Genomic DNA, 144,179 nt, shown 5'->3' on the forward strand with positions numbered 1-144,179 from the left:
ATTGAAACTTTCCAAGTGCCCTGGAATAATTCAAGGGTTTACTCTTCTTAAAAGAAATATTTTGGAAAAGAAATATTTTTAAACCAACTTACGCCGATCTTATATTCTTGAAATCACTTGAAGCTTCATCAAATAAAAATTAATAACTGTGTTCTCTTTACATACACATATTTTAAATGTTATAAAAGTATCAACCTCTAAGGGAGGGCAGGGCAAAGTTGTTGAATACTTCTTAAGCAACATCGGATTATTCAGCAGCAGAATTTTAACATGGGGGCCCTGACAGCCTGATCTTTAGATAGGCCAGGGGGTAGTGCAACATCTGGACTTCATAGGTCAAACGTATAAGTTTACTTACTTTACTTTCTCAATAAAGATGCATACTTTAGTCACTTAACAAATTAGCTTTTTACAATATAATCAAGGTCTCATATAAACTCAGTTATAGGAGAAGCAGATATTTGATTAGCAATTGGTTCTGACACAGTCCAGAGTAAAATTTCTGTACCTATGCAAATGAGCACTAGCCAAAAGAATGCTGTTTAAAAGTAAATTTTAAGCTTAATAAAAAGGAGAATTTTTTAAATCTCTTCTGCTATTTACAAGGTAAACAAAGAGTTATTATTCAAACATTAAATCTCACCATTAATAAGAAACCATAAAAAAAGAGTTACTTTTACTTAATCTGAATGCACTGCACTATTGGTCTCTCTTACAGGTATTTCTGAAAAGGAACCAAGTTTGAAGCTCTATTTAAAAGAAATAAAAAGGCTTTGAAAAGAAACTCCCAAATTGTAGCCTATAAATCTCTCTGGAAGAAAAAACGGAAGGAGATTCCCTTCAAATATCTAGAAAACTGTAATTAAAAATAAATGTGTTAGGCCTCAGAAAGAAAAGTAAACAATTTGCATTTTACCTCCTTAAAGAAAGCTTATGTCAATATACTCAAAGACTGATAGCAGAAACCCTATTAGTGTCATTGACTGTCCCCACCCAATGACAAAGGAAGTTAGGAAAGAAGCCTTATGTTAGACTGATTTAAATTAGCAAATGAAAATAAAAGAATATTCAGGGGAACTTAGTTGTAATAGGCAGAAACCTACTCCTGGAGCAGTCACTGTTTTTACTGATAGTTCATCTCATGGTAAAGCTGCTTATGATGCAATGAATTCAGATCAAGTCATTCAGACCAGTCATACTTCTGTGCAAAGAATCGAATTAGAAAGGATCAATGCTGACTTGCAGGATTTCCAAAAGCCTCTTCATATTATCTCTGATCTGTGCCGGGGTCCAACCCCAGCAGGTCCAGGGGTTCCCAAAGGCGTAGACGGAGTTGGCGAAGAAGGAAGGACACGGAGACAGTGTTCAGTTGATCAGCAGCCTAGCCAGGATCTCCAGCCAGGATCTCCAGCCAAGTTCTAGTCTGGATCTCCAGAGAGGTTCTGCTTTGAATCTCCAGCCAGGTTCTGTGTCCATCTTCTCTTGCTAGGTTCTCCAGGTTCTCCAGCGAAGTTCTGCCAGTTTCCGTACAGGATCTTTTGCCATGTTCTCTCCAGAGAAGTTCTTCTGTCTCTAGGTAACGTTCTGTGTAGGTTCTGTGCCTAGGTTCTGTCTCTCTTGGTTCTGTCTTCTAAGTTCTGTGTTCTAAGTTCTGTCTCCTAAGTTCTGTGTCTTGCTGTCTTGTTACATCTGTATTTATACCAGTTGATTCAATCCTATCAATCTCTATTACAAAGGTTAGGGCGTTTCTTATCTCCATTCCAGGGAGTAAAGATTATGTAGCTTAAGCATGATTGTTCGTAGTTATAGTGATTAATTACCCGCCTGGCACTTTGTTAAGAGGTTTTATTCCCTCCCTAACTTCAGGGGAAAATCCCTACCTGGGGAAACAACCGTTCTCAGAGACCTTGGTTAAAACACATAGTGCCAAGAAGGTGAGCAAACATATTAAGAACAGTAGGCCATATATTCCAGGTCCCTTGAAAACAGCAAACACGGACCGGCTCCCGGTAGATCTGCCTATGCTGCCAGCCTGGTAAACAGAACTGCAACTACTCAATTTAAATGGCTGTGACCTACGCCTATCTCTACTATTTGAACAAGGCCTCGTCCTTTAACGAAAGGAAATGAATATGCCTATCAATTAGTTATTTTAAAGAAACAGGTCAGGGGAATCTCATCAACTTTTACATTAGTCTGCCAAAATATTGTACAGCAGACAAAACAGATTATGAAGAAATGTCCCCCTTGCATGTTATATCTGCTACAAGGGCCTCTAAATCCCAACTTGAAAAACAAAAGTGGGGGAATAGTGAAATCTCCTATAAGTAGACTACACAAAGCCTTAATTACTTTTAATTTTTCCCTTGTAATGCTCATGGCAAGACACCTATGGAAAGACACTAGTGAAAGAGTAAGCTAAAGGAAAATGTTCTGGTTAAATGGAAAGATACTGAGTCTGGTTTATAGAAGGGTCCCTTTATTAACCTTTGGTTGAGGATATACTTGTGTCTTTCAAGAAAACTTCTCCAATTCCTGCAACATGAATCTGAGAGAGGAACTGACCAGACTACTGCAACCACAGATAGCAGTGGCCCCAAGCAAAACGCTGAGGAGTCAGAGGAAAACATCCAGAGATGGGGGATGGTGAAGACGGCTTGCCATGCTAGCACTCATCAGCTGTGCATTGGTGCAGGTTGCCCATGACAAAGCCAAAAAAGGTCAGACATGCATTGTCATTTCTCACCATTTGTCCACCAGAACTCGAACATCATTGCTGTCATGTCACAAGCTAACAGTGACTGGGAAAGGGATCCATAAAAATCTAATGGCTCCAAACTAAGCCTACTATGAATGAATTCCTTAAATACCTGACAATAATATTTAGAAGGGCATGAAAGAACTCAATCTTTGTCGTCGAATCTCCCTATATTTCCTTTTTAGAATAACCACTAGTGTCTTTCTTTCTTGTTCTTCCATGTTTGCTTCCAGTCTGAAGATGCAGCATGAAGTCCTAAAAGGATCTGAGCCCAGCTAATGGCATACACCTTTCTAAATTAATTAAGAAAGCAAAAAGGGGGAAATGTGGAGGAAAGACCAACAGTAGTGAACATATCAATGAGAGAAGTCCCTCACAAGGCGAATGGACTTTGATATTCAGCATGGCTGAAAATCAGCATTTTGTTACCCTGCTGTTCGCAAAATGGCTGAAAGCAACCTCCTACCATGATAATACTTTTATGGTTTACCAAACTTTACCATCAATATGCCTCTTTCTTTTGCTAAAGGGCAAATGTGTATTCAAGTAAATAAAAGCTGATGGGTCCTGGGTTTCAGAGAGCCTCTTTACTAGAGAGAAATATCTTCACCTGGCTCCCCATGCCTTGTAAATTTGTAATTGTTTTCTAGTGTATTCATTTGAGTTCATCCACTTTTCCCGATCCTGAATCTTTGCTGCAAACGGTTGCTGCAGGGAAGGTAGGGGAAGGTGGGGTTAGGGGGAGAGATCAACCAAAGGACTTATAGGCATGCATATAAGCCTGACTAATGGACACAGACACCAGTGGGGGTGTTGACATGAGTAGGACGTAGGGGGGACAAATGGGGGATAACGACACATATGTAATACCTTAATCAATAAAGAAAAAAAAAGCCCTAGCTAGTTAGGCACTGTGGATGGAGTATTGGTGTCCAGACTGAAAGGTCCCAGGTTTGATTCCGGCCAAAGACACATGCCTGGATTGTGGGCTTGGTCCCCAGTGTGAGGCGTGCATGTGGCAGAGGATCAATGTTTCTCACTCATCATTGATGTTGCTATCTCTCTCTCCCTCTCCCTTTCTCACTGAAATCAATAAAAAATATTTCAAAAAAAAAACATGAAAGAGATGAATGAAATAGTGCCAGAGTAAAAAAAAATATGTTTTAGAATACAGTAGAAGGAATCCTATTATTTTCAGATATTTAATAATTCCTACAACTTTTCTGATAAAATAGGTTTGCACTGTTTTGGTAATATTATATTTAATTTTTTTCTTAACATATTAATTTTTATTGCATGTAACACTATATTATAAAAGTCTAATATTCAAATTGTCCCTTCAAACAGGAGTTTGACCAGGAGATCAACCATGGGGTGGGACTGTGTAGCTGTTGTCCCGGCTGCACCCTCAAGCCAGCCCCACACTGTTCTGTCCGCCGCCCCTCACCCCCTGCAATGATTGAGGACCTGCCAGCCAGTAAGCTTCCCACAGCCACTTCCCCTAGCCTTCATCTTCCCCCATCTGATCCCCCACTCGATCGGGGTTGGGCCAGCCAGCCAAACACCTGCATCGCCTTCCCCTGGCCAACCCGGCGATTGGGGTGTGAAGGCCAGACACCACGAATGCATGAATTTGTACACTGGGTCTCCAGTATTAGTATATTTAAAATAGTTTTTCTTGGAATATTAATGCTTATTGCATGTACAATTATTACATTTAAAATAGATTTTCTGGAAATATTAACATTCATTGAATGTACCATTATGATACTAAAATCATTTTTCTTAAAATATTAAAAAAGTAAATCTAAAAAGAGTGACACTCTATCAACATGGATTAAAAGGAATGCATTCCTCACTCTGGTGTTATCTACTTCTAACCACAGTAATTAGAAGCTGAAGAATTATTTCCTAACAATGAAACAATAAGATAGTGTTCAGTACAGATGCCCATCCACTACTCACTTTCCACATGGCTTCCTGAAATTAAGGTGCAGCATTCCTTTTCAAACAGCTCATTACTCTAATCCATGAGAGGCTGTACCATGTACCTTGACTTCACATATCAGTAGTGCTTTGCCTTGGAACAGAATGGGCAGGTTTTGTAGGTGGAGGATCCCAACTTCTTGAAGATGGAGCCCTTTTCAGTGGAAGGAAACCCATCCATAGAGCCACTGCTGTGAAGATTAATTGTATGTCTACCACCCTCTGTGTTATAAATAACATCATTCTACTTGAGTAGGGTCAACATTTTTTAAATGGTCAAGTCTGGTTATTGTGTATAAATCTTTCCTAAACAGGATCCTGGTCATAAGTCTGCTGGTTAGCCCAAAATGATAAAATACTATCTTGTCATGTCTTCAGTACAGTGCTCAGAGTTATTGAAAATCAGTTTGGATAACCGAGAACAAACTGAAGCAGCATTATATATACTTGCCAAAAATGAAACAAAACACACACACACACACACACACACACACACACACACACACACATCGGAATTTGAATGCAGAGAATCCAGATATAGTAAGTGAAAGAAGTTTAACATACAAGAAAAGAGTCTCAACTAGTCTTCAAATTAGTTTCATCTTAATTAAATCTTTTAAAACATGTAATGTCATAGATAAAAATTAAAATATACAGTCAAAACATGATGCATCACAAAAAAGTGTTACTTAAGGTATGTTATCATATAATGCCTACAGTTCATTTATAAAATAATTCTTTGATCAGAATACTATACTCTATTTAAATAGTAGTTAAAGAAAACATGTTGAATAATACATAATTAAAAATCACTGTTTTCCTTTTTATTTTATTTTATTTATTTATTTATTATTGATTTATTTGCTTAAAGTATTACAAAGTGTATTATGTATGTGTCCTTTTTTTCCCACGGCCCTTGACAATCCCGTTGCCTCCCCTACCCCCCAGTGTCTTATGTCCATTGCTTATGCTTATATGCATGCATACAAGTCCTTCGGATGATCTCTTACCCCCCTCCCTCCTGCCCCCAACCCTCCCCGGCCTTCCCGCTGCAGTTTGACAATCTGTTTGAGGCAGCTCTGCCTCTTTATCTATTATTGTCTAAAAGTTTATAATGGTCTCTCTTATCCATGAATGAGTGAGATCACGTGGTATTTTACCTTCACTGACTGGCTTATTTCACTTAGCATAATGCTCTCCAGTTCCATCCATGCCATTGCGAATTGTAAGAGTACCTTCTGTTTTACAACAGCATAGTATTCCATCGTGTAGATGTACCACAGTTTTCTAATCCATTCATCTAATGTTGGGCACCTAGGCTGTTTTCAGATCTTAGCTATGGTGAAGACACTCCATAGTGTCTTCCATAGTGGCTGCACCAATCTCCATTCCCACCAGCAGTGCACGAGTGTTCCTTTATCTCCACATCCTCCAAAGCAATTGTCGTTTGTGGATTTGTTGATGATAGCCATTCTGACAGGTGTGAGATGGAAGCTCATTGTTGTTTTGATTTGCATCTCTCACATGATTAGTGACTTTGAGCATGTTTTCATATGTCTCTTGGCTTTCTGAATGTCCTCTTTTGAAAGGTGTCTATTTAGATCCTTTGCCCATTTTTTCATTGGATTGTTTATCTTCCTTTGGTTAAGTTGTATGAGTTATCTATAAATTTTGGAGATTAGGCCCTTATCAGATATGACATTGGCAAATATGTTTTCCCATGCAGTGGGTTTTCTCATTGTTTTGTTGATGGTTTCTTTAGCTGTGCAGAAGCTTTTTATTTTGATGTAGTCCTATTTGTTCATTTTCTCTTTAGTTTCAAGTGCCATAGGAGCTGTATCAGTGAATAAATTGCTTCAAGGTATGTCTGAGTTTTTGTTGCCTTTGGATTCCTCTAGAATTTTTATGGTTTCCTGTCATACATTTAAGTCCTTTATCCATTTTGGGTTTATTTTTGTGTATGGTGTAAGTTGGTGGTCTCGTTTCATTTTCTTGCATATTTCTGTCCAATTTTCCCAACGCCATTTATTGAAGAGACTATCTTGGCTCCATTGTATGTTCTTGCCTCCTTTGGCTAACATTATTTGAGCATATTTGTTCTGGCCGATTTCTGGGATCTCTATTCTATTCCATTGATCTATATGTCTGTTATTGTGCCAGCTCCATTCAGTTTTGAGAATAGTGGCTTTGTAATACAGCTTGATATCTGGTATTGAGATCCCAACTACTTTGTTCTTTCTCAGGATTGCTGCAGCTATTCCGGGTCTTTTTTTATTCCAGATGAAATTTTGGAGAGTTCATTCTAGATCTGTGAAGTATGCCGTTGGTATTTTAATGGGAAGTGTGTTGAATTTATAGATTGCTTTGGGTGGTATGGACATTTTAATGATGTTGATTCTACCAATCCATGAACACGGTATGTTCTTCCATCTGTTTATGTCTTCCTCTATCTCTTTTTTCAACGTCCTGTAGTTTACTGAGTAGAGGTCTTTTACCTCTTTAGTTAAGTTTATTCCTAGGTAGCTTAATCTTTTTGGTGCGATGGTAAATGGGATTGTCTTTATAATCTCTCTTTATGAAAGTTCACTACTGGTATATAGAAATGCCTCAGATTTCTTGGGGTTAATTTTGTATCCTACTACATTGCCAAATTCATGTATTAAGTCTAGGAGTTTTTTGATGGATTCTCTAGGGTTTTGTAAGTCTAATATCGTGTTGTCTGCAAATAAGGACAGTTTTACTTCCTCTTTTCCAATTAGGATGCCTTTTATTTCTTGTTCTTGTCTAATTGCAATGGCTAATACTTCCAGTACTATGTTGAACAGGAGTGGTGAGAGTGGGCATCCCTGTCTTGTTCCTGTTCTTAGAGGAAATAGTGTTAGTTTTTGTCCATTGAGTATGATGTTGGCTGTGGGCCTGTCATATATGGCTTTTATTATGTTGAGGTATGATCCTTCTACTCCCACCTTGCTGAGAGTTTTTATCAAAAATGGGTGTTGGATTTTGTCAAATGCTTTTTCTGAATCAATTGATATGACCTTTTTTTTTCTTTCAATTTGTTTATGTGATATATCACGCTTATTGATTTGCGGATATTGTACCATCTTTGCATCCCTGGGATAAATCCTACTTGGTCATGTTGTAGGATCTTTCTGTTGTACTGCTGGATCTGATTTGCTAAGATTTTCTTGAGCATATTGGCATTTATGTTCATGAAGGATATTGGCCTGTAATTCTCTTTCATTGTGTTGTCTGTACTTGGTTTTGTTATTTGGATGATGCTGGCTTCATAGAATGAGCTTGGAAGTGGTCCTTCCTCTTGGATTTTTTTGTAGTATTCCGAGGAGGATAGGTTTTAGTTGTTCCTTGAATGTTTGGTAAAACTCCCCTGTGAAGCCGTCTGGTCCTGGGCTTTTGTTTGCTGGAAGCTGTTTGATGACTGCTTCAATTTCTTCCATAGTTATTGGCCTATTGAGATTTTTAGATTCTTCCTGATTTAGTTTTGGAATGATGTATTTTTCTAGGAATTTGTCCATTTCCTCCAGGTAATCTAGTTTGTTGGAGTAGAGCTGTCCATAGTATTTTTTTACTGAAGGGACAGAACTGAACTGATAGCTGTGTCTCTAACTCCTCTCCCTGAAAAAGCCACAGAATGTATCAGTTACTCAGCCTGCCCTTATCTCAGCCAATGGGAAAGCGAGCGAAACTAGCCCAGGGCCAAAAGTATGTTAGCCACCCCCCTGTCTTTGTGTAACCAGACCCTAGCTGCACCCTACGCTTGCGTCACTAGCCCCCGGCCCTCACTCAACCAACCAGAATCGGCCAAATGAGTGGTCAGAGTGTGCACCCACCCCCTACCCCAAGCCCTATAAATTCTTTGTTCCCTGGGGACTCGGGGCTCTCTCTCGCATCCAGTAATGGAGGCGGAGGGGGACCAAGCCCGGGCTTGAATAAAAGGACTCTTTGCTTTTGCATTGGACTCGGCTCCCTGATGGTCTGTCTTGGGGGATCTTGAAACCTGGGCATAACATTTGGGGGCTCGTCCCGAACCCCCAAGACTCACGAGGGACACCGATCCGGAGAGTCTTACTGACCGCGGTAAGTGTCTGTGTGTTTTCTGTTCTGTCCTATGCGAGCTCGCTTCTGCAATCTGGCCCTGATAAGATCTAAGTGGACGCACTGGCGGATCTTGGGCAGGAGGAGTCAAGGGACACCTTGAACCTCCATCTGGCGGGGTGTAAAAGCCCCATCTGGCTTTTTTTCAGTTTTTGTTCCGCGGGGTCGGAAGGCTGTTCTTAGGTGTCTTTGTTTGTTTGGTGTCTGTGTTCTTTTGTTTGATTTTGTGGACTCACTGGACAGACCCTAAGGGACAGACTCAAACTACTCCTTTAAGCATTATGGTCGTTTAAAAATCAAGGGCTGGGCCAAACCTGTTTGCCAGCCTCAGCTGTGGTTTTCCAGAACCACTGGGAACTTGGGTCCTTGAAGCTTACTGAATTCAAATGATAAAAAACTTACATCTTGCATTTTTGACGTTTATTCTTAAAAAATGTTACTGATAAAAGAAATCCAGCAGTTACTGTTTTGTTATAACTCTGAAAAGTCCATGAAAAAGGACTAATGAGAAAAATCAGAAGATCTTAGAGCAGATCAGAATGTTTTTCTCCTTATATAATTCCTCTGAAATTTGGCAATGCTAAAAAAAAGTCATGGCAATACATGTCTTTGCATGCAATCAATAAGACCGGTTTTCAATAGTGATTTTATTAACTGGAAACTTTGACTGGAGTATCATGTTTTAAAGAAACCTGTCTGAACTCTGAAGACTTGAAGCCAATAAGAGTGCCACTGAGAAAGCCTGATATCCTACTTGGAAGCCCTGAAGATGGCTGGCGCTGGAGCGTCAGGCCCATGCCCTACCATCACTGGCGGTTGGTAAGAGTAGAAGGGAAGCAATAAGGGCACCTCTGCATCCCTGTGGAACCCCCACACACTCTGGGCCGAAATGAGTAGGAGGGCTACTGAGATGGGCCGTAAAGCCTAGAGCGTGGGCTCAGGTGGAGTTGCTACAGGTGAGGAATTCACCTAATGCAGCAGATACTGCAGGCAGGCCTGATGGCAGCTGGATGGCTTGGCTTCCTGGCCCTATGGGGCACATCAAGATTCAATCATGAAATTCCAGCAAAGATAATCAGTTACCATTCTTGTTGTGTTTATGCAAACATCAGGCCAAATTGAATACAGTAGATAAATTAGTCTTGATTTGGCATTTGATAGCCATAGAGGAATTTTAAGAAGAAAAATCCTATTTCAATAGAAGTTGTTAAAGCTTCTTTCCCTTCCACCAAACCATTTGTAATAGTTTGTCTCTGCCAGGTCATCAGCCCATCTCCTTCTGTGCCCAGGACAGCAGGGAGCCTGAGTGGAAGGTGACCTCTAACCAGACACACCCTCAAGAAGACAGCGGACCTCCGCAAACCCCTTATAATCCTCCTGATGCTGTTGACTTCCAGCCCTTGCATTATTAACAGACTAGTCCAATTTGTCAAGAAGTACATAAATGTAATCCAGTTGATAGTTCAGTCCGTCTCATGATTGAGCCGGAAGTTCCAAGACAAGGGGGGAATGAAGGGCCAAACAGAACTGATAGCTGTGTCTCTAACTCCTCTCCCTGAAAAAGCCACAGAATGTATCAGTTACTCAGCCTGCCCTTATCTCAGCCCATGGGAAAGCGGCAGAAACTAGCCCAAGGCCAAGAGTATGCTAGCCACCCCCCTGTCTTTGTGAAACCAGACCCTAGCTGCACCCTGCCCTTGTGTCACTAGCCCCTGGCCCTCACTCAACCAACCAGAATCGGCCAAATCAGTAGTCAGAGTGTGCACCCACCCCCTACCCCAAGCCAAATAAATTCTTTGTTCCCTTGGGACTCGGGTCTCTCTCACATCCAGTAATGGAGGCGGAGGGAGACCAAGCCCGGGCTTGAATAAAAGGACTCTTTGCTTTTGCATTGGACTCGGCTGCCTGGTGGTCTGTCTTGGGGGATCTTGATATCTGGGCATAACATTAACAATCATTCGTATTTCTGTGGGGTCTGTTGTTACTTCGCCTCTATCGTTTTTGATTTTGTTTATTTGGGCCCTCTCTCTTTGCTTCTTGGTGAGTCTGGCTATAGGTTCATCAATCTTCTTTATCCTTTCAAAGAACCAGCTCTTGGGAACATTGATTTCCTGTATAGTTTTTTTGGAATCTATGTCATTTATTTCTGCTGTAATCTTTATTATCTCCTTCCTTCTGCTCACTCTGGGGTTTTCTTGTTGCTCTCGTTCTAATTTTTTGAGTAGTAGATTTAGATGATTTACTACCATTTTTTCTTGTTTTTTGAGGTAGGCCTGTAGAGCTATAAACTTCCCTCTCATGACTGCTTTCATTGTGTCTCATAGGATTTGGATTGTTGTGTTTTCATTGTCATTAGTTTCCAGAATGTTTTTAATTTCTTCGTTGATCTCATTGTTCACCAAATCAATATTTAATAAAATGCTATTCAGCTTCCAGTGTTTGAGTATTTTGAGTTGTTTGTAATGTAGTTTATTTCTAATATTATGCCATCGTGGTCTGAAAAGATGCTTTTTATGATTTCAATCTTCTTGAATTTGGGGAGACTTTTCTTTTGACCCAATATGTGGTCTATGTTTGAATCTGTCCCATGAGCACTTGAGTAGAATGTATATTCCACAACTTTGCTGTGAAGTGTTCTGAAGATGTCAATTAAGTACATCTGATCTAGTGAGTCATTTAGGATTGCTATTTCTCTGCTGATTGTTTGTCTAGACGACTTATCAAGTGATGTCAGTGGAGTATTAAAGTCCCCTACTATGATTATATTGTTGTCGATCTCTCCTTTGATATCTTCCAGGAGTTTTTTTTTTTTTAATATATATTTGGGTGCTCCTGCATTGGGTGCATATATGTTTACCAGGGTAATATTTTCTTCTTGTATTGATCCCTTTAGTATTATGAAGTGGCCTTCCTTATCTCTTGTTATGGCCTTCACTTTGAGGTCTATTTTGCCCGATATAAATATTGCTACCCCAGGTTTCTTTTCCTTTCCATTTGCCTGAAAGATATTTTTCCATCACTTCACTTTCAGTCTGTGTGAGTCCCTTCTTCTGAGGTGGGTCTCTTGTAGACAGCAGATGTTTGGTCATGTTTTTTTTTTTTTTTTATCCATTCAGGCACTCAATGTCTTTTGGTTCGAGCATTTAGTCTTTTACATTTAAAGTTATTATTGAAAGGTGCTTGTTTGTAGCCATTTCTATTTTTTGTGTGGCTGTTTTCTTTCTGAGCTTTTAATTTCTTCTTTTTACACCAGTCCCTTTAACATTTCTAGCATTGGTGGCTTGGTGCTGATAAACTCCCTTTGCCTTTTTTTTTTTTTTTGTCTCTGAAGCTTCTTATTTCCCCTTCAATTTTGATTGATAGCCTTGCTGGATAGAGTGTTCTTGAATTCAGTCCTTTGCTTTGCATCACTTTGTAAATTTCTGTCTATTCTTTTCTGGCCTGATGTGTTTCTGTTGAGAAATCATTTGATAATCTAATGGCAGATCCCTTGTATGTAACTTTCCATCTCTCTCTTTCAGCCTTCAAGATTCTCTCTTTGTCCTGAACACTTGCCATAGTAATTATGATGTGTGTTGGTGTGGGTCTTTTCGGATTCACCTTGTTTGTGACTCTCTGTGCTTGTGTGATTTTTTCTTCCCCACCTCAGGGAAGTTTTCTGATATTATTCCTTCCAATAGGTTTTCTAATCCTTGTTCCTCTTTCTCTTGTTCTGGAACCCCTATTATTTGCATGTTGTTTCATTTCATGTTGTCCCAAATCTCCCTTAGGCTCTCATCCTGTCTTTTAATTTTTTCTGCAATTGCAGTTCAGTTTGGGCGTGTTATGCTTCCTTGTCTTATAATTCACTAATTCGTTCCTCCACTTCTCCTAGTCTACTGTTGATACTTTCAATGGTGGTTTTTTTATTGCAGCTATATCGCTCTTCATTTCATCTTGGGTCTTACATAATTTATTGGTATTTTCATCTGTCTCTTCTAGCGTTTTGCATGTTATTGATTTTTTCATCTGTTTCTTCTTGCTTCTTGTATAAGTTGTTGATTTTTTTCTCCACCTGGTTTATGCACTCTAGGACCCTTATTCTGAATTCTTTTTCTGTCATGTTGCATGCCTCTGTTTCACTTAGCTTATTTTCTGGGGAGTCCTCCTTTTCTTTCCTTTGGGGGTTTCTTCGTCTACCCATGTTTGACCTCACTGTCATATCTAGACATTGAGCCGTTCAATGGCTGCTCCCTGCATGGCAGTGGCTCCTTGTGTTGTTGCTCTTCGGGTGGTTGCAGTAGCAGCTTCTCCTCAGTTGGCAGCAGCTCCTCTGGTGGGTGCTGTTCAGAGCTGTGGTGGCTCTTCTGGCTGGTGGGGGGAGGCTTCACATACAGCTGCTGTTCCTCAGACAGAGGGTGTGGTGCTCAGGAGGCTGCTGTTTCTTGGATCTACTGCGTTGATTTAAAGGGAGAAAATACAACACAACAAGGCACCACCACGTACCAGGCACTGAACACAAATATATTCACGATAGTAATAACCCCAAATAAAGGTGACCACCCAAATTAAGAGAATTAGGGGATAAGGAAGAAAGAAAACGATAAAGAGAAAAAAGAAAAGAAAAGAAAAATAGAAAAATAAAGGTGTGCAAAAATGAAATTGGGAAAAGGAGGGGGGAAAAGAGGAAAAAAAGAGCAAAAAGAAAGAATGAAGTAGAAGAGGGGATGAGACTATATATATGAGGAGAAAACTCCTATAGAACCACCACTAATCCCAACAAATTCCTGCAACAGCTCCCTGGAGATGAATGCAAACTAGAAACAACAAATATTATCAAGAGAGGGAAGGGAAAACAGCACAAAAATATTCGGGGGGAGGTGGGGTGGGGGCGGGTTGTAGGGAGGAAAAAAACCAGCAGGAAAAAAAAAGCAAAAGCAAAAAAGCCTCACAACCAGTCCTAAAAATCACACATGTACACACAGACACACACAAAACAAACAAACAAACAAACAACAGAAAAAAACCCAATATACTCAACAATCAAGCAAACAGCAACTAAACAATAGAAAAATAAAAGAAGAAAAATAATTGGATAGTGAAGAAAGATAAGGGGTATATGAATAAGGATTTAGAGCAGTGGATTGGAAATAGGATATATAAGTAGCTTGAAATTTTGACAGGAGGTAAACAGAAGGAATAGGGAAAATCTAAAGCAGGAATAGGGTAAGAGAAACAGGACAACAAAAGGGGAAAAGTGAGAGAGAGGGCTTTATCATAAAGGTAAAATTGAGGTAGGGAAAATTGATGCTAAAGGAACAATGAAAATAGAATGGAGAACACTAATCCCAAAATAAAATAAAGAGAAATTAAAATGGCACTTTAAAAAATGGTAAAATGGGAAAATGGCGGAGGTATAAGCAGATGTGTCCTGTGCCTTGTCCTGGAGCAGATAAGGGTGAGCAGCTTAAATGGGTAACATTCAGCCCGAATAGGCAGAGGATTTTCAGCTGAGAGACTGTCTGCAGCTAGGAAAGACCGAGAACCCCCAGGAAAAAAAAAGGACGGTTGGAGACTGCGGCTGAAGCCTCTCCTGGTGCGCCAGCTAAGCAGCGGAGACTGTGCCATCTTGGGTGGTTGTTGCCTGCATCCAGAGACCAGCTACTAACCTGGAAACAAGGGATCTCAAGCAGCGTGACTGCGTGAACTCAGACGAGCACTGCTTCTTCTCACGGAAAGGTTGGACATCCCCTAAAGGTGCAGTTTGCAGTTCGGGTTGGAGGGAGGACCGAGCGCGCGCGGGGCGGAATCTGAGCCCCACAGAGTCCGCAGCCATTGGGACCAGCGTGACCCGCGAGTGGGGAAGGGGCCCCACAGGGCTGCTGGCAGAAGGGAACGCGAAAAATGAGCCCATAGCTGGACTGGATGTAAAGGAGCAGCCTTGGACTTTGCCAATCTGCTGGCTGCTTGGTGCCAGGGGCGAGTGGGCGCACGGAAACTGCGCGCGGAGACTGTGCGCAGACCTAGAAGGTGGAGGCTTGTGAATTCGCACAACTATCAGGCTCTTGTTACAGTTCCCCTTTGATCCATGCATTTGATTATTAAACCCAGTGCATGGGATTCCCCAGTTGGGGTCATTCGCAGAGCCTGTAGGGGAAAGTTCTTTTTGGGGAGCCTGGGAAACAGCGGGCAGTGGCAATGAACCAGCTCTGGGCAGTGGTCTTTCTGAATCAGTTCCGAATACCATAGAGGAAAAAAAAAAAAAAAACCTACTGATAGAGAGGACTAATAGCCACGGAGGTCAATCCAGACACACTGCCACCCAGAGGCAGAGCCATGAACTGTCTCTTTTGCAATCACAAATAAAGGCAGTCTGGTAAACAAATACAACCTGCCTTAAAATCAGGTCTGTGGTTTACTGCACGGAGGGACAGTGTATCGCAGGGAAGTTCAACACTCCCCTGAATGCCTGGCAGGACTGAGGCGTGCCAAAAAGAAAAGTGGAAGATCTGAAGCACCTTCACTTCCGAATATTTTTATATACATATATTTTTTAATTCTTTTTTCACCATTTCATCAAGAACCTATTTTATTTTATTTTTATTTTTTATTTTTTTCATCACCTGATTTTATCTTTTTAATTACTACATTTTTTTAACCAGTATTATTGCTATCCTTTTACCATTTTTTCAAGTGTCATTTTATTTTTTATTATTTTTTTATTTTTTTTCTTTATTTTATTTTGGGATTAGTGTTCTACACTCTATTTTCATCGTTCCTTTAGCATCATTTCTCTCTATCTCACATTTACCCTTAAGCCTAAACTCTCTTCCTCACTTTTCCCCTTTTGTTGTCCTGTTTCTCTTACCCTGTTCCTGCTTTGGATTTTACCTATTCCTTCTTTCTACCCACTGTCTAAATTTCACCATACTTAAATATGTAATTTCCAATCCCTCGCTCTCCCCATACAAATAGCCTCTTCCCCACCTCTATTTCATTCTCTTAATTTTGTTGTTGTTGTTGTTGTTGTTGTTGTTTTGGGTTTTGTTTTTTGTTTTTTTTGTCTTCTTTTTTTTCCTCTCTCTCCCTTTTCCCAATCTCATTTCAGCACGCCTTTTTGTTTTTTATTTTTCTCTTTAATATTTTTCTCTTTTTTCTTCTTTATCCCCTAATTCTCTTTGCTTGGGGGGGTCACCTTTATTTGGGGTTATTAATATCGTGAATGCATTTAGTTCGGTGCCTTGTACGTTGTGCCTTGTTGTGTTGTATTTTGTGCCTTTGAATCAGCGCAGCAGAGAGAGAACTACATAACCAAACACCTTGAGAAGAGAAATCATGGTGAAACAAAGAACCAACCCAAATATGAAAGAAAAACAGGCATCATCAGAAAAGGAAGTAAACGAAATCGAGGCAATGGAGGCAAGCAACCTGTCAGAGAAAGAATTCAGAGTAATGGCCATAAGGTGGATGAAAAGAATGGAAGACCAATTCAACAATATGTGTAGGAACCAAGAGGAAATGAAGAAGAACCAAGAGGAAATGAAGAGAAACCAAGAAGAAATGAAAAAAGACATCACTGCCATAAAGAACTCAATAGAAAGCATCAACAGTAGACTAGAAGAAGCAGAGGACCGCATCAGCGAGCTAAGACAAGGTAGAAAAAAATACCCAAACAGAACAGCTTCTAGAAAAAAAAAATTAAAAAAGCAGGAAGAGAGCCTAAGAGAACTCTGGGACAATGCTAAACGAAACAACATCCGAATAATAGGGGAGCCAGAAGGAGAGGAAACTGAGCAAGGACTAGAAAACCTGTTTGAAAAAATAGTAACAGAAAATTTCCCTGATATAGGGAGGAAAAAACTCACACAAATCCAAGAAGCTCACAGAGTCCCAAACAAAATTAACCCGAAAAGACCAACACCAAGGCACATAATAATTAAATTGGCAAACACCAACGACAAAGCTAGAATCTTAATAGCAGCCAGAGAGAGACAGAAAGTTACCTACAAAGGATCCCCCATCAGACTAGCGACCGATTTCTCAACAGAAACACATCAGGCAAGAAGGGAATGGAATGAAATATACAAAGTCATGCAAAGGAAGGGTCTGAATTCAAGAATACTATACCCAGCGAGACTATCAATCAGAATTGAGGGTCAAATCAGGAGCTTCTCAGACAAAAACGGTCTACGGGAGTTTATTACAACCAAACCAGCAATGCAAGAAATGCTAAAGGGTCTGCTGTAAATAGAAAAAAACAGGAAACAAAGAAGGAACGCAGTGGTAAAGAACAAAAATGGCGACTAACAAGTTTCTATCAATAATAACTTTAAATGTAAATGGATTAAATTCCCCAGTCAAAAGGCATAGGGTAAATGAGTGGATAAGAAAACATGACCCATATATCTGCTGTCTACAGGAAACCCACCTCAGAAAAAAAGACGCACACAGACTGATGGTGAAGGGATGGAAAAAGGTTTTTCAGGCCAATGGAAGTGAAAAAAAAGCCGGGGTAGCAATACTTATATCTGACAAATTAGATCTCAAAGTGAAGGACATAAAAAGAGATCAAGAAGGCCACTTCATAATACTAAAGGGAGCAGTCCAACAAGAAGAAATAACTCTGGTAAATATATATGCACCCAATATAGGAGCACCCAAATACGTAAGAAATCTTCTGGAGAAGATCAAGGGAGAGATTGACAGCAATACAATCATAGTAGGGGACCTTAACACCCCATTATCTCCACTGGACAAATCTTCTAAACAGAAACTCAGCAAAGAAACATCAATCCTAAATAACTCACTAGATCAGATGGAATTAATTGACATCTTCAGAACATTTCACCCCAAAGCCACAGAATATACATTCTCCTCAGGTGCACATTTGTCATCTTCGAAGATAGACCATATATTGGGTCACAGACAAAGTCTCTTCAAATTCAAGAAAATTGAAATCATATCAAGTATCTTCTCAGACCACAAAGGTATAAAACTGGAAATCAACTACAACAAAAACAATCCAAAAAAATCAAACACATGGAGACTAAATAGCATGCTATTAAACAATGACTGGGTCACCAGTGAGATCAAAGAAGAAATAAAAAACATCATGGCAACAAATGACAATGAAAACACAACAATCCAAAATCTATGGGACACAGCAAAAGCAGTCTTGAGAGGGAAGTTCATAGCTCTACAAGCCTACTGCAAGAAATAAGAAACAATGAGAATAAATGACCTAACTCTACAACTCGAAGAATTAGAAAGAGAGCAACAAAAAAAGCCCACTGTAAGCAGAAGGAAGGAAATAACAAAGATCAGAGCAGAGATAAACAACATAGAGACCAAAAAAACAATACAAAAGATCAACAAAACCAAGAGCTGGTTCTTTGAAAGGATAAACAAGATTGATACACCTCTAGCCAGGCTCAGGAAGAAACAAAGAGAGAGGACCCAAATAAACAAAATCAGAAATGAAAGAGGAGAAATAACAACAGACCCCATAGAAATACAAAGGATTGTTAGAAAATACTATGAACAACTCTACTCCAACACACTAGACAACCTGGAGGAAATGGACATATTCCTAGATAAATACAACCTTCCAAAACTTAACCAGAAAGAATCTAAAAATCTCAATAGGCCAATAACTATGGAGGAAATCGAAGCAGTAATCAAAAAGCTTCCAGCAAACAAAAGCCCGGGGCCAGATGGCTTCACAGGGGAGTTTTACCAAACATTCAAGGAAGACCTAAAACCTATCCTCCTCAGACTATGTCAAAAGATCCAAGAGGAAGGAGCACTTCCTAGCTCATTCTATGAAGCCAACATCACCCTAATCTCAAAACCAGATAAAGACAATACAATGAAAGAGAATTATAGGCCAATATCCCTCATGAATATAGATGCCAAAATCCTCAACAAAATCCTAGCAAATCGGATCCAACAGCACATCAAAAAGATCATACACCATGACCAAGTAGGATTTATCCCAGGGATGCAAGGATGGTACAATATCCGCAAATCAGTAAATGTCATAAATCACATAAACAAATTGAGAGAAAAAAAACACATAATCATATCAATTGATGCGGAAAAAGCATTTGACAAAATCCAACACCCTTTCTTGATAAAAACTCTCAGCAAGATAGGAATTGAGGGATCATACCTCAACATAATAAAAGCCATATATGACAAACCCACAGCCAACATCATAATCAATGGGCAAAAACTAAAACCATTCCCCCTAAAAACAGGAACAAGACAGGGATGCCCCCTCTCACCTCTCCTGTTCAACATAGTACTGGAAGTACTAGCCATTGCAATCAGACACGAAGAAGAAATAAAAGGCATCCAGATTGGAAAAGAAGAAGTAAAACTGTCCTTATTTTCAGATGACATGATACTGTACATACAGAACCCTAAAGACTCCATCAAAAAATTATTAGACTTAATAAATGAATTCAGCAATGTAGCAGGATACAAAATTAATGCTAAGAAATCCATGGCATTTCTTTACACCAATAGTGAACTTACAAAAAGTGAAACTACAGAAGCAATCCCATTTACCATTGCACCAAAAAAATTAAAATACCTAGGAATAAACTTAACTAAGGAGGTAAAAGACTTATACGCTGAAAACTACAGGACACTGAAAAAAGAGATAGAGGAAGACATAAACAGATGGAAGAATATACCGTGTTCATGGATTGGTAGAATCAACATCATCAAAATGTCCATACTACCCAAAGCAATTTATAGATTCAATGCAATCCCCATTAAATTACCAACGGCATATTTCACAAATCTAGAACGAACGTTCCAAAAATTCATCTGGAATAAAAAAAGACCCCGAATAGCTGCAGCAATCCTGAGAAAGAACAAAGTAGGTGGGATCTCAATACCAGATATCAAACTGTATTACAAAGCCACTGTTCTTAAAACAGCTTGGTACTGGCACAAGAACAGACATATAGATCAATGGAATAGAATAGAGACCCCAGAAATCGACCCAAACCACTATGCCCAATTAATATTCGACAAAGGAGGCAAGAGCATACAATGGAGTCAAGACAGTCTTTTCAATAAATGGTGTTGGGAAAATTGGACAGATACATGCAAAAGGATGAAACTAGATCAGCAACTCACACCATACACAAAAATAAACTCAAAATGGATAAAAGACTTAAAGGTAACACGGGAAACCATAAAAATACTAGAGGAATCCACAGGCAGCGAAATCGCGAACATGTGCCGAATAAATTTCTTCTCTGATAATGCTCCTAGGGCAATGGAAACTAAAGAGAAAATAAACAAATGGGACTACATCAAAATAAAAAGCTTTTGCACAGCAAAGGAAACCATCAACAAAGCAACAAGAAGACCCACTACATGGGAGAACATATTTACCAATGATACCACCGATAAGGGTTTAATTTCCAACATTTACAGGGATCTCATGAAACTTAACAAAAGGAAGATAAACAATCCAATAAAAAAATGGGCTATGGACCTAGATAGACACTTTTCGAAAGAGGACATACAGAAGGCCGAAAGACATATGAAAACCTGCTCAAAGTCACTAATTATACGAGAGATGCAAATCAAAACGACAATGCGTTATCATCTCACACCTGTCAGAATGGCTATCATCAACAAATCAACAAACAACAAGTGTTGGAGAGGATGTGGAGAAAAAGGAACCCTTTTGCACTGCTGGTGGGAATGCAGACTGGTGCAGCCACTGTGGAGAACAGTATGGAGCTACCTCAGAAGACTAAAAATGGAACTCCCATTTGACCCAGTGATCCCACTACTAGGAATATATCCCAAGAAACCAGAAACACCAATTAGAAAGGATATATACACCCCTATGTTCATAGCAGCACAATTCACCATAGCTAAGATTTGGAAACAGCCTAGGTGCCCATCAGCAGATGAGTGGATTAGAAAACTGTGGTACATATACACAATGGAATACTATGCTGCGGTAAAAAAAAAGGAACTCTTGCCTTTTGCAACAGCATGGATGGAACTGGAGAGCATTATGCTAAGTGAAATAAGCCAGTCAGAGAAAGATAAATACCACATGATCTCACTCATTTGTGGATTATAGAGAACAACATAGACTGATGAAAAGGGACAGACCCAAAGACTGAGAAACAGCGATCAGGCTATCAATCCCCAGAAGGAAAGTAGGGGAGGGCGGGGGTAAGGGGAAGAGATCAACAGAAGGACTTGTATACATGTATATAAGCCAAACCAATGGACATGGACAACGGGGGGATGGGAGCATGAGTTTGTGTGTGTGTGGGGGGGAGGTTGGGGGTTAATGGGGGGGATGAGGACACATTTGTAATACCTTAACTAATAATAAAAAAAAAATTAAAAAAAATGGTAAAATGGTAGCAGTAATAATACTGGTTAAAAATAAAATGTAGTAATTAAAAGGGTAAAATCAGATGTTGGAAAAATAAGAAAAAAAATTGGTCTCTTAGTTAAAAGGTGAAAAAGAAAAAAAAAATTGCAGTAGTGAAGGTCCTTCGGTTATTCTACTCATCAGTCTGGCTCACCTTGGTCCTGCCAGGTATTCAGGAGAATGTTGAATTTCCCGGGGATACACTGTTCCTCTGTGTTGTAAACCACAATCCTGATTTTAAAGCAGGCCGTATTAGTGTCCCAGACTGCCTTAATTTGTGTTTAGCTAAGAGTCAGTTTGTGGCTCAGCCTCTGGGAGGCAGTTTTTGGGTTGGCCTCTGATGCTATATGGCTTTTCTTTCCAGTAGCAAGGGTTTATTTTCTTGATTGCACTTAAAACTGGTTTGGGGAGGTCAACTGTCCAGAGCTGGTTCTTTAATCATTACCCTGCTCTGTGTTATTGCTGGGATTGAAAATCCCTCTATAGGCCAGACCCTGTTAACTCCCAGGAACTGATCAGATTATTTTAATCCTTGATCTCCTTCAGGGTGGAATCTGGGTGTGGCTGTGCTCCTTACCTGGGGGCTAGGTAGAGGAGTCCCACCATCCGGAAAGAATGACTGCCCAGATCCTGGGTCCAGGGGTGTTTCAGCACACAATTCACTGCCACCTCTCCTGGCCCTCCCTCTATCCTAGGCTCTCCCCAGATTCCACGTGTCTACACCTTCTCCTACTCTTCAGCACAGGTGAGTGTCTGTATCCGAAATGACTTATGAACAGGATTCAGTGAAAACAAACAAACAATTGCAGGCTGCTGAAACCGGGAGGGCTGAGTTTCTGTAAGCTCTTCATTTACTGGCACTGCATGCTCTGGTCAGCTCTTTAGGCTGCCCCTTTAGGCTCAGTCCTGCGTGGTCACAGAACCCAGATGTCAAATCCCCCTGTGCCAGGAATCCCTAGGATCTCCTTTCCCCAGTCAGGGGCTGTGCCTGTCCCAAGGGACTCGCCTGTCTGCCATGTGGTCTCCCTTTGAACCTCTGGGCTAAGAGGTGTGGCAACTTTCCTTCCCTGATCCCTGTTTTATTTTTGTTTTGTTTTTTGTTGTTTTTTTTTTTACCTTTCTAGGGGAGTTCTTCCCTTCCCGGCCGCAAACCATCTCACCAGCTGAGTAATTTCGCCAATTTGGGGTGGGTGTTATTAGTTTCACCTGCTTATTCCATTTGCTCAAGGACACGACCTGGGATGTGTCTACCTATATCACCACCATCTTCGGAATCCATTTTTATAGCTGTATAATACTTCACTGTGTGAAAGCATTTTTTTTTTCATTTTTAAATAGAAAATAGGCTTATCTTCCAATTTTCTAATTTTTATTGTGAAAGAAGAACTATGAGGATCCTCATATGAACTTTTATTACAGTGGGTATTTTCCAAGGTGAACTGATGTCCTTTTTTCAGACAAAAGAAGTGTACTTTCAGAACAAATTATTGTAGTTCAATAAGTATGAATCCTCACTTTAAACCTACATAGCTTCTTGTTCCTAAAGTGTAACATTCTAACATAAGATCAATAGAATTGAGTTCTTCGGAGAACTGTTGAAGTGACTAGAGGCAAATGTAATGCTAAAATAGACTGAATTTAGCTTGAGGTTTAAATTCTATCCCTGTAAGTCATTATGAGTTTTTTTTACACATTACATATTTCATTCATTATTATAAGTGCTATACCTCTTTAGCAATCACAAATCATATTGATCATCAGTATACATTCTCAATCTAATGAATGGTATCATTTCTATTGCTTTGAAAGATATGAATTAAATTGAGGTGTATCTCTTCATTGAATGTCACTGTTTTCACATAAATAATGGTTTCATGCTCATATCTTTTATTTTTTAATTTTTTAAAAAACATTTGAGTTACTGACAGTTTCTGCACTCTTTATTGAATTTATAGGAGTTAATATGATCACATAGGCTTCATGTACAGAAGCCTATGATAACTTATTTGCGTATTGCATTATGTGTATACCTAAGTCAGATCTCCTACTATCCCTAGATTTTGAAACATTACCTAAGTTATTTCCACCTGAGGGATATCTTTTGCTTCTCTTACTTCCTCCTCTTTCACTTCTCAGACTTCTTATATCGCCTCTATTTCTTGATGGAAGTGGTGCCCTCTCCCCACCCCCACTTTGAAAAGATGGTTTCTTGGTGTAGTCTACTTTAATTGTTTTTCCACCCACAGACTAAACAGTACACATAATATGAACACTACATAACATTTGACCTGAACAAATGAAAAACTGTTTGAAACCTACTTATTATTGCAACTAAAATCAAGATCTACCTCAAATTCTTCTCCCAAACAAAGCATTTCATGCAAATATGATAGAAACCTTTTTCATGGTAAGTTTATGAAACACTTCATTATTGACAATATTCCTTTGAAGTATTCAACACAGAACCATATATGTTGGTTAATAAAAGTTCTCCAAAGACCTTTAGTAATAAGCACTAAAATGTCTCACATTACAGGAAAAAAAAAAAACATACATCCCATTCTTGTCTTTTAATAGGCTTATTCTTGGTTTTCTGGAGAGAGAGAAAGTGAGAGGGATAGAGAGATGGAAACATAGATGAAAGAGAAATATATTGATCAGCGGCTTCCTTAAATGTCTCATACTGGTGGACCAGCCAGCACCCTAGGCATGTGTCCTGACCAGGAAGAGATGATGAGACATCTTGGTTCACAATTCTATGCTCAACTATTGAGCAATACTGACTGGGCAATGTGGATTACTTTTTAGAATGTGTCTGTTACTCCATTTTTGTTTTGACAACATCTATTTCATTATTTCCAGGGTACATGTCTTACATAAACTATTTTTTAAAACAAAAATCATTCATTCAAAATGATTAGGTACTTTATTCCTCCTCTACCAACTCTCAGATTTCTTACTTTTATTATTTCTCTAGTTAAAATGAAAGAAAAAATGTCCAGTATGACTGCAATTCTGTATTTACATAGTTCTGATTTGTTTCTTCATTCTATTTCTAATAGGCTTCTTGCACAATCTTTAGTATTTTTATGTTATACACTGTTTTGTTAAATATGGTTCTAAGAAAACAAGCCATCTTGAAGGAGAGAGCTGCTATGACTAGGAACCCAGCCTCACCTCCACCCAGATGGGCCTCAGACATCACCTGAGATCCTAGAGCCACTCTGGCCAAAGACCATTTATGGCAACAGCAGACCCACGGACACCGGGACTGCAGCCCCCAACAACCTCCACTACCTCCTGTGAGTCTTGGAGTGCACAATTGAATTGCCGATCCACTCTGTGGCCATTGGCCACCCGCACCCTGGCACCTGGGTTCTGCAATGATGGGTAAAATGGTGATACAAACAAACAAACCCCAAAGGAGAGAAAAGGAGGAATTGCCGAGAAGGGAAACTCAACTAAATGGAGGCATACAAAATGTTTGAAAAAGAATTCAGAATAAGGATCATAAAGTCCATACACCAGATGCCTGGGAAATCCACAATTTATGTAAGAATCAAGGAAAAATGAAAAAATTGATAATAGCTACAATAAAAAATACAATGGAAGGTTTCAATAGTGGACTAGAAGTAGCAAAGGATTGAATCCGCGATTTAGGAGACAGGGAAGTGTAACACACCATGAACAACACAATCTGAACAGCAATTAGAGAGAAAAAATAGAAATAGAAAGCAGTTGGATATCCTAAGGGAAATTGGTGACAACATGAAACAAAGTAACATGTGTATATTAAGGGGGTCAGAAGGACAAGATGAGGAACAAGGATTAGGAAACCTATCAGAAGAAATAATCACAAACCCTTCCTCATTTTGGGAAGAAAAAGTCACACAAGCACAGAAAGTTCCAAACAAGATGAACCCAATAAGACCTATACCAAGACACATTGTAATTATAATGGCAAACAATAACGACACAAACAGAACCTTAAAGGCTGCAAGAGAGATACAGAGAGTTACCTACAAAGGCTCTCCTGTTAGATGATCAAATGATTTTTAACAGAAACACATCAGGCAGGAAGGGAATGAAAGGAAATATACAAAGTGATGCAAAACAAGGGACCACATCCAAGAATACTTATCCAGCAAGGCTATCATTCAAAACTGTAGAGGAATTCAGTGTTTTCACAGAAAAAAAAAAATCTACGGGAGTGTTTCACTACTAAACCATCAATGCAAGAAATGCTAAAGGGACTGTTGTAAAAAGAAGGAATAGAAGAGACAGAAGAAACCCAGGCATAAAGAAAAAAGTGGCAACAAATCAGTACCTATCAAAATAACCTTAAACCTAAATGGACTAAACACTCCATTCAAAAGATATAAAATGGCTAAAATTATAATAAAACAAGACCCATATGTATGCAGTCTATGAGAAACCCACCTCATAATAAGGGACTCACACGGACTGAAAGTGGAAGGAGAGAAATATTTTTCAGGCAAAGGGGGGGGGGAATTAGGGGATCAATAATTATATTTGAAAAAATAAATCTCGAGAAGCCAAGATCGCAGCGGAATAGGCAGACCCGTCCCACGGCTTGTCCTGGAGCAAATGGAGTGTGCAGCTGAAACTAGTAACACCCACCCAGAATTGGCGAAGTACACTCAGGTGGTGAGACAGTTTACAGCTGGGAAGGGCAGAGTTCCTCTGGTAAGGTAAAAACCAGGGATCTGGGCAGGAAAGTTTGCCACACCTCTGAGCCCAGAGGGTCAGAGGGAGACCACACAGCACACAGCCAAGACTCTTGGGACAGGCACAGCCCCTGACTGTGGAAAGGAGATCCGCGGGACTGTTGGTACAGGGGGATTTGGGATCTGGTTTTCATAATTACAGAGGACTGAGCCTAAAAGGGGCAGCCTGAAGCTCTGACCAGACCATGCAGTTCCAGTAAGAGAGGAGCTTACAGAGACTCAGCCTGCCCTGTTTCTGTGGCCGGCATTTGTTTGTTCCTTTTCAATGAACCCTGTTCATAGGACATTTTGTATACAGACACTCACCTGAGCTGAAGAGCAGGTGAAGGTGCAGGCAAGTGGAATCTGGGGAGAGGCTGGGAAGAGAAGGTGGGACAGGAGAAGTGGCAGTAAATTGAATGCTGAATCACCCCTTAGCCCAGGACTTGGGCAGCCATTTTCTCCTGAGGCTCTAATTCCTCCCTCCAGGCACCAGGCAAGGAAAACAGCCACATCCAGATTCCACCCTACATGAGATGAAGGATTAAAATAATCTGATTAGTCCCTGGGAGTTATCAGGGTCTGGCCTATAGCGGGGCTTTCTGTCCCAGCAATGACAACAACAACAACAGCAAAAAGCACAGATATTCCTGAAAACTGGGATCTGAAGCCAGCCTAAGGAATGCCATTTCAATTTTTCATTTTTTTCATTATTATTATTTGGGTAGCATTTTTTTTTTTGCATTTTTCTTTGTTCACCTTTTTTATTGTTTGTTCCCTTATGTCCTACTTTTTTCACGTTCTTTCGTCAACCACGTGAGCAGCAGTAATGTGAGTGGCACGCACTTGTTCAGGGAACATCAGCCCTATGAGCAGCCTGCCTCGAGCCAAAGAGCAGCAGCCTCATGTGACCTGCCCCTGTCCAATAAGCAGCAGCTGTGTGAGTGGCCTGCTTCCCTGTCTGAGGAGCAGCAACCACGCGAGCAGTCTGACCTCTCTGAGGAGGAGCATCTGCATGGGCAATCTTCCTATATCTGAGGAGCGGCACCCCTACGAAGCCTGCCTCCATCCGAGGAGCAGCAGCTTCGCACACCCTGCACTAGTCTGAGGAGCAGCAGCTGCACAAGAAGCTTGGCCTGGTCCAAGCAGCAGCAGCCGCATGAGCACTCTGCCCAATCTGGAGAACAGCAGCTGTGCGAGCAGCCCACCCCCACCTGAAGAGCAGCAGTTCTGCGAGTGGTCCGGCCCCATTCGAGGAGCAACAGCAGCCCAACCCAGTCCGAGGAGCAGCAGTCACACGAGTATACCACCCACATCTGAGGAGCGGCAGCCCTGCACAGCACGCACCATTCCGAGGAGCATAGCCACAACAGCCTGCACCTGTCTGACGAGCAGCAGACCAGTGAGTGGCGCATCCCTGTCCAAGGAGGAGCAGCCTTGCCTGCAGCTCCCTCCCGTCTAAAGATCAGCAGCCTTGCAAGCAGCGCATCTCCGTCTGAGGAGCATTAGACCTGCAATCAAAGTATCCAAGTCCTAGGAGCAGTAGCCCCACAAGCAGCCCACCACATCAGAGGAACAACAGCAGCATGCAGCCAGCCCCCATCCAAGGATCAGCAGCCATGTGAGCAGTCCGCCCCAGTTCAAGGAGTAGAAGCTGTGTGTGTGGCCCACCCGCATCCTAGGAACAGCAGCCTTGTGATCAGCACATCCTTGGTCTGAGGAACGGCAGCTGTGTGTGAAGCCTACCCCCACCAGCCAGAGGAGCCACCACGGCTGTGAATAGCACCCACCAGAGGAGCAGCTGCCAACTGAGGAACAGCAGCTATCACAACTGCTTGAGGATCAACCACAGCCCGAGGAGCCACTGCCACCCAAGGAGCAGCCCCTGAGAGACTCAACATCTAGATATATCGGTGAGATCAAACATGGGTAGAGAAAGAAACCCCCAAAGGAAAGAAAAGGAGGACTCCCCAGAAAAGCAGCTAAGTGAAACAGAGGCATGCAGCTTGACAGAAAGAGAATTCAGATTAAGGGTGCTAGAATGCATAAACCAGATGGAGGGAAAAATCAACAACTTATGCAAGAATCAAGAAGAAACGGAAGAAAAAATAAACAACTTATGTAAGAATCAAAAAGAAATGGATGAAAAAAATCAATAAATTATGTAAGAACCAAGAAGAAATGAAGAGTGATATAGCTGCAATAAAAAACACCACTGAAAGTTTCTGTAGTAGATTAGGAGAAGCAGAGGGCCGAATTAGTGAATTAGAAGACAGGGAAGCAAAACACTCCCAACTGAACTGCAATTGGAGAAAAAAATTCAAAGACAGGAGGAGAGCCTAAGGGAGCTATGAGACAGCATGAAATGAAACAACATGCGAATTATAGGGGATCCAGAACAACAGAAAGAGGAACAAGGATTAGAAAACCTATTGGAATAAATAATATCAGAAAACTTCCCAGATGTGGGGAAGAAAAAATTCACACAAGGCCCGAGTACAAAATAAGGTGAACTCGAAAAGACCCACCCCAAGACACATCATAATTACCATGGCAAATGTTCAGGACAAAGAGAGAATCTTGAAGGCTGAAAGAGAGAGACTGAAAGTTACATACAAGGGATCTCCCATTAGATTATCAAATAATTTCTCAACAGAAACACATCAGGCCAGAAAAGAATGGACGGAAATTTACAAAGTGATGCAAAGCAAAGGACTGAATCCAAGAATTCTCTATCCAGCAAGGCTATCAATCAAAATTGAAGGGGAAATAAGAAGATTCACAGACAAAAAAGGGCTAAGGGAGTTTATCATCACCAAGCCAGCAATGCAAGAAATGCTAAAAGGACTGGTGTAAAAAGAGGAAATAAAAAGGTAAGAAAGAAAACAGGCACAAAAAATAGAAATGGCTACAAACAAGTACATTTCAATAATAACTTTAAAAGTAGATGGACTAAATGCTCCAATCAAAAGACATCAAGTGGCTGAATGGATAATAAAATATGACCCATATATTTGCTGTCTACAAGAAACCCTCCTCAGAAGAAGGGACTCACACATAATTAAAGTGAAGGGATGGCAAAATATTTTTCAGGTAAATGGAAATGAAAAAAATAAAAATCTGGGGTAGCAATAATTATATAGGACGAAATAGACCTCAAATTGAAGGCCATAACAAGAGATAAGGAAGGCCACTTCATAATACTAAAGGGATCAATACAAGAGGATATAACCCTGATAAACGTTTATCCACCCAATGCAGGAGCGCCCAAATACATAAAAAAAGCTTCTGGAAGATATCAAAGGAGAGGTCGACAACAATACAATCATAGTAGGGGACCTTAATACAACACTGACATCACTGGATAAATACTCTAGACAACTTAACAGCAAAGAAACAGCAATCATAATTGACTCACTAAATCAGATGGATTTAATTGACATCTTCAGAACATTTCACTCCAAAGCCGTGGAATATATGTTTTTCTTAAGTGCTCATGGGACATTTTCAAAAATAGACCACATATTGGGTCACAAACAAGGTCTCCCCAAATTCAAGAAGATTGAAATTATACCAAGCATCTTCTCAGATCACGATGGCGTAATATTAGAAATGATCTACAATAAAAACCATACAAAATACTCTAACGCTGGAAGCTGAATAGCATGTTATTAAATATTGATTGGTTTACCAATGACATCAAAGAAGAAATTAAAAACATCCCGGAAACTAACAACAATGAAAGAACAACAATCCAAAACCTATGGGACACAATGAAAGCTTTCCTGTGAGGGAAGTGCATAGCTCTACAGGCCTATCTCAAAAAACAAGAAAAAATGGTAGTAAATCATCTAACTCTACATCTCAAGGAACTAGAAAGAGAGCAACAAGAAAACCCCAGAGTGAGCAGAAGGAAGAAGATAATAAAGATTAGAGCAGGAATAAATGACATAGAGACCAAAAAAAAAAAAAATACAGAAAATCAATGAAACCAAGAGCTGGTTCTTTGAAAGGATAAACAAGATTGATGAACCTCTAGCCAGGCTAACCCATCCTCTAAACAATAAAGTATTTTTTTAAAAATGTGTTCCTAGAATTATACCTTTTAAATATAGTAATTTGATTAACATACATACTTAAATTTCCCAGTCTCCCAATAACTTCATGATGGTTGATCTTTTAGCTAAATCAACATGGCATGTGTACACTGAGGTCACTGTAATTGCTCCACATAAAACTCTTTGGATGTCTGGAATTATTTTTGTAAACAAATCTGAAGTCACATATTCCACCAAGATGTCTGACACTGATGGGCAGCGACACAAACTAAACAGCCACTGGACACAGTTCCCACCTTAAGGAATCACATGAGCTTTCTGGGTCCAAAATGTTTTCCACAGATTTATACACCACGGCCGCCTTCCCGACATTTGAGATTCAACAAACATCCCTTGATCCCCTGAATTTTCTGAATAGAAACACTAACTCCTACCAATATAACTTCTAAAAATAATTACCCCCTATATTTTTCCTCATATCTTTGTTTATGCATGATTGTACTTATTTACATTTCCTTGCATGTTTTTTATTTTTACCATAGAAAAGAAGTGCCCAATAAGTAGGGATTTTGTCTTATTCAGAATCATTGTGCAGGCTACAAAACATCACTTGAAAGAAGACACTTAGGAATAATATCTACACAAACTACATTTCTTCTGCTTAGAAACTAGGGAAACAACATCAACCATTCTTCATAAATCAAATAAATGGACTTCTGAACTCAAGAAAAATCATGAGACAAATCCAACTCTTGGCTGTTGACAAACCCTAAAAGACAAAGGTAAAGTAAAAGGGTCAATATGTACTGACCCCCTTCGATGTATCATAAAGCAGGCTCTCCAAATAAAGGCCAGGCACATAAGTGAGTTATGTACTAAAAGTCATTGAAGATCAACAACTTAATATATGGCATAAAGAGTACACACACAAATTAACTTAAATATAAGATCAAAAGTGTAGCCAAAGCACAAGCGTGGTTATTGACATAGAAATCTGCATATGTTACCTTGTCCCAGGGAAGAGTGATTCTTAATAAATCCAAAAGAATGTAGCTTAAAATAATGATATGATATGTTGGAAATATCTGAAAATGTATAAGAACCAACGAAAATATGTACCCCAAAAGATGCCAAAATGGTGTGACTTTCAGGGTAATATTAAGGAATACTTGTGCAAGGAGCACCAGCAACTTTGAAGGATATGGGACACACTTACATTGGTCAGACTTGAAGATTAAAGAGAAATAAGACTATTTCCCTCACTAGTACTTTAAAGACTCATTGAAACGGACTCTTATCCACTACTTTAAAATAAATCAGGATATATATATATATATTTTACAAAAATCAGTCTGGTTGCCTGATTCAAAAATAATGAACCAGAGAAAAGTTAGTTAGGGGCGGGAAGGTTAATTAGTTATGGCAAACCCAATGTCCTAACTCACATCAGTTCCTGTCTTGAAAAACTAAACACCTAGCCCACCTGCTGTGACTCTGTGATGGTTGACCATCCAATTGTGAGCCTGGAGGTCACTGTCCTATTCCTGGTCAAAGAACAAGCCCAAGCCCCTTGCTCAATCCCCAGTGGGGGACAAGGAGATGGCAGCCGTTCAGGGATTCTCTCTCATCATTCACGTTTTTCTTTCTCTCTCCCTCTCCCTTGCTCTATGAAATCAATACAAATACTTTTTTCAAAAGGTATACCAACTTGAGGGTAAAGGGACTACACATACCATATTTTCAAGACCTTTTTTAATGCTATGGAAATGTTTGCATCAATTGTATTAGCTTCTTACCAACAGTGACCTGATTTCTGCTGACATTATATGTCTGGGGTGGGCAGACTAACCTAAATTACAAGGTGCTTTGAAGGCTTAAAGCCCGATTCCATTTGTATTCATATCCTAAAGTAAGTAAGCTTAATGTACTATGTTGCTACACAAAACGGACATTTCAACATCCTTCCAACCCCACAGTCCAGCACTTTTGTAAAAAAAAAAAAAATAAGGAATAGTGATGGCTAAATAATCATGGCTCATATGGCATTATCAAACTTTAAAAACAAGAAGACGGAACCCTGGAAATACTATTACTTGAACCACAGTGCTAGAATTTTATTAAAAGACTACACTTATGTCTGTGTGTATATCATCTCCTAGCACCCATCCATTCTCTGTCTGCATGCATCATCTCTTTACCCATTATCTGTCCTGGGTGCCAACCACCAGGCATCACCCACCTGCCATCCTCTGTCATGCCTTGTCTACCTCTCCCTGGTCAGTTGTTAAGGATAGTCATCCTGATCCACTTTGTGGGTGCTGTGAGTTTCCCTTTTCACCCAGGCATCCCAGTCCTCCATTTTATACCGTCTACTTCTCCCCTCCCAGGGGCTGTAGAAAGGGTTAAAGAGAATAAAACAGGGCAGAGAAAACCTTATTTTGCTTAGCAGATATCTTGTAGCAAGCTTGCAGCCTTGAGCACAGCATAGCCCAGATAACCAGAAGACACCTGGCATGGGAGGAACCAAGGACAGACCAGACCCTCATGTCAGCAGAGCAGCTTGCAGCCAGAAAAAAATAAAGAAAAACTCTCTCTCTGCTCTCATGACTGATGACTTTCTCTGTCTCAACCCACCAGCACCCAGGTGTCGGGAATAAAATCTCTTTTGATACATCTTGTATCCACAGATGTCCCACCTCACACAGGAACAGCACTCATGGACAAGATGAGGGTGTGCCTTTTAGCAGAGGATCCCCTACCAACCGCCATATCCTGGCAGAATCCCTGTCTGGAACAGAAGACATCCACTTCCCAATAACTTTGGATCTTAAGCACAAGCAGAGGGCCCAAAGGAGGAATATCACATCCACCTGCATGTGGTGGTGAGAGGAGGCCACTGGGCCCAAGCCTCCAAGACATCCCAGGGCATGGTGTTTTCCCAGTCTCAGGGGGGCTGTTGCTCTGAAGCTCTTGGCAGGGTGGTGCTGCTAGATGGTCAATGTCAGTTCCTTTTGCTACATACTTTGACCCTCAGTCTGGGGCAGGGAAGGGCCTGGCATGGTGAATATGAAAGATGACCATCATGCCTGCAGGAGGGATAAGCTAGGAGCAGAGGAACAGTAGATGGGGTAGGGGTAAGCTGGGGGCCTCTGTGTTATTGCAGAGGCAGTGAGTAGATCTCCCTTTATTAAATCGACACCACCACTCTGAAAACTAAAACTGGGGCTCTGTACCATAAGGACCTCCTCAGGCAGGAAGCTGGGTCGCCAGCCCCTTTCAAGCCCCTTCTCAGCTCTACACCTGTGTTGTGGCCCTACAGCCTCTCAATCTATTTTCCGCTTAGACATTGATGTATTGGGATTTTCAGTCACTTTAAGGTGCCTGGAGTATTTTTTTCAAAGTTGGTCTTATTATATTTAAGCGACATGATGTATCTGTGTGTTTTGTTTTTGCTAATCCACATTAGAGGACCTTTTCCATTGTTGGCCTATTTCAACATGAGGGAGGAGGGGGAGGGGGGGGGGAGAGGGAGGGGATGGGGAGAGGGAGAGGGGAAATGAGAGTGCGAGGGAGGAGGGGGAAAGGGAGAGGGAGAGAGGAAAGGAGAGGGAGAGGGAGAAGGAGTGGGAGAGGGAGAAGTAGGGGGGAGAGGGAGATGGATGGGGGAGGAAGTGAGAGGGAGAGTGAAGGAACCATCCATTGGTTTACTACAAGCCAGGCACATTCCCTTGACCTGGAATGAAATAGCAGATCCTGCAGTGCCAAGGCTGGTGCTCCACCAACTTAGGCACAGCAGCCAGGAGGTAATTTAACATTTTTAATCAGAAGGAGCACTGGACAGCGTGAACCATAGAAATAATATGAAGGTCAGAATTTCGGCCCATTTCCACAGAATGGGCCTTCATTTTCATTCATAATCAATTATTTAAGTTAAAACCTTATTCTTCAGCTGTATTTATATGAATGTAAGCTCCCTTGTCTACCTCAGCCTCATTGACACCTTTTTAGCTCAGGCAGATAAAAGCATAGGTTTTCAAAATAGTTAAGACTTTACTAGTGTCATGTCATACTGACATAAAATTATTCATAAAGAGGTTCAAGTATTGTTATTTGGTCACCGACTTTACAGGAGGCTCAGTTGGAACACCGCCAGCACGAAGGCCCCCTCTGACTTATGGTGGTCCAGTCCCTGTGATGATTATAACAGCCACACAGGAGATGGGTATGATGGGGGCACAGCAATTACTGCAACAGCCGATCGGACACCCCGGTAAGGGGTCCTGAGTGTGGTGCTGGCGGCGATCACAGGATACACCATGTATGCAAGAGAGAGTGAATCATGCACTACAGTAGCTTACCTGATTGGGAAATCGTGGAGTCAGGGGGGAAGCCCCTGTGACAGAAGAATTAGACACTGGAATTAAAAATGATAAGGTACAGACAACATTGTATTGTAAAGGATTTGGCTTCTTTATTTAAGAATGACTAAAAGCAAATGGTAGGTTTGGGGGAAGCATCAAGAATTAGCCAAAGCCGGTTTGGCTCAGCGGATAGAGCGTCGGCCTGCGGACTGCAGGGTCCCAGGTTCGATTCCGATCAAGGGCATGTACCTGGGTTGCGGGCACTTCCCCAGTGGGGGATGTGCAGGAGGCAACTGATCAATGTTTCTCTCTCATAGATGTTTCTAGCACTCTATCTCTCTCCCTACCTCTCTGTAAAAAATCAATAAAATATATTTTTAAAAAAACATATCAATTTCAAAATTATATAAAAAAAATTGTATGTACCATTATGAAGTTTCAGGATTGGAGGAAAGGTTTGAATTATACAAGGTTGTTTCATAAGTGCTGATTTAAATTACAATATACTCAAATGTTTAAATTTTGCATATTGTATTGTTAAAATATTCAGAATATAAGCACAACCAATAGACCAACAGAGGCAAGACACTGGGAGTGGGTGGCAAGAACAAGAGACTAGAGATAGAGGAAGCCGGGGGGAGGTCAGTAGATAAAAAGAAAGAGACATAGCTATTACTTTTTGTAAAACCTTAAACACTAACATTACAAAAATTTTCAGAAGTGTTCTGCAACATGGGATTTCTTGTCTGATTTTACTGCAAACACGTAAAAACAATCTGTTTGGATGGTGAGTTATATTCATGGCCCTAAATTTCCCAGGGTGTCTATGACCATAAGTGCATAAAGTCTTTGAAGTGAACTGCATACAAAATGAAGCAGTGTGTTATTTCGTCATGGCATGCTGCCCCGTTTTCCAGTTAGGGAGGGTGGACAAATGAGTTATTCTCCTTGGAAAACCTAAATGGATACAAGGATTGAAGAACCTCTGACAAGGCTGCAAAACAAGGATTCCTCCAGCTCTGTGGCCCACACTTTGCACCCTAAGATACTGATAAGGAGCAAGCCTCTCCCACTGGCCCCAGGAGGAAGAGGAGACCTTGGGGAAATAGGAGATGGTGGTGAGGAGCCATAGAGCAATGCGGTGTGGCAGCACAGCAGCCTAGGCCTCAGCATGAGGAAGATTCGCAGACACCTGTGGAAAGGAGTATAGGAAGAACATGTCATGCCAGCCCCTGTTGAGGGGCAGGTGTCAAGGCCTCAAGGTGCTGTGAGCAGCCTAGAGGGAGAGTTCAGAGGAGTGGCTCAAGGAATCTGCTTTGACTCTGAGTGACAGTGGGCATGCACACTCCCTCCTCCTGCCTAAGCCCCCCTGCCTGAGCTGGAATTGCACTGCCCTTGTTGGACTGGTAGTTCCTGCCTCAGGCACATACCCTAGGGACCTGGTGTTACAGGCTGTTTCCCTCCCAGCATCCAGGTGTCCCCGTGAGAAAGAAGTAATGGCCCAGGAACCTGGCAGCACACCAAGGGAGAGCCCAGGCTGCCCCTCCTCACCCGTCCTGTCCGCTCACTGGGGGCCATCGTCCTCTCATAATACTTCAGAGGATTGAGCCACAGGTCCTTGCTGATGATCTGGTAGAGCCAACAGAGCTTGGTCAGGAGAGCACAGGGACCCAAATAGAAACGCAAGCAGCAGGCGGACACAGGAAGCTGTATGCTGGCATGGCCAGTGACATCCCACCTCAGCAATCCTGCCAGATGCTGCCACACTGTGGTCAGAGAACCAGTAGAAGAAGCTGGCGCTGCTGTCCTGGAGCCTGTGGCTGTACACTTCTCGTTCACAATGCTGGGACCACTGAATGGGAGTGGCACGGGACACCCTGTATCCTGCAGGAGATGGGTATGTGAAGCTGCGCACATCGCCTTCCATCCCTGCCCACCACCAGCTGCAGCCCATGCAGGGAGCCTCCTCTTACCTGTGAGGGTGATGAGATACTCCTTCACAATCACATGGTTGTGGAAGTAGGGGTTGCTGTGGAAGTACAGGCTAATGGTGCAGCAACCCCAGGGATGCCTGACTTCCCTCACCTGCAGAAGGAAAGTGGATCCAGGGAGTGAAATCGCAGCCCAGTGCTCCCGCCTGTCGCTGTTTTCAGGGACAGGCCATTTCCCCACCTGCTCTACACCACTCCGTGGAGCAGGTGCACTTACCTTCAAATCCATCATATGGCCCAGCATATTTTCATCTTGGACACTGATCATGGCCGACAACTCTGGGTGGTTCATGAACTGCTTTGGGTCAAGGAGCCTGCACCCTGGTAGCTGGGCATGGACCAGCTAGGAAGAGCAGCCTGGCCTGGCCTGGCCTGGCCTCTCCTTCCCTTAAGGCCACTCCTTCTCCATAAATGGCAGAAAGGGGCCCAGCACCACTCTCTTTCCTGACAGACCCTGATGCCCACCAGATTGTTTTGTGCTGAGGGCTTGCCTGGCTACACATCACACATTCCTGCTTCTGAATGAGGAATTGGACATAGAGACGGTCTGTAAGTTAGTCCCAGAAGAGCCCGTGCAACACAGCCCTGTCTGTGGGCATCAGCCCCTGGTGTATGCGTGCCTCTGCCTTGGAGCTCTACCCCTGGAGCCTCAGGTACCGTTTCTATGGTGCCTGTATAAGAAAGAGGGTGTCTCCAGGATGCTGGGCCAGACTGGGGCGCTCTGCCCCTAGCTTGTCCTCAATGTTCTTTTCTATGGGAACCGTCCCCGCTTCCACCATTCTCCTGCACTGTCCCATGCTCCGTGTGATCCTGCTCCTCTACCATCAAGGATACAGCTGTGAGCCAGAACCCAGGGATGCGCAGGATATTGAGGCTTCTCTGCTCGAAATAGGGCTTGAGCCTCTGCCGAGTCCTGCACCTGAGCTGAGAGAAGGCCCTGCTGGCTTGCTCGTTCACGGGCTCCATCTCCAACTGAAGGGCCTGGAGCACCTCCAGAGGGGACCAGGTTAACTTGGCCCCGGGCCCCGACTGGGCCTGCTCCTGCTGCACTGGCTCCTCTTCTTCTGGCTTTGCTTTGGCCTTGGACTGAGGCTCCACCTCTCCCACCTGTTCCACTGCCTCCATGGTGCACTTCCCCTCCCCCTCCAGGACAAACTGCTCCCCTGCAATTAATGACCCCTCCATCCACCCCTCCTCCTGGTGGTCACTCCTTTGTGGGTCACCTGGAGCCTGTGCCTCCAGCCTCTGCTCTTCACTCACCACCTCCTCCTCCCTCCCCACCTGCAGATCTGGGAAAACCTCCTCCCCTGCTCACGTGCCCTGCCATGGCACCACCTGCAGAAGGCCCTCTGTCCACAGGACAAACTGAGCCTGTGCCTGAAACTCCTCCCCCAGGCCCTCCTTGTCTTCCCCTTGCTCCTCACTCTGGGTTCCCTGCTGCACCTCACTCTCGTCACCCTGCACACACTGCTCTGTAGCCACCCGGTCCTCCCCTCTCCCGCACTCGAGATCAAGCCACACCTCCTGGCCTGTGTCCAACCTCAGCTCCCGGGTCTCAGCCTCCCCCACCTGCATGAAGTCCTCCCACTCCAGCCCCAAAGCTGCCCTCTGAACCTCCTGTGCCCTTGTGTCCTGGGTTTCACCACTTTCCTGCACCGAGGTGAAGCCAAAATCCTTCTGGGCCATCCTGCTTGCCCTGTCCTTCCTGGTGCAAAGGCCCTGGGGTGCACTGTGAATCCTCAGGCGCCCTGCAGCTGAAGGCCCCCTAGTGGAACTGAGAGGAAGCGCGCTGCCCCCAGGAGCCCCTCAGTCTCCCAACACAGCCTGACTCTGGATGCCCCCTGGCTCTGACACTGGTGCTGTGAAAGGAGCAGGTGGTACAGAGCCTGCTGAGTCCAGGCAAGGTGCCTGCTCACTAGTGCATGCAACCAGGCCCTGGTGTGCTGAGTGGGTGCACACTGGGCTCATGCACAGGCGCTGGTCATGTGAACATGTGGTACAGAAGGCACCTGGCCAGGCCCAGCCTGCTGTTTCTGGGTGGGCTCCTCAAAAGCCTCCTCCAATCACGGACGGGGCAGTGGGTGTCACCCTGCACAGCCCGCCCCTCACTCAAAGCTCTGGTGTAGGTAGATGGTAGACTCGGAGGTATCCTATTTTCTCTTCATTAGCCAGAAAACGGAGATTTTGAAAGCTTAGAATCTTGACCGGACTGAAAAAAAGGAAGAAATGGTGGAACTTGAAAATGACTTCAGCTTATCTCACTGTGCAGAACAAAGTCAAACACTGCTGCAGTTAAATATTTCACCCGTTGTTCTCCCCGCATGAACTACAATAATAATGTGCTTTGTGTTGATATTTATTGCTGTGTTGCTGACAATTACCTGGAAGAGAAGTTAAGGTGATTCAGTGGGTTGGAAAAAGTTGAGCTAAATCAGAAAGCAGGTCTAATTAAGCAAGTTTATTCTCTATCCATCTATCTGTCTGTCTATCTAAATACACACACACACACACACACACACACACACACATATTTATATGGCTAAGGTGACTCATGCATGTGCCATGCGTATGAAGCTCTTGCTGGCGCCAATTGCATGCATGTGTTTCAAATTGTCATTGTCAATCTGCATTTGGTTGACACTGCTATTATAGAGAAAGGGAAAATAGCAGTATTAAAATATTTCTTCTAATTAATTTCCTTTCAATGTGCACAAATCCATGCACCTGGCCACGGGTGTTCTAATAGTGGCAAGATATCATCTGTGAGTACTAATATTCTATTGGGCCAGGACATGCCAAATTGGTCACACATATCTATATATATAAAAGCGTAAGCGACATTATGAGTGGTTGGTACGATGCACACTGACCACCAGGACGCAGACGCTCAACACAGGAGCTTCCCCCTGGTGGTCAAGGCTCTCCCACAGCGAGAACATCACTCAGCCAGAAGGCGGGCTAATGGCTGGAAAGTGCAGCTGTGACAGCAAGAGCCTCTGCTGCCTATGTGACAAGGCTACGAAGCAGAGGTGGCAGGTGGAGTGGGGCTTGGACGAGCGGGAACAGAGCACCTGGCTCCAGCTTGGGCTCCTGCCTGGCTGCCTGCCGTTTCGTGCACTGCTACATCCCTCAGGAGGTGTCAGACCTAACCTGGCGGTCCCACATCTCCCAAGGGGGTCCCAGATTGCGCGAGGGCGCAGGACAGGCTGTGGGACGCCACTGGTGCTTGAATTTCATTCACCGGGCCTCGAGTCATTTTATTATTTATCACTGATTTAGCATGGTTCTCTTCTAATGCTGAATTATTTAAAGGTATAACCTGAATTTTGGTAATGATTGCCATATAGATTTTACTGCTCTTTGGCGGTATTATTTAATGGCTTATATGAAGGGCACTAATCTCCTTCAAAATATGAGAACTATTACATCTCCCACAAACAGTTCTATGTTTCAGGGCTAATTCTTTCCATCAATGCTCCTAAATGAGCCTTTCACTAATTATCTTTGCTCACTAGCTCATCCAAAATTGAAATGGGCAGGCTGCTTGTCTGTATTCAAGTGCAGAGGCCTATTCTTCTTAACTTCACTGATGCTCTCAATACTTTCAATTTTCCAACATAATTTATAGTGAGGGTCTCTATGTTAGACTTTAAAACATCTCTTTCCTAATATGAACAAGTCACTTTTACCTGATTTCTTCACAACTATGTGCATGCTCTGATTTAGCAACTTTCACTGCCAGACTCTTTCAAGTGTCCCTTTCCACCCTATTTTCATTAAAAACAGACCATCGGAATCCACACTGATCACTTTTCAGCCTGTTGTGATAATGCAGACGTTCCTTGGGTTACGTTGGACTCGAAGTACATGCGTTTTGTGGTTACGTCGCCATTCCCCATTTATTTATTAAAAAAAAAAAGTTTGATCATTTCTACGTATGCACATATGTGCTTTATGTTTTATTATTATTCATGTACCACAAGTAAAGGTCAGGAATTTTTATCTTTCATTTATTTATTTATTTATTTATTTATTTATTTATTATTTTTCACTGTTTCACGCCATTACTGCTGTGTATGTGTTCTCCATGTGAGTGATATTCGTGCTTATGTAGGTGGGTTCTGACTTACGCGAATATTGCATTACATCCCACTGCAGGAACTTGGCAACAATGTAACGCGAGGACCTACTGTACTTGTATCATATTGATTGAGATGTAGTTATTTAGTCTCCATATTTCTTCAATACGTATATGATTGTTGGAAGTACAAATTATATCTTTATATATTTATGTGATTCTTAGAATTTTCTTTTTTTTAAAATAGATGTTATTGGTTTTTTTTACAGAGAGGAAGGGAGAGAGATAGTTAGAAGCATCGATGAGAGAGAAACATCGATCAGCTGCCTCCTGCACATTCCCTACTGGGGATGTGCCCGCAACCCAGGTACATGCCCTTGACCGGAATCGAACCTGGGACACTTCGGTCCACAGGCCGACGCTCTATCCACTGAGCCAAACCGGTTTTGGCTTGAATTTTCATTCAATAAAAATAAATGCCTTGTCCTGATAAAAGATCTGGCCTTATAATGGAATGGCCTCATACATTTTAGAGTAGGGCACGACTACGAAAGTTTCTCAGAAGAACACGTGTTGAAATGAAGAGTATATCCTTCCAACCCCTACTTGAAGCAAGAGCCTTAGTTGAGCTCCTTCATCATGATCCTAACAGAAACAGGACAGTAAGAGACATGGCAGGTTTCAGTTACTATATGCCTACTGAGCATGCCTCAATGCACATTTCCTGACAGTGCTATTGATCAGAAATGTGCACTCACAGGACATTAGGGCCTTCATGCACAACTCCATCCTGAAACCACATGAAAAGGAGCGTATTGGACAAGAATGTTGGCAGGGACTTTACAATGCAGAGGGATTCTGAAGAAGATTGAAAAAGGTGGCAGAACCCTAGCCACTTTGGAACAGTGGACAGATCACCGACCTTGAGACTGAAGGGCCCCAGTTTCGATTCAGGTCAAGGGCACTTGCCTGGGTGGGGGCTCAATCTTCAGTCTGGGGCAAGCAGGAGGGAGCTGATCAATGAATCTCTCTCATCATTGATGTTTCTAACTCTCACTCGCTCTCCATTTCTCTCTGAGATAAAGAAAAATATATTTAAAAGAATGGTGGCAGAATAAGTGGATGCTACAGGGACATGTTCCCAGGAACAAACTGATATTCCAACTAAAATACAGAACAACTTCCTAATAATCAATGGAAAACTCACAGGAGAGAACCCTGACACCTGAGCACCGAAGGTGGAGACCACTTAGACACTGGTAGGAGGAGAGGAGGAGAGGAGGCTTGAAGGGGCGGGCCTGACATCCACAGACAGCAACTGAAGTCCCAGAGAGATATCTCAGCTGTGGAGGACTGCCACTGAGAACTCTGGGTCTAATCCCCAAGCTGGGACTCCTAGCAGAGAGCACCAGAACTGAGGAGGATAGCCATATAACCTGTGGATGTGAATAGCAGCAGGGCACTGTCTGGCAGGGAGAGACAGCTAGAAATTCAGGTATCCTCTTAAAGGGCCATCACACAAATTTCCCTGTGGAGCCACACACCTTGTGCCCTGGCAAAGGGAGGGTGAAGTGGACTGGAGCTGTGAGGGAAAAAGCCAGAACTGGGGAGTCCAGGGTTCCAGCACAGAACACAGACACTTCAAGTTTCCTGGGAGGAGTACTTTCCTCATGCAGCAGAGAAAATCTTTCCCAGGCAGACATCTGCCTTTCCTGGAGGGGAGACAATGAACACACACTACTGGGAAACACCTTGCCCTGAGGACACTGAAGAGATTATAAATAACAATTAACCTCCAGGCAGAGGCAACTGCCCCACCCTGTTGAAACAAACTCTTGCTATAACCTGAGGACCATTGCCTTGGGGGCAAGTTAAGTTGGAACCCTATCAGTCTATAGACAGAGGAGGCCTCTGGAGGCTTTGAGTCTTTGCCTGACCTAATTAGTCAGAAACATCCTTTAACAATGTTCTGCACTAGAGACTGAGAGGCAGACAGGATCTACCTAAATCGTCACCACAAACCCACACAGAAAGCCAGAAAGAGGAGATAAAGAAACAACCCCCAAATGAGGGAACAAGAGAATTCTCCAGATATAGAGAGAGATGAAGCACAGAGAAGATATTTATCTGAATCTGACTTCAGAGTTATGAAGGTAAAAGAGCTCAACAGCATGAAAAAAGATATAGTGCCTATGAAAAGAAGAACAGTCCTAGATATAAAATGACATAATACAAATAAAGAACACATTAGAAGAAATAGGCAGATATTAGGGAAAGCTGAGGATCCAATCACTGATTTAGAACAGAGTTAAAAATATCACCCAATTTAAAAAAAAAGACAGAAAAATTAAGATTTAAAAAAACAAAACAGAAACTTACATAAAAGTATTAGCATAGCCAGTGTGCCAGAAGAGGCAGGAGGGGGAGAAAGGCATAGAGAAGGTCTTTAAAGAAACAATGTCAGAACACATACCTAACCTGGTAAAGGAAAATCCCACACAAGATCAAGAGCCAAAGAGAACCCCAAAGAAGAAGTACCCAAACAAACCCGTGCCCAGACACATCATAATTCAAATGCCAAAGATTAAAGACAAAGAGAGAATCTTCAAGGCAGCAAGAGAAAAGAAAACTGTTAGCCACGAAGGAGTTCCCATAAGGCTGACTCCTGATCTCTCATCAGAAACTCTTCAGGCCAGAATAAGATGGCATGAAGTACTCCAGTTAATGGAAAGCAAGGATCTGAGACCAAGATTACTATATCTGGCAATTCTTTCATTCAAAATAGACGGTCAATTACACAGCTTCCTAGACAGAAAAAGGCTGAAGGAGTACATCATCTCCAAGCCAGCTTTACATGAAATGCTACAGAGATTGCTGTAATGAGAAGTAGAAACAGAGACAGAAAGTTAGCCACACAGAAACGAAATGGAAAGAAATAAATACCTATCAATAATAACCCTAAATGTAAATAGGTCAATGCTCCAATCTAAAGGTGTAGTGGAGCAAAATGGATACAAAAACATGATGCAAGTCTATGCTGTCTACAGGAGCACCACCTCAAAACAAAAGAAACACACAGGATGAGAGTGAAGGAATGGGAAAAATTTCCATGCAAATGTAAAAGAAACTGAAAGGCCGAAGTAACAATACACATATCAGACAAAATAGACTTTAAAAGAAAGGCCATCACAAGAGACATAAAGGTCACTGCATGATACTAAAGGGACCAACCAACAAGATGATATAACCCTAGTAAACATATATTCAGCCAACATAGGAGCACCTCAATATACATATCTCAAACAAATAAACAAAAAATCAAAACAAACAAACAAAAATTCTAGAAGACTTTCACAGAGAGTGTGACGAAATTATCACCCCTCTGACTTCACTGGATAGATCTTCCATATGAAAAAAATAACAAGGATGCAGAGCCTCTAATGGACACACTGGATTCATTAGATTTAATTGACATTTTAGAATAGCGGTTCTCAACCTGTGGGTTGCGACACCTTTGTGGGTCGAATGGCCCTTTCACAGGAGTCGCCTAAGTAAAGGGTGTCCCAAAATTCATGCAAGAAGTAATTTTGATAGAAAACACAGGCTTATAATTAAAAACTGTAAATTTTTATTGATTCATAAAGAAAGTAAGAGAACTGCACTTGGAAAACTACAGGCCATTGAAAAAGACATAAGATATCAACCAATGGATTAATATACCATGTTGATGGGTTGGTAGACTTAACCTCATTAACATGTCCATTCTACCAAAAGCAATCTATAGATCCATTGTAATCTCCATGAATATACCAACAGAATATTTCACAGACACAGAAAAAAATCCTCAAAAAATTCAAACGGAGTAAAAATCGCCAGAGCAATCCTGAGGCAGAAGAAAAAAGTTGGCGGGCTCACAATACCAGATATTAAGCTATACTATAAAGCCACCATTCTCAAAACTGCCTGCTACTGGCACAAGAAAAGACATATATATACTCCACTGAAACGGAACAGATAACCCAGAAGTGGACCCAAGTCATTATGCTCTATTATTAATTTACAAAGGAGGCAAGAGCATACAATGGAATCAAGACAGTCTCTTCAAAAAATGTTAGGAAAATTAGAAAGATACGTGCAAAATAGTGAAATTAGACCACCAACTTACACCATTCACAAAAATAAACTCAAAATGGATGAAGGACTTAAACATCAAATGAGAATCTGTACCAATATATCAGATATGTCTTCGCAGTATCTTTATTGATATAGCTCCAAAGGCAATGCACACGGATGGGAAAATAAATGGACTACATCAAAATAAAAATCTTCTGCACAGCAAACAAAATCCTGAACAAAACAACCAGAAAGCCCACTGCATCAGGAGAACCTATTTGCCAATGGTATCTCGGATAAGTGTTGAATCTCCCAAGTTTTCAGGGAACTCACACAAATTAACAATAGGAAGATAAACAATCCAATCAAAACATGGGACAAGGACCTAAATTAACACTTTTTAAAAGGAGACCTATAAAAGGCCAAGAGACATACGAAAAAAGACTCAGAGGCACTAACAGTCCAAGAGATGCAAATCAAAACGACACTGAGGTACCAATCCACACCTGTCAGAATAGCTGTCAGAAATAAAAAAAAAAAAAAAACACAAGTGCTGGTGAGGATGCAGGGAAAAAGCAACCCTTGTGCACTGCTGGTGGGAATGCAGACTGCTGCAACCACTGTGGAAAACCATATAGAGTTTTCTTAAAAAATTGAAAATGGAGCTCCTCTTTGACCCAGTGTTCTCTCTTCTAGGTATATATCCCAAGAACTGAGAAAGGCCAACCAGGAAAGATATATGCAACTGTATGTTCATACCAGCCCAATTTACAATAGCTAAGATTTGGAAACAGTCTAAATGCCCATTAGCAGATGAACGGATTAACAAACTGTGGAACATCTATACAATGGAATGCTCTACTGCTGTAACAAAGAATGAACTATCATAATTTGAAACAGCACGGATGGACTTGGAGAGCATTACACTGAGCAAATTGAGCCAATCATAGAACGAGAAATATCACATTATCTCGCTCATTTGTGGAATATAATGAACAACATTAACTGATGAACAACAAGACATCCAGACACAAAGAAGCATTGATCACACTGTCAAACCTCAGAGTAAAGTGCTGGAGGCAAAGACCAACAGTAGTATGTGTGTGTGTGTGTTTGTTTGTGTGTGTGTCTGTGTGTTTGTGTGTGTGTGTGTGTATATATAGAGGGCTGATAGCAGAAATCCAATTAGTGTCATTTACTGTCCCCACCCAATGACAAAGGAAGTTAGGAAATTAGCCTTATTTTAGACTGGTTTAAATTAGCAAATAAAAATGAAAGAATATTCAGGGGAACATAGATCGAATAGGCAGAAACCTATTCCTGGAGAAGTCACTGTTTTTACTGATTGTTCATCTCACGGTAAAGCTGCTTATACTGCACTGAATTCAGACCAAGTCAGTCAGACCAGTCATACTTCTGTGCAAAGAATCGAATTAGAAATGATCAAGGCTGACTTGCAGTATTTCCAAAAGCCTCTTGATATTATCTATTATCTGCTTATGCTGCTGGCTTGGTAAACAGAACTGGAACTACTCAATTAAAATGCCTCGGTGACCGAAGCCTCTCTATACTATTTAAACAAGCCCTGGTCCTTTAACAAAAGGAAATGAATATGCCTGTGAGTTAGTTATTTTATTAAGCAGGTCACAGGATTTCACAAGCTTTTACATCAGTCTGCCGAAATACTGTATAGCCGGCAAAACAGATTATGAAGAAATGCCCTCCTTGCATGTTACATCTACTACAAGGGCTCTAAAATCCCAACTTGAAAAACAAAAGTGGGGGAATAGTGAAGAAATCTCCTGTAAGTAGACCACACCAAGCCTTAATTACTTTAAATTTTACCCTTGTAATGCTGATGGCAAGACACCCATAGAATAACACTGGTGTCAGACTAAGCCAAAGCAAAATGGTCAGGTTAAATGGAAACATAACGAGTCTGGTTTAAGGAAGGGTCCCTTTATTATTCTTTGGTCAAGGATATGCTTGTGTATTTCCAGAAAACTCCTCCAAGCCTGTGTGGATTCCTGCAACATGAATCTGAGAGAGGAACTGACCAGACTACTCCAACTACAGACAGCAGGTCCACAAGCAACATGCTGAGGAGACAGAGGAGAAACATCTAGAGATGGGGGATGGTGAACACGCCTTGCTACGCTAGCTGTCATCTGCTGTGCCTAGGTGACGGTGGCTCTTGACAAAGACAAAAGAGGTCAGACCTGCATTGTCATTTCTCACCGGTGGTCCACCATCCAGAACTCGGACATCATTGCAGTCATGTCACAAGGGAACAGTGACTGGAAAGAGCCCATAAAGAACTGACAGTCCCAAAAGAAGCCTACTATGGACTAATTCCATAAATACCTGAAAACGATACTTAAAAGGACATGAAAGAACTCAATCCTTTTCATTGAATCTCCTTACATTTGCTCTTTAGAATAACTAATATTGTCTCTCTTTCTTATTCTTCTAGGTTTTCTTCCAGTCTGAAGAAGCAGAATCAAAAGTCTTAAAGGGATCTGAGCCCAGAAGATGGCATACACCTTTCTAAATTAATTAAGAAAACAAAAAGGGGGAAATTGTGGGGCAAAGACCAAAAGTAGTTAACATATCAATGCGAGAAGTCCCACAGAAGGGGAATGGACTTTGATATTCAGCATGGCAGAAAATCAGCATTTTGTTACCCTGCTGTGGGAATAATGGCGGAAGGCAACCTCCTAACATGAAAATTCTTCTATTGTTCACCAAAATTGGATATACCTGTTTGCTTTGCTAAAGGACAAATGTGTATTCAAGTAAATAAAAGCTGTTTTGTCCTGGGTTTCAGAGTGCCTCTCCATTAGAGAAGAAAGCCCACAGTACACAAAAAGAAAGAGATAATAAAGGTCTGAACAGAAATAAGTGACGTAGGGACGAAAAAAAATAATACAAAAGATCAATGAAACCAAAGGCTGGTTCTTTGAAAGAATAAACAACATTGATGAACCTCTACTCAGGCTCAGCAAGAAACTTAGAGAGAGGACCCAAATAAACAAAAACAAATGAAAGAGGTGAAGTAACAAACGACCCCACAGATATACAAAGGATTGTAAAAAATCACAATGAACAACTTTACTACAACAAACTGGACAAGCTCAACAAAATGGACACATTGCTACAAAAAGACAAGCTTTCAAAACTCAATCAGGAAGAAGCAAAAATCCTGAACAGACCGATAAATACTGTTAAATTGAAACAGTAATCAAAAAGCTTCCAAAAAAACAAAAACTCTGGACCAGATGGCTTCACAGGGGAGTTTGACCAAACATTCAAAGAAGAAGTAAAACCAACCTTTCTCACACTATTTCAAATAATTCAAGAGGACGGCATACTTCCAAGCTCTTTTTATGAAGTCAGTATTACCATATTCCCCAAACCAGAAAAAGACACCACAAAGAAAGTGACTAACAGGCCAATTTTCCAGGTGAACATTAATGCTGCAATCCTCAACTAAATTCTAGCAAACAGGATTCAGCATTGCATTAGAAAGATCATACACCATGGCCAAGTGGGATTTATTTCAGGGATGCAAGGATGGTACACTATCTGCAAATCAGTGAACGTGAAACATCACATAAACTATTTGAGAGAGAAAAACCACACAATCATATCAATTGGTGCAGAAAAGGCATTTGAACAAGTGCAACAGCCTTTTCTGATAAAAACACTCAGCAAAGTAGGAATAGAAGAATCATCCTTCCACATAATAAAAGCCTTATATGACAAACCTACAGCCAACAACATACTCAAAGTGCAGAAAAAAAAAACAAACAAAAGAAAAACATTTCCCTCTAGAACAGGAATAAGACAGGGACGCCCACTTTTATCACTCCTGTTCAACACAGTACTGGAAGTCCTAGTCAGAGTGGTCACACAAAAAAATAAATAAATTGTTCCCAAATTGGGAAAGAAGAAGTAAATTCTCATTATTTGCAGATGACATGATACTATACATAGAAAACCACAAACACTCCTTCAAACATTTAGTAATCTTAGTAAATGAATTTGGCAATGTAGCAGACTACAAAATTAACGCCAAGAAATATATGGCATTTTTATACACCAATAGTGAACTTACAGAAAAGGAGATTGAAAAAAGAATCCCATGTATCATCCCACCAAAAAAATTCAGAAACCTAGGAATAAATTTAGCTAAGGAGGTAAAAGACCTCCACTCAGAAAACTAGAAGATGTTGAAAAAAGAGAAAGAGGAAGACATAAACAGATGGAAGAACGTACCTTGTTCATGGATTGGTAGAAACAACATCATTAAAATGGCTATACTACCCAAAGCAATCTATACATTCAATGCAGTCCACATTAAAATACCAACAGCATATTTCACAGACCTAGAATGAACTCTCCAAAAATCCATCTGTAATAATAATAAAAAAAAAGACCCTGAGCCCAAACAGGTTTGGCTCAGTGGATAGAGCGTCGGCCTCCGGACTGAAAGGTGCCTGGTTCGATTCCGATCAAGGCATGTACCTTGGTTGGGGGCACATATCAAGTAGGGGGTGTGCAGGAGGAGGCTGATCTATGTTTCTCTCTCATCGATGTTTCTAACTCTTTATCCCTCTCCTTTACTCTCTGTAAAAAATCAATAAAATATATTTAAAAAACAAACCCCAAATGGCTGCAGCGATCCTGAGGAAGAAGAACAAAGTAGGAGGTATCTCAGTACCAGATTTCAAGCTGCTTTACAAAGCCACTGTTCTCAGAACTGCCTGACACTGGCACAAGAATAGACATATAGGCCAAGGGAATAGAATAGAGAACCCAGAAACCAATCCAAACCAATAAGCTCAATGAATATTTGACAAAGGAGGCCAAAACATACCATGGAGTTAAGAAAGTCCCTTCAATAAATGGTGCGGGGAAATTTGGTCAGACACATGCAGAAAATGAAACTAGGCCACCAACTTACACCATGCACAAAAATAAGCTCAAAATGGATAATGACTTAAACAGAAAGCTGGAAACCAGAAAAATATATAGAGGAATCCATAGGCAGCAGAGTCTGAGATATATGCTGAAGCAATCTCTTCACCAACACAGCTCCTGGGGCAATGCAAAATAAAGTTAAAATAAACAAATGGGACGACAGCAAAATTCAAAGCTACTTCATAGCAAAATAAACCGTCAACAAGACAACTACAAAGCCCACTGCATGGGAGAACATATTTGCCAATGTTCTCTCTGATAAGGATTTCATCTCCAACATTTACAGAGAACTCATACAACTTAACAAAAGGAAGATAAAAAACCCAATCACAAAAATGGGCAGAGGACCGCAATAGATACTTTTCCAGAGAGGACAAAAGGAAGGCCAAGAGACACATTAAAACATGCTCAGAGCCACTAATCATCCAAGAGATGCAAATCAAAAGGACAAGGAGGTACTACCTCACAGCTGTCAGAATGGCTATCCCCAACAAATCAACAAAGGGCGAGTGCTGGTGAGGATGCGGAGAAAAAGGAACTCTCCTTCACTGCTGCTGGGAATGCAGACTGGTGCAGCCACTATGGAGAACAGTATGGAGTTTCCTCAAAAAACTAAAAACGGAACTCCCATTTGACCCAGTGATCCCACTTCTAGGAATATATCCCAGGAACCTAGAATTACCACTCAGAAAGGATACATGCACCTCTATGTTCACTGCAGCACAATTTACAATAGCTAAGATTTGGAAACAGCCTAAGTGCTGGTCAGCAGATGAGTAGGTTAAAAACACGTGGTACATCGACACATCGGCATAGTATGCTGTCACAAAAAAGGAAGGGGCACTGACCATTTGCAACAGCATGGATGGAGCTGGAGAGCATTATGCTAAGCAAAGCCAGTCAGTCAGTCCGAGAAAGATAAATATCACATGACCTCACTCATCTGTGGATTATAATGAACAACATAAACCAAAGAACAAACACAGATCCAGAGACAGAGAAGCATGGATCAGACCATCACCCTCAGAGACAAGGTAGGGGAGGGTGGGGCTAAGGGGGAGAGATCAACCAAAGGACTTGTATGCATGCCTATAAGCCTAGCCAATGGACGCAGACACCAGGGGGTGAGCATGAGGGCAAACTTGCCGGGTGAGGGTGGGGGTGTGGGGGCAGTGGGGGATAAGAACACGTATGTAATACCTTAATCAGTAATAGGAATGAAAAGGAACCCAGGAACATATCATCAGGTGAGAATTCACACACTCACACTCACGCACACTCAGGCACACGCACACTCACACTCACACCAGGAGAGGGCTCTGCTGCTCTCAGTGGCAATCACCTCTTATCTCCCAGCCTGACCACCGCTTTCTCACCAGCTGAACCAGAGGACAATGATGAGTGACGGGCCTGGTGCTCTGCGGAAAGCGACCTCTCCCTCCTGGGCACTGCCCACAGTCCAGCAGCCACTTTTCTGCCCCTTCCCTGTCCCCCTCGCCCTGAGCAGGGCTGGGCTGGCCTGAGAGCCCACAGACTTCAGGAGCCAGATCCCAGGGGAGTTGGCGCCTGGGGCTGTGGGGGCGCCCTTGGTCAAGTGCAAACGCGGCCAGCTGAGGTCACACAATAAGGGCCGACGCCGGAGTTCCATGAATTGTTGCGTGTAAGTCCCCTCAGCGAGCTCCCACTCTGGCGCAGCAAGCGGAAGGCCTCACGCCTGCGAGCCAGGTTTGGAACTCAGGCCTTCACTCCAACCAGGTGGAAACTCCTTTTCAGATGGAAACAGCCGGCGGGGGAGGGGCTGCGGGTTACCAGTGACTAGAGAAGTTCACTCCTGGAGACAGCAAGTTCACCCCGGGAGACAGCAAGAACCCAGAGTGTGTGCTTACCTTTCCACAGCCTGTGCTCCTCACCACTGGGACTCGTGCACAGCAGGGGGGCTGGCTGGCGGGAAGGAAGAGGTAGGGGGCGGCGCCTCGCAAGCTTCCTGGGACTGTGCACTGGTTCCTTTGGGGGTGAAATCTCGCGAGATCATGAGATCAGGAACAAACCAAGATCAGGGGGCAGGAGGGGGGCTGTTTTAACAGGCCCAGAGAAGGTGGGGACAGGGGCGCCTGTGCCACACCCACCAGGCTGCAAGGGGTGGCAGAGGGTGGGTGGCTGTTAGGAGGACCCTCTGCTTCCAGGCATGAGGGTGGGGGCGGTCGCGGATGTGGAGGGAGAAACAGGAGGCCGTGACCCCCAGCTAACCTCCCACTCGCCACCCCTGGTTTGTGTTTCTGGGGCCCCCTTTCTCTCTGTGGTTGTGGCTGCCACTTACCTACCTGGTTCCCTGGGCCAGGCTTGGCGCTCCACTCCCATCCCACCGCAGCCCTCTGTCTGGAAAAGAGCTCCCTGCCCTGGGCTGGTCCACTGTCCCTGCTGTCTGGATGGGGACATGTTAGTAACCCCCGGGGCAGAGGAGAGCTGGCCAGATGCAATTACATTGTCTCTCTCCACAGGGGCTCGCTCTCCTCAGTCTTCCCCTGGGGTTTGGGCCACCAGAGCTCTTTGACAAGCCCTGAATCCAGCCTTTGCTCTGCTCACCTCCCCTAAGCCTTCAGGTGATGGCAGCCTCCCTGCCTTCCTCCCCCCTCATGAAGGGGTTCTCCTCTTACCAACAAATCCCTTTGGCACAGTCACCCCTGGGCCTGGAAGCAGAACAGAGTGGGCAGGAGGCTCCTGAGGAGGAGCAGGCCAACAAAGCTGAGGAGAGGTGGGGAGGCACCAGCCACAGCCTGGTGCTCAGGCACAGGCACAGCTGCCCTATGCTGAACCTTAACCCAGGGCTCTCCTCACAGGTGGTGCCTCCAGGGGGCACAGGGGGCCTGGCATGCTCAGTCTGACAGGTTTTGCTGCCTGCTTTTCCATAGTCTCTTTAGGAGACAAAAGTAAGGCTTGTGAGGAGAGAGGCAGAAGGGAAGAGCAAAGCTGAGGCCCAGCCCTGTCATCCAGGCTGGCCTGAGGCATCTCCTGGGGGTCTTTGGAAATCAGCTTCTCATAGTGCAGAAGGGCTTGTAATAAGAATAGAGCTGCAGTTGTTTACTCATCACTTGCACACTATAAATACGAGGCCCTGGGACACTGGAGGATGAAACAGGCTGTATGGAAAACAGGCTGCCTCCATGGCCCATTACTCAGAAAAAATTGCATTTTGCGAAGAGAGACCAAGCACAGGACAAGCTTTGCTTTGGCAGCTGTGCCCACACCCTGACCCCCTCCTGGGGTCTTTCTCAGGAAGGCTGACCATTCCAATATCATCCCAGGAAGGGGCTGAGCTGTTCCTAAAGTCTTGGAAGATTAGCCACCTTGTGGTCAGCCTTTGAGCTCCTGAAGGGCAGACAGCAGGCCCTCCCCTCCCCTTTCCATGTGACACTTGCAGCTGGCAGCTACAGGTAACTATCTTCTCCCCAAGAGGCTGAGAGCCGAATTTCCAGGGTGAGCGACTGCTCTCCCCATACTGACCGCATCCTTGGATAAACACTCATTGTGTGGCTCAACCCTGTCTCTGTGCTCAAGTAGTGACAGGCAGCCTCAGACACATTGTGCTGCCTTGCCCTTCCTCACTCAGACTTGGGGAATATTCAGACTCCCAAAACTGGGAGACCTGATCTGAGAGGGAGAGTGGGCAGAGGACACTGTGTCCCTGTCATGCAGGTGACCTTGCATCTCTTCACCTTAGGCTATGGGGCAGTCGTGGGGGTGGAGCGTAACAGCAGGGTGGTGAGGCTGGCTTCTTGTAGGTCCCTACCCTGCCATTCCTCCAGATGAACCCCATGCCTATGAACTAGCAGAGTTTAAAGTTTCCAGCTGCATAGATGGAGGAATGAGGACAAATGAGGCGACTGCTCTCAGCCCCAGTGGATCTGGGATTGTCACCTAGAGCAGACCAGATAAAAAACAGAAACAAACAAACAAACAAGAACCAACTCTCTTATTTTATATTGGAACTAGAGACTCAGCCTAGCTCTCCCACCTCTCTCCTAGATGCATTTGGCAATTATTTGTCCTGGCGGGGTCTCCCCCATGGCCTGGGCTCTACTCCGCTCTCTCCCCTCAGGACACACGTGACCTTTCCCAAGGACAGTTCATGTGGGTACCTGCACTGATGCCTCTCCCTCCCCTCCAGGTTACCCTGAGTCATCCCTCGCTGCATTTCCCCCTCTTCTCCAGGCCCTGGGCCCAGCCAGCCTGGACCCAGCCTCTGCCCTGTCCAGCTGTGGGCTCAGGAGGTGTTCTGGGTGAGCTGAACTGCCACCAATTCCAGCACTGGACGCAGCAGCCACTGGAATTTATAACCCTGCCTCCTGGGACCAACAATGTCTGGGAACCGCTCCCACACTCCTGATTGATGGTGTCACAGGGGAGGAGGGGTATCTAGCTAATAGACATCTGCTGAAGCCCTCTTGTTTAACATGTTTCACTCCAATCAGGCAAAGGCAACAACCTTCTGAAGAAGGTCTCTCCCTCTCTCTCTTTTGGCCAGGAGGGTGCTGGGGTGCCCAAAGGTGCTCTCTGACACTTTGGCTACTTAATAAACAGCTGAAAATCAATATCCCCAAAAGAAGCTTCAGGGTGGCAGAATCTTGGTTTCCTTTATTTCTTCACCGTTGGCTAAGAGGGTTCAGACTGGTGTCAGTCGGCTAGATAACCCGTGCCTCGTGGTTTCTTAACTTTCCTGACACGAGCGTTCTGTTCTTCCTCATCTACCTGCAAATTGCCTATTCTCACTTCTGAAAAATAATCTCCCCCCCTTTATCCTTTGTTCAAAATATATAGGACATAGTCCAATCAGCCTGGCTCAGTGGTTGAGCGTGGACCTATGAGCCAGGCGTCAGGATACATTTTCCTGTCAGGGCACATGACAGGTTTCAGGCTGGATCCCCAGGGTGGTGCCCATGGAGGGCTGAGGATCAATGATTCTCCCTCATCGTTAATGTTCCTACCTCTTTTTCCCACTCCTTCCTCTCTGAAATCAATAAAAAACTTGCTTTAAAAAAACTTTAAGAATGTCATATACCCAATGTTGCTTCAGTGTGTTTGTAATGTCATGGCTACATTGATTCTATGTGAAACCTTCTTGCACATGTACTTACCCCTGATGTTCTGTTAATCTCTGTCTGTTAATTTGGCTATTCGCCCGGCCTAGAAGAACCAAGCAGCCACAAAAATATTAATGAGGTATTTTACCTTCAAGTTTTGCACAATGTCTTCTTAGTTTGATGTCTCTCACAGGCCATCTCACTAAGGATTGAGTGCTAAATTGTATCTTTTTAAATCAGGAATGCTGAGTCTGTATTTGCATTTCCTAACATTTGATAAAATAGATTCATTCACACACCCAGGGTGTTCTAAACACTAACCAAAGTATATGTTACCATGATAGATTAAAATGAAAACTCAGCTCAAGTGCACTGGACATATTTCAAGGGCTTAATCATCACATGGGGTTGGTGGCTACCGTACTGGACAGGGAGGCCCTGACCATCTGCTATGTGCAGCACAGCAGGTACTACAAGGCTGGGTACCTTGTTTCCAGGGGTGGGGAGGGGCTGCTGTTGGTGACAATGGTCCCAGGGGAGATGTTGCAAGCACTGGTTAAGGGGAGACACTGCAAGGGTAGATGCTGCAGCTCTGTTTGCCTGTGTGGCAGCTGCAGACACAATTAGGGACACAGCAGGGAACCTTTGTTTGGGCCCCAGTGTCCCCATCTCAGTCCAGGGCTCACCAAGGTTTGTGCTGAGCAGAGGTCTCTGGGCTCTGCAGAACAGTATGGAGTTTCCACAAAAATTTTAAAAAATGTAGCTCCCATTTGAACAGTAGTCCCACTACTAGGAACATATCCCAAGAATTGACAAACACCAATGGGAAAGGGCATGTGCAACCACATATTTATAGCAGCACAATATACAATAGCTAAGACTTGGAAGAAGCCTAAGTGCCCATCAGCAGAAAAATGGGTTAAAATCTGTGGCACATATACACATAGGAACAATACACTGCTGTAAAAAATAACTTTTACCATTCTCAAAAGCATGGAAGGACATGTAGAGCATTATGCTGAGCAAAATAAGCCCGTTGGAGAAAGATAAATACCACATGACCTTACTAATTGGTGGAACAATGAACAAATAAACTATTCAACAAAAATAGATCCAGAGACAGAAAAGCATGGAACTGACGGCCAAACCTCAGAGGGAAGCAGGACTAGGGGGTAAGAGAAAAACCAAAGGATTTGTATGCATGCCTATCAGCCTAACCATGGACATAGACACTAGGAGGGGAAAGGGCATGTGCTGGGGTTGCAGGTGCACAACGGGGAAAAGGAGACATATGTAATACTCTATGTAATCCTCTAAACCATAAAGAATTTTTTTAAAAAATGTGTTCCTAGATTTATACCTTTTAAATACACTAATTTGATTAACATGCATACATAAATTCCCCAGTCTCCCAATAACTTCATGATGGTTGATCTTTTAGCTAAATCAACATGGCATGTGTAAACTGAGGCCACTGTAATTGCTCCACATAAAACTCTTTGGATGTTTGGAACTATTTTTCTAAACAAATCTGAAGTGGCTGTTCACATGTTCCACCAAGATGCCTGGCACTGATGGGCAGTGACACAAACTAAACAGCCACTGGACACAGTTCCCACCTTAAGGAATCACTTAAGCTTTCTGGGTCCAAAATGTTTTCCACAGGTTTATACGCCACGGCCTCCTTCCCGACATTTGAGATTCAACAAACATCCCTTGATCCCCTGAATTTTATGAATATAAGCACTATCTCCTACCAATACAACTTGTAAACATAATTGCCCCCTATATTTCTCCTCTTGTCTTTTTTGTGCATGATTGTACTTATTTACATTTCCTTGCATGTTTGTTATTTTTACCATAGAAAAGAAGTGCCCAATAAGTAGGGATTTTGTCTTATTCAGAATCATTGTGCAGGCTACAAAACATCACTTGAAAGAAGACACTTGGGAATAATATCTACACAAACTACATTTCTTCTGCTTAGAAACTAGGGAAAAAACATCAACCATTCTTCATAAATCAAATAAATGGCCTTCTGAATTCAAGAAAAATCATGAGAGAAATCCAACTCTTGGCTGTTGACAAACCCTAAAAGATAAAGGTAAAGTAAAAGGGTCAATAGGTACTGACCCCCTTCGATATATCATAAAACAGGCTCTCCAAATAAAGGCCAGGCACATAAGTGAGTTATGTACTAAAAGTCATTGAAGATCAACAACTTAATATATGGCATAACGAGTACACACACAAATTAACTTAAATATAAGATCAAAAGTGTAGCCAAAGCACAAGCGTGGTTATTGACATAGAAATCTGCATATGTTACCTTGTCCCAGGGAAGAGTGATTCTTAATAAATCCAAAAGAACGTAGCTTAAAATAATGATATGATATGTTGGAAATATCTGAAAATGTATAAGAACCAACGAAAATATGTACCCCAAACGATACCCAAATGGTGTGACTTTCAGGGTAATATTAAGGAATACTTGTGCAAGGAGCACCGGCAACTTTGAAGGATATGGGACACACTTACATTGGCCAGACTTGAAGATTAAAGAGAAATAAGACTATTTCCCTCACTAGTACTTTAAAGACTCATTGAAACGAACTCTTATCCACTACTTTAAAATAAATCAGGATATATATATATTTTACAAAAATCAGTCTGGTTGGCCGATTCAAAAATAATGAACCAGAGAAAAGTTAGTTAGGGGCAGGAAGGTTAATTAGTTACGGCAAACCCAATGTCCTAACTCACATCAGTTCCTGTCTTGAAAAACTAAACACCTACCCTACCTGCTGTGACTCTGTGATGGTTGACCATCCAATTGTGAGCCTGGAGGTCACTGTCCTATTCCTGGTCAAAGAACAAGCCCAAGCCCCTTGCTCAATCCCCAGTGGGGGACAAGGAGATGGCAGCCGTTCAGGGATTCTCTCTCATCATTCACGTTTTTCTTTCTCTCTCCCTCTCCCTTGCTCTATGAAATCAATACAAATACTTTTTTCAAAAGGTATACCAACTTGAGGGTAAAGGGACTACACATACCATATTTTCAAGACCTTTTTTAATGCTATCGAAATGTTTGCATCACTTGTATTAGCTTCTTACCAACAGTGACCTGATTTCTGCTGACATTATATGTCTGGGGTGGGCAGACTAATCTAAATTACAAGGTGCTTTGAAGGCTTAAAGCCCGATTCCATTTGTATTCATATCCTAAAGTAACTAAGCTTAATGTACTATTTTGCTACACAAAACGGACATTTCAACATCCTTCCAACCCCACAGTCCAGCACTTTTGTAAAAAAAAAAAAAAAAAAAAAAAAGAATAGTGATGGCTAAACAATCATGGCTCATATGGCATTATCAAACTTTAAAAACAAGAAGACGGAACCCTGGAAATACTATTACTTGAAACACAGTGCTAGAATTTTATTAAAAGACTACACTTATGTCTGTGTGTATATCATCTCCTAGCACCCATCCATTCTCTGTCTGCGTGCATCATCTCTTTACCCATTATCTGTCCTGGGTGCCAACCACCAGGCATCACCCACCTGCCATCCTCTGTCATGCCTTGTCTACCTCTCCCTGGTCAGTTGTTAAGGATAGTCATCCTGAGCCACTTTGTGGGTGCTGTGAGTTTCCCTTTTCACCCAGGAATCCCAGTCCTCCATTTTATACCGTCTACTTCTCCCCTCCCAGGGGCTGTAGAAAGGGTTAAAGAGAATAAAACAGGGCAGAGAAAACCTTATTTTGCTTAGCAGATATCTTGTAGCAAGCTTGCAGCCTTGAGCACAGCATAGCCCAGATAACCAGAAGACACCTGGCATGGGAGGAACCAAGGACAGACCAGACCCTCATGTCAGCGGAGCAGCTTGCAGCCAGAAAAAATAAAGAAAAACTCTCTCTCTGCTCTCATGACTGATGACTTTCTCTGTCTCAACCCACCAGCACCCAGGTGTGGGGAATAAATTCTCTTTTGATACATCTTGTACCCCCAGATGTCCCACCTCACACAGGAACAGCACTCATGGACAAGATGAGGGTGTGCCTTTTAGCAGAGGATCCCCTACCAACCGCCAAATCCTGGCAGAATCCCTGTCTGGAACAGAGGACATCCACTTCCCAATAACTTTGGAGCTTAAGCACAAGCAGAGGGCCCAAAGGAGGAATATCACATCCACCTGCATGTGGTGGTGAGAGGAGGCCACTGGGCCCAAGCCTCCAAGACATCCCAGGGCATGGTGTTTTCCCAGTCTCAGGGGGGCTGTTGCTCTGAAGCTCTTGGCAGGGTGGTGCTGCTAGATGGTCAATGTCAGTTCCTTTTGCTACATACTTTGACCCTCAGTCTGGGGCAGGGAAGGGCCTGGCATGGTGAATATGAAAGATGACCATCATACCTGCAGGAGGGATAAGCAAGGAGCAGAGGAACAGGAGATGGGTAGGGGAAAGCTGGGGGCCTCTGTGTTATTGCAGAGGCAGTGAGTAGATCTCCCTTTATTAAATTGACACCACCACTCTGAAAACTAAAACTGGGGCTCTGTACCATAAGGACCTCCTCAGGCAGGAAGCTGTGTCGCCAGCCCCTTTCAAGCCCCTTCTCAGCTCTACACCTGTGTTGTGGCCCTGCTGCCTCTCAATCTCTTTTCCCCTTAGACATTGGTGTATTGGGATTTTCAGTCACTTTAAGGTGCCTGGAGTATTTTTTCAATGTTGGTCTTATTATATTTATGTGACATGATGTATCTGTGTGTTTTGTTTTTGCTAATCCACATTAGAGGACCTTTTCCATTGTTGGCCTATTTCAACATGAGGGGGGAGGGGGAGTGGCAGGGGGAGAGAGAGGGGATGGGGAGAGGGAGAGGGGAAATGAGAGTGGGAAGGAGGAGGGGGAAAGGGAGAGGGAGAGGGGGAAGGAGAGGGAGAGGGAGAGGGAGAGGGAGAGGGAGAGGAAGAGGTAGGGGGGGGAGGGAGATGGATGGGGGAGGAAGTGAGAGGGAGAGGGAAGGAACCATCCATTGATTAACTACAAGCCAGGCACATTCCCTTGACCTGGAATGAAATAGCAGATCCTGCAGTGCCAAGGCTGGTGCTCCACCAACTTAGGCACAGCAGCCAAGAGGTAATTTAACATTTTTAATCAGAAGGAGCACTGGACAGCGTGAACCATAGAAATAATATGAAGGTCAGAATTTCAGCCCATTTCCACAGAATGGCCCTTCATTTTCATTCATAATCAATTATTTAAGTTAAAACCTTATTCTTCAGCTGTATTTTAAATGAATGTAAGCTCCCTTGTCTACCTCAGCCTCATTGACACCTTTTTAGCTCAGGCAGATAAAAGCATAGGTTTTCAAAATAGTTAAGACTTTACTAGTGTCATGTCATACTGACATAAAATTATTCATAAAGAGGTTCAAGTATTGTTATTTGGTCACCGACTTTACAGGAGGCTCAGTTGGAACACCGCCAGCACGAAGGCCCCCTCGGATTTATGGTGGTCCAGTCCCTGTGATGATTATTACAGCCACACAGGAGATGGGTATGATGGGGGCACAGCAATTACTGCAACAGCCAATCGGACACACCGGTAAGGGGTCCTGAATGTGGTGCTGGCGGCGATCACAGGATACACCATGTACGCAAGAGAGAGTGAATCATGCACTACAGTAGCTTACCTGATTGGGCAATCGGGGAGTCAGGGGGGAAGCCCCTGTGACAGAAGAATTAGACACTGGAATTAAAAATGATAAGGTACAGACAACATTGTATTGTAAAGGATTTGGCTTCTGTTATTTAAGAATGACTAAAAGCAAATGGTAGGTTTGGGGGAAGCATCAAGAATTGTAGGTACCGTTATGAAGTTTCAGGATTGGAGGGAAGGTTTGAATTATACAAGGTTGTTTCATAAGTGCTGATTTAAATTACAATATACTCAAATGTTTAAATTTTACATATTGTTTTGTTAAAATATTCAGAATATAAGCACAACCAATAGACCAACAGAGGCAAGACACTGGGAGTGGGTGGCAAGAACAAGAGACTAGAGATAGAGGAAGCCGGGGGGAGGTCAGTAGATAAAAAGAAAGAGACATAGCTATTACTTTTTGTAAAACCTTAAACACTAACATTACAAAAATTTTCAGAAGAAAGTGTTCTGCAACATGGGATTTCTTGTCTGATTTTACTGCAAACACGTAAAAACAATCTGTTTGGATGGTGAGTTATATTCATGGCCCTAAATTTCCCAGGGTGTCTATGACCATAAGTGCATAAAGTCTTTGAAGTGAACTGCATACAAAATGAAGCAGTGTGTTATTTCGTCATGGCATGCTGCCCCGCTTTCCAGTTAGGGAGGGTGGACAAATGAGTTATTCTCCTTGGAAAACCTAAATGGATACAAGGATTGAAGAACCTCTGACAAGGCTGCAAAACAAGGATTCCTCCAGCTCTGTGGCCCACACTTTGCACCCTAAGATACTGATAAGGAGCAAGCCTCTCCCACTGGCCCCAGGAGGAAGAGGAGACCTTGGGGAAATAGGAGATGGTGGTGAGGAGCCATAGAGCAATGCGGTGTGGCAGCACAGCAGCCTAGGCCTCAGCATGAGGAAGATTCGCAGACACCTGTGGAAAGGAGTATAGGAAGAACATGTCATGCCAGCCCCTGTTGAGGGGCAGGTGTCAAGGCCTCAAGGTGCTGTGAGCAGCCTAGAGGGAGAGTTCAGAGGAGTGGCTCAAGGAATCTGCTTTGACTCTGAGTGACAGTGGGCATGCACACTCCCTCCTCCTGCCTAAGCCCCCCTGCCTGAGCTGGAATTGCACTGCCCTTGTTGGACTGGTAGTTCCTGCCTCAGGCACATACCCTAGGGACCTGGTGTTACAGGCTGTTTCCCTCCCAGCATCCAGGTGTCCCCGTGAGAAAGAAGTAATGGCCCAGGAACCTGGCAGCACACCAAGGGAGAGCCCAGGCAGCCCCTCCTCACCCGTCCTGTCCGCTCACTGGGGGGCCATCATCCTCTCATAATACTTCAGAGGATTGAGCCACAGGTCCTTGCTGATGATCTGGTAGAGCCAACAGAGCTTGGTCAGGAGAGCACAGGGACCCAAATAGAAACGCAAGCAGCAGGCGGACACAGGAAGCTGTATGCTGGCATGGCCAGTGACATCCCACCTCAGCAATCCTGCCAGATGCTGCCACACTGTGGTCAGAGAACCAGTAGAAGAAGCTGGCGCTGCTGTCCTGGAGCCTGTGGCTGTACACTTCTCGTTCACAATGCTGGGACCACTGAATGGGAGTGGCACGGGACACCCTGTATCCTGCAGGAGATGGGTATGTGAAGCTGCGCACATCGCCTTCCATCCCTGCCCACCACCAGCTGCAGCCCATGCAGGGAGCCTCCTCTTACCTGTGAGGGTGATGAGATACTCCTTCACAATCACATGGTTGTGGAAGTAGGGGTTGCTGCGGAAGTACAGGCTAATGGTGCAGCAACCCCAGGGATGCCTGACTTCCCTCACCTGCAGAAGGAAAGTGGATCCAGGGAGTGAAATCGCAGCCCAGTGCTCCCGCCTGTCGCTGTTTTCAGGGACAGGCCATTTCCCCACCTGCTCTACACCACTCCGTGGAGCAGGTGCACTTACCTTCAAATCCATCATATGGCCCAGCATATTTTCATCTTGGACACTGATCATGGCCGACAACTCTGGGTGGTTCATGAACTGCTTTGGGTCAAGGAGCCTGCACCCTGGTAGCTGGGCATGGACCAGCTAGGAAGAGCAGCCTGGCTTGGCCTGGCCTCTCCTTCCCTTAAGGCCACTCCTTCTCCATAAATGGCAGAAAGTGGCCCAGCACCACTCTGTTTCCTGACAGACCCTGATGCCCACCAGATTGTTTTGTGCTGAGGGCTTGCCAGGCTACACATCACACATTCCTGCTTCTGAATGAGGAATTGGACATAGAGACGGTCTGTATGTTAGTCCCAGAAGAGCCCGTGCAACACAGCCCTGTCTGTGGGCATCAGCCCCTGGTGTATGCGTGCCTCGGCCTTGGAGCTCTACCCCTGGACCCTCAGGTACCGTTTCTATGGTGCCTGTATAAAAAGAGGGTGTCTCCAGGATGCTGGGCCAGACGGGGGGGCGCTCTGCACCTAGCTTGTCCTCAATGTTCTTTTCTATGGGAACCATCCCCGCTTACACCATTCTCCTGCACTGTCCCATGCTCCTTGTGATCCTGCTCCTCTACCCTCAAGGATACAGCTGTGAGCCAGAACCCAGGGATGCGCCGGATATTGAGGCTTCTCTGCTCGAAATAGGGCTTGAGCCTCTGCCGAGTCCTGCACCTGAGCCGAGAGAAGGCCCTGCTGGCTTGCTCATTCACGGGCTCCATCTCCAACTGAAGGGCCTGGAGCACCTCCAGAGGGGACCAGGTTAACTTGGCCCCGGGCCCCGACTGGGCCTGCTCCTGCTGCACTGGCTCCTCTTCTTCTGGCTTTGCTTTGGCCTTGGACTGAGGCTCCACCTCTCCTACCTGTGCCACTGCCTCCATGGTGCACTTCCCCTCCCCCTCCAGGACAAACTGCTCCCCTGCAATTAATGGCTCCTCCATCCACCCCTCCTCCTGGTGGTCACTCCTTTGTGGGTCACCTGGAGCCTGTGCCTCCAGCCTCTGCTCTTCACTCACCACCTCCTCCTCCCTCCCCACCTGCAGATCTGGGAAAACCTCCTCCCCTGCCCACGTGCCCTGCCATGGCACCACCTGCAGAAGGCCCTCTGTCCACAGGACAAACTGAGCCTGTGCCTGAAACTCCTCCCCCAGGCCCTCCTTGTCTTCCCCTTGCTCCTCACTCTGGGTTCCCTGCTGCACCTCACTCTCGTCACCCTGCACACACTGCTCTGTAGCCACCCGGTCCTCCCCTCTCCCGCACTCGAGATCAAGCCACACCTCCTGGCCTGTGTCCAACCTCAGCTCCCGGGTCTCAGCCTCCCCCACCTGCATGAAGTCCTCCCACTCCAGCCCCAATGCTGCCCTCTGAACCTCCTGTGCCCTTGTGTCCTTGGTTTCAGCACTTTCCTGCACCGAGGTGAAGCCAAAATCCTTCTGGGCCATCCTGCTTGCCCTGTCCTTCCTGGTGCAAAGGCCCTGGGGTGCACTGTGAATCCTCAGGCGCCCTGCAGCTGAAGGCCCCCTAGTGGAACTGAGAGGAAGCGCGCTGCCCCCAGGAGCCCCTCAGTCTCCCAACACAGCCTGACTCTGGATGCCCCCTGGCTCTGACACTGGTGCTGTGAAAGGAGCAGGTGGTGCAGAGCCTGCTGAGTCCAGGCAAGGTGCTTGCTCACTAGTGCATGCAACCAGGCCCTGGTGTGCTGAGTGGGTGCACACTGGGCTCATGCACAGGCGCTGGTCATGTGAACATGTGGTACAGAAGGCACCTGGCCAGGCCCAGCCTGCTGTTTCTGGGTCTGCTCCTCAAAAGCCTCCTCCAATCACGGACGGGGCAGTGGGTGTCACCCTGCACAGCCCGCCCCTCACTCAAAGCTCTGGTGTAGGTAGATGGTAGACACGGAGGTACCCTATTTTCTCTTCATTAGCCAGAAAACGGAGATTTTGAAAGCTTAGAATCTTGACCGGACTGAAAAAAAGGAAGAAATGGTGGAACTTGAAAATGACTTCAGCTTATCTCACTGTGCAGAACAAAGTCAAACACTGCTGCAGTTAAATATTTTACCCGTTGTTCTCCCCGCATGAACTACAATAATAATGCGCTTTGTGTTGATATTTATTGCTGTGTTGCTGACAATTACCTGGAAGAGAAGTTAAGGTGATTCAGTGGGTTGGAAAAAGTTGAGCTAAAGCAGAAAGCAGGTCTAATTAAGCAAGTTTATTCTCTATCCATCTATCTGTCTGTCTATCTAAATACACACACACACACACACACACACACATATTTATATGGCTCAGGTGACTCATGCATGTGCCATGCATATGAAGCTCTTGCTGGCGCCAATTGCATGTGTGTGTTTCAAATTGTCATTGTCAATCTGCATTTGGTTGACACTGCTATTATAGAGAAAGGGAAAATAGCAGTATTAAAATATTTCTTCTAATTAATTTCCTTTCAATGTGCACAAATCCATGCACCTGGCCACGGGTGTTCTAATAGTGGCAAGATATCATCTGTGAGTACTAATATTCTATTGGGCCAGGACATGCCAAATTGGTCACCCATATCTATATATATAAAAGCGTAAGCGACATTATGAGTGGTTGGTACGATGCACACTGACCACCAGGACGCAGACGCTCAACACAGGAGCTTCCCCCTGGTGGTCAAGGCTCTCCCACAGCAAGAACATCACTCAGCCAGAAGGCGGGCTAATGGCTGGAAAGTGCAGCTGTGACAGCAAGAGCCTCTGCTGCCTATGTGACAAGGCTACGAAGCAGAGGTGGCAGGTGGAGTGGGGCTTGGATGAGCGGGAACAGAGCACCTGGCTCCAGCTTGGTCTCCTGCCTGGCTGCCTGCCGTTTCGTGCACTGCTACATCCCTCAGGAGGTGTCAGACCTAACCTGGCGGTCCCACATCTCCCAAGGGGGTCCCAGATTGCGCGAGGGCGCAGGACAGGCTGTGGGACGCCACCGGTGCTTGAATTTCGTTCACCGGGCCTCGAGTCATTTTATTATTTATCACTGATTTAGCATGGTTCTCTTCTAATGCTGAATTATTTAAAGGTATAACCTGAATTTTGGTAATGATTGCCATATAGATTTTACTGCTCTTTAGCGGTATTATTTAATGGCTTATATGAAGGGCACTAATCTCCTTCAAAATATGAGAACTATTACATCTCCCACAAACAGTACTATGTTTCAGGGCTAATTCTTTCCACCAATGCTCCTAAATGAGCCTTTCACTAATTTTCTTTGCTCACTAGCTCATCCAAAATTGAAATGGGCAGGCTGCTTGTCTGTATTCAAGTGCAGAGGCCTATTCTTCTTAACTTCACTGATGCTCTCAATACTTTCAATTTTCCAACATAATTTATAGTGAGGGTCTCTATGTTAGACTTTAAAACATCTCTTTCCTAATATGAACAAGTCACTTTTACCTGATTTCTTCACAACTATGTGCATGCTCTGATTTAGCAACTTTCACTGCCAGACTCTTTCAAGTGTCCCTTTCCACCCTATTTTCATTAAAAACAGACCATCGGAATCCACACTGATCACTTTTCAGCCTGTTGTGATAATGCAGACGTTCCTTGGGTTACGTTGGACTCGAAGTACATGCGTTTTGTGGTTACGTCGCCATTCCCCATTTATTTATTAAAAAAAAAAGTTTGATCATTTCTACATATGCACATATGTGCTTTATGTTTTATTATTATTCATGTACCACAAGTAAAGGTCAGGAATTTTTATCTTTCATTTATTTATTTATTTATTTATTTATTTATTTATTTATTTATTTATTATTTTTCACTGTTTCACGCCATTACTGCTGTGTATGTGTTCTCCATGTGAGTGACATACGTGCTTATGTAGGTGGGTTCTGACTTACGCGAATATTGCATTACATCCCACTGCAGGAACTTGGCAACAATGTAACGCGAGGACCTACTGTACTTGTATCATATTGATTGAGATGTAGTTATTTAGTCTCCATATTTCTTCAATACGTATATGATTGTTGGAAGTACCAATTATATCTTTATATATTTATGTGATTCTAAGGATTTTCTTTTTTTAAAATATATGTTATTGGTTTTTTACAGAGAGGAAGGGAGAGAGATAGTTAGAAGCATCGATGAGAGAGAAACATCGATCAGCTGCCTCCTGCACATTCCCTACTGGGGATGTGCCCGCAACCCAGGTACATGCCCTTGTCCGGAATCAAACCTGGGACCCTTCGGTCCACAGGCCGATGATCTATCCACTGAGCCAAACCGGTTTTGGCTTGAATTTTCATTCAATAAAAATAAATGCCTTGTCCTGATAAAAGATCTGGCCTTATAATGGAATGGCCTCATACATTTTAGAGTAGGGCATGACTACGAAAGTTTCTCAGGAGAACACGTGTTGAAATGAAGAGTATATCCTTCCAACCCCTACTTGAAACAAGAGCCTTAGTTGAGCTCCTTCATCATGATCCTAACAGAAACAGGAACAGTAAGAGACATGGCAGGTTTCAGTTACTATATGCCTACTGAGCATGCCTCAATGCACATTTCCTGACAGTGCTATTGATCAGAATGTGCACTCACAGGACATTAGGGCCTTCATGCACAACTCCATCCTGAAACCACATGAAAAGGAGCGTATTGGACAAGAATGTTGGCAGGGACTTTACAATGCAGAGGGATTCTGAAGAAGATTGAAAAAGGTGGCAGAACCCTAGCCACCTTGGAACAGTGGACAGATCACCGACCTTCAGACTGAAGGGCCCCAGTTTCGATTCAGGTCAAGGGCACTTGCCTGGGTGGGGGCTCAATCTTCAGTCTGGGGCAAGCAGGAGGGAGCTGATCAATGAATCTCTCTCATCATTGATGTTTCTAACTCTCACTCACTCTCCATTTCTCTCTGAGATAAAGAAAAATATATTTAAAAGAATGGTGGCAGAATAAGTGGATGCTACAGGGACATGTTCCCAGGAATAAACTGATATTCCAACTAAAATATAGAACAACTTCCTAATAATCAATGGAAAACTCACAGGAGAGAACCCTGACACCTGAGCACCGAAGGTGGAGACCACTTAGACACTGGTAGGAGGAGAGGAGGAGAGGAGGCTTGAAGGGGCGGGCCTGACACCCACAGACAGCAACTGAAGTCCCAGAGAGATATCTCAGCTGTGGAGGACGGCCACTGAGAACTCTGGGTCTAATCCCCAAGCTGGGCCTCCTAGCAGAGAGCACCAGAACTGCGGAGGATAGCCATATAACCTGTGGATGTGAATAGCAGCAGGGCACTGTCTGGCAGGGAGAGACAGCTAGAAATTCAGGTATCCTCTTAAAGGGCCATCACACAAATTTCCCTGTGGAGCCACACACCTTGTGCCCTGGCAAAGGGAGGGTGAAGTGGACTGGAGCTGTGAGGGAAAATGCCAGAACTGGGGAGTCCAGGGTTCCAGCACACAACACAGACACTTCAAGTTTCCTGGGAGGAGTACTTTCCTCATGCAGCAGAGAAAATCTTTCCCAGGCAGACATCTGCCTTTCCTGGAGGGGAGACAATGAACACACACTACTGGGAAACACCTTGCCCTGAGGACACTGAAGAGATTATAAATAACAATTAACCTCCAGGCAGAGGCAACTGCCCCACCCTGTTGAAACAAACTCTTGATATAACCTGAGGACCAAAGCCTTGGGGGCAAGTTAAGTTGGAACCCTATCAGTCTATAGACAGAGGAGGCCTCTGGAGGCTTTGAGTCTTTGCCTGACCTAATTAGTCAGAAACATCCTTTAACAATGTTCTGCACTAGAGACTGAGAGGCAGACAGGATCTACCTAAATCGTCACCACAAACCCACACAGAAAGCCAGAAAGAGGAGATAAAGAAACAACCCCCAAATGAGGGAACAAGAGAATTCTCCAGATATAGAGAGAGATGAAGCACAGAGAAGACATTTATCTGAATCTGACTTCAGAGTTATGAAGGTAAAAGAGCTCAACAGCATGAAAAAAGATATAGTGCCTATGAAAAGAAGAACAGTCCTAGATATAAAATGACTTAATACAAATAAAGAACACATTAGAAGAAATAGGCAGATATTAGGGAAAGCTGAGGATTCAATCACTGATTTAGAACAGAGTTAAAAATATCACCCAATTTAAAAAAAAACAGAAAAATTAAGATTTAAAAAAACAAAACAAAAACTTACATAACAGTATTAGCATAGCCAGTGTGCCAGAAGAGGCAGGAGGGGAGAAAGGCATAGAGAAGGTCTTTGAAGAAACAATGTCAGAACACTTACCTAACCTGGTAAAGGAAAATCCCACACAAGATCAAGAGCCAAAGAGAACCCCAAAGAAGAAGTACCCAAACAAACCCGTGCCCAGACACATCATAATTCAAATGCCAAAGATTAAAGACAAAGAGAGAATCTTCAAGGCAGCAAGAGAAAAGAAAACTGTTAGCCACGAAGGAGTTCCCATAAGGCTGACTCCTGATCTCTCATCAGAAACTCTTCAGGCCAGAATAAGATGGCATGAAGTACTCCAGTTAATGGAAAGCAAGCATCTGAGACCAAGATTACTATATCTGGCAATTCTTTCATTCAAAATAGACGGTCAATTACACAGCTTCCTGGACAGAAAAAGGCTGAAGGAGTACATCATCTCCAAGCCAGCTTTACATGAAATGCTACAGAGATTGCTGTAATGAGAAGGAGAAACAGAGACAGAAAGTAAGCCACACAGAAACGAAATGGAAAGAAATAAATACCTATCAATAATAACCCTAAATGTAAATGGGTCAATGCTCCAATCTAAAGGTGTAGTGGAGCAAAATGGATACAAAAACATGATGCAAGTCTATGCTGTCTACATGAGCACCACCTCAAAACAAAAGACACACACAGGATGAGAGTGAAGGAATGGGAAAAAGTTCCATGCAAATGGAAAAGAAACTGAAAGGCCGAAGTAACAATACCCATATCAGACAAAATAGACTTTAAAAGAAAGGCCATCACAAGAGACATAAAGGTCACTGCATGATACCAAAGGGACCAACCAACAAGACGATATAACCCTAGTAAACATATATTCAGCCAACATAGGAGCACCTCAATATATATATCTCAAACAAATAAACAAAAAATCAAAACAAACAAAAATTCTAGAAGACTTTCACAGAGAGTGTGACAAAATTATCACCCCTCTGACTTCACTGGATAGATCTTCCATATGAAAAAAATAACAAGGATGCAGAGCCTCTAATGGACACACTGGATTCATTAGATTTAATTGACATTTTAGAATAGCGGTTCTCAACCTGTGGGTTGCGACACCTTTGTGGGTCGAATGACCCTTTCACAGGAGTCGCCTAAGTAAAGGGTGTCTCAAAATTCATGCAAGAAGTAATTTTGATAGAAAACACAGGCTTATAATTAAAAACTATAAATTTTTATTTATTCATAAAGAAAGTAAAATAACTGTACTTGGAAAACTACAGGCCATTGAAAAAGACATAAAGATATCAACCAATGGATTAATATACCATGTTGATGGGTTGGTAGACTTAACATCATTAACATGTTCATACTACCAAAAGCAATCTATAGATTCATTGTAATCTCCATGAATATACCAACAGAATATTTCACAGATACAGAAAAAAATCCTCGAAAAAAATTAAAACGGAGTAAAAATAGCCAGAGCAATCCTGAGGCAGAAGAAAAAAGTTGGCGGGCTCACAATACCAGATATTAAGCTACATTATAAAGCCACCATTATCAAAACTGCCTGCTACTGGCACTAGAAAAGACATATATATACTCCACTGAAACGGAACAGAGAACCCAGAAGTGGACCCAAGTCATTATGCTCTATTATTAATTTACAAAGGAGGCAAGAGCATACAATGGAATCAAGACAGTCTCTTCAAAAAATGTTAGGAAAATTAGAAAGATACATGCAAAATAATGAAACTAGACCACCAACTTACACCATTCACAAAAATAAACTCAAAATGGATGAAGGACTTAAACATCAAAGGAGAATCTATAAAAAAACTTATAAGATTGCCTATGTAGCAATATATCAGATATGTCTTCGCAGTATCTTTATTGATATAGCTCCAAAGGCAATGCACACGGAGGGGAAAATAAACAAATGGACTTCATCAAAATGAAAATCTTCTGCACAGCAAACAAAATCCTGAACAAAACAACCAGAAAGCCCACTGCATCAGGAGAACCTATTTGCCAATGGTATCTCGGATAAGTGTTGAATCTCCCAAGTTTTCAGGGAACTCACACAAATTAACAATAGGAAGATAAACAATCCAATCAAAACATGGGAAAAGGACCTAATTTAACACTTTTTAAAAGGAGACCTATAAAAGGCCAAGAGACATACGAAAAAAGACTCAGAGGCACTAACAGTCCAAGAGATGCAAATCAAAACGACACTGAGGTTCCAATCCACACCTGTCAGAATAGCTGTCAGAAAGAAAGGAAAAAAAAAAACCCACAAGTGCTGGTGAGGATGCAGGGAAAAAGCAACCCTTGTGCACTGCTGGTGGGAATGCAGACTGCTGCAACCACTGTGGAAAACCATATAGAGTTTTCTTAAAAAATTGAAAATGGAGCTCCTCTTTGACCCAGTGTTCTCTCTTCTAGGTATATATCCCAAGAACTGAGAAAGGCCAACCAGGAAAGATATATGCAACTGTATGTTCATACCAGCCCAATTTACAATAGCTAAGATTTGGAAACAGTCTAAATGCCCATTAGCAGATGAACGGATTAACAAACTGTGGAACATCTATACAATGGAATGCTCTACTGCTGTAACAAAGAATGAACTCTCATAATTTGAAACAGCACAGATGGATTTGGAGAGCATTACACTAAGCAAATTGAGCCAATCAGAGAACGAGAAATATCACATTATCTCACTCATTTGTGGAATATAATGAACAACATTAACTGATGAACAACAAGCCATCCAGACACAAAGAAGCACTGATCACACTGTCAAACCTCAGAGTAAAGTGCTGGAGGCCAAGACCAACAGTAGTATATGTGTGTGTGTGTGTGTGTGTGTGTGTGTGTGTGTGTGTGTTTGTTTGTGTGTGTGTGTGTATATAGAGAGGGCTGATAGCAGAAATCCAATTAGTGTCATTTACTGTCCCCACCCAATGACAAAGGAAGTTAGGAAATTAGCCTTATTTTAGACTGATTTAAATTAGCAAATAAAAATGAAAGAATATTCAGGGGAACATAGATCGAATAGGCAGAAACCTATTCCTGGAGAAGTCACTGTTTTTACTGATAGTTCATCTCACGGTAAAGCTGCTTATACTGCAATGAATTCAGACCAAGTCAGTCAGACCAGTCATACTTCTGTGCAAAGATTCGAATTAGAAATGATCAAGGCTGACTTGCAATATTTCCAAAAGCCTCTTTTTATTATCTATTATCTGCTGATGCTGCTGGCTTGGTAAACAGAACTGCAATGACTCAATTAAAATGGCTCGGTGACCGAAGCCTTTCTATACTATTTAAACAAGCCCTGGTCCTTTAAAAAAAAAATGAATATGCCTGTGAGTGAGTTATTTTATTAAGCAGGTCACAGAATTTCACAAGCTTTTACATCAGTTTGTCGAAATACTGTATAGCCGGCAAAACAGATTATGAAGAAATGCCCTCCTTGCATGTTACATCTACTACAAGGGCTCTAAAATCCCAACTAGAAAAACAAAAGTGGGGGAATAGTGAAGAAATCTCCTGTAAGTAGACCACACCAAGCCTTAATTACTTTAAATTTTACCCTTGTAATGCTGATGGCAAGACACCCATAGAATAACACTGGTGTTAGACTAAGCCAAAGCAAAATGGTCTGGTTAAATGGAAACATAACGAGTCTGGTTTAAGGAAGGGTCCCTTTATTATTCTTTGGTCAAGGATATGCTTGTGTATTTCCAGAAAACTCCTCCAAGCCTGTGTGGATTCCTGCAACATGAATCTGAGAGAGGAACTGACCAGACTACTCGAACTACAGACAGCAGGGCCACAAGCAACATGCTGAGGAGACATAGGAGAAACATCTAGAGATGGGGGATGGTGAACAGGCCTTGCTACGCTAGCTGTCATCTGCTGTGCCTAGGTGCTGGTGGCTCTTGACAAAGCCAAAAGAGGTCAGACCTGCATTGTCATTTCTCACCGGTGGTCCACCATCCAGAACTCGGACATCATTGCAGTCATGTCACAAGGGAACAGTGACTGGAAAGAGCCCATAAAGAACTGACAGTCCCAAAAGAAGCCTACTATGGACTAATTCCATAAATACCTGAAAACGATACTTAAAAGGACATGAAAGAACTCAATCCTTTTCATTGAATCTCCTTACATTTGCTCTTTAGAATAACTAATATTGTCTCTCTTTCTTGTTCTTCTAGGTTTTCTTCCAGTCTGAAGAAGCAGAATTAAAAGTCTTAAAAGGTTCTGAGCCCAGAAGATGGCATACACCTTTCTAAATTAATTAAGAAAAAAGGGGGGGGGGGGAAATTGTGGGGCAAAGACCAAAAGTAGTTAACATATCAATGCGAGAAGTCCCACAGAAGGGAATTGGACTTTGATATTCAGCATGGCAGAAAATCAGCATTTTGTTACCCTGCTGTGGGAATAATGGCTGAAGGCAACCTCCTAACATCAAAATTCTTCTATTGTTTACCAAAATTGGATATGCCTGTTTGCTTTGCTAAAGGACAAATGTGTATTCAAGTAAATAAAAGCTGTTTTGTCCTGGGTTTCAGAGTGCCTCTCCATTAGAGAAGAAAGCCCACAGTACACAAAAAGAAAGAGATAATAAACGTCTAAACAGAAATAAGTGACGTAGGGACGAAAAAAAAAATAATACAAAAGATCAATGAAACCAAAGGCTGGTTCTTTGAAAGAATAAACAACATTGATGAACCTCTAGTCAGGCTCAGCAAGAAACTTAGAGAGAGGACCCAAATAAACAAAAACAAATGAAAGAGGTGAAGTAACAAACGACCCCACAGATATACAAAGGATTGTAAAAAATCACAATGAACAACTCTACTACAACAAACTGGACAAGCTCAACAAAATGGACACATTCCTACAAAAAGACGAGCTTTCAAAACTCAATCAGGAAGAAGCAAAAATCCTGAACAGACCGATAAATACTGTTAAATTGAAACAGTAATCAAAAAGCTTCCAAAAAATCAAAAGCTCTGGACCAGATGGCTTCACAGGGGAGTCTGACCAAACATTCAAAGAAGAAGTAAAACCAACCTTTCTCACACTATTTCAAATAATTCAAGAGGATGGCATACTTCCAAGCTCTTTTTAAGAAGCCAGTATTACCATATTCCCAAAACCAGAAAAAGACACCACAAAGAAAGTGACTAACAGGCCAATTTTCCAGGTGAACATTAATGCTGCAATCCTCAACTAAATTCTAGCAAACAGGATTCAGCATTGCATTAGAAAGATCATACACCATGGCCAAGTGGGATTTATTTCAGGGATGCAAGGATGGTACACTATCTGCAAATCAGTGAACGTGAAACATCACATAAACTATTTGAGAGAGAAAAACCACACAATCATATCAATTGGTGCAGAAAAGGCATTTGAACAAGTGCAACAGCCTTTTCTGATAAAAACACTCAGCAAAGTAGGAATAGAAGAATCATCCTTCCACATAATAAAAGCCTTATATGACAAACCTACTGCCAACAACATACTCAAAGTGCAGAAAAAAAAAACAAAAGAAAAACATTTCCCTCTAGAACAGGAATAAGACAGGGACGCCCACTTTTATCACTCCTGTTCAACACAGTACTGGAAGTCCTAGTCAGAGTGATCACACAAGAAAATAAATAAATTGTTCCCAAATTGGGAAAGAAGAAGTAAATTCTCATTATTTGCAGATGACATGATACTATACATAGAAAACCACAAACACTCCTTCAAACATTTAGTAATCTTAGTAAATGAATTTGGCAATGTAGCAGACTACAAAATTAACACCAAGAAATATATGGCATTTTTATACACCAATAGTGAACTTACAGAAAAGGAGATTGAAAAAAGAATCCCATGTATCATCCCACCAAAAAAATTCAGAAACCTAGGAATAAATTTAGCTAAGGAGGTAAAAGACCTCCACTCAGAAAACTAGAAGATGTTGAAAAAAGAGAAAGAGGAAGACATAAACAGATGGAAGAACGTACCTTGTTCATGGATTGGTAGAAACAACATCATTAAAATGGCTATACTACCCAAAGCAATCTATACATTCAATGCAGTCCACATTAAAATACCAACAGCATATTTCACAGACCTAGAATGAACTCTCCAAAAATCCATCTGTAATAATAATAAAAAAAAAGACCCTGAGCCCAAACAGGTTTGGCTCAGTGGATAGAGCGTCGGCCTCCGGACTGGAAGGTGCCTGGTTCGATTCCGATCAAGGCATGTACCTTGGTTGGGGGCACATATCAAGTAGGGGGTGTGCAGGAGGAGGCTGATCTATGTTTCTCTCTCATCGATGTTTCTAACTCTTTATCCCTCTCCTTTACTCTCTGTAAAAAATCAATAAAATATATTTAAAAAACAAACCCCAAATGGCTGCAGCGATCCTGAGGAAGAAGAACAAAGTAGGAGGTATCTCAGTACCAGATTTCAAGCTGCTTTACAAAGCCACTGTTCTCAGAACTGCCTGACACTGGCACAAGAATAGACATATAGGCCAAGGGAATAGAATAGAGAACCCAGAAACCAATGCAAACCAATAAGCTCAATGAATATTTGACAAAGGAGGCCAAAACATACCATGGAGTTAAGAAAGTCTCTTCAATAAATGGTGCGGGGAAATTTGGTCAGACACATGCAGAAAATGAAACTAGGCCACCAACTTACACCATGCACAAAAATAAGCTCAAAATGGATAATGACTTAAACAGAAAGCTGGAAACCAGAAAAATATATAGAGGAATCCATAGGCAGCAGAGTCTGAGATATATGCTGAAGCAATCTCTTCACCAACACAGCTCCTGGGGCAATGCAAAATAAAGTTAAAATAAACAAATGGGACGACAGCAAAATTCAAAGCTACTTCATAGCAAAATAAACCGTCAACAAGACAACTACAAAGCCCACTGCATGGGAGAACATATTTGCCAATGTTCTCTCTGATAAGGATTTCATCTCCAACATTTACAGAGAACTCATACAACTTAACAAAAGGAAGATAAAAAACCCAATCACAAAAATGGGCAGAGGACCACAATAGATACTTTTCCAGAGAGGACAAAAGGAAGGCCAAGAGACACATTAAAACATGCTCAGAGCCACTAATCATCCAAGAGATGCAAATCAAAAGGACAAGGAGGTACTACCTCACAGCTGTCAGAATGGCTATCCCCAACAAATCAACAAAGGGCGAGTGCTGGTGAGGATGCGGAGAAAAAGGAACTCTCCTTCACTGCTGCTGGGAATGCAGACTGGTGCAGCCACTATGGAGAACAGTATGGAGTTTCCTCAAAAAACTAAAAACGGAACTCCCATTTGACCCAGTGATCCCACTTCCAGGAATATATCCCAGGAACCTAGAATTACCACTCAGAAAGGATACATGCACCTCTATGTTCACTGCAGCACAATTTACAATAGCTAAGATTTGGAAACAGCCTAAGTGCTGGTCAGCAGATGAGTGGGTTAAAAAGCCGTGGTACATCGACACATTGGCATAGTATGCTGTCACAAAAAAGGAAGGGGCACTGACCATTTGCAACAGCATGGATGGAGCCAGAGAGCATTATGCTAAGCAAAGCCAGTCAGTCAGTCCAAGAAAGATAAATATCACATGACCTCACTCATCTGTGGATTATAATGAACAACATAAACCAAAGAACAAACACAGATCCAGAGACAGAGAAGCATGGATCAGACCATCACCCTCAGAGACAAGGTAGGGGAGGGTGGGGCTAAGGGGGAGAGATCAACCAAAGGACTTGTATGCATGCCTATAAGCCTAGCCAATGGACGCAGACACCAGGGGGTGAGCATGAGGGCAAACTTGCCGGGTGAGGGTGGGGGTGTGGGGGCAGTGTGGGATAAGAACACGTATGTAATACCTTAATCAGTAATAGGAATGAAAAGGAACCCAGGAACATATCATCAGGTGAGAATTCACACACTCACACTCACGCACACTCAGGCACACGCACACTCACACTCACACCAGGAGAGGGCTCTGCTGCTCTCAGTGGCAATCACCTCTTATCTCCCAGCCTGACCACCGCTTTCTCACCAGCTGAACCAGAGGACAATGATGAGTGACGGGCCTGGTGCTCTGCGGAAAGCGACCTCTCCCTCCTGGGCACTTCCCACCGTCCAGCAGCCACTTTTCTGCCCCTTCCCTGTCCCCCTCGCCCTGAGCAGGGCTGGGCTGGCCTGAGAGCCCACAGACTTCAGGAGCCAGATCCCAGGGGAGTTGGCGCCTGGGGCTGTGGGGGCGCCCTTGGTCAAGTGCAAACGCGGCCAGCTGAGGTCACACAATAAGGGCCGACGCCGGAGTTCCATGAATTGTTGCGTGTAAGTCCCCTCAGCGAGCTCCCACTCTGGCGCAGCAAGCGGAAGGCCCCACGCCAGCGAGCCAGGTTTGGAACTCAGGCCTTCACTCCAACCAGGTGGAAACTCCTTTTCAGATGGAAACAGCCGGCGGGGGAGGGGCTGCGGGTTACCAGTGACTAGAGGAAGTTCACTCCTGGAGACAGCAAGTTCACCCCCAGAGACAGCAAGAACCCAGAGTGTGTGCTTACCTTTTCCACAGGCTGTGCTCCTCACCACTGGGACTCCTGCACAGCAGGGGGGCTGGCTGGCGGGAAGGAAGAGGTAGGGGGCGGCGCCTCGCAAGATTCCTGGGACTGTGCACTGGTTCCTTTGGGGGTGAAATCTCGCGAGATCATGAGATCAGGAACAATCCAAGACCAGGGGGCGGGGGGGGGGGTGTTTTAACAGGCCCAGAGAAGGTGGGGACAGGGCGCCTGTGCCACACCCACCAGGCTGCAAGGGGTGGCAGAGGGTGGGTGGCTGTTAGGAGGACCCTCTGCTTCCAGGCATGAGGGTGGGGGCGGTCGCGGATGTGGAGGGAGAAACAGGAGGCCGTGACCCCCAGCTAACCTCCCACTCGCCACCCCTGGTCTGTGTTTCTGGGGACCCCTTTCTCTCTGTGGTTGTGGCTGCCACTTACCTACCTGGTTCCCTGGGCCAGGCTTGGCGCTCCACTCCCACCCCACCGCAGCCCTCTGTCTGGAAAAGAGCTCCCTGCCCTGGGCTGGTCCACTGTCCCTGCTGTCTGGATGGGGACATGTTAGTAACCCCCGGGGCAGAGGAGAGCTGGCCAGATGCAATTACATTGTCTCTCTCCACAGGTGCTCGCTCTCCTCAGTCTTCCCCTGGGGTTTGGGCCGCCAGAGCTCTGTGACAAGCCCTGAATCCAGCCTTTGCTCTGCTCACCTCCCCTAAGCCTTCAGGTGATGGCAGCCTCCCTGCCTTCCTCCCCCCTCATGAAGGGGTTCTCCTCTCACCAACAAATCCCTTTGGCACAGTCACCCCTGGGCCTGGAAGCAGAACAGAGTGGGCAGGAGGCTCCTGAGGAGGAGCACGCCAACAAAGCTGAGGAGAGGTGGGGAGGCACCAGCCACAGCCTGGTGCTCAGGCGCAGGCACTGCTGCCCTATGCTGAACATTAACCCAGGGCTCTCCTCTCAGGTGGTGCCTCCAGGGGGCACAGGTGGCCTGGCATGCTCAGTCTGACAGGTTTTGCTGCCTGCTTTTCCATAGTCTCTTTAGGAGACAAAAGTAAGGCTTGTGAGGAGAGACGCAGAAGGGAAGAGCAAAGCTGAGGCCCAGCCCTGTCATCCAGGCTGGCCTGAGGCATCTCCTGGGGGTCTTTGGAAATCAGCTTCTCATAGTGCAGAAGGGCTTGTAATAAGAATAGAGCTGCAGTTGTTTACTCATCACTTGCAAACTATAAATACGAGGCCCTGGGACACTGGAGGATGAAACAGGCTGTATGGAAAACAGGCTGCCTCCATGGCCCATTACTCAGAAAAGATTGCATTTTGCGAAGAGAGACCAAGCACAGGACAAGCTTTGCTTTGGCAGCTGTGCCCGCACCCTGACCCCCTCCTGGGGTCTTTCTCAGGAAGGCTGACCATTCCAATCTCATCCCAGGAAGGGGCTGAGCTGTTCCTAAAGTCTTGGAAGATTAGCCACCTTGTGGTCAGCCTTTGAGCTCCTGAAGGGCAGACAGCAGGCCCTCCCCTCCCCTTTCCATGTGACACTTGCAGCTGGCAGCTACAGGTAACTATCTTCCCCCCAAGAGGCTGAGAGCCGAATTTCCAGGGTGAGCGACTGCTCTCCCCATACTGACCGCATCCTTGGATAAACACTCATTGTGTGGCTCAACCCTGTCTCTGCTTAACTTGGCTCAAGTAGTGACAGGCAGCCTCAGACACATTGTGCTGCCTTGCCCTTCCTCACTCAGACTTGGGGAATATTCAGACTCCCAAAACTGTGAGACCTGATCTGAGAGGGAGAGTGGGCATAGGACACTGTGTCCCTGTCATGCAGGTGACCCTGCATCTCTTCACCTTAGGCTATGGGGCGGTTGTGGGGGTGGAGCGTAACAGCAGGGTGGTGAGGCTGGCTTCTTGTGGGTCCCTACCCTGCCATTCCTCCAGATGAACCCCATGCCTATGAACTAGCAGAGTTTAAAGTTTCCAGCTGCATAGATGGAGGAATGAGGACAAATGAGGCGACTGCTCTCAGCCCCAGTGGATCTGGGATTGTCACCTAGAGCAGAGCAGATAAAAAACAGAAACAAACAAACAAACAAGAACCAACTCTCTTATTTTATATTGGAACTAGAGACTCAGCCTAGCTCTCCCACCTCTCTCCTAGATGCATTTGGCAATTATTTGTCCTGGCGGGGTCTCCCCCATTGCCTGGGCTCTACTCCACTCTCTCCCCTCAGGACACACGTGACCTTTCCCAAGGACAGTTCATGTGGGTACCTGCACTGATGCCTCTCCCTCCCCTCCAGGTTACCCTGAGTCATCCCTCGCTGCATTTCCCCCTCTTCTCCAGGCCCTGGGCCCAGCCAGCCTGGACCCAGCCTCTGCCCTGTCCAGCTGTGGGCTCAGGAGGTGTTCTGGGTGAGCTGAACTGCCACCAATTCCAGCACTGGACGCAGCAGCCACTGGAATTTATAACCCTGCCTCCTGGGACCAACAATGTCTGGGAACCGCTCCCACACTCCTGATTGATGGTGTCACAGGGGAGGAGGGGTATCTAGCTAATAGACATCTGCTGAAGCCCTCTTGTTTAACATGTTTCACTCCAACCAGGCAAAGGCAACAACCTTCTGAAGAAGGTCTCTCCCTCTCTCTCTTTTGGCCAGGAGGGTGCTGGGGTGCCCAAAGGTGCTCTCTGACACTTTGGCTACTTAATAAACAGCTGAAAATCAATATCCCCAAAAGAAGCTTCAGGGTGGCAGAATCTTGGTTTCCTTTATTTCTTCACCGTTGGCTAAGAGGGTTCAGACTGGTGTCAGTCGGCTAGATAACCCGTGCCTCGTGGTTTCTTAACTTTCCTGACACGAGCGTTCTGTTCTTCCTCATCTACCTGCAAATTGCCTATTCTCACTTCTGAAAAATAATCTCCCCCCCTTTATCCTTTGTTCAAAATATATAGGACATAGTCCAATCAGCCTGGCTCAGTGGTTGAGCGTGGACCTATGAGCCTGGCGTCAGGATACATTTTCCTGTCAGGGCACATGACAGGTTTCAGGCTGGATCCCCAGGGTGGTGCCCATGGAGGGCTGAGGATCAATGATTCTCCCTCATCGTTAATGTTCCTACCTCTTTTTCCCACTCCTTCCTCTCTGAAATCAATAAAAAACTTGCTTTAAAAAAACTTTAAGAATGTCATATACCCAATGTTGCTTCAGTGTGTTTGTAATGTCATGGCTACATCGATTCTATGTGAAACCTTCTTGCACATGTACTTACCCCTGATGTTCTGTTAATCTCTGTCTGTTAATTTGGCTATTCGCCCGGCCTAGAAGAACCAAGCAGCCACAAAAATATTAATGAGGTATTTTACCTTCAAGTTTTGCACAAAGTCTTCTTAGTTTGATGTCTCTCACAGGCCATCTCACTAAGGATTGAGTGCTAAATTGTATCTTTTTAAATCAGGAATGCTGAGTCTGTATTTGCATTTCCTAACATTTGATAAAATAGATTCATTCACACACCCAAGGTGTTCTAAACACTAACCAAAGTATATGTTACCATGATAGATTAAAATGAAAACTCAGCTCAAGTGCACTGGACATATTTCAAGGGCTTAATCATCACATGGGGTTGGTGGCTACCGTACTGGACAGGGAGGCCCTGACCATCTGCTATGTGCAGCACAGCAGGTACTACAAGGCTGGGTACCTTGTTTCCAGGGGTGGGGAGGGGCTGCTGTTGGTGACAATGGTCCCAGGGGAGATGTTGCAAGCACTGGTTAAGGGGAGACACTGCAAGGGTAGATGCTGCAGCTCTGTTTGCCTGTGTGGCAGCTGCAGACACAATTAGGGACACAGCAGGGAACCTTTGTTTGGGCCCCAGTGTCCCCATCTCAGTCCAGGGCTCACCAAGGTTTGTGCTGAGCAGAGGTCTCTGGGCTCTGCAGAACAGTATGGAGTTTCCACAAAAATTTTAAAAAATGTAGCTCCCATTTGAACAGTAGTCCCACTACTAGGAACATATCCCAAGAATTGACAAACACCAATGGGAAAGGGCATGTGCAACCACATATTTATAGCAGCACAATATACAATAGCTAAGACTTGGAAGAAGCCTAAGTGCCCATCAGCAGAAAAATGGGTTAAAATCTGTGGCACATATACACATAGGAACAATACACTGCTGTAAAAAATAACTTTTACCATTCTCAAAAGCATGGAAGGACATGTAGAGCATTATGCTGAGCAAAATAAGCCCGTTGGAGAAAGATAAATACCACATGACCTTACTAATTGGTGGAACAATGAACAAATAAACTATTCAACAAAAATAGATCCAGAGACAGAAAAGCATGGAACTGACGGCCAAACCTCAGAGGGAAGCAGGACTAGGGGGTAAGAGAAAAACCAAAGGATTTGTATGCATGCCTATCAGCCTAACCATGGACATAGACACTAGGAGGGGAAAGGGCATGTGCTGGGGTTGCAGGTGCACAATGGGGAAAAGGAGACATATGTAATACTCTATGTAATCCTCTAAACCATAAAGATTTTTTTAAAAAAATGTGTTCCTAGATTTATACCTTTTAAATACACTAATTTGATTAACATGCATACATAAATTGCCCAGTCTCCCAATAACGTCATGATGGTTGATCTTTTAGCTAAATCAACATGGCATGTGTAAACTGAGGTCACTGTAATTGCTCCACATAAAACTCTTTGGATGTTTGGAACTTTTTTTCTAAACAAATCTGAAGTGGCTGTTCACATGTTCCACCAAGATGCCTGGCACTGATGGGCAGCGACACAAACTAAACAGCCACTGGACACAGTTCCCACCTTAAGGAATCACTTAAGCTTTCTGGGTCCAAAATGTTTTCCACAGGTTTATACGCCACGGCCTCCTTCCCGACATTTGAGATTCAACAAACATCCCTTGATCCCCTGAATTTTATGAATATAAGCACTATCTCCTACCAATACAACTTGTAAACATAATTGCCCCCTATATTTCTCCTCTTGTCTTTTTTGTGCATGATTGTACTTATTTACATTTCCTTGCATATTTGTTATTTTTACCATAGAAAAGAAGTGCCCAATAAGTAGGGATTTTGTCTGATTCAAAATCATTGTGGAGGCTACAAAACATCACTTGAAAGAAGACACTTGGGAATAATATCTACACAAACTACATTTCTTCTGCTTAGAAACTAGGGAAACAACATCAACCATTCTTCATAAATCAAAAAAATGGCCTTCTAACCTCAAGAAAAATCATGAGACAAATCCAACTCTTGGCTGTTGACAAACCCTAAAAGATAAAGGTAAAGTAAAAGGGTCAATAGGTACCGACCCCCTTCGATATATCATAAAACAGGCTCTCCAAATAAAGGCCAGGCACATAAGTGAGTTATGTACTAAAAGTCATTGAAGATCAACAACTTAATATATGGCATAACGAGGACACACACAAATTAACTTAAATATAAGATCAAAAGTGTAGCCAAAGCACAAGCGTGGTTATTGACATAGAAATCTGCATATGTTACCTTGTCCCAGGGAAGAGTGATTCTTAATAAATCCAAAAGAACGTAGCTTAAAATAATGGTATGATATGTTGGAAATATCTGAAAATGTAATAGAACCCCAAACGATGCCCAAATGGTGTGACTTTCAGGGTAATATTAAGGAATACTTGTGCAAGGGGCACCGGCAACTTTGAAGGATATGGGACACACTTACATTGGCCAGACTTGAAGATTAAAGAGAAATAAGACTATTTCCCTCACTAGTACTTTAAAGACTCATTGAAACGAACTCTTATCCACTACTTTAAAATAAATCAGGATATATATATTTTACAAAAATCAGTCTGGTTGCCCGATTCAAAAATAATGAACCAGAGAAAAGTTAGTTAGGGGCGGGAAGGTTAATTAGTTATGGCAAACCCAATGTCCTAACTCACATCAGTTCCTGTCTTGAAAAACTAAACACCTAGCCCACCTGCTGTGACTCTGTGATGGTTGACCATCCAATTGTGAGCCTGGAGGTCACTGTCCTATTCCTGGTCAAAGAACAAGCCCAAGCCCCTTGCTCAATCCCCAGTGGGGGACAAGGAGATGGCAGCCGTTCAGGGATTCTCTCTCATCATTCACGTTTTTCTTTCTCTCTCCCTCTCCCTTGCTCTATGAAATCAATACAAATACTTTTTTCAAAAGGTATACCAACTTGAGGGTAAAGGGACTACACATACCAAATTTTCAAGACCTTTTTTAATGCTATCGAAATGTTTGCATCACTTGTATTAGCTTCTTACCAACAGTGACCTGATTTCTGCTGACATTATATGTCTGGGGTGGGCAGACTAATCTAAATTACAAGGTGCTTTGAAGGCTTAAAGCCCGATTCCATTTGTATTCATATCCTAAAGTAACTAAGCTTAATGTACTATTTTGCTACACAAAACGGACATTTCAACATCCTTCCAACCCCACAGTCCAGCACTTTTGTAAAAAAAAAAAAAAAAAAAAAAAAAAAAAAGGAATAGTGATGGCTAAATAATCATGGCTCATATGGCATTATCAAACTTTAAAAACAAGAAGACGGAACCCTGGAAATACTATTACTTGAACCACAGAGCTAGAATTTTATTAAATGACTACACTTATGTCTGTGTGTATATCATCTCCTAGCACCCATCCATTCTCTGTCTGCGTGCATCATCTCTTTACCCATTATCTGTCCTGGGTGCCAACCACCAGGCATCACCCACCTGCCATCCTCTGTCATGCCTTGTCTACCTCTCCCTGGTCAGTTGTTAAGGATAGTCTCCTGATCCACTTTGTGGGTGCTGTGAGTTTCCCTTTTCACCCAGGCATCCCAGTCCTCCATTTTATACCGTCTACTTCTCCCCTCCCAGGGGCTGTAGAAAGGGTTAAAGAGAATAAAACAGGGCAGAGAAAACCTTATTTTGCTTAGCAGATATCTTGTAGCAAGCTCGCAGCCTTGAGCACAGCATAGCCCAGATAACCAGAAGACACCTGGCATGGGAGGAACCAAGGGCAGACCAGACCCTCATGTCAGCAGAGCAGCTTGCAGCCAGAAAAAATAAAGAAAAACTCTCTCTCTGCTCTCATGACTGATGACTTTCTCTGTCTCAACCCACCAGCACCCAGGTGTGGGGAATAAAATCTCTTTTGATACATCTTGTACCCACAGACATCCCACCTCACACAGGAACAGCACTCATGGACAAGATGAGGGTGTGCCTTTTAGCAGGGGATCCCCTACCAACCACCATATCGTGGCAGAATCCCTGTCTGGAACAGAGGACATCCACTTCCCAATAACTTTGGAGCTTAAGCACAAGCAGAGGGCCCACAGGAGGAATACCACATCCACCTGCATGTGGTGGTGAGAGGAGGCCACTGGGCCCAAGCCTCCAAGACATCCCAGGGCATGGTGTTTTCCCAGTCTCAGGGGGGCTGTTGCTCTGAAGCTCTTGGCAGGGTGGTGCTGCTAGATGGTCAATGTCAGTTCTTTTTGCTACATACTTTGACCCTCAGTCTGGGGCAGGGAAGGGCCTGGCATGGTGAATATGAAAGATGACCATCATGCCTGCAGGAGGGATAAGCAAGGAGCAGAGGAACAGGAGATGGGTAGGGGAAAGCTGGGGGCCTCTGTGTTATTGCAGAGGCAGTGAGTAGATCTCCCTTTATTAAATCGACACCACCACTCTGAACACTAAAACTGGGGCTCTGTACCATAAGGACCTCCTCAGGCAGGAAGCTGGGTCGCCAGCCCCTTTCAAGCCCCTTCTCAGCTCTACACCTGTGTTGTGGCCCTGCAGCCTCTCAATCTCTTTTCCCCTTAGACATTGGTGTATTGGGATTTTCAGTCACTTTAAGGTGCCTGGAGTATTTTTTCAATGTTGGTCTTATTATATTTATGTGACATGATGTATCTGTGTGTTTTGTTTTTGCTAATCCACATTAGAGGACCTTTTCCATTGTTGGCCTATTTCAACATGAGGGGGGAGGGGGAGTGGCAGGGGGAGAGGGAGGGGATGGGGAGAGGGAGAGGGGAAATGAGAGTGGGAAGGAGCAGGGGGAAAGGGAGAGGGAGAGGGGGAAGGAGAGGGAGAGGGAGAGGGAGAAGGAGAGGTAGAGGGAGAGGTAGGGGGGAGAGGGAGATGGATGGGGGAGGAAGTGAGAGGGAGAGGCAAGGAACCATCCATTGGTTAACTACAAGCCAGGCACATTCCCTTGACCTGGAATGAAATAGCAGATCCTGCAGTGCCAAGGCTGGTGCTCCACCAACTTAGGCACAGCAGCCAAGAGGTAATTTAACATTTTTAATCAGAAGGAGCACTGGACAGCGTGAACCATAGAAATAATATGAAGGTCAGAATTTCAGCCCATTTCCACAGAATGGGCCTTCATTTTCATTCATAATCAATTATTTAAGTTAAAACCTTATTCTTCAGCTGTATTTTAAATGAATGTAAGCTCCCTTGTCTACCTCAGCCTCATTGACACCTTTTTGGCTCAGGCAGATAAAAGCATAGGTTTTCAAAATAGTTAAGACTTTACTAGTGTCATGTCATACTGACATAAAATTATTCATAAAGAGGTTCAATTATTGTTATTTGGTCACCGACTTTACAGGAGGCTCAGTTGGAACACCGCCAGCACGAAGGCCCCCTCGGTCTTATGGTGGTCCAGTCCCTGTGATGATTATTACAGCCACACAGGAGATGGGTATGATGGGGGCACAGCAATTACTGCAACAGCCGATCGGACACCCCGGTAAGGGGTCCTGAGTGTGGTGCTGGCAGCAATCACAGGATACAACATGTACGCAAGAGAGAGTGAATCATGCACTACAGTAGCTTACCTGATTGGGCAATCGGGGAGTCAGGGGGGAAGCCCCTGTGACAGAAGAATTAGACACTGGAATTAAAAATGATAAGGTACAGACAACATTGTATTGTAAAGGATTAGGCTTCTGTTATTTAAGAATGACTAAAAGCAAATGGTAGGTTTGGGGGAAGCATCAAGAATTGTAGGTACCATTATGAAGTTTCAGGATTGGAGGAAAGGTTTGAATTATACAAGGTTGTTTCATAAGTGCTGATTTAAATTACAATATACTCAAATGTTTAAATTTTACATATTGTATTGTTAACATATTCAGAATATAAGCACAACCAATAGACCAACAGAGGCAAGACACTGGGAGTGGGTGGCAAGAACAAGAGACTAGAGATAGAGGAAGCCGGGGGGAGGTCAGTAGATAAAAAGAAAGAGACACATCTATTACTTTTTGTAAAACCTTAAACACTAACATTACAAAAATTTTCAGAAGAAAGTGTTCTGCAACATGGGATTTCTTGTCTGATTTTACTGCAAACACGTAAAAACAATCTGTTTGGATGGTGAGTTATATTCATGGCCCTAAATTTCCCAGGGTGTCTATGACCATAAGTGCATAAAGTCTTTGAAGTGAACTGCATACAAAATGAAGCAGTGTGTTTTTTCGTCATGGCATGCTGCCCCGTTTTCCAGTTAGGGAGGGTGGACAAATGAGTTATTCTCCTTGGAAAACCTAAATGGATACAAGGATTGAAGAACCTCTGACAAGGCTGCAAAACAAGGATTCCTCCAGCTCTGTGGCCCACACTTTGCACCCTAAGATACTGATAAGGAGCAAGCCTCTCCCACTGGCCCCAGGAGGAAGAGGAGACCTTGGGGAAATAGGAGATGGTGGTGAGGAGCCATAGAGCAATGCGGTGTGGCAGCACAGCAGCCTAGGCCTCAGCATGAGGAAGATTCGCAGACACCTGTGGAAAGGAGTATAGGAAGAACATGTCATGCCAGCCCCTGTTGAGGGGCAGGTGTCAAGGCCTCAAGGTGCTGTGAGCAGCCTAGAGGGAGAGTTCAGAGGAGTGGCTCAAGGAATCTGCTTTGACTCTGAGTGACAGTGGGCATGCACACTCCCTCCTCCTGCCTAAGCCCCCCTGCCTGAGCTGGAATTGCACTGCCCTTGTTGGACTGGTAGTTCCTGCCTCAGGCACATACCCTAGGGACCTGGTGTTACAGGCTGTTTCCCTCCCAGCATCCAGGTGTCCCCGTGAGAAAGAAGTAATGGCCCAGGAACCTGGCAGCACACCAAGGGAGAGCCCAGGCAGCCCCTCCTCACCCGTCCTGTCCGCTCACTGGGGGCCATCGTCCTCTCATAATACTTCAGAGGATTGAGCCACAGGTCCTTGCTGATGATCTGGTAGAGCCAACAGAGCTTGGTCAGGAGAGCACAGGGACCCAAATAGAAACGCAAGCAGCAGGCGGACACAGGAAGCTGTATGCTGACATGGCCAGTGACATCCCACCTCAGCAATCCTGCCAGATGCTGCCACACTGTGGTCAGAGAACCAGTAGAAGAAGCTGGCGCTGCTGTCCTGGAGCCTGTGGCTGTACACTTCTCGTTCACAATGCTGGGACCACTGAATGGGAGTGGCACGGGACACCCTGTATCCTGCAGGAGATGGGTATGTGAAGCTGCGCACATCGCCTTCCATCCCTGCCCACCACCAGCTGCAGCCCATGCAGGGAGCCTCCTCTTACCTGTGAGGGTGATGAGATACTCCTTCACAATCACATGGTTGTGGAAGTAGGGGTTGCTGCGGAAGTACAGGCTAATGGTGCAGCAACCCCAGGGATGCCTGACTTCCCTCACCTGCAGAAGGAAAGTGGATCCAGGGAGTGAAATCGCAGCCCAGTGCTCCCGCCTGTCGCTGTTTTCAGGGACAGGCCATTTCCCCACCTGCTCTACACCACTCCGTGGAGCAGGTGCACTTACCTTCAAATCCATCATATGGCCCAGCATATTTTCATCTTGGACGCTGATCATGGCCGACAACTCTGGGTGGTTCATAAACTGCTTTGGGTCAAGGCGCCTGCACCCTGGTAGCTGGGCATGGACCAGCTAGAAAAAGCAGCCTGTCCTGGCCTGGCCTCTCCTTCCCTTAAGGCCACTCCTTCTCCATAAATGGCAGAAAGTGGCCCAGCACCACTCTGTTTCCTGACAGACCCTGATGCCCACCAGATTGTTTTGTGCTGAGGGCTTGCCAGGCTACACATCACACATTCCTGCTTCTGAATGAGGAATTGGACATAGAGACGGTCTGTAAGTTAGTCCCAGAAGAGCCCATGCAACACAGCCCTGTCTGTGGGCATCAGCCCCTGGTGTATGCGTGCCTCTGCCTTGGAGCTCTACCCCTGGAGCCTCAGGTACCGTTTCTATGGTGCCTGTATAAGAAAGAGGGTGTCTCCAGGATGCTGGGCCAGACTGGGGCGCTCTGCCCCTAGCTTGTCCTCAATGTTCTTTTCTATGGGAACCATCCCCGCTTCCACCATTCTCCTGCACTGTCCCATGCTCCTTGTGATCCTGCTCCTCTACCCTCAAGGATACAGCTGTGAGCCAGAACCCAGGGATGCGCCGGATATTGAGGCTTCTCTGCTCGAAATAGGGCTTGAGCCTCTTCCAAGTCCTGCACCTGAGCCGAGAGAAGGCCCTGCTGGCTTGCTCGTTCACGGGCTCCATCTCCAACTGAAGGGCCTGGAGCACCTCCAGAGGGGACCAGGTTAACTTGGCCCCGGGCTCCGACTGGGCCTGCTCCTGCTGCACTGGCTCCTCTTCTTCTGGCTTTGCTTTGGCCTTGGACTGAGGCTCCACCTCTCCCACCTGTTCCACTGCCTCCATGGTGCACTTCCCCTCCCCCTCCAGGACAAACTGCTCCCCTGCAATTAATGGCTCCTCCATCCACCCCTCCTCCTGGTGGTCACTCCTTTGTGGGTCACCTGGAGCCTGTGCCTCAAGCCTCTGCTCTTCACTCACCACCTCCTCCTCCCTCCCCACCTGCAGATCTGGGAAAACCTCCTCCCCTGCCCACGTGCCCTGCCATGGCACCACCTGCAGAAGGCCCTCTGTCCACAGGACAAACTGAGCCTGTGCCTGAAACTCCTCCCCCAGGCCCTCCTTGTCTTCCCCTTGCTCCTCACTCTGGGTTCCCTGCTGCACCTCACTCTCGTCACCCTGCACACACTGCTCTGTAGCCACCCGGTCCTCCCCTCTCCCGCACTCGAGATCAAGCCAAACCTCCTGGCCTGTGTCCAACCTCAGCTCCCGGGTCTCAGCCTCCCCCACCTGCATGAAGTCCTCCCACTCCAGCCCCAAAGCTGCCCTCTGAACCTCCTGTGCCCTTGTGTCCTGGGTTTCACCACTTTCCTGCACCGAGGTGAAGCCAAAATCCTTCTGGGCCATCCTGCTTGCCCTGTCCTTCCTGGTGCAAAGGCCCTGGGGTGCACTGTGAATCCTCAGGCGCCCTGCAGCTGAAGGCCCCCTAGTGGAACTGAGAGGAAGCGCGCTGCCCCCAGGAGCCCCTCAGTCTCCCAACACAGCCTGACTCTGGATGCCCCCTGGCTCTGACACTGGTGCTGTGAAAGGAGCAGGTGGTGCAGAGCCTGCTGAGTCCAGGCAAGGTGCTTGCTCACTAGTGCATGCAACCAGGCCCTGGTGTGCTGAGTGGGTGCACACTGGGCTCATGCACAGGCGCTGGTCATGTGAACATGTGGTACAGAAGGCACCTGGCCAGGCCCAGCCTGCTGTTTCTGGGTGGGCTCCTCAAAAGCCTCCTCCAATCACGGACGGGGCAGTGGGTGTCACCCTGCACAGCCCGCCCCTCACTCAAAGCTCTGGTGTAGGTAGATGGTAGACTCGGAGGTATCCTATTTTCTCTTCATTAGCCAGAAAACGGAGATTTTGAAAGCTTAGAATCTTGACCGGACTGAAAAAAAGGAAGAAATGGTGGAACTTGAAAATGACTTCAGCTTATCTCACTGTGCAGAACAAAGTCAAACACTGCTGCAGTTAAATATTTTACCCGTTGTTCTCCCCGCATGAACTACAATAATAATGTGCTTTGTGTTGATATTTATTGCTGTGTTGCTGACAATTACCTGGAAGAGAAGTTAAGGTGATTCAGTGGGTTGGAAAAAGTTGAGCTAAATCAGAAAGCAGGTCTAATTAAGCAAGTTTATTCTCTATCCATCTATCTGTCTGTCTATCTAAATACACACACACACACACACACACATATTTATATGGCTAAGGTGACTCATGCATGTGCCATGCATATCAAAGCTCTTGCTGGTGCCAATTGCATGCATGTGTTTCAAATTGTCATTGTCAATCTGCATTTGGTTGACACTGCTATTATAGAGAAAGGGAAAATAGCAGTATTAAAATATTTCTTCTAATTAATTTCCTTTCAATGTGCACAAATCCATGCACCTGGCCACGGGTGTTCTAATAGTGGCAAGATATCATCTGTGAGTACTAATATTCTATTGGGCCAGGACATGCCAAATTGGTCACACATATCTATATATATGAAAGCGTAAGCGACATTATGAGTGGTTGGTACGATGCACACTGACCACCAGGACGCAGACGCTCAACACAGGAGCTTCCCCCTGGTGGTCAAGGCTCTCCCACAGCGAGAACATCACTCAGCCAGAAGGCGGGCTAATGGCTGGAAAGTGCAGCTGTGACAGCAAGAGCCTCTGCTGCCTATGTGACAAGGCTACGAAGCAGAGGTGGCAGGTGGAGTGGGGCTTGGATGAGCGGGAACAGAGCACCTGGCTCCAGCTTGGGCTCCTGCCTGGCTGCCTGCCGTTTCGTGCACTGCTACATCCCTCAGGAGGTGTCAGACCTAACCTGGCAGTCCCACATCTCCCAAGGGGGTCCCAGATTGCGCGAGGGCGCAGGACAGGCTGTGGGACGCCACCGGTGCTTGAATTTCGTTCACCGGGCCTCGAGTCATTTTATTATTTATCACTGATTTAGCATGGTTCTCTTCTAATGGTGAATTATTTAAAGGTATAACCTGAATTTTGGTAATGATTGCCATATAGATTTTACTGCTCTTTAGCGGTATTATTTAATGGCTTATATGAAGGGCACTAATCTCCTTCAAAATATGAGAACTATTACATCTCCCACAAACAGTACTATGTTTCAGGGCTAATTCTTTCCACCAATGCTCCTAAATGAGCCTTTCACTAATTTTCTTTGCTCACTAGCTCATCCAAAATTGAAATGGGCAGGCTGCTTGTCTGTATTCAAGTGCAGAGGCCTATTCTTCTTAACTTCACTGATGCTCTCAATACTTTCAATTTTCCAACATAATTTATAGTGAGGGTCTCTATGTTAGACTTTAAAACATCTCTTTCCTAATATGAACAAGTCACTTTTACCTGATTTCTTCACAACTATGTGCATGCTCTGATTTAGCAACTTTCACTGCCAGACTCTTTCAAGTGTCCCTTTCCACCCTATTTTCATTAAAAACAGACCATCGGAATCCACACTGATCACTTTTCAGCCTGTTGTGATAATGCAGACGTTCCTTGGGTTACGTTGGACTCGAAGTACATGAGTTTTGTGGTTACGTCACCATTCCCCATTTATTTATTAAAAACAAAAAGTTTGATCATTTCTACGTATGCACATATGTGCTTTATGTTTTATTATCATTCATTTACCACAAGTAAAGGTCAGGAATTGTTATCTTTCATTTATTTATTTATTTATTTATTTATTTATTTATTATTTTTTACTGTTTCACGCCATTACTTCTGTGTATGTGTGCTCCATGTGAGTGACATACATGCTTATGTAGGTGGGTTCTGACTTACGCGAATATTGCATTACATCCCACTGCAGGAACGTGGCAACAATGTAACGCGAGGACCTATTGTACTTGTATCATATTGTTTAAGATGTAGTTATTTAGTCTCCATATTTCTTCAATACGTATATGATTGTTGGAAGTACCAATTATATCTTTATATATTTATGTGATTCTTAGAATTTTCTTTTTTTTAAAATATATGTTATTGGTTTTTTACAGAGAGGAAGGGAGAGAGATAGTTAGAAGCATCGATGAGAGAGAAACATCGATCAGCTGCCTCCTGCACATTCCCTACTGGGGATGTGCCCGCAACCCAGGTACATGCCCTTGACCGGAATCGAACCTGGGACCCTTCGGTCCACAGGCCGACGCTCTATCCACTGAGCCAAACCGGTTTTGGCTTGAATTTTCATTCAATAAAAATAAATGCCTTGTCCTGATAAAAGATCTGGCCTTATAATGGAATGGCCTCATACATTTTAGAGTAGGGCACGACTACGATAGTTTCTCAGAAGAACACCTGTTGAAATGAAGAGTATATCCTTCCAACCCCTACTTGAAACAAGAGCCTTAGTTGAGCTCCATCATGATCCTAACAGAAACAGGAACAGTAAGAGACATGGCAGGTTTCAGTTACTATACGCCTACTGAGCATGCCTCAGTGCACATTTCCTGACAGTGCTATTGATCAGAATGTGCACTCACAGGACATTAGGGCCTTCATGCACAACTCCATCCTGAAACCACATGAAAAGGAGCGTATTGGACAAGAATGTTGGCAGGGACTTTACAATGCAGAGGGATTCTGAAGAAGATTGAAAAAGGTGGCAGAACCCTAGCCACTTTGGAACAGTGGACAGATCACCGACCTTGAGACTGAAGGGCCCCAGTTTCGATTCAGGTCAAGGGCACTTGCCTGCGTGGGGGCTCAATCTTCAGTCTGGGGCAAGCAGGAGGGAGCTGATCAATGAATCTCTCTCATCATTGATGTTTCTAACTCTCACTCACTCTCCATTTCTCTCTGAGATAAAGAAAAATATATTTAAAAGAATGGTGGCAGAATAAGTGGATGCTACAGGGACATGTTCCCAAGAATAAACTGATATTCCAACTAAAATACAGAACAACTTCCTAATAATCAATGGAAAACTCACAGGATAGAACCCTGACACCTGAGCACCGAAGGTGGAGACCACTTAGATACTGGTAGGAGGAGAGGAGGCTTGAAGGGGCGGGCCTGACATCCACAGACAGCAACTGAAGTCCCAGAGAGATATCTCAGCTGTGGAGGACTGCCACTGAGAACTCTGGGTCTAATCCCCAAGCTGGGACTCCTAGCAGAGAGCACCAGAACTGAGGAGGATAGCCATATAACCTGTGGATGTGAATAGCAGCAGGGCACTGTCTGGCAGGGAGAGACAGCTAGAAATTCAGGTATCCTCTTAAAGGGCCATCACACAAATTTCCCTGTGGAGCCACACACCTTGTGCCCTGGCAAAGGGAGGGTGAAGTGGACTGGAGCTGTGAGGGAAAATGCCAGAACTGGGGAGTCCAGGGTTCCAGCACACAACACAGACACTTCAAGTTTCCTGGGAGGAGTACTTTCCTCATGCAGCAGAGAAAATCTTTCCCAGGCAGACATCTGCCTTTCCTGGAGGGGAGACAATGAGCACACACTACTGGGAAACACCTTGCCCTGAGGACACTGAAGAGATTATAAATAACAATTAACCTCCAGGCAGAGGCAACTGCCCCACCCTGTTGAAACAAACTCTTGCTATAACCTGAGGACCATTGCCTTGGGGGCAAGTTAAGTTGGAACCCTATCAGTCTATAGACAGAGGAGGCCTCTGGAGGCTTTGAGTCTTTGCCTGACCTAATTAGTCAGAAACATCCTTTAACAATGTTCTGCACTAGAGACTGAGAGGCAGACAGGATCTACCTAAATCGTCACCACAAACCCACACAGAAAGCCAGAAAGAGGAGATAAAGAAACAACCCCCAAATGAGGGAACAAGAGAATTCTCCAGATATAGAGAGAGATGAAGCACAGAGAAGACATTTATCTGAATCTGACTTCAGAGTTATGAAGGTAAAAGAGCTCAACAGCATGAAAAAAGATATAGTGCCTATGAAAAGAAGAACAGTCCTAGATATAAAATGACATAATACAAATAGAGAACACATTAGAAGAAATAGGCAGATATTAGGGAAAGCTGAGGATCCAATCACTGATTTAGAACAGAGTTAAAAATATCACCCAATTTAAAAAAAAAAAGACAGAAAAATTAAGATTTAAAAAAACAAAACAGAAACTTACATAAAAGTATTAGCATAGCCAGTGTGCCAGAAGAGGCAGGAGGGAGAGAAAGGCATAGAGAAGGTCTTTAAAGAAACAATGTCAGAACACATACCTAACCTGGTAAAGGAAAATCCCACACAAGATCAAGAGCCAAAGAGAACCCCAAAGAAGAAGTACCCAAACAAACCCGTGCCCAGACACATCATAATTCAAATGCCAAAGATTAAAGACAAAGAGAGAATCTTCAAGGCAGCAAGAGAAAAGAAAACTGTTAGCCACGAAGGAGTTCCCATAAGGCTGACTCCTGATCTCTCATCAGAAACTCTTCAGGCCAGAATAAGATGGCATGAAGTACTCCAGTTAATGGAAAGCAAGGATCTGAGACCAAGATTACTATATCTGGCAATTCTTTCATTCAAAATAGACGGTCAATTACAGAGCTTCCTAGACAGAAAAAGGCTGAAGGAGTACATCATCTCCAAGCCAGCTTTACATGAAATGCTACAGAGATTGCTGTAATGAGAAGGAGAAACAGAGACAGAAAGTTAGCCACACAGAAACGAAATGGAAAGAAATAAATACCTATCAATAATAACCCTAAATGTAAATGGGTCAATGCTCCAATCTAAAGGTGTAGTGGAGCAAAATGGATACAAAAACATGATGCAAGTCTATGCTGTCTACAGGAGCACCACCTCAAAACAAAAGAAACACACAGGATGAGAGTGAAGGAATGGGAAAAATTTCCATGCAAATGTAAAAGAAACTGAAAGGCCGAAGTAACAATACACATACCAGACAAAATAGACTTTAAAAGAAAGGCCATCACAAGAGACATAAAGGTCACTGCATGATACTAAAGGGACCAACCAACAAGACGATATAACCCTAGTAAACATATATTCAGCCAACATAGGAGAACCTCAATATATATATCTCAAACAAATAAACAAAAAATCAAAAGAAACAAACAAAAATTCTAGAAGACTTTCACAGAGAGTGTGACAAAATTATCACCCCTCTGACTTCACTGGATAGATCTTCCATATGAAAAAAATAACAAGGATGCAGAGCCTCTAATGGACACACTGGATTCATTAGATTTAATTGACATTTTAGAATAGCGGTTCTCAACCTGTGGGTTGCGACACCTTTGTGGGTCGAATGGCCCTTTCACAGGAGTCGCCTAAGTAAAGGGTGTCCCAAAATTCATGCAAGAAGTAATTTTGATAGAAAACACAGGCTTATAATTAAAAACTGTAAATTTTTATTGATTCATAAAGAAAGTAAAAGAACTGCACTTGGAAAACTACAGGCCATTGAAAAAGACATAAAGATATCAACCAATGGATTAATATACCATGTTGATGGGTTGGTAGACTTAACCTCATTAACATGTCCATTCTACCAAAAGCAATCTATAGATCCATTGTAATCTCCATGAATATACCAACAGAATATTTCACAGACACAGAAAAAAATCCTCAAAATATTCAAACGGAGTAAAAATAGCCAGAGCAATCCTGAGGCAGAAGAAAAAAGTTGGCGGGCTCACAACACCAGATATTAAGCTATACTATAAAGCCACCATTCTCAAAACTGCCTGCTACTGGCACAAGAAAAGACATATATATACTCCACTGAAACGGAACAGAGAACCCAGAAGTGGACCCAAGTCATTATGCTCTATTATTAATTTACAAAGGAGGCAAGAGCATACAATGGAATCAAGACAGTCTCTTCAAAAAATGTTAGGAAAATTAGAAAGATACATGCAAAATAATGAAATTAGACCACCAACTTACACCATTCACAAAAATAAACTCAAAATGGATGAAGGACTTAAACATCAAATGAGAATCTGTACCAATATATCAGATATGTCTTCGCAGTATCTTTATTGATATAGCTCCAAAGGCAATGCACACGGAGGGGAAAATAAATGGACTACATCAAAATAAAAATCTTCTGCACAGCAAACAAAATCCTGAACAAAACAACCAGAAAGCCCACTGCATCAGGAGAACCTATTTGCCAATGGTATCTCGGATAAGTGTTGAATCTCCCAAGTTTTCAGGGAACTCACACAAATTAACAATAGGAAGATAAACAATCCAATCAAAACATGGGACAAGGACCTAAATTAACACTTTTTAAAAGGAGACCTATAAAAGGCCAAGAGACATACGAAAAAAGACTCAGAGGCACTAACAGTCCAAGAGATGCAAATCAAAACGACACTGAGGTGCCAATCCACACCTGTCAGAATAGCTCTCAGAAAAAAAAAAAAACCTCAACAAACCACAAGTGCTGGAGAGGATGCAGGGAAAAAGCAACCCTTGTGCACTGCTGGTGGGAATGCAGACTGCTGCAACCACTGTGGAAAACCATATAGAGTTTTCTTAAAAAATTGAAAATGGAGCTCCTCTTTGACCCAGTGTTCTCTCTTCTAGGTATATATCCCAAGAAATGAGAAAGGCCAATCAGGACAGTTATATGCAACTGTATGTTCATACCAGCCCAATTTACAATAGCTAAGATTTGGAAACAGTCTAAATGCCCATTAGCAGATGAACGGATTAATACACTGTGGAACATCTATACAATGGAATACTCTACTGCTGTAACAAAGAATGAACTCTCATAATTTGAAACAGCACGGATGGATTTGGAGAGCATTACACTAAGCAAATTGAGCCAATCAGAGAACGAGAAATATCACATTATCTCACTCATTTGTGGAATATAATGAACAACATTAACTGATGAACAACAAGACATCCAGACACAAAGAAGCATTGATCACACTGTCAAACCTCAGAGTAAAGTGCTGGAGGCAAAGACCAACAGTAGTATGTGTGTGTGTGTGTGTGTGTGTGTGTTTTTGTGTGTGTATAGAGGGCTGATAGCAGAAATCCAATTAGTGTCATTTACTGTCCCCACCCAATGACAAAGGAAGTTAGGAAATTAGCCTTATTTTAGACTGATTTAAATTAGCATATAAAAATGAAAGAATATTCAGGGGAACATAGATCGAATAGGCAGAAACCTATTCCTGGAGAAGTCACTGTTTTTACTGATAGTTCATCTCACGGTAAAGCTGCTTATACTGCACTGAATTCAGACCAAGTCAGTCAGACCAGTCATACTTCTGTGCAAAGAATCGAATTAGAAATGATCAAGGCTGACTTGCAGTATTTCCAAAAGCCTCTTGATATTATCTATTATCTGCTTATGCTGCTGGCTTGGTAAACAGAACTGCAACGACTCAATTAAAATGGCTCGGTGACCGAAGCCTCTCTATACTATTTAAACAAGCCCTGGTCCTTTAACAAAAGGAAATGAATATGCCTGTGAGTTAGTTATTTTATTAAGCAGGTCACAGAATTTCACAAGCTTTTACATCAGTCTGCCGAAATACTGTATAGCCGGCAAAATAGATTATGAAGAAATGCCCTCCTTGCATGTTACATCTACTACAAGGGCTCTAAAATCCCAACTTGTAAAACAAAAGTGGGGGAATAGTGAAGAAATCTCCTGTAAGTAGACCACACCAAGCCTTAATTACTTTAAATTTTACCCTTGTAATGCTGATGGCAAGACACCATAGAATAACACTGGTGTCAGACTAAGCCAAAGCAAAAACGGTCTGGTTAAATGGAAAGATAACGAGTCTGGTTTAAGGAAGGGTCCCTTTATTATTCTTTGGTCAAGGATATGCTTGTGTATTTCCAGAAAACTCCTCCAAGCCTGTGTGGATTCCTGCAACATGAATCTGAGAGAGGAACTGACCAGACTACTCCAACTACAGACAGCAGGGCCACAAGCAACATGCTGAGGAGACAGAGGAGAAACATCTAGAGATGGGGGATGGTGAACACGCCTTGCTACGCTAGCTGTCATCTGCTGTGCCTAGGTGCCGGTGGCTCTTGAAAAAGCCAAAAGAGGTCAGACCTGCATTGTCATTTCTCACCGGTGGTCCACCATCCAGAACTCGGACATCATTGCAGTCATGTCACAAGGGAACAGTTACTGGAAAGAGCCCATAAAGAACTGACAGTCCCAAAAGAAGCCTACTATGGACTAATTCCATAAATACCTGAAAACGATACTTAAAAGGACATGAAAGAACTCAATCCTTTTCATTGAATCTCCTTACATTTGCTCTTTAGAATAACTAATATTGTCTCTCTTTCTTATTCTTCTAGGTTTTTTTCCAGTCTGAAGAAGCAGAATCAAAAGTCTTAAAAGGATCTGAGCCCAGAAGATGGCATACACCTTTCTAAATTAATTAAGAAAACAAAAAGGGGGAAATTGTGGGGCAAAGACCAAAAGTAGTTAACATATCAATGCGAGAAGTCCCACAGAAGGGGAATGGACTTTGATATTCAGCATGGCAGAAAATCAGCATTTTGTTACCCTGCTGTGGGAATAATGGCTGAAGGCAACCTCCTAACATGAAAATTCTTCTATTGTTTACCAAAATTGGATATGCCTGTTTGCTTTGCTAAAGGACAAATGTGTATTCAAGTAAATAAAAGCTGTTTTGTCCTGGGTATCAGAGTGCCTCTCCATTAGAGAAGAAAGCCCACGGTACACAAAAAGAAAGAGATAACAAACGTCTGAACAGAAATAAGTGATGTAGGGACGAAAAAAAAATAATACAAAAGATCAATGAAACCAAAGGCTGGTTCTTTGAAAGAATAAACAACATTGATGAACCTCTAGTCAGGCTCAGCAAGAAACTAAGAGAGAGGACCCAAATAAACAAAAACAAATGAAAGAGGTGAAGTAACAAACGACCCCACAGATATACAAAGGATTGCAAAAAATCACAATGAACAACTCTACTACAACAAACTGGACAAGCTCAACAAAATGGACACATTGCTACAAAAAGACAAGCTTTCAAAACTCAATCAGGAAGAAGCAAAAATCCTGAACAGACCGATAAATACTGTTAAATTGAAACAGTAATCAAAAAGCTTCCAAAAAAAACAAAAGCTCTGGATCAGATGGCTTCACAGGGGAGTCTGACCAAACATTCAAAGAAGAAGTAAAACCAACCTTTCTCACACTATTTCAAATAATTCAAGAGGACGGCATACTTCCAAGCTCTTTTTATGAAGTCAGTATTACCATATTCCCCAAACCAGAAAAAGACACCACAAAGAAAGTGACTAACAGGCCAATTTTCCAGGTGAACATTAATGCTGCAATCCTCAACTAAATTCTAGCAAACAGGATTCAGCATTGCATTAGAAAGATCATACACCATGGCCAAGTGGGATTTATTTCAGGGATGCAAGGATGGTACACTATCTGCAAATCAGTGAACGTGAAACATCACATAAACTATTTGAGAGAGAAAAACCACACAATCATATCAATTGGTGCAGAAAAGGCATTTGAACAAGTGCAACAGCCTTTTCTGATAAAAACACTCAGCAAAGTAGGAATAGAAGAATCATCCTTCCACATAATAAAAGCCTTATATGACAAACCTACTGCCAACAACATACTCAAAGTGCAGAAAAAAAAAACAAAAGAAAAACATTTCCCTCTAGAACAGGAATAAGACAGGGACGCCCACTTTTATCACTCCTGTTCAACACAGTACTGGAAGTCCTAGTCAGAGTGATCACACAAGAAAATAAATAAATTGTTCCCAAATTGGGAAAGAAGAAGTAAATTCTCATTATTTGCAGATGACATGATACTATACATAGAAAACCACAAACACTCCTTCAAACATTTAGTAATCTTAGTAAATGAATTTGGCAATGTAGCAGACTACAAAATTAACGCCAAGAAATATATGGCATTTTTATACACCAATAGTGAACTTACAGAAAAGGAGACTGAAAAAAGAATCCCATGTATCATCCCACCAAAAAAATTCAGAAACCTAGGAATAAATTTAGCTAAGGAGGTAAAAGACCTCCACTCAGAAAACTAGAAGATGTTGAAAAAAGAGAAAGAGGAAGACATAAACAGATGGAAGAAGGTACCTTGTTCATGGATTGATAGAAACAACATCATTAAAATGGCTATACTACCCAAAGCAATCTATACATTCAATGCAGTCCACATTAAAATACCAACAGCATATTTCACAGACCTAGAATGAACTCTCCAAAAATCCATCTGTAATAAAAAAAAAAAAGACTCTGAGCCCAAACAGATTTGGCTCAGTGGATAGAGCGTCGGCCTCCGGACTGAAAGGTGCCTGGTTCGATTCCGATCAAGGCATGTACCTTGGTTGGGGGCACATATCAAGTAGGGGGTGTGCAGGAGGAGGCTGATCTATGTTTCTCTCTCATCGATGTTTCTAACTCTTTATCCCTCTCCTTTACTCTCTGTAAAAAATCAATAAAATATATTTAAAAAACAAACCCCAAATGGCTGCAGCGATCCTGAGGAAGAAGAACAAAGTAGGAGGTATCTCAGTACCAGATTTCAAGCTGCTTTACAAAGCCACTGTTCTCAGAACTGCCTGACACTGGCACAAGAATAGATATATAGGCCAAGGGAATAGAATAGAGAACCCAGAAACCAATCCAAACCAATAAGCTCAATGAATATTTGACAAAGGAGGCCAAAACATACCATGGAGTTAAGAAAGTCTCTTCAATAAATGGTGCTGGGAAATTTGGTCAGACACATGCAGAAAATGAATCTAGGTCACCAACTTACACCATGCACAAAAATAAGCTCAAAATGGATAATGACTTAAACAGAAAGCTGGAAACCAGAAAAATATATAGAGGAATCCATAGGCAGCAGAGTCTGAGATATATGCTGAAGCAATCTCTTCACCAACACAGCTCCTGGGGCAATGCAAAATAAAGTTAAAATAAACAAATGGGAGGACAGCAAAATTCAAAGCTACTTCATAGCAAAATAAACCGTCAACAAGACAACTACAAAGCCCACTGCATGGGAGAACATATTTGCCAATGTTCTCTCTGATAAGGATTTCATCTCCAACATTTACAGAGAACTCATACAACTTAACATAAGGAAGATAAAAAACCCAATCACAAAAATGGGCAGAGGACCACAATAGATACTTTTCCAGAGAGGACAAAAGGAAGGCCAAGAGACACATTAAAACATGCTCAGAGCCACTAATCATCCAAGAGATGCAAATCAAAAGGACAAGGAGGTACTACCTCACAGCTGTCAGAATGGCTATCCCCAACAAATCAACAAAGGGCGAGTGCTGGTGAGGATGCGGAGAAAAAGGAACTCTCCTTCACTGCTGCTGGGAATGCAGACTGGTGCAGCCACTATGGAGAACAGTATGGAGTTTCCTCAAAAAACTAAAAACGGAACTCCCATTTGACCCAGTGATCCAACTTCTAGGAATATATCCCAGGAACCTAGAATTACCACTCAGAAAGGATACATGCACCTCTATGTTCACTGCAGCACAATTTACAATAGCTAAGATTTGGAAACAGCCTAAGTGCTGGTCAGCAGATGAGTGGGTTAAAAAGCCGTGGTACATCGACACATTGGCATAGTATGCTGTCACAAAAAAGGAAGGGGCACTGACCATTTGCAACAGCATGGATGGAGCTGGAGAGCATTATGCTAAGCAAAGCCAGTCAGTCAGTCCGAGAAAGATAAATATCACATGACCTCACTCATCTGTGGATTATAATGAACAACATAAACCAAAGAACAAACACAGATCCAGAGACAGAGAAGTATGGATCAGACCATCACCCTCAGAGACAAGGTAGGGGAGGGTGGGGCTAAGGGGGAGAGATCAACCAAAGGACTTGTATGCATGCCTATAAGCCTAGCCAATGGACGCAGACACCAGGGGGTGAGCATGAGGGCAAACTTGCCGGGTGAGGGTGGGGGTGTGGGGGCAGTGGGGGATAAGAACACGTATGTAATACCTTAATCACTAATAGGAATTCAAAGGAACCCAGGAACATATCATCAGGTGAGAATTCACACACTCACACTCACGCACACTCAGGCACACGCACACTCACACTCACACCGAGAGAGGGCTGTGCTGCTCTCAGTGGGAATCACCTCTTATCTCCCAGCCTGACCACCGCTTTCTCACCAGCTGAACCAGAGGACAATGATGAGTGACGGGCCTGGTGCTCTGCGGAAAGCGACCTCTCCCTCCTGGGCACTGCCCACCGTCCAGCAGCCACTTTTCTGCCCCTTCCCTGTCCCCCTCGCCCTGAGCAGGGCTGGGCTGGCCTGAGAGCCCACAGACTTCAGGAGCCAGATCCCAGGGGAGTTGGCGCCTGGGGCTGTGGGGGCGCCCTTGGTCAAGTGCAAACGCGGCCAGCTGAGGTCACACAATAAGGGCCAATGCTAGAGTTCCATGAATTGTTGCGTGTAAGTCCCCTCAGCGAGCTCCCACTCTGGCGCAGCAAGCTGAAGGCCTCAGGCCTGCAAGCCAGGTTTGGAACTCAGGCCTTCACTCCAACCAGGTGGAAACTCCTTTTCAGATGGAAACAGCCGGCGGGGGAGGGGCTGCGGGTTACCAGTGACTAGAGGAAGTTCACTCCTGGAGACAGCAAGTTCACCCCCGGAGACAGCAAGAACCCAGAGTGTGTGCTTACCTTTTCCACAGGCTGTGCTCCTCACCACTGGGACTCCTGCACAGCAGGGGGGCTGGCTGGTGGGAAGGAAGAGGTAGGGGGCGGCGCCTCACAAGCTTCCTGCTACTGTGCACTGGTTCCTTTGGGGGTGAAATCTCGCGTGATCATGGGATCAGGAACAAACCAAGATCATGGGGCGGGGGGGGGTGTTTTAACAGGCCCAGAGAAGGTGGGGACAGGGGCGCCTGTGCCACACCCACCAGGCTGCAAGGGGTGGCAGAGGGTGGGTGGCTGTTAGGAGGACCCTCTGCTTCCAGGCATGAGGGTGGGGGCGGTCGCGGATGTGGAGGGAGAAACAGGAGGCCGTGACCCCCAGCTAACCTCCCACTCGCCACCCCTGGTCTGTGTTTCTGGGGACCCCTTTCCCTCTGTGGTTGTGGCTGCCACTTACCTACCTGGTTCCCTGGGCCAGGCTTGGCGCTCCACTCCCATCCCACCGCAGCCCTCTGTCTGGAAAAGAGCTCCCTGCCCTGGGCTGGTCCACTGTCCCTGCTGTCTGGATGGGGACATGTTAGTAACCCCCGGGGCAGAGGAGAGCTGGCCAGATGCAATTACATTGTCTCTCTCCACAGGTGCTCGCTCTCCTCAGTCTTCCCCTGGGGTTTGGGCCGCCAGAGCTCTGTGACAAGCCCTGAATCCAGCCTTTGCTCTGCTCACCTCCCCTAAGCCTTCAGGTGATGGCAGCCTCCCTGCCTTCCTCCCCCCTCATGAAGGGGTTCTCCTCTCACCAACAAATCCCTTTGGCACAGTCACCCCTGGGCCTGGAAGCAGAACAGAGTGGGCAGGAGGCTCCTGAGGAGGAGCACGCCAACAAAGCTGAGGAGAGGTGGGGAGGCACCAGCCACAGCCTGGTGCTCAGGCGCAGGCACTGCTGCCCTATGCTGAACATTAACCCAGGGCTCTCCTCTCAGGTGGTGCCTCCAGGGGGCACAGGGGGCCTGGCATGCTCAGTCTGACAGGTTTTGCTGCCTGCTTTTCCATAGTCTCTTTAGGAGACAAAAGTAAGGCTTGTGAGGAGAGAGGCAGAAGGGAAGAGCAAAGCTGAGGCCCAGCCCTGTCATCCAGGCTGGCCTGAGGCATCTCCTGGGGGTCTTTGGAAATCAGCTTCTCATAGTGCAGAAGGGCTTGTAATAAGAATAGAGCTGCAGTTGTTTACTCATCACTTGCACACTATAAATACGAGGCCCTGGGACACTGGAGGATGAAACAGGCTGTATGGAAAACAGGCTGCCTCCATGGCCCATTACTCAGAAAAGATGGCATTTTGCGAAGAGAGACCAAGCACAGGACAAGCTTTGCTTTGGCAGCTGTGCCCGCACCCTGACCCCCTCCTGGGGTCTTTCTCAGGAAGGCTGACCATTCCAATCTCATCCCAGGAAGGGGCTGAGCTGTTCCTAAAGTCTTGGAAGATTAGCCACCTTGTGGTCAGCCTTTGAGCTCCTGAAGGGCAGACAGCAGGCCCTCCCCTCCCCTTTCCATGTGACACTTGCAGCTGGCAGCTACAGGTAACTATTTTCTCCCCAAGAGGCTGAGAGCCGAATTTCCAGGGTGAGCGACTGCTCTCCCCATACTGACCGCATCCTTGGATAAACACTCATTGTGTGGCTCAACCCTGTCTCTGCTTAACTTGGCTCAAGTAGTGACAGGCAGCCTCAGACACATTGTGCTGCCTTGCCCTTCCTCACTCAGACTTGGGGAATATTCAGACTCCAGAAACTGTGAGACCTTATCTGAGAGGGGGAGTGGGCAGAGGACACTGTGTCCCTGTCATGCAGGTGACCCTGAATCTCTTCACCTTAGGCTATGGGGCGGTTGTGGGGGTGGAGCGTAACAGCAGGGTGGTGAGGCTGGCTTCTTGTGGGTCCCTACCCTGCCATTCCTCCAGATGAACCCCATGCCTATGAACTAGCAGAGTTTAAAGTTTCCAGCTGCATAGATGGAGGAATGAGGACAAATGAGGCGACTGCTCTCAGCCCCAGTGGATCTGGGATTGTCACCTAGAGCAGACCAGATAAAAAACAGAAACAAACAAACAAACAAGAACCAACTCTCTTATTTTATATTGGAACTAGAGACTCAGCCTAGCTCTCCCACCTCTCTCCTAGATGCATTTGGCAATTATTTGTCCTGGCGGGGTCTCCCCCATGGCCTGGGCTCTACTCCGCTCTCTCCCCTCAGGACACTCGTGACCTTTCCCAAGGACAGTTCATGTGGGTACCTGCACTGATGCCTCTCCCTCCCCTTCAGGTTACCCTGAGTCATCCCTCGTTGCATTTCCCCCTCTTCTCCAGGCCCTGGGCCCAGCCAGCCTGGACCCAGCCTCTGCCCTGTCCAGCTGTGGGCTCAGGAGGTGTTCTGGGTGAGCTGAACTGCCACCAATTCCAGCACTCGACGCAGCAGCCACTGGAATTTATAACCCTGCCTCCTGGGACCAACAATGTCTGGGAACCGCTCCCACACTCCTGATTGATGGTGTCACAGGGGAGGAGGGGTATCTAGCTAATAGACATCTGCTGAAGCCCTCTTGTTTAACATGTTTCACTCCAATCAGGCAAAGGCAACAACCTTCTGAAGAAGGTCTCTCCCTCTCTCTCTTTTGGCCAGGAGGGTGCTGGGGTGCCCAAAGGTGCTCTCTGACACTTTGGCTACTTAATAAACAGCTGAAAATCAATATCCCCAAAAGAAGCTTCAGGGTGGCAGAATCTTGGTTTCCTTTATTTCTTCACCGTTGGCTAAGAGGGTTCAGACTGGTGTCAGTCGGCTAGATAACCCGTGCCTCGTGGTTTCTTAACTTTCCTGACACGAGCGTTCTGTTCTTCCTCATCTACCTGCAAATTGCCTATTCTCACTTCTGAAAAATAATCTCCCCCCCCTTTATCCTTTGTTCAAAATATATAGGACATAGTCCAATCAGCCTGGCTCAGTGGTTGAGCGTGGACCTATGAGCCTGGCGTCAGGATACATTTTCCTGTCAGGGCACATGACAGGTTTCAGGCTGGATCCCCAGGGTGGTGCCCATGGAGGGCTGAGGATCAATGATTCTCCCTCATCGTTAATGTTCCTACCTCTTTTTCCCACTCCTTCCTCTCTGAAATCAATAAAAAACTTGCTTTAAAAAAACTTTAAGAATGTCATATACCCAATGTTGCTTCAGTGTGTTTGTAATGTCATGGCTACATCGATTCTATGTGAAACCTTCTTGCACATGTACTTACCCCTGATGTTCTGTTAATCTCTGTCTGTTAATTTGGCTATTCGCCCGGCCTAGAAGAACCAAGCAGCCACAAAAATATTAATGAGGTATTTTACCTTCAAGTTTTGCACAAAGTCTTCTTAGTTTGATGTCTCTCACAGGCCATCTCACTAAGGATTGAGTGCTAAATTGTATCTTTTTAAATCAGGAATGCTGAGTCTGTATTTGCATTTCCTAACATTTGATAAAATAGATTCATTCACACACCCAAGGTGTTCTAAACACTAACCAAAGTATATGTTACCATGATAGATTAAAATGAAAACTCAGCTCCTCAAGTGCACTGGACATATTTCAAGGGCTTAATCATCACATGGGGTTGGTGGCTACCGTACTGGACAGGGAGGCCCTGACCATCTGCTATGTGCAGCACAGCAGGTACTACAAGGCTGGGTACCTTGTTTCCAGGGGTGGGGAGGGGCTGCTGTTGGTGACAATGGTCCCAGGGGAGATGTTGCAAGCACTGGTTAAGGGGAGACACTGCAAGGGTAGATGCTGCAGCTCTGTTTGCCTGTGTGGCAGCTGCAGACACAATTAGGGACACAGCAGGGAACCTTTGTTTGGGCCCCAGTGTCCCCATCTCAGTCCAGGGCTCACCAAGGTTTGTGCTGAGCAGAGGTCTCTGGGCTCTGCAGAACAGTATGGAGTTTCCACAAAAATTTTAAAAAATGTAGCTCCCATTTGAACAGTAGTCCCACTACTAGGAACATATCCCAAGAATTGACAAACACCAATGGGAAAGGGCATGTGCAACCACATATTTATAGCAGCACAATATACAATAGCTAAGACTTGGAAGAAGCCTAAGTGCCCATCAGAAGAAAAATGGGTTAAAATCTGTGGCACATATACACATAGGAACAATACACTGCTGTAAAAAATAACTTTTACCATTCTCAAAGGCATGGAAGGACATGTAGAGCATTATGCTGAGCAAAATAAGCCCGTTGGAGAAAGATAAATACCACATGACATTACTAATTGGTGGAACAATGAACAAATAAACTATTCAAGAAAAATAGATCCAGAGACAGAAAAGCATGGAACTGACGGCCAAACCTCAGAGGGAAGCAGGACTAGGGGGTAAGAGAAAAACCAAAGGATTTGTATGCATGCCTATCAGCCTAACCATGGACATAGACACTAGGAGGGGAAAGGGCATGTGCTGGGGTTGCAGGTGCACAACGGGGAAAAGGAGACATATGTAATACTCTATGTAATCCTCTAAACCATAAAGATTTTTTTTTAAAAATGTGTTCCTAGATTTATACCTTTTAAATACACTAATTTGATTAACATGCATACATAAATTGCCCAGTCTCCCAATAACGTCATGATGGTTGATCTTTTAGCTAAATCAACATGGCATGTGTAAACTGAGGTCACTGTAATTGCTCCACATAAAACTCTTTGGATGTTTGGAACTTTTTTTCTAAACAAATCTGAAGTGGCTGTTCACATGTTCCACCAAGATGCCTGGCACTGATGGGCAGCGACACAAACTAAACAGCCACTGGACACAGTTCCCACCTTAAGGAATCACTTAAGCTTTCTGGGTCCAAAATGTTTTCCACAGATTTATACGCCACGGCCTCCTTCCCGACATTTGAGATTCAACAAACATCCCTTGATCCCCTGAATTTTATGAATATAAGCACTATCTCCTACCAATACAACTTGTAAAAATAATTGCCCCCTATATTTCTCCTCTTGTCTTTTTTGTGCATGATTGTACTTATTTACATTTCCTTGCATGTTTGTTATTTTTACCATAGAAAAGAAGTGCCCAATAAGTAGGGATTTTGTCTTATTCAGAATCATTGTGCAGGCTACAAAACATCACTTGAAAGAAGACACTTGGGAATAATATCTACACAAACTACATTTCTTCTGCTTAGAAACTAGGGAAACAACATCAACCATTCTTCATAAATCAAATAAATGGCCTTCTGAACTCAAGAAAAATCATGAGACAAATCCAACTCTTGGCTGTTGACAAACCCTAAAAGATAAAGGTAAAGTAAAAGGGTCAATATGTACCGACCCCCTTCGATATATCATAAAACAGGCTTTCCAAATAAAGGCCAGGCACATAAGTGAGTTATGTACTAAAAGTCATTGAAGATCAACAACTTAATATATGGCATAACGAGTACACACACAAATTAACTTAAATATAAGATCAAAAGTGTAGCCAAAGCACAAGCGTGGTTATTGACATAGAAATCTGCATATGTTACCTTGTCCCAGGGAAGAGTGATTCTTAATAAATCCAAAAGAACGTAGCTTAAAATAATGGTATGATATGTTGGAAATATCTGAAAATGTAATAGAACCAACGAAAATATGTACCCCAAACGATGCCCAAATGGTGTGACTTTCAGGGTAATATTAAGGAATACTTGTGCAAGGGGCACCGGCAACTTTGAAGGATATGGGACACACTTACATTGGCCAGACTTGAAGATTAAAGAGAAATAAGACTATTTCCCTCACTAGTACTTTAAAGACTCATTGAAACGGACTCTTATCCACTACTTTAAAATAAATCAGGATATATATATTTTACAAAAATCAGTCTGGTTGCCCGATTCAAAAATAATGAACCAGAGAAAAGTTAGTTAGGGGCGGGAAGGTTAATTAGTTATGGCAAACCCAATGTCCTAACTCACATCAGTTCCTGTCTTGAAAAACTAAACACCTAGCCCACCTGCTGTGACTCTGTGATGGTTGACCATCCAATTGTGAGCCTGGAGGTCACTGTCCTATTCCTGGTCAAAGAACAAGCCCAAGCCCCTTGCTCAATCCCCAGTGGGGGACTAGGAGATGGCAGCCGTTCAGGGATTCTCTCTCATCATTCACGTTTTTCTTTCTCTCTCCCTCTCCCTTGCTCTATGAAATCAATACAAATACTTTTTTCAAAAGGTATACCAACTTGAGGGTAAAGGGACTACACATACCATATTTTCAAGACCTTTTTTAATGCTATCGAAATGTTTGCATCACTTGTATTAGCTTCTTACCAACAGTGACCTGATTTCTGCTGACATTATATGTCTGGGGTGGGCAGACTAATCTAAATTACAAGGTGCTTTGAAGGCTTAAAGCCCGATTCCATTTGTATTCATATCCTAAAGTAACTAAGCTTAATGTACTATTTTGCTACACAAAACGGACATTTCAACATCCTTCCAACCCCACAGTCCAGCACTTTTGTAAAAAAAAAAAAAAAAAAAAAAAAAAGAATAGTGATGGCTAAACAATCATGGCTCATATGGCATTATCAAACTTTAAAAACAAGAAGACGGAACCCTGGAAATACTATTACTTGAACCACAGAGCTGGAATTTTATTAAAAGACTACACTTATGTCTGTGTGTATATCATCTCCTAGCACCCATCCATTCTCTGTCTGCGTGCATCATCTCTTTACCCATTATCTGTCCTGGGTGCCAACCACCAGGCATCACCCACCTGCCATCCTCTGTCATGCCTTGTCTACCTCTCCCTGGTCAGTTGTTAAGGATAGTCTCCTGATCCACTTTGTGGGTGCTGTGAGTTTCCATTTTCACCCAGGCATCCCAGTCCTCCATTTTATACCGTCTACTTCTCCCCTCCCAGGGGCTGTAGAAAGGGTTAAAGAGAATAAAACAGGGCAGAGAAAACCTTATTTTGCTTAGCAGATATCTTGTAGCAAGCTTGCAGCCTTGAGCACAGCATAGCCCAGATAACCAGAAGACACCTGGCATGGGAGGAACCAAGGACAGACCAGACCCTCATGTCAGCAGAGCAGCTTGCAGTCAGAAAAAATAAAGAAAAACCCTCTCTCTGCTCTCATGACTGATGACTTTCTCTGTCTCAACCCACCAGCACCCAGGTGTGGGGAATAAATTCTCTTTTGATACATCTTGTACCCACAGATGTCCCACCTCACACAGGAACAGCACTCATGGACAAGATGAGGGTGTGCCTTTTAGCAGGGGATCCCCTACCAACCGCCATATCCTGGCAGAATCCCTGTCTGGAACAGAGGACATCCACTTCCCAATAACTTTGGAGCTTAAGCACAAGCAGAGGGCCCAAAGGAGGAATATCACATCCACCTGCATGTGGTGGTGAGAGGAGGCCACTGGGCCCAAGCCTCCAAGACATCCCAGGGCATGGTGTTTTCCCAGTCTCAGGGGGGCTGTTGCTCTGAAGCTCTTGGCAGGGTGGTGCTGCTAGATGGTCAATGTCAGTTCCTTTTGCTACATACTTTGACCCTCAGTCTGGGGCAGGGAAGGGCCTGGCATGGTGAATATGAAAGATGACCATCATGCCTGCAGGAGGGATAAGCAAGGAGCAGAGGAACAGGAGATGGGTAGGGGAAAGCTGGGGGCCTCTGTGTTATTGCAGAGGCAGTGAGTAGATCTCCCTTTATTAAATCGACACCACCACTCTGAAAACTAAAACTGGGGCTCTGTACCATAAGGACCTCCTCAGGCAGGAAGCTGGGTCGCCAGCCCCTTTCAAGCCCCTTCTCAGCTCTACACCTGTGTTGTGGCCCTGCAGCCTCTCAATCTCTTTTCCCCTTAGACATTGGTGTATTGGGATTTTCAGTCACTTTAAGGTGCCTGGAGTATTTTTTCAATGTTGGTCTTATTATATTTATGTGACATGATGTATCTGTGTGTTTTGTTTTTGCTAATCCACATTAGAGGACCTTTTCCATTGTTGGCCTATTTCAACATGAGGGGGGAGGGGGAGTGGCAGGGGGAGAGGGAGGGGATGGGGAGAGGGAGAGGGGAAATGAGAGTGGGAAGGAGGAGGGGGAAAGGGAGAGGGAGAGGGGGAAGGAGAGGGAGAGGGAGAGGGAGAAGGAGAGGGAGAGGAAGAGGTAGCGGGGAGAGGGAGATGGATGGGGGAGGAAGTGAGAGGGAGAGGCAAGGAACCATCCATTGGTTAACTACAAGCCAGGCACATTCCCTTGACCTGGAATGAAATAGCAGATCCTGCAGTGCCAAGGCTGGTGCTCCACCAACTTAGGCACAGCAGCCAAGAGGTAATTTAACATTTTTAATCAGAAGGAGCACTGGACAGCGTGAACCATAGAAATAATATGAAGGTCAGAATTTCAGCCCATTTCCACAGAATGGGCCTTCATTTTCATTCATAATCAATTATTTAAGTTAAAACCTTATTCTTCAGCTGTATTTTAAATGAATGTAAGCTCCCTTGTCTACCTCAGCCTCATTGACACCTTTTTGGCTCAGGCAGATAAAAGCATAGGTTTTCAAAATAGTTAAGAATTTACTAGTGTCATGTCATACTGACATAAAATTATTCATAAAGAGGTTCAATTATTGTTATTTGGTCACCGACTTTACAGGAGGCTCAGTTGGAACACCGCCAGCACGAAGGCCCCCTCGGACTTATGGTGGTCCAGTCCCTGTGATGATTATTACAGCCACACAGGAGATGGGTATGATGGGGGCACAGCAATTACTGCAACAGCCGATCGGACACCCTGGTAAGGGGTCCTGAGTGTGGTGCTGGCGGCGATCACAGGATACACCATGTACGCAAGAGAGAGTGAATCATGCACTACAGTAGCTTACCTGATTGGGCAATCGGGGAGTCAGGGGGGAAGCCCCTGTGACAGAAGAATTAGACACTGGAATTAAAAATGATAAGGTACAGACAACATTGTATTGTAAAGGATTTGGCTTCTGTTATTTAAGAATGACTAAAAGCAAATGGTAGGTTTGGGGGAAGCATCAAGAATTGTAGGTACCATTATGAAGTTTCAGGATTGGAGGAAAGGTTTGAATTACACAAGGTTGTTTCATAAGTGCTGATTTAAATTACAATATACTCAAATGTTTAAATTTTACATATTGTATTGTTAAAATATTCAGAATATAAGCACAACCAATAGACCAACAGAGGCAAGACACTGGGAGTGGGTGGCAAGAACAAGAGACTAGAGATAGAGGAAGCCGGGGGGAGGTCAGTAGATAAAAAGAAAGAGACATAGCTATTACTTTTTGTAAAACCTTAAACACTAACATTACAAAAATTTTCAGAAGAAAGTGTTCTGCAACATGGGATTTCTTGTCTGATTTTACTGCAAACACGTAAAAACAATCTGTTTGGATGGTGAGTTATATTCATGGCCCTAAATTTCCCAGGGTGTCTATGACCATAAGTGCATAAAGTCTTTGAAGTGAACTGCATACAAAATGAAGCAGTGTGTTATTTCGTCATGGCATGCTGCCCCGTTTTCCAGTTAGGGAGGGTGGACAAATGAGTTATTCTCCTTGGAAAACCTAAATGGATACAAGGATTGAAGAACCTCTGACAAGGCTGCAAAACAAGGATTCCTCCAGCTCTGTGGCCCACACTTTGCACCCTAAGATACTGATAAGGAGCAAGCCTCTCCCACTGGCCCCAGGAGGAAGAGGAGACCTTGGGGAAATAGGAGATGGTGGTGAGGAGCCATAGAGCAATGCGGTGTGGCAGCACAGCAGCCTAGGCCTCAGCATGAGGAAGATTCGCAGACACCTGTGGAAAGGAGTATAGGAAGAACATGTCATGCCAGCCCCTGTTGAGGGGCAGGTGTCAAGGCCTCAAGGTGCTGTGAGCAGCCTAGAGGGAGAGTTCAGAGGAGTGGCTCAAGGAATCTGCTTTGACTCTGAGTGACAGTGGGCATGCACACTCCCTCCTCCTGCCTAAGCCCCCCTGCCTGAGCTGGACTTGCACTGCCCTTGTTGGACTGGTAGTTCCTGCCTCAGGCACATACCCTAGGGACCTGGTGTTACAGGCTGTTTCCCTCCCAGCATCCAGGTGTCCCCGTGAGAAAGAAGTAATGGCCCAGGAACCTGGCAGCACACCAAGGGAGAGCCCAGGCAGCCCCTCCTCACCCGTCCTGTCCGCTCACTGGGGGCCATCGTCCTTTCATAATACTTCAGAGGATTGAGCCACAGGTCCTTGCTGATGATCTGGTAGAGCCAAAAGAGCTTGGTCAGGAGAGCACAGGGACCCAAATAGAAAAGCAAGCAGCAGGCGGACACAGGAAGCTGTATGCTGGCATGGTCAGTGACATCCCACCTCAGCAATCCTGCCAGATGCTGCCACACTGTGGTCAGAGAACCAGTAGAAGAAGCTGGCGCTGCTGTCCTGGAGCCTGTGGCTGTACACTTCTCATTCACAATGCTGGGACCACTGAATGGGAGTGGCACGGGACACCCTGTATCCTGCAGGAGATGGGTATGTGAAGCTGCGCACATCGCCTTCCATCCCTGCCCACCACCAGCTGCAGCCCATGCAGGGAGCCTCCTCTTACCTGTGAGGGTGATGAGATACTCCTTCACAATCACATGGTTGTGGAAGTAGGGGTTGCTGTGGAAGTACAGGCTAATGGTGCAGCAACCCCAGGGATGCCTGACTTCCCTCACCTGCAGAAGGAAAGTGGATCCAGGGAGTGAAATCGCAGCCCAGTGCTCCCGCCTGTCGCTGTTTTCAGGGACAGGCCATTTCCCCACCTGCTCTACACCACTCCGTGGAGCAGGTGCACTGACCTTCAAATCCATCATATGGCCCAGCATATTTTCATCTTGGACGCTGATCATGGCCGACAACTCTGGGTGGTTCATAAACTGCTTTGGGTCAAGGAGCCTGCACCCTGGTAGCTGGGCATGGACCAGCTAGGAAGAGCAGCCTGGCCTGGCCTGGCCTCTCCTTCCCTTAAGCCCACTCCTTCTCCATAAATGGCAGAAAGGGGCCCAGCACCACTCTCTTTCCTGACAGACCCTGATGCCCACCAGATTGTTTTGTGCTGAGGGCTTGCCAGGCTACACATCACACATTCCTGCTTCTAAATGAGGAATTGGACATAGAGACGGTCTGTAAGTTAGTCCCAGAAGAGCCCGTGCAACACAGCCCTGTCTGTGGGCATCAGCCCCTGGTGTATGCGTGCCTCTGCCTTGGAGCTCTACCCCTGGACCCTCAGGTACCGTTTCTATGGTGCCTGTATAAGAAAGAGGGTGTCTCCAGGATGCTGGGCCAGACTGGGGCGCTCTGCCCCTAGCTTGTCCTCAATGTTCTTTTCTATGGGAACCATCCCCGCTTCCACCATTCTCCTGCACTGTCCCATGCTCCGTGTGATCCTGCTCCTCTACCATCAAGGATACAGCTGTGAGCCAGATCCCAGGGATGCGCAGGATATTGAGGCTTCTCTGCTCGAAATAGGGCTTGAGCCTCTGCCGAGTCCTGCACCTGAGCCGAGAGAAGGCCCTGCTGGCTTGCTCGTTCACGGGCTCCATCTCCAACTGAAGGGCCTGGAGCACCTCCAGAGGGGACCAGGTTAACTTGGCCCCGGGCCCCGACTGGGCCTGCTCCTGCTGCACTGGCTCCTCTTCTTCTGGCTTTGCTTTGGCCTTGGACTGAGGCTCCACCTCTCCCACCTGTTCCACTGCCTCCATGGTGCACTTCCCCTCCCCCTCCAGGACAAACTGCTCCCCTGCAATTAATGGCTCCTCCATCCACCCCTCCTCCTGGTGGTCACTCCTTTGTGGGTCACCTGGAGCCTGTGCCTCCAGCCTCTGCTCTTCACTCACCACCTCCTCCTCCCTCCCCACCTGCAGATCTGGGAAAACCTCCTCCCCTGCTCACGTGCCCTGCCATGGCACCACCTGCAGAAGGCCCTCTGTCCACAGGACAAACTGAGCCTGTGCCTGAAACTCCTCCCCCAGGCCCTCCTTGTCTTCCCCTTGCTCCTCACTCTGGGTTCCCTGCTGCACCTCACCCTCGTCACCCTGCACACACTGCTCTGTAGCCACCCGGTCCTCCCCTCTCCCGCACTCGAGATCAAGCCACACCTCCTGGCCTGTGTCCAACCTCAGCTCCCGGGTCTCAGCCTCCCCCACCTGCATGAAGTCCTCCCACTCCAGCCCCAAAGCTGCCCTCTGAACCTCCTGTGCCCTTGTGTCCTGGGTTTCACCACTTTCCTGCACCGAGGTGAAGCCAAAATCCTTCTGGGCCATCCTGCTTGCCCTGTCCTTCCTGGTGCAAAGGCCCTGGGGTGCACTGTGAATCCTCAGGCGCCCTGCAGCTGAAGGCCCCCTAGTGGAACTGAGAGGAAGCGCGCTGCCCCCAGGAGCCCCTCAGTCTCCCAACACAGCCTGACTCTGGATGGCCCCTGGCTCTGACACTGGTGCTGTGAAAGGAGCAGGTGGTGCAGAGCCTGCTGAGTCCAGGCAAGGTGCTTGCTCACTAGTGCATGCAACCAGGCCCTGGTGTGCTGAGTGGGTGCACACTGGGCTCATGCACAGGCGCTGGTCATGTGAACATGTGGTACAGAAGGCACCTGGCCAGGCCCAGCCTGCTGTTTCTGGGTCTGCTCCTCAAAAGCCTCCTCCAATCACGGACGGGGCAGTGGGTGTCACCCTGCACAGCCCGCCCCTCACTCAAAGCTCTGGTGTAGGTAGATGGTAGACTCGGAGGTATCCTATTTTCTCTTCATTAGCCAGAAAACGGAGATTTTGAAAGCTTAGAATCTTGACCGGACTGAAAAAAAGGAAGAAATGGTGGAACTTGAAAATGACTTCAGGTTATCTCACTGTGCAGAACAAAGTCAAACACTGCTGCAGTTAAATATTTTACCCGTTGTTCTCCCCGCATGAACTACAATAATAATGCGCTTTGTGTTGATATTTATTGCTGTGTTGCTGACAATTACCTGGAAGAGAAGTTAAGGTGATTCAGTGGGTTGGAAAAAGTTGAGCTAAATCAGAAAGCAGGTCTAATTAAGCAAGTTTATTCTCTATCTATCTATCTGTCTGTCTATCTAAATACACACACACACACACACACACACATATTTATATGGCTAAGGTGACTCATGCATGTGCCATGCGTATGAAGCTCTTGCTGGCGCCAATTGCATGCATGTGGTTCAAATTGTCATTGTCAATCTGCATTTGGTTGACACTGCTATTATAGAGAAAGGGAAAATAGCAGTATTAAAATATTTCTTCTAATTAATTTCCTTTCAATGTGCACAAATCCATGCACCTGGCCACGGGTGTTCTAATAGTGGCAAGATATCATCTGTGAGTACTAATATTCTATTGGGCCAGGACATGCCAAATTGGTCACACATATCTATATATATGAAAGCGTAAGCGACATTATGAGTGGTTGGTACGATGCACACTGACCACCAGGACGCAGACGCTCAACACAGGAGCTTCCCCCTGGTGGTCAAGGCTCTCCCACAGCGAGAACATCACTCAGCCAGAAGGCGGGCTAATGGCTGGAAAGTGCAGCTGTGACAGCAAGAGCCTCTGCTGCCTATGTGACAAGGCTACGAAGCAGAGGTGGCAGGTGGAGTGGGGCTTGGACGAGCGGGAACAGAGCACCTGGCTCCAGCTTGGGCTCCTGCCTGGCTGCACTGCTACATCCCTCAGGAGGTGTCAGACCTAACCTGGCAGTCCCACATCTCCCAAGGGGGTCCCAGAATGCGCGAGGGCGCAGGACAGGCTGTGGGACGCCACCGGTGCTTGAATTTCATTCACCGGGCCTCGAGTCATTTTATTATTTATCACTGATTTAGCATGGTTCTCTTCTAATGGTGAATTATTTAAAGGTATAACCTGAATTTTGGTAATGATTGCCATATAGATTTTACCGCTCTTTAGCGGTATTATTTAATGGCTTATATGAGGGGCACTAATCTCCTTCAAAATATGAGAACTATTACATCTCCTACAAACAGTACTATGTTTCAGGGCTAATTCTTTCCACCAATGCTCCTAAATGAGCCTTTCACTAATTTTCTTTGCTCACTAGCTCATCCAAAATTGAAATGGGCAGGCTGCTTGTCTGTATTCAAGTGCAGAGGCCTATTCTTCTTAACTTCACTGATGCTCTCAATACTTTCAATTTTCCAACATAATTTATAGTGAGGGTCTCTATGTTAGACTTTAAAACATCTCTTTCCTAATATGAACAAGTCACTTTTAACTGATTTCTTCACAACTATGTGCATGCTCTGATTTAGCAACTTTCACTGCCAGACTCTTTCAAGTGTCCTTTCCACCCTATTTTCATTAAAAACAGACCATCGGAATCCACACTGATCACTTTTCAGCCTGTTGTGATAATGCAGACGTTCCTTGGGTTACGTTGGACTCAAAGTACATGCCTTTTGTGGTTATGTCGCCATTCCCCATTTATTTATTAAAACAAAAAGTTTGATCATTTCTACGTATGCACATATGTGCTTTATGTTTTATTATTATTCATGTACCACAAGTAAAGGTCAGGAATTGTTATCTTTCTTTTATTTATTTATTTATTTATTCATTTATTTATTTAGTATTTTTTACTGTTTCACGCCATTACTGCTGTGTATGTGTGCTCCATATGAGTGACATACGTGCTTATGTAGGTGGGTTCTGACTTACGCGAATATTGCATTACATCCCACTGCAGGAACGTGGCAACAATGTAACGCGAGGACCTACTGTCCTTGTATCCTATTGACTAAGATGTAGTTATTTAGTCTCCGTATTTCTTCAATACGTATATGATTGTTGGAAGTACAAATTATATCTTTATATATTTATGTGATTCTTAGAATTTTCTTTTTTTTAAATATATTTTATTGTTTTTTTAAAGAGAGGAAGGGAGATAGATAGAGAGTTAGAAACATCGATGAGAGAGAAACATCGATCAGCTGCGTCCTGCACATTCCCTACTTGGGATGTGCCCGCAACCCAGGTACATGCCCTTGACCGGAGTCGAACCTGGGACCCTTCGGTCCACAGGCCGACGCTCTATCCACTGAGCCAAACCGGTTTTGGCTTGAATTTTCATTCAATAAAAATAAATGCCTTGTCCTGATAAAAGATCTGGCCTTATAATGGAATGGCCTCATACATTTTAGAGTAGGGCACGACTACGAAAGTTTCTCAGAAGAACACGTGTTGAAATGAAGAGTATGTCCTTCCAACCCCTACTTGAAATAAGAGCCTTAGTTGAGCTCCATCATGATCCTAACAGAAACAGGAACAGTAAGAGACATGGCAGGTTTAAGTTATTATATGCCTACTGTGCATGCCTCAATGCACATTTCCTGACAGTGCTATTGATTAGAATGTGCACTCACAGGACATTAGGGCCTTCATGCACAACTCCATCCTGAAACCACATGAAAAGGAGCGTATTGGACAAGAATGTTGGCAGGGACTTTACAATGCAGCGGGATTCTGAAGAAGATTGAAAAAGGTGGCAGAACCCTAGCCACTTTGGAACAGTGGACAGATCACCGACCTTGAGACTGAAGGGCCCCAGTTTCGATTCAGGTCAAGGGCACTTGCCTGGGTGGGGGCTCAATCTTCAGTCTGGGGCAAGCAGGAGGGAGCTGATCAATGAATCTCTCTCATCATTGATGTTTCTAACTCTCACTCACTCTCCATTTCTCTCTGAGATAAAGAAAAATATATTTAAAAGAATGGTGGCAGAATAAGTGGATGCTACAGGGACATGTTCCCAGGAATAAACTGATATTCCAACTAAAATACAGAACAACTTCCTAATAATCAATGGAAAACTCACAGGAGAGAACCCTGACACCTGAGCACCAAAGGTGGAGACCACTTAGACACTGGTAGGAGGAGAGGAGGAGAGGAGACTTGAAGGGGCGGGCCTGACACCCACAGACAGCAACTGAAGTCCCAGAGAGATATCTCAGCTGTGGAGGACTGCCACTGAGAACTCTGGGTCTAATCCCTAAGCTGGGCCTCCTAGCAGAGAGCATCAGAACTGAGGAGGATAGCCATATAACCTGTGGATGTGAATAGCAGCAGGGCACTGTCTGGCAGGGAGAGACAGCTAGAAATTCAGGTATCCTCTTAAAGGGCCATCACACAAATTTCCCTGTGGAGCCACACACCTTGTGCCCTGGCAAAGGGAGGGTGAAGTGGACTGGAGCTGTGAGGGAAAAAGCCAGAACTGGGGAGTCCAGGGTTCCAGCACACAACACAGACACTTCAAGTTTCCTGGGAGGAGTACTTTCCTCATGCAGCAGAGAAAATCTTTCCCAGGCAGACATCTGCCTTTCCTGGAGGGGAGACAATGAGCACACACTACTGGGAAACACCTTGCCCTGAGGACACTGAAGAGATTATAAATAACAATTAAGCTCCAGGCAGAGGCAACTGCCCCACCCTGTTGAAACAAACTCTTGCTATAACCTGAGGACCATTGCCTTGGGGGCAAGTTAAGTTGGAACCCTATCAGTCTATAGACAGAGGAGGCCTCTGGAGGCTTTGAGTCTTTGCCTGACCTAATTAGTCAGAAACATCCTTTAACAATGTTCTGCACTAGAGACTGAGAGGCAGACAGGATCTACCTAAATCGTCACCACAAACCCACACAGAAAGCCAGAAAGAGGAGATAAAGAAACAACCCCCAAATGAGGGAACAAGAGAATTCTCCAGATATAGAGAGAGATGAAGCACAGAGAAGACATTTATCTGAATCTGACTTCAGAGTTATGAAGGTAAAAGAGCTCAACAGCATGAAAAAAGATATAGTGCCTATGAAAAGAAGAACAGTCCTAGATATAAAATGACATAATACAAATAAAGAACACATTAGAAGAAATAGGCAGATATTAGGGAAAGCTGAGGATCCAATCACTGATTTAGAACAGAGTTAAAAATATCACCCAATTTAAAAAAAAAAAAGACAGAAAAATTAAGATTTAAAAAAACATAACAGAAACTTACATAACAGTATTAGCATAGCCAGTGTGCCAGAAGAGGCAGGAGGGGGAGAAAGGCATAGAGAAGGTCTTTAAAGAAACAATGTCAGAACACATACCTAACCTGGTAAAGGAAAATCCCACACAAGATCAAGAGCCAAAGAGAACCCCAAAGAAGAAGTACCCAAACAAACCCGTGCCCAGACACATCATAATTCAAATGCCAAAGATTAAAGACAAAGAGAGAATCTTCAAGACAGCCAGAGAAAAGAAAACTGTTAGCCACGAAGGAGTTCCCATAAGGCTGACTCCTGATCTCTCATCAGAAACTCTTCAGGCCAGAATAAGATGGCATGAAGTACTCCAGTTAATGGAAAGCAAGGATCTGAGACCAAGATTACTATATCTGGCAATTCTTTCATTCAAAATTGACGGTCAATTACAGAGCTTCCTAGACAGAAAAAGGCTGAAGGAGTACATCATCTCCAAGCCAGCTTTACATGAAATGCTACAGAGATTGCTGTAATGAGAAGGAGAAACAGAGACAGAAAGTTAGCCACACAGAAACGAAATGGAAAGAAATAAATACCTATCAATAATAACCCTAAATGTAAATGGGTCAATGCTCCAATCTAAAGGTGTAGTGGAGCCAAATGGATACAAAAACATGATGCAAGTCTATGCTGTCTGCAGGAGCACCACCTCAAAACAAAAGACACACACAGGATGAGAGTGAAGGAATGGGAAAAATTTCCATGCAAATGGAAAAGAAACAGAAAGGTCGAAGTAACAATACGCATATCAGACAAAATACACTTTAAAAGAAAGGCCATCACAAGAGACATAAAGGTCACTGCATGATACTAAAGGGACCAACCAACAAGACGATATAACCCTAGTAAACATATATTCAGCCAACAAAGGAGCACCTCAATATATATATATATATATATATATATATATATATATATATATATATATATATATATATATATCTCAAACAGATAAACAAAATATCAAAACAAACAAACAAAAATTCTAGAAGACTTTCACAGAGAGTGTGACAAAATTATCACCCCTCTGACTTCACTGGATAGATCTTCCATATGAAAAAAATAACAAGGATGCAGAGCCTCTAATGGACACACTGGATTCATTAGATTTAATTGACATTTTAGAATAGCGGTTCTCAACCTGTGGGTTGCGACACCTTTGTGGGTTGAATGGCCTTTCACAGGAGTCGCCTAAGAAAAGGGTGTCCCAAAATTCATGCAAGAAGTAATTTTGATAGAAAACACAGGCTTATAATTAAAAACTGTAAATTTTTATTGATTCATAAAGAAAGTAAAAGAACTGCACTTGGAAAACTACAGGCCATTGAAAAAGACATAAAGATATCAACCAATGGATTAATATTCCATGTTGATGGGTTGGTAGACTTAACATCATTAACATGTCCATACTACCATAAGCAATCAATAGATCCATTGTAATCTCCATGAATATACCAACAGAATATTTCACAGACACAGAAAAAAATCCTCAAAAAAATTCAAACGGAGTAAAAATAGCCAGAGCAATCCTGAGGTAGAAGAAAAAAGTTGGCGGGCTCACAATACCAGATATTAAGCTATACTATAAAGCCATCATTCTCAAAACTGCCTGCTACTGGCACAAGAAAAGACATATATATATACTCCACTGAAACGGAACAGAGAACCCAGAAGTGGACCCAAGTCATTATGCTCTATTATTAATTTACAAAGGAGGCAAGAGCATACAATGGAATCAAGACAGTCTCTTCAAAAAATGTTAGGAAAATTAGAAAGATACATGCAAAATAATGAAACTAGACCACCAACTTACACCATTCACAAAAGTAAACTCAAAATGGATGAAGGACTTAAACCTCAAATCAGAATTTATAAAAAAAACTTATAACATTGCCTATGTAGCAATATATCAGATATGTCTTCACAGTATCTTTATTGATATAGCTCCAAAGGCAATGCACATGGAGGGGAAAATGAACAAATGGACTACATCAAAATAAAAATCTTCTGCAAAGCAAACAAAATCCTGAACAACAACCAGAAAGCCCACTGCATCAGGAGAACCTATTTGCGAATGGTATCTCAGATAAGTGTTGAATCTCCCAAGTTTTCAGGGAACTCACACAAATTAACAATAGGAAGATAAACAATCCAATCAAAACATGGGAAAAGGACCTAAATTAACTCTTTTTAAAAGGAGACCTATAAAAGGCCAAGAGACATACGAAAAAAAGACTCAGAGGCACTAACAGTCCAAGAGATGCAAATCAAAATGACACTGAGGTACCAATCCACACCTGTCAGAATAGCTGTCAGAAAAAAAAAAACCTCAACATACCACAAGTGGTGGAGAGGATGCAGGGAAAAAGCAACCCTTGTGCACTGCTGGTGGGAATGCAGACTGCTGCAACCACTGTGGAAAACCATATAGAGTTTTCTTAAAAAATTGAAAATGGAGGTCCTCTTTGACCCAGTGTTCTCTCTTCTAGGTATATATCCCAAGAAATGAGAAAGGCCAATCAGGACAGATATATGCAACTGTATGTTCATACCAGCCCAATTTACAATAGCTAAGATTTGGAAACAGTCTAAATGCCCATTAGCAGATGAACGGATTAATACACTGTGGAACATCTATACAATGGAATACTCTACTGCTGTAACAAAGAATGAACTCTCATAATTTGAAACAGCACAGATGGATTTGGAGAGCATTACACTAAGCAAATTGAGCCAATCAGAGAACGAGAAATATCACATTATCTCACTCATTTGTGGAATATAATGAACAACATTAACTGATGAACAACAAGACATCCAGACACAAAGAAGCATTGATCACACTGTCAAACCTCAGAGTAAAGTGCTGGAGGCAAAGACCAACAGTAGTATGTGTGTGTGTGTGTGTGTGTGTGTGTGTGTGTGTGTGTGTGTTTTTGTGTGTGTGTGTATATATATATAGAGGGCTGATAGCAGAAATCCAATTAGTGTCATTTACTGTCCCCACCAAATGACAAAGGAAGTTAGGAAATTAGCCTTATTTTAGACTGATTTAAATTAGCAAATAAAAATGAAAGAATATTCAGGGGAACATAGATCGAATAGGCAGAAACCTATTCCTGGAGAAGTCACTGTTTTTACTGATAGTTCATCTCACAGTAAAGCTGCTTATACTGCACTGAATTCAGACCAAGTCAGTCAGACCAGTCATACTTCTGTGCAAAGAATCGAATTAGAAATGATCAAGGCTGACTTGCAGTATTTCCAAAAGCCTCTTGATATTATCTATTATCTGCTTATGCTGCTGGCTTGGTAAACAGAACTGCAACGACTCAATTAAAATGGCTCGGTGACCGAAGCCTCTCTATACTATTTAAACAAGCCCGGGTCCTTTAACAAAAGGAAATGAATATGCCTGTGAGTTAGTTATTTTATTAAGCAGGTCACAGAATTTCACAAGCTTTTACATCAGTCTGCCGAAATACTGTATAGCCGGCAAAACAGATTATGAAGAAATGCCCTCCTTGCATGTTACATCTACTACAAGGGCTCTAAAATCCCAACTTGTAAAACAAAAGTGGGGGAATAGTGAAGAAATCTCCTGTAAGTAGACCACACCAAGCCTTAATTACTTTAAATTTTACCCTTGTAATGCTGATGGCAAGACACCCATAGAATAACACTGGTGTCAGACTAAGCCAAAGCAAAAACGGTCTGGTTAAATGGAAAGATAACTAGTCTGGTTTAAGGAAGGGTTCCTTTATTATTCTTTGGTCAAGGATATGCTTGTGTATTTCCAGAAAACTCCTCCAAGCCTGTGTGGATTCCTGCAACATGAATCTGAGAGAGGAACTGACCAGACTACTCCAACTACAGACAGCAGGGCCACAAGCAACATGCTGAGGAGACAGAGGAGAAACATCTAGAGATGGGGGATGGTGAACACGCCTTGCTACGCTAGCTGTCATCTGCTGTGCCTAGGTGCCGGTGGCTCTTGAAAAAGCCAAAAGAGGTCAGACCTGCATTGTCATTTCTCACCGGTGGTCCACCATCCAGAACTCGGACATCATTGCAGTCATGTCACAAGGGAACAGTTACTGGAAAGAGCCCATAAAGAACTGACAGTCCCAAAAGAAGCCTACTATGGACTAATTCCATAAATACCTGAAAATGATACTTAAAAGGACATGAAAGAACTCAATCCTTTTCATTGAATCTCCTTACATTTGCTCTTTAGAATAACTAATATTGTCTCTCTTTCTTATTCTTCTAGGTTTTCTTCCAGTCTGAAGAAGCAGAATCAAAAGTCTTAAAAGGATCTGAGCCCAGAAGATGGCATACACCTTTCTAAATTAATTAAGAAAACAAAAAGGGGGAAATTGTGGGGCAAAGACCAAAAGTAGTTAACATATCAATGCGAGAAGTCCCACAGAAGGGGAATGGACTTTGATATTCAGCATGGCAGAAAATCAGCATTTTGTTACCCTGCTGTGGGAATAATGGCTGAAGGCAACCTCCTAACATGAAAATTCTTCTATTGTTTACCAAAATTGGATATGCCTGTTTGCTTTGCTAAAGGACAAATGTGTATTCAAGTAAATAAAAGCTGTTTTGTCCTGGGTTTCAGAGTGCCTCTCCATTAGAGAAGAAAGCACACGGTATACAAAAAGAAAGAGATAACAAACGTCTGAACAGAAATAAGTGATGTAGGGACGAAAAAAAAATAATACAAAAGATCAATGAAACCAAAGGCTGGTTCTTTGAAAGAATAAACAACATTGATGAACCTCTAGTCAGGCTCAGCAAGAAACTAAGAGAGAGGACCCAAATAAACAAAAACAAATGAAAGAGGTGAAGTAACAAACGACCCCACAGATATACAAAGGATTGCAAAAAATCACAATGAACAACTCTACTACAACAAACTGGACAAGCTCAACAAAATGGACACATTGCTACAAAAAGACAAGCTTTCAAAACTCAATCAGGAAGAAGCAAAAATCCTGAACAGACCGATAAATACTGTTAAATTGAAACAGTAATCAAAAAGCTTCCAAAAAAACAAAAGCTCTGGACCAGATGGCTTCACAGGGGAGTTTGACCAAACATTCAAAGAAGAAGTAAAACCAACCTTTCTCACACTATTTCCAATAATTCAAGAGGACGGCATACTTCCATGCTCTTTTTATGAAGCCAGTATTACCATATTCCCCAAACCAGAAAAAGACATCACAAAGAAAGTGACTAACAGGCCAATTTTCCAGGTGAACATTAATGCTGCAATCCTCAACTAAATTCTAGCAAACAGGATTCAGCATTGCATTAGAAAGATCATACACCATGGCCAAGTGGGATTTATTTCAGGGATGCAAGGATGGTACACTATCTGCAAATCAGTGAACGTGAAACATCACATAAACTATTTGAGAGAGAAAAACCACACAATCATATCAATTGGTGCAGAAAAGGCATTTGAACAAGTGCAACAGCCTTTTCTGATAAAAACACTCAGCAAAGTAGGAATAGAAGAATCATCCTTCCACATAATAAAAGCCTTATATGACAAACCTACAGCCAACAACATACTCAAAGTGCAGAAAAAAAAAAAAAAAGAAAAACATTTCCCTCTAGAACAGGAATAAGACAGGGACGCCCACTTTCATCACTCCTGTTCAACACAGTACTGGAAGTCCTAGTCAGAGTGATCACACAAGAAAATAAATAAATTGTTCCCAAATTGGGAAAGAAGAAGTAAATTCTCATTATTTGCAGATGACATGATACTATACATAGAAAACCACAAACACTCCTTCAAACATTTAGTAATCTTAGTAAATGAATTTGGCAATGTAGCAGACTACAAAATTAACGCCAAGAAATATATGGCATTTTTATACACCAATAGTGAACTTACAGAAAAGGAGACTGAAAAAAGAATCCCATGTATCATCCCACCAAAAAAATTCAGAAACCTAGGAATAAATTTAGCTAAGGAGGTAAAAGACCTCCACTCAGAAAACTAGAAGATGTTGAAAAAAGAGAAAGAGGAAGACATAAACAGATGGAAGAAGGTACCTTGTTCATGGATTGATGGAAACAACATCATTAAAATGGCTATACTACCCAAAGCAATCTATACATTCAATGCAGTCCACATTAAAATACCAACAGCATATTTCACAGACCTAGAATGAACTCTCCAAAAATCCATCTGTAATAAAAAAAAAAAAGACTCTGAGCCCAAACAGATTTGGCTCAGTGGATAGAGCGTCGGCCTCCGGACTGAAAGGTGCCTGGTTCGATTCCGATCAAGGCATGTACCTTGGTTGGGGGCACATATCAAGTAGGGGGTGTGCAGGAGGAGGCTGATCTATGTTTCTCTCTCATCGATGTTTCTAACTCTTTATCCCTCTCCTTTACTCTCTGTAAAAAATCAATAAAATATATTTAAAAAACAAACCCCAAATGGCTGCAGCGATCCTGAGGAAGAAGAACAAAGTAGGAGGTATCTCAGTACCAGATTTCAAGCTGCTTTACAAAGCCACTGTTCTCAGAACTGCCTGACACTGGCACAAGAATAGATATATAGGCCAAGGGAATAGAATAGAGAACCCAGAAACCAATCCAAACCAATAAGCTCAATGAATATTTGACAAAGGAGGCCAAAACATACCATGGAGTTAAGAAAGTCTCTTCAATAAATGGTGCTGGGAAATTTGGTCAGACACATGCAGAAAATGAAACTAGGCCACCAACTTACACCATGCACAAAAATAAGCTCAAAATGGATAATGACTTAAACAGAAAGCTGGAAACCAGAAAAATATATAGAGGAATCCATAGGCAGCAGAGTCTGAGATATATGCTGAAGCAATCTCTTCACCAGCACAGCTCCTGGGGCAATGCAAAATAAAGTTAAAATAAACAAATGGGAGGACAGCAAAATTCAAAGCTACTTCATAGCAAAATAAACCGTCAACAAGACAACTACAAAGCCCACTGCATGGGAGAACACATTTGCCCATGTTCTCTCTGATAAGGATTTCATCTCCAACATTTACAGAGAACTCATACAACTTAACAAAAGGAAGATAAGAAACCCAATCACAAAAATGGGCAAAGGACCGCAATAGATACTTTTCCAGAGAGGACAAAAGGAAGGCCAAGAGACACATTAAAACATGCTCAGAGCCACTAATCATCCAAGAGATGCAAATCAAAAGGACAAGGAGGTACTACCTCACAGCTGTCAGAATGGCTATCCCCAACAAATCAACAAAGGGCAAGTGCTGGTGAGGATGCGGAGAAAAAGGAACTCTCCTTCACTGCTGCTGGGAATGCAGACTGGTGCAGCCACTATGGAGAACAGTATGGAGTTTCCTCAAAAAACTAAAAACGGAACTCCCATTTGACCCAGTGATCCCACTTCTAGGAATATATCCCAGGAACCTAGAATTACCACTCAGAAACGATACATGCACCTCTATGTTCACTGCAGCACAATTTACAATAGCTAAGATTTGGAAACAGCCTAAGTGCTGGTCAGCAGATGAGTGGGTTAAAAAGCTGTGGTACATCGACACATTGGCATAGTATGCTGTCACAAAAAAGGCAGGGGCACTGACCATTTGCAACAGCATGGATGGAGCCGGAGAGCATTATGCTAAGCAAAGCCAGTCAGTCAGTCCGAGAAAGATAAATATCACATGACCTCACTCATCTGTGGATTATAATGAACAACATAAACCAAAGAACAAACACAGATCCAGAGACAGAGAAGCATGGATCAGACCATCACCCTCAGAGACAAGGTAGGGGAGGGTGGGGCTAAAGGGGAGAGATCAACCAAAGGACTTGTATGCATGCCTATAAGCCTAGCCAATGGACACAGACACCAGGGGGTGAGCATGAGGGCAAACTTGCCAGGTGAGGGTGGGGTTGTGGGGGCAGTGGGGCATAAGAACACATATGTAATACCTTAATCAGTAATAGGAATGAAAAGGAACCCAGGAACATATCATCAGGTGAGAATTCACACACTCACACTCACGCACACTCAGGCACACGCACACTCACACTCACACCAGGAGAGGGCTGTGCTGCTCTCAGTGGGAATCACCTCTTATCTCCCAGCCTGACCACCGCTTTCTCACCAGCTGAACCAGAGGACAATGATGAGTGACGGGCCTGGTGCTCTGCGGAAAGCGACCTCTCCCTCCTGGGCACTGCCCACCGTCCAGCAGCCACTTTTCTGCCCCTTCCCTGTCCCCCTCGCCCTGAGCAGGGCTGGGCTGGCCTGAGAGCCCACAGACTTCAGGAGCCAGATCCCAGGGGAGTTGGCGCCTGGGGCTGTGGGGGCGCCCTTGGTCAAGTGCAAACGCGGCCAGCTGAGGTCACACAATAAGGGCCGACGCTGGAGTTCCATGAATTGTTGCGTGTAAGTCCCCTCAGCGAGCTCCCACTCTGGCGCAGCAAGCTGAAGGCCTCAGGCCTGCGAGCCAGGTTTGGAACTCAGGCCTTCACTCCAACCAGGTGGAAACTCCTTTTCAGATGGAAACAGCCGGCGGGGGAGGGGCTGCGGGTTACCAGTGACTAGAGGAAGTTCACTCCTGGAGACAGCAAGTTCACCCCCAGAGACAGCATGAACCCAGAGTGTGTGCTTACCTTTTCCACAGGCTGTGCTCCTCACCACTGGGACTCCTGCACAGCAGGGGGGCTGGCTGGTGGGAAGGAAGAGGTAGGGGGCGGCGCCTCACAAGCTTCCTGCTACTGTGCACTGGTTCCTTTGGGGGTGAAATCTCGCAAAATCATGGGATCAGGAACAAACCAAGATCAGGGGGCGGGGGGGGTGTTTTAACAGGCCCAGAGAAGGTGGGGACAGGGGCGCCTGTGCCACACCCACCAGGCTGCAAGGGGTGGCAGAGGGTGGGTGGCTGTTAGGAGGACCCTCTGCTTCCAGGCATGAGGGTGGGGGCAGTCGCGGATGTGGAGGGAGAAACAGGAGGCCGTGACCCCCAGCTAACCTCCCACTCGCCACCCCTGGTCTGTGCTTCTGGGGACCCCTTTCCCTCTGTGGTTGTGGCTGCCACTTACCTACCTGGTTCCCTGGGCCAGGCTTGGCGCTCCACTCCCACCCCACCGCAGCCCTCTGTCTGGAAAAGAGCTCCCTGCCCTGGGCTGGTCCACTGTCCCTGCTGTCTGGATGGGGACATGTTAGTAACCCCCGGGGCAGAGGAGAGCTGGCCAGATGCAATTACATTGTCTCTCTCCACAGGGGCTCGCTCTCCTCAGCCTTCCCCTGGGGTTTGGGCCACCAGAGCTATGTGACAAGCCCTGAATCCAGCCTTTGCTCTGCTCACCTCCCCTAAGCCTTCAGGTGATGGCAGCCTCCCTGCCTTCCTCCCCCCTCATGAAGGGGTTCTCCTCTTACCAACAAATCCCTTTGGCACAGTCACCCCTGGGCCTGGAAGCAGAACAGAGTGGGCAGGAGGCTCCTGAGGAGGAGCAGGCCAACAAAGCTGAGGAGAGGTGGGGAGGCACCAGCCACAGCCTGGTGCTCAGGCGCAGGCACTGCTGCCCTATGCTGAACATTAACCCAGGGCTCTCCTCTCAGGTGGTGCCTCCAGGGGGCACAGGGGGCCTGGCATGCTCAGTCTGACAGGTTTTGCTGCCTGCTTTTCCATAGTCTCTTTAGGAGACAAAAGTAAGGCTTGTGAGGAGAGAGGCAGAAGGGAAGAGCAAAGCTGAGGCCCAGCCCTGTCATCCAGGCTGGCCTGAGGCATCTCCTGGGGGTCTTTGGAAATCAGCTTCTCATAGTGCAGAAGGGCTTGTAATAAGAATAGAGCTGCAGTTGTTTACTCATCACTTGCACACTATAAATACGAGGCCCTGGGACACTGGAGGATGAAACAGGCTGTATGGAAAACAGGCTGCCTCCATGGCCCATTACTCAGAAAAGATTGCATTTTGCGAAGAGAGACCAAGCACAGGACAAGCTTTGCTTTGGCAGCTGTGCCCGCACCCTGACCCCCTCCTGGGGTCTTTCTCAGGAAGGCTGACCATTCCAATCTCATCCCAGGAAGGGGCTGAGCTGTTCCTAAAGTCTTGGAAGATTAGCCACCTTGTGGTCAGCCTTTGAGCTCCTGAAGGGCAGACAGCAGGCCCTCCCCTCCCCTTTCCATGTGACACTTGCAGCTGGCAGCTACAGGTAACTATTTTCTCCCCAAGAGGCTGAGAGCCGAATTTCCAGGGTGAGCGACTGCTCTCCCCATACTGACCGCATCCTTGGATAAACACTCATTGTGTGGCTCAACCCTGTCTCTGCTTAACTTGGCTCAAGTAGTGACAGGCAGCCTCAGACACATTGTGCTGCCTTGCCCTTCCTCACTCAGACTTGGGGAATATTCAGACTCCAGAAACTGTGAGACCTGATCTGAGAGGGAGAGTGGGCAGAGGACACTGTGTCCCTGTCATGCAGGTGACCCTGCATCTCTTCACCTTAGGCTATGGGGCGGTTGTGGGGGTGGAGCGTAACAGCAGGGTGGTGAGGCTGGCTTCTTGTGGGTCCCTACCCTGCCATTCCTCCAGATGAACCCCATGCCTATGAACTAGCAGAGTTTAAAGTTTCCAGCTGCATAGATGGAGGAATGAGGACAAATGAGGCGACTGCTCTCAGCCCCAGTGGATCTGGGATTGTCACCTAGAGCAGAGCAGATAAAAAACAGAAACAAACAAACAAACAAGAACCAACTCTATTATTTTATATTGGAACTAGAGACTCAGCCTAGCTCTCCCACCTCTCTCCTAGATGCATTTGGCAATTATTTGTCCTGGCGGGGTCTCCCCCATGGCCTGGGCTCTACTCCACTCTCTCCCCTCAGGACACTCGTGACATTTTCCAAGGACAGTTCATGTGGGTACCTGCACTGATGCCTCTCCCTCCCCTCCAGGTTACCCTGAGTCATCCCTCGCTGCATTTCCCCCTCTTCTCCAGGCCCTGGGCCCAGCCAGCCTGGACCCAGCCTCTGCCCTGTCCAGCTGTGGGCTCAGGAGTTGTTCTGGGTGAGCTGAACTGCCACCAATTCCAGCACTGGACGCAGCAGCCACTGGAATTTATAACCCTGCCTCCTGGGACCAACAATGTCTGGGAACCGCTCCCACACTCCTGATTGATGGTGTCACAGGGGAAGAGGGGTATCTGGCTAATAGACATCTGCTGAAGCCCTCTAGTTTAACATGTTTCACTCCAATCAGGCAAAGGCAACAACCTTCTGAAGAAGGTCTCTCCCTCTCTCTCTTTTGGCCAGGAGGGTGCTGGGGTGCCCAAAGGTGCTCTCTGACACTTTGGCTACTTAATAAAGAGCTGAAAATCAATATCCCCAAAAGAAGCTTCAGGGTGGCAGAATCTTGGTTTCCTTTATTTCTTCACCGTTGGCTAAGAGGGTTCAGACTGGTGTCAGTCGGCTAGATAACCCGTGCCTCGTGGTTTCTTAACTTTCCTGACACGAGCGTTCTGTTCTTCCTCATCTACCTGCAAATTGCCTATTCTCACTTCTGAAAAATAATCTCCCCCCCCTTTATCCTTTGTTCAAAATATATAGGACATAGTCCAATCAGCCTGGCTCAGTGGTTGAGCGTGGACCTATGAGCCTGGCGTCAGGATACATTTTCCTGTCAGGGCACATGACAGGTTTCAGGCTGGATCCCCAGGGTGGTGCCCATGGAGGGCTGAAGATCAATGATTCTCCCTCATCGTTAATGTTCCTACCTCTTTTTCCCACTCCTTCCTCTCTGAAATCAATAAAAAACTTGCTTTAAAAAAACTTTAAGAATGTCATATACCCAATGTTGCTTCAGTGTGTTTGTAATGTCATGGCTACATCGATTCTATGTGAAACCTTCTTGCACATGTACTTACCCCTGATGTTCTGTTAATCTCTGTCTGTTAATTTGGCTATTCGCCCGGCCTAGAAGAACCAAGCAGCCACAAAAATATTAATGAGGTATTTTACCTTCAAGTTTTGCACAAAGTCTTCTTAGTTTGATGTCTCTCACAGGCCATCTCACTAAGGATTGAGTGCTAAATTGTATCTTTTTAAATCAGGAATGCTGAGTCTGTATTTGCATTTCCTAACATTTGATAAAATAGATTCATTCACACACCCAAGGTGTTCTAAACACTAACCAAAGTATATGTTACCATGATAGATTAAAATGAAAACTCAGCTCCTCAAGTGCACTGGACATATTTCAAGGGCTTAATCATCACATGGGGTTGGTGGCTACCGTACTGGACAGGGAGGCCCTGACCATCTGCTATGTGCAGCACAGCAGGTACTACAAGGCTGGGTACCTTGTTTCCAGGGGTGGGGAGGGGCTGCTGTTGGTGACAATGGTCCCAGGGGAGATGTTGCAAGCACTGGTTAAGGGGAGACACTGCAAGGGTAGATGCTGCAGCTCTGTTTGCCTGTGTGGCAGCTGCAGACACAATTAGGGACACAGCAGGGAACCTTTGTTTGGGCCCCAGTGTCCCCATCTCAGTCCAGGGCTCACCAAGGTTTGTGCTGAGCAGAGGTCTCTGGGCTCTGCAGAACAGTATGGAGTTTCCACAAAAATTTTAAAAAATGTAGCTCCCATTTGAACAGTAGTCCCACTACTAGGAACATATCCCAAGAATTGACAAACACCAATGGGAAAGGGCATGTGCAACCACATATTTATAGCAGCACAATATACAATAGCTAAGACTTGGAAGAAGCCTAAGTGCCCATCAGAAGAAAAATGGGTTAAAATCTGTGGCACATATACACATAAGAACAATACACTGCTGTAAAAAATAACTTTTACCATTCTCAAAGGCATGGAAGGACATGTAGAGCATTATGCTGAGCAAAATAAGCCCGTTGGAGAAAGATAAATACCACATGACATTACTAATTGGTGGAACAATGAACAAATAAACTATTCAAGAAAAATAGATCCAGAGACAGAAAAGCATGGAACTGACGGCCAAACCTCAGAGGGAAGCAGGACTAGGGGGTAAGAGAAAAACCAAAGGATTTGTATGCATGCCTATCAGCCTAACCATGGACATAGACACTAGGAGGGGAAAGGGCATGTGCTGGGGTTGCAGGTGCACAACGGGGAAAAGGAGACATATGTAATACTCTATGTAATCCTCTAAACCATAAAGATTTTTTTTTAAAAATGTGTTCCTAGATTTATACCTTTTAAATACACTAATTTGATTAACATGCATACATAAATTGCCCAGTCTCCCAATAACGTCATGATGGTTGATCTTTTAGCTAAATCAACATGGCATGTGTAAACTGAGGTCACTGTAATTGCTCCACATAAAACTCTTTGGATGTTTGGAACTTTTTTTCTAAACAAATCTGAAGTGGCTGTTCACATGTTCCACCAAGATGCCTGGCACTGATGGGCAGCGACACAAACTAAACAGCCACTGGACACAGTTCCCACCTTAAGGAATCACTTAAGCTTTCTGGGTCCAAAATGTTTTCCACAGGTTTATACGCCACGGCCTCCTTCCCGACATTTGAGATTCAACAAACATCCCTTGATCCCCTGAATTTTATGAATATAAGCACTATCTCCTACCAATACAACTTGTAAAAATAATTGCCCCCTATATTTCTCCTCTTGTCTTTTTTGTGCATGATTGTACTTATTTACATTTCCTTGCATGTTTGTTATTTTTACCATAGAAAAGAAGTGCCCAATAAGTAGGGATTTTGTCTTATTCAGAATCATTGTGCAGGCTACAAAACATCACTTGAAAGAAGACACTTGGGAATAATATCTACACAAACTACATTTCTTCTGCTTAGAAACTAGGGAAACAACATCAACCATTCTTCATAAATCAAATAAATGGCCTTCTGAACTCAAGAAAAATCATGAGACAAATCCAACTCTTGGCTGTTGACAAACCCTAAAAGATAAAGGTAAAGTAAAAGGGTCAATATGTACCGACCCCCTTCGATATATCATAAAACAGGCTCTCCAAATAAAGGCCAGGCACATAAGTGAGTTATGTACTAAAAGTCATTGAAGATCAACAACTTAATATATGGCATAACGAGTACACACACAAATTAACTTAAATATAAGATCAAAAGTGTAGCCAAAGCACAAGCGTGGTTATTGACATAGAAATCTGCATATGTTACCTTGTCCCAGGGAAGAGTGATTCTTAATAAATCCAAAAGAACGTAGCTTAAAATAATGGTATGATATGTTGGAAATATCTGAAAATGTAATAGAACCAACGAAAATATGTACCCCAAACGATGCCCAAATGGTGTGACTTTCAGGGTAATATTAAGGAATACTTGTGCAAGGGGCACCGGCAACTTTGAAGGATATGGGACACACTTACATTGGCCAGACTTGAAGATTAAAGAGAAATAAGACTATTTCCCTCACTAGTACTTTAAAGACTCATTGAAACGGACTCTTATCCACTACTTTAAAATAAATCAGGATATATATATTTTACAAAAATCAGTCTGGTTGCCCGATTCAAAAATAATGAACCAGAGAAAAGTTAGTTAGGGGCGGGAAGGTTAATTAGTTATGGCAAACCCAATGTCCTAACTCACATCAGTTCCTGTCTTGAAAAACTAAACACCTAGCCCACCTGCTGTGACTCTGTGATGGTTGACCATCCAATTGTGAGCCTGGAGGTCACTGTCCTATTCCTGGTCAAAGAACAAGCCCAAGCCCCTTGCTCAATCCCCAGTGGGGGACTAGGAGATGGCAGCCGTTCAGGGATTCTCTCTCATCATTCACGTTTTTCTTTCTCTCTCCCTCTCCCTTGCTCTATGAAATCAATACAAATACTTTTTTCAAAAGGTATACCAACTTGAGGGTAAAGGGACTACACATACCATATTTTCAAGACCTTTTTTAATGCTATCGAAATGTTTGCATCACTTGTATTAGCTTCTTACCAACAGTGACCTGATTTCTGCTGACATTATATGTCTGGGGTGGGCAGACTAATCTAAATTACAAGGTGCTTTGAAGGCTTAAAGCCCGATTCCATTTGTATTCATATCCTAAAGTAACTAAGCTTAATGTACTATTTTGCTACACAAAACGGACATTTCAACATCCTTCCAACCCCACAGTCCAGCACTTTTGTAAAAAAAAAAAAAAAGAATAGTGATGGCTAAACAATCATGGCTCATATGGCATTATCAAACTTTAAAAACAAGAAGACGGAACCCTGGAAATACTATTACTTGAACCACAGAGCTAGAATTTTATTAAAAGACTACACTTATGTCTGTGTGTATATCATCTCCTAGCACCCATCCATTCTCTGTCTGCGTGCATCATCTCTTTACCCATTATCTGTCCTGGGTGCCAACCACCAGGCATCACCCACCTGCCATCCTCTGTCATGCCTTGTCTACCTCTCCCTGGTCAGTTGTTAAGGATAGTCTCCTGATCCACTTTGTGGGTGCTGTGAGTTTCCCTTTTCACCCAGGCATCCCAGTCCTCCATTTTATACCGTCTACTTCTCCCCTCCCAGGGGCTGTAGAAAGGGTTAAAGAGAATAAAACAGGGCAGAGAAAACCTTATTTTGCTTAGCAGATATCTTGTAGCAAGCTTGCAGCCTTGAGCACAGCATAGCCCAGATAACCAGAAGACACCTGGCATGGGAGGAACCAAGGACAGACCAGACCCTCATGTCAGCAGAGCAGCTTGCAGCCAGAAAAAATAAAGAAAAACTCTCTCTCTGCTCTCATGACTGATGACTTTCTCTGTCTCAACCCACCAGCACCCAGGTGTGGGGAATAAATTCTCTTTTGATACATCTTGTACCCACAGATGTCCCACCTCACACAGGAACAGCACTCATGGACAAGATGAGGGTGTGCCTTTTAGCAGGGGATCCCCTACCAACCGCCATATCCTGGCAGAATCCCTGTCTGGAACAGAGGACATCCACTTCCCAATAACTTTGGAGCTTAAGCACAAGCAGAGGGCCCAAAGGAGGAATATCACATCCACCTGCATGTGGTGGTGAGAGGAGGCCACTGGGCCCAAGCCTCCAAGACATCCCAGGGCATGGTGTTTTCCCAGTCTCAGGGGGGCTGTTGCTCTGAAGCTCTTGGCAGGGTGGTGCTGCTAGATGGTCAATGTCAGTTCTTTTTGCTACATACTTTGACCCTCAGTCTGGGGCAGGGAAGGGCCTGGCATGGTGAATATGAAAGATGACCATCATGCCTGCAGGAGGGATAAGCAAGGAGCAGAGGAACAGGAGATGGGTAGGGGAAAGCTGGGGGCCTCTGTGTTATTGCAGAGGCAGTGAGTAGATCTCCCTTTATTAAATCGACACCACCACTCTGAAAACTAAAACTGGGGCTCTGTACCATAAGGACCTCCTCAGGCAGGAAGCTGGGTCGCCAGCCCCTTTCAAGCCCCTTCTCAGCTCTACACCTGTGTTGTGGCCCTGCAGCCTCTCAATCTCTTTTCCCCTTAGACATTGGTGTATTGGGATTTTCAGTCACTTTAAGGTGCCTGGAGTATTTTTTCAATGTTGGTCTTATTATATTTATGTGACATGATGTATCTGTGTGTTTTGTTTTTGCTAATCCACATTAGAGGACCTTTTCCATTATTGGCCTATTTCAACATGAGGGGGGAGGGGGAGTGGCAGGGGGAGAGGGAGGGGATGGGAGAGGGAGAGGGGAAATGAGAGTGGGAAGGAGCAGGGGGAAAGGGAGAGGGAGAGGGGGAAGGAGAGGGAGAGGGAGAGGGAGAAGGAGAGGGAGAGGAAGAGGTAGGGGGGAGAGGGAGATGGATGGGGGAGGAAGTGAGAGGGAGAGGCAAGGAACCATCCATTGGTTAACTACAAGCCAGGCACATTCCCTTGACCTGGAATGAAATAGCAGATCCTGCAGTGCCAAGGCTGGTGCTCCACCAACTTAGGCACAGCAGCCAAGAGGTAATTTAACATTTTTAATCAGAAGGAGCACTGGACAGCGTGAACCATAGAAATAATATGAAGGTCAGAATTTCAGCCCATTTCCACAGAATGGGCCTTCATTTTCATTCATAATCAATTATTTAAGTTAAAACCTTATTCTTCAGCTGTATTTTAAATGAATGTAAGCTCCCTTGTCTACCTCAGCCTCATTGACACCTTTTTAGCTCAGGCAGATAAAAGCATAGGTTTTCAAAATAGTTAAGACTTTACTAGTGTCGTGTCATACTGACATAAAATTATTCATAAAGAGGTTCAATTATTGTTATTTGGTCACCGACTTTACAGGAGGCTCAGTTGGAACACCGCCAGCACGAAGGCCCCCTCGGATTTATGGTGGTCCAGTCCCTGTGATGATTATTACAGCCACACAGGAGATGGGTATGATGGGGGCACAGCAATTACTGCAACAGCCGATCGGACACCCTGGTAAGGGGTCCTGAGTGTGGTGCTGGCGGCGATCACAGGATACACCATGTACGCAAGAGAGAGTGAATCATGCACTACAGTAGCTTACCTGATTGGGCAATCGGGGAGTCAGGGGGGAAGCCCCTGTGACAGAAGAATTAGACACTGGAATTAAAAATGATAAGGTACAGACAACATTGTATTGTAAAGGATTTGGCTTCTGTTATTTAAGAATGACTAAAAGCAAATGGTAGGTTTGGGGGAAGCATCAAGAATTGTAGGTACCATTATGAAGTTTCAGGATTGGAGGAAAGGTTTGAATTATACAAGGTTGTTTCATAAGTGCTGATTTAAATTACAATATACTCAAATGTTTAAATTTTACATATTGTATTGTTAAAATATTCAGAATATAAGCACAACCAATAGACCAACAGAGGCAAGACACTGGGAGTGGGTGGCAAGAACAGGAGACTAGAGATAGAGGAAGCCGGGGGGAGGTCAGTAGATAAAAAGGAAGAGACATAGCTATTACTTTTTGTAAAACCTTAAACACTAACATTACAAAAATTTTCAGAAGGAAGTGTTCAGCAACATGGGATTTCTTGTCTGATTTTACTGCAAACACGTAAAAACAATCTGTTTGGATGGTGAGTTATATTCATGGCCCTAAATTTCCCAGGGTGTCTATGACCATAAGTGCATAAAGTCTTTGAAGTGAACTGCATACAAAATGAAGCAGTGTGTTATTTCGTCATGGCATGCTGCCCCGTTTTCCAGTTAGGGAGGGTGGACAAATGAGTTATTCTCCTTGGAAAACCTAAATGGATACAAGGATTGAAGAACCTCTGACAAGGCTGCAAAACAAGGATTCCTCCAGCTCTGTGGCCCACACTTTGCACCCTAAGATACTGATAAGGAGCAAGCCTCTCCCACTGGCCCCAGGAGGAAGAGGAGACCTTGGGGAAATTGGAGATGGTAGTGAGGAGCCATAGAGCAATGCGGTGTGGCAGCACAGCAGCCTAGGCCTCAGCATGAGGAAGATTCGCAGACACCTGTGGAAAGGAGTATAGGAAGGACATGTCATGCCAGCCCCTGTTGAGGGGCAGGTGTCAAGGCCTCAAGGTGCTGTGAGCAGCCTAGAGGGAGAGTTCAGAGGAGTGGCTAAAGGAATCTGCTTTGACTCTGAGTGACAGTGGGCATGCACACTCCCTCCTCCTGCCTAAGCCCCCCTGCCTGAGCTGGAATTGCACTGCCCTTGTTGGACTGGTAGTTCCTGCCTCAGGCACATACCCTAGGGACCTGGTGTTACAGGCTGTTTCCCTCCCAGCATCCAGGTGTCCCCGTGAGAAAGAAGTAATGGCCCAGGAACCTGGCAGCACACCAAGGGAGAGCCCAGGCAGCCCCTCCTCACCCGTCCTGTCCGCTCACTGGGGGCCATCGTCCTCTCATAATACTTCAAAGGATTGAGCCACAGGTCCTTGCTGATGATCTGGTAGAGCCAACAGAGCTTGGTCAGGAGAGCACAGGGACCCAAATAGAAACGCAAGCAGCAGGCGGACACAGGAAGCTGTATGCTGGCATGGCCAGTGACATCCCACCTCAGCAATCCTGCCAGATGCTGCCACACTGTGGTCAGAGAACCAGTAGAAGAAGCTGGCGCTGCTGTCCTGGAGCCTGTGGCTGTACACTTCTCGTTCACAATGCTGGGACCACTGAATGGGAGTGGCACGGGACACCCTGTATCCTGCAGGAGATGGGTATGTGAAGCTGCGCACATCGCCTTCCATCCCTGCCCACCACCAGCTGCAGCCCATGCAGGGAGCCTCCTCTTACCTGTGAGGGTGATGAGATACTCCTTCACAATCACATGGTTGTGGAAGTAGGGGTTGCTGCGGAAGTACAGGCTAATGGTGCAGCAACCCCAGGGATGCCTGACTTCCCTCACCTGCAGAAGGAAAGTGGATCCAGGGAGTGAAATCGCAGCCCAGTGCTCCCGCCTGTCGCTGTTTTCAGGGACAGGCCATTTCCCCACCTGCTCTACACCACTCCGTGGAGCAGGTGCACTGACCTTCAAATCCATCATATGGCCCAGCATATTTTCATCTTGGACGCTGATCATGGCCGACAACTCTGGGTGGTTCATAAACTGCTTTGGGTCAAGGAGCCTGCACCCTGGTAGCTGGGCATGGACCAGCTAGGAAGAGCAGCCTGGCCTGGCCTGGCCTCTCCTTCCCTTAAGGCCACTCCTTCTCCATAAATGGCAGAAAGGGGCCCAGCACCACTCTCTTTCCTGACAGACCCTGATGCCCACCAGATTGTTTTGTGCTGAGGGCTTGCCAGGCTACACATCACACATTCCTGCTTCTGAATGAGGAATTGGACATAGAGACGGTCTGTAAGTTAGTCCCAGAAGAGCCCGTGCAACACAGCCCTGTCTTTGGGCATCAGCCCCTGGTGTATGCGTGCCTCTGCCTTGGAGCTCTACCCCTGGACCCTCAGGTACCGTTTCTATGGTGCCTGTATAAGAAAGAGGGTGTCTCCAGGATGCTGGGCCAGACTGGGGCGCTCTGCCCCTAGCTTGTCCTCAATGTTCTTTTCTATGGGAACCATCCCCGCTTACACCATTCTCCTGCACTGTCCCATGCTCCTTGTGATCCTGCTCCTCTACCCTCAAGGATACAGCTGTGAGCCAGAACCCAGGGATGCGCCGGATATTGAGGCTTCTCTGCTCGAAATAGGGCTTGAGCCTCTTCCAAGTCCTGCACCTGAGCTGAGAGAAGGCCCTGCTGGCTTGCTCGTTCACGGGCTCCATCTCCAACTGAAGGGCCTGGAGCACCTCCAGAGGGAACCAGGTTAACTTGGCCCCGGGCCCCGACTGGGCCTGCTCCTGCTGCACTGGATCCTCTTCTTCTGGCTTTGCTTTGGCCTTGGACTGAGGCTCCACCTCTCCCACCTGTGCCACTGCCTCCATGGTGCACTTCCCATCCCCCTCCAGGACAAACTGCTCCCCTGCAATTAATGGCTCCTCCATCCACCCCTCCTCCTGGTGGTCACTCCTTTGTGGGTCACCTGGAGCCTGTGCCTCCAGCCTCTGCTCTTCACTCACCACCTCCTCCTCCCTCCCCACCTGCAGATCTGGGAAAACCTCCTCCCCTGCCCACGTGCCCTGCCATGGCACCACCTGCAGAAGTCCCTCTGTCCACAGGACAAACTGAGCCTGTGCCTGCAACTCCTCCCCCAGGCCCTCCTTGTCTTCCCCTTGCTCCTCACTCTGGGTTCCCTGCTGCACCTCACTCTCGTCACCCTGCACACACTGCTCTGTAGCCACCCGGTCCTCCCCTCTCCCGCACTCGAGATCAAGCCACACCTCCTGGCCTGTGTCCAACCTCAGCTCCCGGGTCTCAGCCTCCCCCACCTGCATGAAGTCCTCCCACTCCAGCCCCAAAGCTGCCCTCTGAACCTCCTGTGCCCTTGTCTCCTGGGTTTCACCACTTTCCTGCACCGAGGTGAAGCCAAAATCCTTCTGGGCCATCCTGCTTGCCCTGTCCTTCCTGGTGCAAAGGCCCTGGGGTGCACTGTGAATCCTCAGGCACCCTGCAGCTGACGGCCCCCTAGTGGAACTGAGAGGAAGCGCGCTGTCCCCAGGAGCCCCTCAGTCTCCCAACACAGCCTGACTCTGGATGCCCCCTGGCTCTGACACTGGTGCTGTGAAAGGAGCAGGTGGTGCAGAGCCTGCTAAGTCCAGGCAAGGTGCTTGCTCACTAGTGCATGCAACCAGGCCCTGGTGTGCTGAGTGGGTGCACACTGGGCTCATGCACAGGCGCTGGTCATGTGAACATGTGGTACAGAAGGCACCTGGCCAGGCCCAGCCTGCTGTTTCTGGGTCTGCTCCTCAAAAGCCTCCTCCAATCACGGACGGGGCAGTGGGTGTCACCCTGCACAGCCCGCCCCTCACTCAAAGCTCTGGTGTAGGTAGATGGTAGACTCGGAGGTATCCTATTTTCTCTTCATTAGCCAGAAAACGGAGATTTTGAAAGCTTAGAATCTTGACCGGACTGAAAAAAAGGAAGAAATGGTGGAACTTGAAAATGACTTCAGCTTATCTCACTGTGCAGAACAAAGTCAAACACTGCTGCAGTTAAATATTTTACCCGTTGTTCTCCCCGCATGAACTACAATAATAATGCGCTTTGTGTTGATATTTATTGCTGTGTTGCTGACAATTACCTGGAAGAGAAGTTAAGGTGATTCAGTGGGTTGGAAAAAGTTGAGCTAAATCAGAAAGCAGGTCTAATTAAGCAAGTTTATTCTCTATCTATCTATCTGTCTGTCTATCTAAATACACACACACACACACACACACACATATTTATATGGCTAAGGTGACTCATGCATGTGCCATGCGTATGAAGCTCTTGCTGGCGCCAATTGCATGCATGTGTTTCAAATTGTCATTGTCAATCTGCATTTGGTTGACACTGCTATTATAGAGAAAGGGAAAATAGCAGTATTAAAATATTTCTTCTAATTAATTTCCTTTCAATGTGCACAAATCCATGCACCTGGCCACGGGTGTTCTAATAGTGGCAAGATATCATCTGTGAGTACTAATATTCTATTGGGCCAGGACATGCCAAATTGGTCACACATATCTATATATATGAAAGCGTAAGCGACATTATGAGTGGTTGGTACGATGCACACTGACCACCAGGACGCAGACGCTCAACACAGGAGCTTCCCCCTGGTGGTCAAGGCTCTCCCACAGCGAGAACATCACTCAGCCAGAAGGCGGGCTAATGGCTGGAAAGTGCAGCTGTGACAGCAAGAACCTCTGCTGCCTGTGTGACAAGGCTACGAAGCAGAGGTGGCAGGTGGAGTGGGGCTTGGACGAGCGGGAACAGAGCACCTGGCTCCAGCTTGGGCTCCTGCCTGGCTGCACTGCTACATCCCTCAGGAGGTGTCAGACCTAACCTGGCAGTCCCACATCTCCCAAGGGGGTGCCAGATTGCGCGAGGGCGCAGGACAGTCTGTGGGACGCCACCGGTGCTTGAATTTCGTTCACCGGGCCTCGAGTCATTTTATTATTTATCACTGATTTAGCATGGTTCTCTTCTAATGGTGAATTATTTAAAGGTATAACCTGAATTTTGGTAATGATTGCCATATAGATTTTACTGCTCTTTAGCGGTATTATTTAATGGCTTATATGAGGGGCACTAATCTCCTTCAAAATATGAGAACTATTACATCTCCTACAAACAGTACTATGTTTCAGGGCTAATTCTTTCCACCAATGCTCCTAAATGAGCCTTTCACTAATTTTCTTTGCTCACTAGCTCATCCAAAATTGAAATGGGCAGGCTGCTTGTCTGTATTCAAGTGCAGAGGCCTATTCTTCTTAACTTCACTGATGCTCTCAATACTTTCAATTTTCCAACATAATTTATAGTGAGGGTCTCTATGTTAGACTTTAAAACATCTCTTTCCTAATATGAACAAGTCACTTTTAACTGATTTCTTCACAACTATGTGCATGCTCTGATTTAGCAACTTTCACTGCCAGACTCTTTCAAGTGTCCTTTCCACCCTATTTTCATTAAAAACAGACCATCGGAATCCACACTGATCACTTTTCAGCCTGTTGTGATAATGCAGACGTTCCTTGGGTTACGTTGGACTCAAAGTACATGCGTTTTGTGGTTACGTCGCCATTCCCCATTTATTTATTAAAACAAAAAGTTTGATCATTTCTACGTATGCACATATGTGCTTTATGTTTTATTATTATTCATGTACCACAAGTAAAGGTCAGGAATTGTTATCTTTCTTTTATTTATTTATTTATTTATTCATTTATTTATTTAGTATTTTTTACTGTTTCACGCCATTACTGCTGTGTATGTGTGCTCCATGTGAGTGACATACGTGCTTATGTAGGTGGGTTCTGACTTACGCGAATATTGCATTACATCCCACTGCAGGAACGTGGCAACAATGTAACGCGAGGACCTACTGTCCTTGTATCCTATTGACTAAGATGTAGTTATTTAGTCTCCGTATTTCTTCAATACGTATATGATTGTTGGAAGTACAAATTATATCTTTATATATTTATGTGATTCTTAGAATTTTCTTTTTTTTAAATATATTTTATTGTTTTTTTAAAGAGAGGAAGGGAGATAGATAGAGAGTTAGAAACATCGATGAGAGAGAAACATCGATCAGCTGCGTCCTGCACATTCCCTACTTGGGATGTGCCCGCAACCCAGGTACATGCCCTTGACCGGAGTCGAACCTGGGACCCTTCGGTCCACAGGCCGACGCTCTATCCACTGAGCCAAACCGGTTTTGGCTTGAATTTTCATTCAATAAAAATAAATGCCTTGTCCTGATAAAAGATCTGGCCTTATAATGGAATGGCCTAATACATTTTAGAGTAGGGCACGACTACGAAAGTTTCTCAGAAGAACACGTGTTGAAATGAAAAGTATGTCCTTCCAACCCCTACTTGAAATAAGAGCCTTAGTTGAGCTCCATCATGATCCTAACAGAAACAGGAACAGTAAGAGACATGGCAGGTTTAAGTTATTATATGCCTACTGTGCATGCCTCAATGCACATTTCCTGACAGTGCTATTGATTAGAATGTGCACTCACAGGACATTAGGGCCTTCATGCACAACTCCATCCTGAAACCACATGAAAAGGAGCGTATTGGACAAGAATGTTGGCAGGGACTTTACAATGCAGCGGGATTCTGAAGAAGATTGAAAAAGGTGGCAGAACCCTAGTCACTTTGGAACAGTGGACAGATCACCGACCTTGAGACTGAAGGGCCC

Source organism: Myotis daubentonii, chromosome Y (genome assembly GCF_963259705.1).
Source record: "Myotis daubentonii chromosome Y, mMyoDau2.1, whole genome shotgun sequence".
NCBI classification, from domain to species: Eukaryota; Metazoa; Chordata; class Mammalia; order Chiroptera; family Vespertilionidae; genus Myotis; species Myotis daubentonii.